Source organism: Caretta caretta, chromosome 1, assembly GCF_965140235.1.
Source record: "Caretta caretta isolate rCarCar2 chromosome 1, rCarCar1.hap1, whole genome shotgun sequence".
In the NCBI taxonomy this organism is placed as follows: Eukaryota; Metazoa; Chordata; order Testudines; family Cheloniidae; genus Caretta; species Caretta caretta.
In genome coordinates, this window is record NC_134206.1 from 270397334 (window position 1) to 270519229 (window position 121896).

Sequence of the window (121896 nt, forward strand, 5' to 3'; positions counted from 1 at the left end):
ACTGATGAAGGTGCCTTTCCATTAGAAATTGTAAGGCTCCAGAGCTCAGACGTCTTGAAGGCAAAATTCAGAGAAATGGGACTTTGTGATTTCTGGACTCAATATGCTGACCAGTTTCAGAATAGCCAAAAACTAGCCATTTATCTTTTAACGATGTTTGGATCAATGTACCTCAGTGAATCCGGGTTTTCTACAATGAACTTTATAAAGAACCAACACCGCAGTCACCTGCCAGATGAACATCTTCACCAGTGCATGCACCTTGCCCTGACCTCCTACAAACCACTCTTCACAAAACTTGTCAGAGATCATCAATGTCACCTCTCCCTTTAGAGGGTTCCATAAACACGGGTAATAATGTTGATTTATCAACTTTTTTGTTTAAAAATAGAAACACTAATATTTATGTTGCAGTCAAGGTCTTTATTCGCTGGCAAATGAAGGGTTTTTGTTTTTGTCAGCCTTCTGCATAAATGGCCCCGTCTTGTCACAAATTCTCAAATCAGCCCACAGGTAGATCTAATTGAGTATCACTGGTTTAGCACATCAAATTTTAAACCCATATTAATCTTTCTAACATTGACTAGCTTTCCTGGAGTCAGAGCTCATGTGGCTTCCTTTCATAAACCTAGTCCTGATCCATGTAGTTATCCCTGGATGCTACTACATTAAAGGGTAATTCATCTGTCTTTTGATCATTTGAATTCCATCCTCTGTACATTTATCAGAGATCAGTTATGCTCAGGGCTTGATTCTGCATGTGCGTAGCATCAAAAAGCAAGACGTACAGTATGTCTGGAGAGGCTACCAATAGCCTAAGTGAAAGCTGTGCTGGGATACCGATACTGGGAAAAGGTGCATTGGGATGGACAGGCATCTAACCCGGTCTAACGAGCCTGTGCTCCAAATTCTGAAGACAGGATTGTAACTTGACAAAGTGTGAGAGCTCTTAGCCCTACACACCAGTTATTCACATACTCCTGCTTAAAATTAACATATGGGGGGGTACAGTACATCAGCACTAGATATTTCATATATTGCCTGGGATAAACCAATGCATTTTTGTCTCCTCAGATACCTAGACAGTAGGAAGATACTACTTCACCATATATGATATATTTTATGTTTTCAGAGAATTATACAAACATTAACCAGTTAAGCATTTTTACAGAAGGGGAAACAGACACCGAGCCAAATTCAAGCCTGGTTAAATTAATTGAAATTATGGGTGCTGCAACAGAGATTGATCTGTTCCAGAGAGGTTACATGATTTGCCCAAGGCCACAGAGTGAATCAGTGGCAGAGCCAGGACAAAGTTTCTACTTCTCAGTCCCTAAAATAGTCCCCAGCACCTTGATATGAGCTTACATATTTTCCGCTAACTCAGAGGTCCCAATATATGATCAGTCCCTTGGCCACTTTGCACCACACTTCAGCAAATTCTGGTTGTAAAGCCAATGTATCTGGCCCCAAGAAGATCAGCCAAGTCCAGGAGGAATCCTGTGGTGATGTAGAGTCAGCACAGCAGACCCTATGTCCCTACTTCTTCTGCCAATGTAGTGGGTGTGACCAGCCCCCGCCCCCAGTCTGCCAATCTCTGACTGTGATACTTAGTGCTACAATCGTATATGAATGTTGCCATGGTCTTTGTCTTGAAGCTGACACTAGATGTCACTTTCTCTCACTAGTGGACAAATGAATTCATCTGCACAACAAGGAATACAGTAGAACCTCAGAGTTACGAACACCAGAGTTACAAACTGACCGGTCAACCACACACCTCGTTTGGAACCAGAAGTATGCAATCAGGCAGCACAGATGGGGAAAAAAAGCAAATATTGTACAGTACTGTGTTAGATGTAAACTACTAAAAAAGGGAAAGTTTTTTAAAAAAAGATTTGACAAGGTAAGGAAACTGTTTCTGTGCTTGTTTTATTTATATTAAGATGTTTAGAAGCAGCATTTTTCTTCTGCACAATACAGTTTCAAAGCTGTATTAAGTCAATATTCAGTTTTAAACTTTTGAAACATTTTGTTCAGAGTTACCAGCATTCCCGAGGTGTTTGTAACTGAGCTTCTGCTGTAATTTCAGAAGATTCTGATAAAGACTTTGCAGTTTAGTGTACAAGTGGGGGGCTTTTTTATGGTTCACATAAAGCAGTAGTACCTGCAGAAAGATTTCCCAGCTCAGCAGTATATCATAGACATGTTCATCATGCTGGGTGTACCACATGCTTGGAGGGAAGCACTGTAGGTGTTCCAAGCCCGAGGCCCTTCAGACTCTCTTGCTCTCGGGTGGTTTCCCATAAATGCTCCCAGATTCCCAAGAAATAACTGGGGATTCCTTAATTAAGACTGCCTGAGATCAAAGATGCAATTATTTAGTTACAGGTGGCAGCCCTACTTCTATGGCAGCGCAGTACAGGGGAATGAAAGTCCCAGTGTAACCCCTCCACACAGTCCTCTTGCCTGGTACTGCAGCCCTTTGTTCTCCTGCTGAGGCTACTCCTGGCCTCCTGCCAGCAATAGTGTGTCTCTATCCAGCTCTCAAGTCCAGCTCTCGGACGGCAGGCTATGAATGAAGTAAGAGCATGTGGGTCCCTGCATGCTCCCAAGCTGTCTGCTAGCCAGCCTTCCCTGCACAGCCAGCTGCCAAGCTCCTGTCTCTGGCCTGCTACTCTGGCTCTAAGGCTGCTCCCAGATCTCCCCTGACCCAGCTCTCCTCTGTCCTCAAATAGTACTTTCTTGTGCTTGTGGGTGAGCCCACTCCTGGCTGGAAGTTGAACTGGATGGTAACATGCTCAGTAATGACTTACTGAGCAACTGAATTAAAATGTTTGTGTCATAGGTTGTTTTGGCACATACATTTCATAATCTTTTTGATATTTAGAGGTCAATAATGCAGAAAAGGTAGGGAGCCAGCAGGAGCAAAGGTTACATGAGATCCAAAGAAAATGGTGATGGCCATAATGTAGTGAGTAAATTGTGGATTCTATTGCAAGTCATGTTTACTATCCACCAACATCTTTCTTCACTCCCCCCGCCCCGAATCCATGCGCAGATTAGCTGGTTCCCCTTCATTCCAGCTTGTCCAAAATGTGTGGTAAAGAGGAAAAAAGGCCTAGAGCTATAGTTTGTGTATAAAAACCAGCTGCACGTGAAAAATAATTGATGTGATTTTCAAACTACTATGGTTTGGGAAATGAAATGCCTAGTCAGCCCTTACTCTCAGAATGAACAGGGAGCCTAAATTCTCACAAGCCTTGGAAGAGAGCATTGTTTAAATGAAGAAAGAAAAGGAGTACTTGTGGCACCTTAGAGACTAACCAATTTATTTGAGCATAAGCTTTTGTGAGCTACAGCTCACCGAAAGCTTATACTCAAATAAATTGATTAGTCTCTAAGGTGCCACAAGTACTCCTTTTCTTTTTGCAAATACAGACTAACACGGCTGTTACTCTGAAACCTGTCATTGTTTAAATGGTTAGCTGTGGACACACAGGGCCTGATTCACCCACAGTCAATGCTGGGGTCTGCTGGCTTAGAACACGGTGGAAGTAGAAATAGGGGGGATATAGGCAGTAGTAAGAAAAGGTGGCCCTAACCTCCCTTCTTAATGGGGTACCTTGTACGAGGCCACCAAAGGCAAAACTATTGGCGGTGCTGGCCAGGGACGCATTGTGGTTATGGCACATCCCTTCTGGTTGAGATCCTATGAAGGCCATTTTAAACTTTCCCTTCCTTGCCAAAAACACTGATGGAGGCCAGAGATGGAAACACTGTCTGCATCCACCCCCAGGAGATGAATCCCCCTTTATGGAATGGAGGGTGCTGGGGCAGCAGGGATACTCTTCTATGGACTAACAGGGCTGATACTGTGCACAAAGTTAAAAGGAGTCAGTGCTTTGGCAGCCCATTTCAGAAGTGGGTCAGTGTGTGATTGATAAAAGGATCATCCCTTTTTGTAGTCACATGCAAGAGGTAGAAGAAGAATTGACACACCCACACTCCCTCAGCTTCGATTCTACATAGAATATATTAAGATTTTGATGGAAAAACTCTGGGATTTCCTTTTCCTCTCTCTTTTCATGTTCCCTAATGAATCTCTACATTTTTCGCACTGGCAGGCAGAAACAGGGTGCATTCCATTCTCATTACAGGCTTCTTAGAAATAGCACTATCATTGCCATAATGTTACTGTGACTTGACTTCCAATTACACTAAATCCCATGAATGGGCTTTCATTCTGCTATGCATGCTGGTCCAGCATGCCAAATACTTTGCTCAAAAAGCTGATCACAGTATACAGTGAAAAGTAAAGTTCTCTGGTTTCTTCATTTAGTAGTGGGATTCTGACTAATATCAAAACACAGCTTAGCTTTAAAAAGAACTGAATGAGGAAGTGTGAGTCTTTACTCACTGCTTTGCATTATCCTGTAGCTAACTTGCTCACAGGAAACTGAAGAGCCAAACTGTCTCAAAATGTGATGAGTCAGTGAAGTGCTTTCTCTACTTGCTTGTTAACAGTTGGAAGAAATTCAGTAATTTGCAAAAAAAAAAAAGAAAAAAGCACAAGGGTTATAAACCAAAGGCTTTAAAAAATTAGAGATGGGTCTGGTTTGAAAGCCCAAGAGCTAGCTAATTTAGGGTCTGATCCAAAATCCCTGGAAATCATTGGAAAGACTCCCATTAATTTCAGTGGAATTTGATTCAGGCTCTTATTTTCTTAAAATAGGCAAATCTCTAGTCCTAGTGAAAAACCTCTCTGTAAAATGACATACTAATGTACAGACTCTAAAAGCCTCAACTTGTAGCCAGAGGATCGGATTCTTCCCCTTACCTCAGCAGTGGCGTAAGTCTATACGGGACCCAGATCTACCAAAATTTTGGGGGTTTCCACAGAGAAAGACTTTTCCTTCTGCCCACCCCACTATGAACAGAGTGGAATTACTTGCCCATGTGAGGTGGACCAAAGATGTAGCTTCATATGTCTTGTCTACATAGGGTAATTCTCCCAGACATCCTAACCGGGTCCATTTTAAAACCAATTGAAGTCAAAAGCCTCAGGCAGACACAATCATTTTTATAAACCCATGTAGACAAGATCTTAGGGACCTCCTTACTACTCATCCCTTGAGTGTTCAGTTGTAGATAAGTGGGAATCCTCACTCAGAGAGCCTAATTAGTCTCTCATTACTGACACCACAAGTGTTCTTCTTCTAGTACACACAATGAAAGGATAAACCAAGCCACAAGACAATACATCAACCACATATCTTTACTAGTGTAAGAACCCTAGTCTTGTGATCCTTTTGTATTATATTGCAGCATATCACTTCAGTCAAATTACTGAAAGGAGTGGAGAGTGGATATTGTGATGCAACAAACTCCTCGCTTTTCCAATAGTTTGTTCACTGCCATTCACACCCACACACCCAACAGTTAAAACCCTTTTTATGTTAGTCACCAAATATTTACAGAAAACACAGTGAAAATATGAGTTAGAAATCTCTTTGGTGTGCTTTTCATGACATACGGCTGAAATTCACCCCAGTGCAGAAGGCCCTGTTCATCACTTTAGCCTTTAATGCAGGGCTTAAGGCAGAGGTTCTCAAACTGGAGGGCAGTCCCCCAGGGGGGCGCGGAATGTATGGGGGGGGCATGAGAAGCTTTAGGGGGGGAAAAACAACTTACGGTGAACATTTTCCCCACAGCAATGAATAACAAGCAAAGATGATTCCTCCAGGCATATCAGGTCCTCAGATGACGCTATGCATTTTGGCAGATTTCTGTTAGGTTTGCATAGCATTATACACGGTCGTTGCCATCTGTACATTTAATATGTTTGCTACAACGCGATGTTGCACATTTAATTGTAAGCATGGACCAAAATCACAATTTTGCTTTTGCTCTTATTACAATGGATCATTGTCTCATTCATGCAGCAGGAAAAAGACCCAACTCAAGTGAAAAACAAAGAAGCCAAAAATGATTCAAGTGAAGCACCGTTGCAGCATATAGCAGTATATGTACTTGTGTGGCGAGGGTGGTGCATAAACTATTACAGACACAAAGAAGGGGGGCGCGATCAAATAAGTTTCAGAGCCACTGGTTTAAGGGTCCTCAAGCGTTCCAGAGGGCACTCTGTGGGCAGGCCTCCTTCTTCTTTACTGACGTAAATTTCACCCTGTCAGAATGCAAACATGAAATAATCTACAACTGGGTGCGTAGTGAATTAATCTAGATTCCTTGTGTTTTGCTAGTGCCATTAAGGAATAGTGCAAAAGAGCTGATTAGCATGACTTTCACATGGAAATGTTTTGGAGTCTTAAGACACAATTTATAAGACATTGTCCATTTCGTGGCAGATGGCCTGGTGCTGCAATATCTGATTACCTTTTGGGTCAGATCCTCAGCTGCAGTGAACCAGCGTCTGGCCATTGACTTTTATGAAACTATGTCACTCTAGATCAGATGAGGGTGTGGCCCCATGGATTCTAAAGAGGCAGTACATTTTCACTGCACTATTCCATCCCGCTATAACATCTGCTGATTAATTTTATTGTACCAATGATACGTTTGTTTTCAGAGGAATGAATGCTGCATAGCTGTAGGACAGAAAAAAAACACGGGCATTCTTGTGGGCGAATGAGATTGTATATCACAATTAAAACATCTGTACTAAAACTAGTTATCCTGCAGTTATGTTCATTGGAAAAGAATGTTCATGTCTGATCCCCCCCCCCTCTCTAGTACTAGACAGTGATGTTCCCTTTGAATAACAGTTCTGTCACCGATACAGGATTGAACTTCCCACCATTCTTCTCTCTGGAACTGGGAGTGAATTCACTGGCAGAAGCCAAATGACACACATGACAGTGCTTACATCTGATTACTTTAAGTAAAACTGCACCTCACCCAAAGGCTCTTTGTTAAACTATAACAGGAATACACATACTTACACTGATGCCTATACAGAGAGGGGTGATCTTTGAACAGACTTTTAGTTAAAAAGTAAACCTTATTTTTTTTACTTTTTTTGAGATTTTATGTGAAAATATGCATAGAGTCCAAACTGATTTAATAGTGCAGTGGGGGTCATTTCAGGGAAGTATTTTTCTAAAATTAGCTTGGTATGCATGTCAGCCTCTGATCATCCTTGCCCTTGGAATGGGGCTTAAGGAGAAGAACTTCTCACAAAGAGGCCCTCACAGAATTCCCTTATCTCATCCTATTGGGAGGTCAGGATTTGGTCCCAGCAGCAAAGACTGAAAGACTCTCCTCAAATGTGGGTGAGACCCCCCAAGATCTATACAAATCCCAGAGAAATCACAGGAGGCCAGAACCATCTGTGTGAGTGCCTTTGCCCCTGCACTGATTCTGTTCCTTCGTGGCCCCCACCACAACCTGGCAGCACAGCTCCATTGCAGCCACGTTACCAGGGCCTTTCCCTGGCCATGGCAAACCCCACCTCTCCCAGGATGCATTATTTTTTCTGATTAATTTCCACAGTGCTTGAGAGGGGACAATATATATTCTCCTGGCCCTGTGACAGACCCACCCATTCCTGCCACTCTCCGCCCGCTGAGTCTCCGTCCCTTTCTCTAGCATCTGCTGATGAGATGGCTGAGCCCCCTTCCAGGGGGAGGGCAGGAGCTCCCATGTGCAAAGCAGACCCTTGTGTGGAGCTAGTGGGAGACAATCTAGGCCTAAGTCATTAACAAATACATTCAGATTATGTGATTGCTCTTTAAGTAGCTCTGCAATTCCAATAGTGCATTAGAAATACCAGCATGGAGGATAGGTCCATCATATCCACCATTTTGTAATAATATTTCTCGAGTTCAGTAAGGCTTTTGATACTGTTTAACAGGACCTTCTCATAAGCAAACTAGGGAAATACAGCCTCAATGAACCTACTATAACATGGGTGCACAACTGGTTGGAAAACTGTACTCAATGAGTAGTTATCAATGGTTCACAGTTAAGCGGGAAGCGCATATCGAGTGAGGTCCTGCAGCGATCTGTCCTACGTCCAGTTCTGTTCAATATCTTCAAAAATTACTTGGATAATTGCATAGAGAGTACACTGAAAAAGTTTATGGATGATACCAAGCTGGAAGGGATTGCAAGCGCTTTGGAGGACAGGATTAGAATTCAAAATGATCTTGACAAAGTGCAAAAAAAAAAAAAATTAAATAAAGTGGATGACATTCAATAAGGACAAATGCAAAGTACTGCACTTAGGAAATAATTATCAATTGCACAAATACAAAATGGGAAATGACTGTCTATGAGGGAGTACTGCCTAAATGGATCAGGGGGTATAGTGGATCACAAACTAAATATGAGCCAACAACGTTATATTGCTGCAAAAACCATGAGCAACATTCTGGGATGTATTAGCAGAAGTGTTGAAAGGAAGACTGACAATTAATTCTTCTACTCTGTTCAGCACTGCTAAGGCTCAACTGGAGTACTGTATCCAATTTTGGGTACCACATTTCAGGAAAGATGTGGACAAACTGGAGAAAGTCCAGAGGAGAGCTAATCTAAAATGATTAAAGGTCTAGAAAATGAGAAAAGAATGAAAAAAAATTGGGTTTGTTTAGTCTGGAGAAGAGAAGATTGAGTGGGGACATAGTTTTCAATTATGTAAAAGGTTGTTATAAAGAGCAGGGTGATAAATTGTTCTCCTTAACCACTGAGGATAGGGCAAGAAGTGATGGGTTTATATTGCAGCAAGGGAGATTTAGGTTAAACATCAGGAAACAATTCCTAACTGTCAGGGTAATTAAGTCCTGGAACAAGTTACCTAGGGAGGGTGTGGGATCTCTGTCATTGACGGTTTTTAAGAACAGGTTAGACAAACACCAGTCAGAGATGGTAGATAATACTTAGTCCTGCCTCAGTGCAGGGGACTGGACTAGATGACCTATCGAGGTCCCTTTTAGTCCTATATTTCTATGATTCTAATAGCTATTAGCCAAGATTGTCAGGGATGTAACTTCATGCTCTGGGTGTCCCTAAACCACTAACTGCCAGAAGGTGGGACTGGATGACAGGAGATGGATTACTCGATAATTGCCCTATTCTGTTCATGCTCTCTGAAGCATCTGGCACAGGCCAGTGTTGGAAAACAGGATGCTAGGCTAGATGGACATTGGTCTGACCCAGTATGGCTGTTCTTATGTTCTGAAGTACTGGACAACGCTAGGGGTTCAACAGATTTTACTGTTAGTCTGTCTGTTTGAAATCATGAAACAAGAAGGTACAAATCTGAAGGATTTGAAACAACTGTTGTACTTATTAAAAGTAATGGAGCATAAATACTGATTGTGTGAAATGCAAGACCGTTGGGGAGAGAGAGATGCTATAGATCAGGGTTTCTCAATCCAGATTTGGGTTGCCAGAATGGGTCAGAGTTGCATGGGAGATCTGTGAGGAGGTGAGGCAAAGAGTGTGGCATGTTCTGCCCCCATGCGGGTGAGGGTTCCGGGGGGAGGTTTGAAGAACCCAACCTGCACTCATCCTGCCACAGTGGCTCCTGCTGCTCTAGTCCCATGGGACTGGTTGGGCTCAGCTCCCCACACCAGGTATTGTGAGTAGTGCATGGAGTCTCAGCATCACTCACTTTGGTCCAGCTGCCCCCCCATGATGTCGGGGGCCTGGCTGGGCCAAATCTGAGTGAGCAATGTTGTGACCCCATTTGCCAGGTCACAATACCATTCACACACGCACAGCCAGCCCCCTGTTGGCAGGAGGGAGGTCTGAGCCAAAGCCAACCAGTGCTGTGACCCTGCAGGTTGCAACACCTGGACCAGGGAGTGGAGGCAATCCCAGCCAGCCAGTCCTGTGGGACAGGAGGTGCAGCAGCCCCTGCTGTAGGATTTCCAGGCATCCGGTTTTTGACTGGAATGCCCAGTTGAAAAGGGACCCTTGCGGCTCCGGTCAGCATTGCTGACCGGGCCATTAAAAGTCCGGTCAGGGGTGCAGAAGAGCTAAGGCAGCTCCCTGCCTAACCTGGCTTTGCGTGGCTCCTGGAAGCAGCAGCCATGTCCACCTCCTAGGCACAGCGGCAGCCAGTGAGGCTCCACGTGCTGCCCCTGCCCCGAGTGCCAGCTCTGCAGCTCCCTTTGGCTGGGAACCACAGCCAATGGGAGCTGCAGGGGCAGCACCTGCAGGCACAGGCAGTGCACACCTTGCCGCTGGACATGACAGCCGCTTCCAGGAGCCGCACGAAGCCAGGCAGGCAGGGAGCCTGCCTTAGCCCCGCTGTGCCGCCGCCTGGGAACCACCTGATGTAAGCGCTGCCCCACTGGGGCCTGAACCCTCTTGCCCCAGCCCTGAGCCCACTCCTGGCACTCCGAACTCCATGGCCCCTGCCCTCAGCCTGCACCCCCAGCCAGAGCCCTCACCCCTTCCCGCACCCTAACCCCCTGCTCCAGCCCAGAGCCCCCTCCTGCACCCTGAACCCCTTATTTCTGGCCCCACTCTGGAGCCCACACCCTCTGCCAGAGCCCTCACCCTCACCCTCTCCCACACCCTAACCCTCTGCCCCAGCCCAGTGAAAATGGGTGGGGGAGAGCGAGCAATGGAGGGAGGGGGGATGGAGTGAGTGGAGAGTGGGGCCTCAGAGAAGGAATGGGTTGGAGCGAGGCCTCAGGGAAGGGGCGGGGAAGGGGTGGGGCAAGGGTGTTCGGTCTTATGCAATTAGAAAGTTGTCAACCCTACCCTGCTAGGTATACATGATGTACTTATTTAGTATTTCTTATGTTAATTTGTATATTATATATTGTGGGTAAGAAATATTTAGTGAGCCAGATGTACTTTGCAAGAAAGCTATTTACTGAGTTGTGACAGACCATTAAGGTTTACAAATGAGGGTCCTGAGTATCCAGAGCTGGAGCATGAGCAGTCAGGCCTCGTGGTTGGAGCTGGAGTCAGAAACCAGGCAAGGAGTAAGGCTGAAGCAGACCAGAGCAGGAAAGGAGCAAGGCTGGGGGGGAAAGGGGGGGGGGGTCAGGGAGGCACAGGAGCAATTGCAGCTGCAGATGTATGCTTGGAGCAGCCAGTCACCTGCTACTGCTGCTAAGCTTCAAAGCAGGCCAGCTGGCTCCCCTCCAACAATCAGGCAGTTCTGCTGTAGCTCAGCTGTTGATTAATCTGCCTGGAGGCTGAGCTAATTAGTCCCAGGCTCAGCTGCAGGCCCTTATTCCTGACAGTACCCCCACTTCAGTGGTGCCTTCTTAGGGTTCCCAGGTGTCTGGTTTTTAACTGGAAAACCTGGTTGAAAAGGGAGCCGTGGTGGCTCCGGTCAGCACTGCTGACTGGGATGTTAAAAATCTGGTTGGCGGGGCTGGCAGGCTCCCTACCTGGCTCCCTGTGGCTCTATGAAGGGGCTGGCATGTCCCCACTCTGACTCCTAGGCACAGGGGCAGCCAGCGGGGCTCTAGGCACTGCCTCCACCCCAAGCACCAACTCCGCAGCTCCCATTGGCTGGAAGCCACGGCCAATGGGAGCTGCAGGGGTGGTGCCTGTGGATGGAGGCAGCACAGAGCGCCCTGCCCCCTCCACCTAGGAGCCAGAGGGACATGTCCCTGCTTCTGGGAGTGGCCCAAGGTAAGCACCGCCCGGAGCCCACACCCCCTCCGATGCCCCAACCCCCAGCCCTGAGTCCCCTCCCGCACCCAAACTCCCTCCCAGAGCCCACACCCCAGCCCTGAGCCCCCTCCAAACTCCCTCCCAGAGCCCGCACTCACTCCTGCACTCTGAACCCCTCAGCCCCAGCCCAGAGCCCCCTCATGCGCCCCAAACCTCTCATCCCTGGCCCCACCCCAAGTCTGCGCCATCAGCTGGAGTCCTCACCCCTTTCTGCACCCCAACCCCCTGCATCAGCCTGGAAGCCCTTCCTGCACTCCGAACCCCTCGTTTATTGCCCCACCCCAGAGCCCACACCCCCTCCAACACCCCAACCCCCTGCCTCAGACTGGAGCCCCCTTCTACACTCCAAATCCCTCGGCCCCATCCCCCAGCCCAGACCCCCCCTCGTATACGTCAAACCTCTCACCCCAGAGCCCACACCCTCAGCCAGAGCCCTCACCCCTCTTGCTCCCCAACCCCTTGCCCCAGCCTGGTGAAAAAGAGCAAGTGAATGAGCATGGGAGAGAGCACCAGAGGGAGGGGGATGGAGTGAATGGGGCTCCATACAACCAACGCCACATGCATAAACTGGAACTGAGTTCAGGGAGCAGAAACCAGGAAATGAACAGGAAGCAGGAAGGCAACAAACATATACTAGTTATCACACCAGGCAGGGAGCAGGGCTGGAGTCATAGGCGCCGACTCTGTGGGTGCTCCAGCCCTGGAGCACCCATGGAAAAAAATTAGCGGGTGCTTAGCACCCACCGGCAGCCAGCTTCCCCCTCCCTGCAGCGCCTGTGCCTCCCACCCACCAGCGCCCCCCCGATCAACTCCTCCCCTTCCCTTCCAGCACCTCCTGCACACCGCGGAACAGCTGTTCAACAGCGTGCAAGAGGTGCTCAGGGGAGGGGGTGGAAAGAGGCAGAAAGGGGTGGGGGTAGGGCGGGAAGAGGCAGGGCAGGGGTAAGGCTTTGGGGAAGGGATGGAGTGGGGGCAGGGTCTGGGGTAGAGCAGGGGTGAGGTCTTGGAGGAAGGGATAGAGTGAGGGCAGGCCTGGAGCGGAGGGGGGGGGTTGAGCACCCCCTGGGTAAAGAAGAAGTCAGCACCTATGGCTGCAGCGGACTGGAGCAGGACAGGAACAAGGCAAAGAGCAGGGTTGGAGCAAGGCTGGGAGTTCAAGGCAGGCACAGGTTCAATCACAGCTGTGTTGGTAGAGCAGCCAGCTACGTGCTGGCTGAGTTTAAAAGCAGGCCTGGTGACTCCCCTCAACTAATCAGGTGGTTCTACTGTAGCTCTGCTGAGCTAACTAGTCCCAGGCTCAGCTGCAGCCCCTCATTTCTGACTAAAAAAGGTTGAGAACCACTGCTTTGGAGAATAATTGTCTTGTGAGTTATATGATCTTCTACTTTTAAGGGCCCAATCAGCCAACCAGCTCTAAAAAATGAGCAACTAAAACAAAACTGTTTTGTGTGTAGTGTGCACCAATGTCCTGCCTCCCCCAGCCCTGCCAAAGCACTGCAAAACAAGAGGCTATCATTCCTGTCATGTGAAGCATCCATAGTTAGAGGCCCTGAACAGATGAGCATTGTACATTTCCATCCCGCAACTACTGTATATTTATTTAAATGCATTTTTATGGCTCACATCTGACCTCAAGGCAACTGAATAACATGGGAAGCTCAGTGAAAATATTTTTGCTTCCTATGGCCCAGGATGATTACAGAAGTAGCCAGAGAGGGCAAATGGCCCGTTATCAGGCTGTCTGGTTACTGTAGAAGGCTATGCAAAAGAGGAGGGGAGAACGCAGATATTTTGCTTGTGGATACAGAGGGCACACCTGCCAATGGCACTTGACAGTAGCACGTGGCAGGCTTATGCAATTGTTAAGGTAAAGACATTACATTGGCCCACTCATTCTCCGTTTGGTGGCTTCTGTGGGATCCACTTTCCAGTGTGTTATGCAATCTTTCCTTTTATTCCTTCCACTGTTTCTGTGCAGTGCTGTATAATGGTGTTCCAACAGTGACATTACCAGTACTATAATGCATCCCCCCTCATCGTGCTGTCATAGTAGATTATGCTGCAGTTAGTTTGCTCCTCTTTCTTGGCCCCCTCCTGCTCTCATTCCCACTTCTCTCTCTTTCTATAATCTACTTGCTGGCTGCTACCCTTCAGAACTATGCAGTGTAGCTGTAGCCCTGTTGGTTCCAGGGTATTAGAGAGACAAGGTGGGTAAGTTGATATCTTTTATTGGACCAACTTCTGTTGGTGAGAGAGACAGGCTTTAGAGCTCCACAGAGCTCCACCCTTCAGAACTGTAACTCATATGTGGTGTTTCAGAGGAACAGCCGTGTTAGTCTGTATTCGCAAAAAGAAAAGGAGTACTTGTGGCACCTTAGAGACTAACCAATTTATTTGAGCATGAGCTTTCGTGAGCTACAGCTCACTTCATCCGATGTTTACCGTGGAAACTGCAGCAGACTTTATATACACACAGAGAATATGAAACAATACCTCCTCCCACCCCACTGTCCTGCTGGTAATAGCTTATCTAAAGTGATCAACAGGTGGGTCATTTCCAGCACAAATCCAGGTTTTCTCACCCTCCACCCCCCACACAAATTCACTCTCCTGCTGGTGCTAGCCCATCCAAAGTGACAACTCTTTGCATAATCAAGTCGGGCTATTTCCTGCATAGATCAAGGTTTTCTCACATCCCCTCCACCCCCATACACACACAAACTCACTCTCCTGCTGGTAATAGCTCATCTAAACTGACCACTCTCCAAGTTTAAATCCAAGTTAAACCAGAACATCTGGAGGGGGGGGGGGTAGGAAAAAACAAGAAGAAACAGGCTACCTTGCATAATGACTTAGCCACTCCCAGTCTCTATTTAAGCCTAAATTAATAGTATCCAATTTGCAAATGAATTCCAATTCAGCAGTTTCTCGCTGGAGTCTGGATTTGAAGTTTTTTTGTTTTAAGATAGCGACCTTCATGTCTGTGATTGCGTGACCAGAGAGATTGAAGTGTTCTCCGACTGGTTTATGAATGTTATAATTCTTGACATCTGATTTGTGTCCATTTATTCTTTTACGTAGAGACTGTCCAGTTTGACCAATGTACATGGCAGAGGGGCATTGCTGGCACATGATGGCATATATCACATTGGTGGATGTGCAGGTGAACGAGCCTCTGATAGTGTGGCTGATGTTATTAGGCCCTGTGATGGTGTCCCCTGAATAGATATGTGGGCACAATTGGCAACGGGCTTTGTTGCAAGGATAAGTTCCTGGGTTAGTGGTTCTGTTGTGTGGTATGTGGTTGTTGGTGAGTATTTGCTTCAGGTTGCGGGGCTGTCTGTGGCCTACAGACAGCCCCGCAACCTGAAGCAAATACTCACCAACAACCACATACCACACAACAGAACCACTAACCCAGGAACTTATCCTTGCAACAAAGCCCGTTGCCAATTGTGCCCACATATCTATTCAGGGGACACCATCACAGGGCCTAATAACATCAGCCACACTATCAGAGGCTCGTTCACCTGCACATCCACCAATGTGATATATGCCATCATGTGCCAGCAATGCCCCTCTGCCATGTACATTGGTCAAACTGGACAGTCTCTACGTAAAAGAATAAATGGACACAAATCAGATGTCAAGAATTATAACATTCATAAACCAGTCGGAGAACACTTCAATCTCTCTGGTCACGCAATCACAGACATGAAGGTCGCTATCTTAAAACAAAAAAACTTCAAATCCAGACTCCAGCGAGAAACTGCTGAATTGGAATTCATTTGCAAATTGGATACTATTAATTTAGGCTTAAATAGAGACTGGGAGTGGCTAAGTCATTATGCAAGGTAGCCTGTTTCTTCTTGTTTTTTCCTACCCCCCCCCCTCCAGATGTTCTGGTTTAACTTGGATTTAAACTTGGAGAGTGGTCAGTTTAGATGAGCTATTACCAGCAGGAGAGTGAGTTTGTGTGTGTATGGGGGTGGGGGGGATGTGAGAAAACCTTGATCTATGCAGGAAATAGCCCGACTTGATTATGCAAAGAGTTGTCACTTTGGATGGGCTAGCACCAGCAGGAGAGTGAATTTGTGTGGGGGGTGGAGGGTGAGAAAACCTGGATTTGTGCTGGAAATGACCCACCTGTTGATCACTTTAGATAAGCTATTACCAGCAGGACAGTGGGGTGGGAGGAGGTATTGTTTCATATTCTCTGTGTGTATATAAAGTCTGCTGCAGTTTCCACGGTAAACATCGGATGAAGTGAGCTGTAGCTCACGAAAGCTCATGCTCAAATAAATTGGTTAGTCTCTAAGGTGCCACAAGTACTCCTTTTCTTCATATGTGGTGCTGTCTTCTGACCTCTGTGCTGCAATATTCCCTAGTGCCAGGATGGTGCACGCTGCTCCATGCCTAAATTAAAGCAGATATTTCCTGACTTTTGAGCAAGAGTGGTTATAATCCAAAAAGTGACTATGGAAAATGGTACCATCCTAACTGCCCAGATAAGTTTTCTGTGCTTACTCAGTCTTATTTGCTGGCCAAAATAAGACACTACTCTGTTGGATCATATTAAAGAAGTTCTGTATTAAAATCACAAATGAGTTTGATTCCCCATAGTTTAAATTCCAGGGTATTACTAATTAAGAGGTCTCTTGGTTTTTGGTACTGTTTCTCTCCCTCTATGTATGAAACTTGCAAGCTGCTAATTGTGTTAGTACATTCTAAGACAGAGTCTGTTCTCAAACCAATTCTTTGTAACAGTAACTACTCACACAGAGAGAGACTCAAAGCAATACGCTGTAACAACAGAAACAGCACCCAGAGACTCCCCGTCCTTTTGTTGTATTCATCTCGCTTTGTTAACAATTGTGATTAAAATAGAGATAAAGGATGTATGTGGATGGATGCTTGGTGTGGATAATAACTGAATGATCAGGGAGGTGCCAGCCTAAGAATCCAGTGTCCATCGGCTGAAGAAGGCTTCAAGTGGAAATAACCAGAGGACCTCCGGAGGGCAGACTGGAATCCACCCAACAGCCTCAAGAATGGGAGAACCAAAGAACAAGATAACATCTGGCAGCACGGAGCCGTCAGGAATGTGCCATCTGCTGATTGATTCAGCAACAGCATGATGAAGCAATTCCCATAGACTGGCATAGGAAGATATTCCTGTAACAATGGACTCTAGAAAGTGAGAACTTTGGGGTCTGATTCTGCAAACCAACTTCCAGGAGCATCAGATGAGTATCTGACAAGGCCCTGCTCCCTCCTCATGTCCAGGCCACCTGGCCAGTGGCTTGGCATGAGCAACTCTAAGGCTGGTAACTATGATAACAACCTTGCAGAACCTGTGTGTGTGTGTTTGTATGAATGAATGTGTGAATAAATATGAGATTGAATGGAATGTTATAGCTATAACTAACTGCTTACTATGATTCTTTCTGCATTCACAATAAGTGTGGCATTTTGCCTTTTCCCCTTTAATAAGATCCTGCTGGTTTTTATTTTATTGGTATAACAACTCTTTTTGGTTTGGTTTTGGTTTATTTTACTTTTGCAGACCCTGCAGACCAACACAACTGAGAGACAGTGAGCTGGATTCTATTAAATTGAAAAATTGAAAACTGGGGCTAAGTCTTCCTATGAGCATGTACAGTGTCTAGCATATTTGAGGAATACTGCAATATAACAAAATAAAAATAGTAATCCTTCTTATGCATCATCAATAGAATTGTTTACTAAGTGCCATCTAGTTACATTTGTGCAAACCTATTAACAATAATTTAAATGAAACCTGACTGGCTGATGAAAATTCCAATCCTTAAATTATATCCAGGCATGGGTGCTGGGAGTGGCTGCTGCACCCTCCCCCCACCCCTCCTGCCCTAGCTTGAAGTGGTTTCCATTATATACGAGGTTTACAGTTTGGTTCAATGATTCTCAGCACCCCCACTATATAAATTGTTCCAGCACGTCTGTACCCTCATTCTCAGTCAAATATGTCACTCTGACTTTCCACATATTTTTCAGTTTATTTTTTTAATTTGGCAGGTTCTAGTGGTAGACTTTTTAAATCATTTCAGGGATAGTAATTTATTGAAGTTGATTCCTTAAGTATTTTAAAAATAGAGAGTGCTTGTGGTCCAAACCATCCACTTTAGTTCTTTGCTGCTTTTCACAAGTTTGGGGACTATTTAAACTTGATCTCTATGATCCACTTATGTTGAAGTGGGTGGAGTGTTGTAATATATGGAATCAGTCTGTCTTAAACAGGAGGCATTTATTAAACACAACAACTGCTTACAGACTCAACAAACAGACATCCACATAACTTGAAATCCAGTTTTGTCTCCTTTGTTTACCAGGGACCAGAACCCTGTCTGGAAATCTAAACAGTACTTAGAGACATCAAGTGATTAAATAATACACTTCAAGTAAATATATTATTACAGAGAGATTCCAGGAGAGGCTACTTGTGGGCTGGCCTTTTCCCCTTCTGGATGTCCTCTGCTGCTGCCTACCACTTTTGAAATTAATTGAGTCCAGACCCAACACTGACTACATATCCTTCTGATATTTCCTCTTTATATGACTTTTGCAGGACATTGATTTCAAAAGATGCCACTCCCTGTAGAGGACTGAGTGGCTCAGTCCTATACAGGGAAAGGTATCTTTTAAAATCAATGTGGATCAACTACACAGTTAAAGAAATGAGTATTGAAAATACAATCTGACTTGTTAAAAAAACCAACCAACCACTATTCTTGATTCTCTATCATTAAAAAGTCTTCCTCTTATTTATTTCAAGTCTGTGTCTGTCACTTCAACTGAAATAAGCAGTCACTCCTGTTACCAACATGGCCAGCAGGGTGCATATCACAGTTTGTCTAGCATATAAAACCACCAATAATGTCCATTACCATGTATGACTCAGTGACAGAATCATTAGATGTAGTCTTCTTAATGTCACAGAGAAGAAAAAACACAGGGAAAACACTTCTTATTTAGGATTCTGGCCTTCCTTATGCATTACAGGCCTGCCATCTATATTAATGGCAACACTCTCATTAACTCCAGTCACGCATGATCAGGCCCCAAATAGCAACTTTCCATAGCTAGTAGTTGCATTACTCATTAGCACCCCAAAAAGGGTGGAGGTTATACTTTTAAATATAGAGGTGATTTTTTTTTTTTTATTCCTGACATTTAGATCAATTTAAAAGGAGGATCAAATTAGCCAGTGACCAAATTAAGAGAGAAACTGTAATTGAAACACTGGAAATGTTTCTTGTTTCATTGGTTTCTGGTTACTCTGACAGATTATGCAGGAGAACCATGTAAATTTCAAAGGTTTTTCCTTCCTTCCTAGAACTAATATGCCATAATATAATTCATAGATTCTAAGACCAGAAGGAACCATTATGATCATGTAGTCTGACCTCCTGTATGTCACAGGTCATAGAGCCTCACCTGGTAATTCCTGAATCAAGTGTATAACTTCGGTTTAAACTACAGCATAATATGTAGAGAGCTCGCTGATCTTGATTTAAAGACTTAAAGTGATGGAAAATCCACCCTGTCCCTAGGAAAGTGGTGCCAATGGTTAATCACCCTCACTGTTAGACAAATTTAGATGCACATTTTTATTTTCAGTTTCCAACCATTTAATCTCGTTATGCCTTTTTCTGCTAAAGAGCCATCTACTATTAGTAATCTCTTCACCATGTAGCTACTTATAGCTCATTCAGGAACAAGCTATTTCTTAACCTTCTCTTGGATAAACTAAGTAGATTGAGGCTCTGAAATCTCTCACTATAAGGCATGTTTTCCAGACCTTGAATCACTCTTGTAGCTCTTTTCTGAACCCTTTCTAGTTTTTCAACATTAGTAGAATGGAATAGATCTTTGAAGACGAAATACACTAGTAGGATATTATTTGCCTGGACTTTTGGGGTGGTGTAGTGGAAGAGGACAGTTGTGGTGTGCTATGTGAAAGTCTATAGAGATACTTTCTGGACCCATCATTTATGGTGGAGGATGTGGGAATATTCTTGTAGCCCACCAGCCTTGGCTTTTCACAAAATATATATTTTTCTCAAATAATTACCTTTTTAAGTTTCAATTTCTGATGTTCATTCTCAGCACAGGAGGGCTGGAAGAACCAGCGTGGAAAGCTTCTGAACAATCACCTTTTTTAATTATCTGAATCTAACCTGGAAAGTGAGCATGTTGCAACCTTTATGAAATTTTTCAGCCTTTATTCTTTGCACTTTGAACTTGGATAAATTTATTTTAAAACAACTGCTGTCATATTTAGATCACCTTTCAGCATTCCCCTTCCCAGATAAAAACTGCTTTATAAATATCGCTCCATTGATCATAGGTTTTATAATCCTCATGTGTATGGGCTATCAAAATGCCCTCTGGGAGGAATCTAGTCCTGTTATCATCCATTCTGATTGTAGAACTTTACCATTTGCCCCTGAGTATTCAATTATCTCTATTTCGGTAACACAACTAGGCTGATAGTGTTTGAATATCTAATTTTCAGTGCAGATTTACATAACACAAGAGGAGGCTTCTCATTTCCATTGCTGATGTCATTTTCTTTAACCCTCAGCTAGACAAGTGCAGTATGCAAGTGTGTGTCTAGACAGGAACTCACTGTCCCATATGCACCCGGCTAATCTCTTGTGTGCTTACCACTTGACAGTGCTGCAGAGGGACTGTCACCTCTCTGAGAGGACTGGATCCAGACTTCTGTGTATCATCCAACTGATGGCTGTTGAGGAGACAGAAAGTCCTAATGATTTCTAGTTCACACTTAGCAGAAGGGGAGGTGAAATGCTGGGGTGGGATGAAGGGAATCACTTACAGGTATGTTATGATGAGCACTGTTTTATGTTGTCACTGTGGTGCAGGGATTATCACGAATGTGTGTGTGTTTAAAGCACAAGCAAGCAAATGGCTTTCAGGGCAGTGCAGTCTCCAATCCAGCCCTACTCCCTCCTTATGTCAAATAGGCCCCAGCGGTGTTCAGGTGGGTGCCTGGAAGTGAGTTGTCTCTGCTTCATGGGCCATTTGACACAAGGGATGTAGGACTAAAGGATGGCTAAGCTGTGGGGCTGGGGCTTTGGGGGGAGGGACAAGGGATAGGGACTGGGAAACAAGAGGGGGTGACTGGGAAGGGGGCTGGCTGATCTGGATAGGAGAGGGAAATTGCTGGGGCAAAATGGCTGGAGCTAGCGATGGCTGAAGGAAGGAAGGGGGTGGGAAGGATAACTGAGCTGGAGACAGATGGTTGGGAGAGCTATTGGCTGAGAGGGAGGAAGGATAATGGGTGGCAGAGGGGATGTCTGGAAGGGCGAAGGGCAGGAGGGCTAGCTGGGCTGGGCGGGGAGCAGGGGGCTAGCTGAACTGGAGGGGGAAGGGGAGAAGGGCTAGCTGGGGCAAGGGGAAGAACAGGACTAGCTGGGCTGGAGGGGGGAGAACAGGACTAGCTGGGCGGGGCGGAGCGGGACAGAGGGGAGGCTGGAGGCTGAGGCTGGCCGGGCGCCCCCTCTCCGCCCCCCAGGTTGCTGGCCTGTCCATCTGACTGGGGAGGCCCCTGGGCACGCTCGGGTCTGAGGCGGGCGAGCCCGGGGCTCCCCGGAACGCTCCCGCCAAGAGCTGGCAGTCGGAGCTAGCCGCTCGCCCCCGGCCTGAGGCAGGCTGCTCCTGGGGGCACAGGGAGGCGGGGTGCGCGGCGGGCGCCGCTGGAGGAGATGTGGCTGGGGGCGGTGTCAGCCCCCAGCCCCCTGGAGCGGCAGCCAGTCCCTTCGCGCTGGCTGGCTCCGTGCTCCCTGTGCAGTACGGCGAGGCTACAGCCTGCAGAGCCAGGGGCTGTCAACGGAGGGGAGAGCCAGCGAGGGAGGGGGCCCGGGAGCCACAGGCACAGAGATCGGGATCAATGCAATAAAATGCACCTCCTGCAAGTGCCCCTTGGGAGGAAGCAGCCGCAGGCGGCGGCGGCGGCGGCGGCAGCCGGGAAGTGAAAGGTCCGGAGAGTTCAGCTTGCCATGCCCTGCACGGGAGCAGCAGGAGCCCGGCGGGTCCCCGCGGGGAAGTGAAATGTTCTCAGCGAGGCACGCGGCTCCCCGGGGGCTGGAGGAGCCATCAGCTGTCCCACGATGTCACTCCCCGGGGGAGACTCGGGGGCTGGAGCCTCCCTCCTGCCCTTAGCACGCCAGTGAGTGGCGAATGAATGACCTGCCGGGAAGGATTTGCTCTGGAGACCCGTCTTCATGTGCAGAAGAGATTCCAGGCTCCTGGTCCTCCTCCTTGATTCATGCACTTTGACCAGGAGTTTGGCCATGGAGAGCTGGGTCTGGCTCATTGTACTTCTGGGCTGCTCTGCTGTAGCTGCAGGTGGGTCTTGATGTATTTTCATTCCTTCTAAACCTTCTCCCCATTGCTTAGCCTCTAGGAAGGAATAAAGCCCGAAGCTGCTGGGGAGCACAGTTTCAGACTATGAAATCGCTTCATATTCCCCATCTTCCTCCTTCTCCAGCAGTAAATATATGTAAACCGATGGTTAAGGGCAGTATTTACCCTTAACGATCAAAGTTTATCTTTGTAGCCCGATTATCATTTTCAGAGCGAACAAAGAAGAGTTTTACTTGCAATGTGTACACCACCGTGTATATCAACAGACACCCTTGGACTTTTCCCGAGCAGGTTTCGGATCCTAGTGATCCTTCGTAGCCTCTCAAGTAAAAGATGTAACATTCGCTTTTTAAAAATGTGACCGTCTCTTTAACAAGCTCATAAGAGAGTGTGAAAAGTCAAGTGGACTGGGAAAGCCAGGGAAGACATCAGGAAGGTGCAGTGAGTTCAAGAAGGAAAGATGACAATGTAACGTACTGGTTATGCCATTAAGCAGCCTTTTTAAACTCAGCCCTGCTTCTGCGTAGGGCTACAGGGAACAGGAGCTTCCTGAGCAGGAAAGAGAATAACCAGCTTGGATTATTTTAGCTACAGCTGGAATGACCTGTAAAGGGGAAAAGTGCTTCTTCCATGGTCAAGAACAGTCAGTGTTGCTGAGAAGTGTCCATTCACACCTCAGGTTCTTTTGTTTGGGTTTTTATTGATTCCTCAGAAAGGGGTCCTCAAACAGTAGAATGTCCTACGTTCAAGTCACCTTTCTCCCCCTTTTTCACCTTCCTTTCCCGCTAGTTCCTGGACATACTATTGGATGTATTTCCCAAGTCCGTTCTCGTTTTGCCAGAATTTATTTTCAGGAATGCAAATTAAATTCCACATGAGGCAGCTTGTCACACTGCTTTGCATCCAACACTGCAGATGCACACCAGCCGTCTTGTGTCCATCTCCTCAGTCTCAGCTGTAAGGGGAGTTTTCAAGGGCTAAATAGGTACAGACTGGCTAAGCAACGTCTTAAAGGGGACATAGTGACTGTCTGGAATAGTTTGGAGAGGGATATAACTAGGAGGTAATAAGAATGAAAGTGGAAAAAAAAGGAATATTTAAACAGAACACCAAGAGAAGCTTCCTGACACTGAAAGTATAGGAAGCTCCCCCATGTGAGACAGCCAAAATTAGACTGGGCAAAGCACCAAACAGTGCCCTGTAGCTGCCCTGGTAGGTGATGGAGTGGGTGTCCTGATAAGTGTTTTCCAGCTGTAATTTCTGTGTGCTATCCCTTTATCACATCTGACTCAGAGGGAAAAGTCAGACGCGTGCATTCTTTCTGAAGTAACTGCTATTTCAAGTTTATGCACAAGAAAAGCAATCTAAAGATCTCAAATAAGATAAACGTGCCTGGACTTTACTGACCCTTAGAGCTGACACCCCACAGTGCCTACGCTCATGTTGCTCACAGCACCTTTACCTGAAATAAAGATAAGATAGCTTTCATTCACTCCCTTGGGCTGGCTTATTTATTTTGAAGCTCCTTGGTATCAACATCGCACCACTGAGATTGTTCCTTACTGGTTGTTCTGAGTCTTACCAGCTAAGATCTACAAGATAATGTAGCTCTAACAATCTCGGTGTCAGTTACTATCCTTGTGGTGTGGAAACCATTACTTCAGTATTGGAAGGGAATGAGGAGAGCAGAATTCACAATGTAGTAAATAAAGTTTTTAGTCATGCTTGTAATGATCTTTGCAGTACTGATGGCAAAACTAGCACACAGATAAACCAAAGCTTTAAACCCCTTTCCCACCCCTGCCAAATGTATTTAGTATAATAACTACTTTGCACTTGTAAGGACCTCAAAACACTTCACAATTAGGCTTTAATATTGTGTTCAAATATTAATATTTAATATTAATATAAACTGTTTATATAATGTTTTCTTGGAGCGTTTTCAAGCTGAGGGCTGATTTTTCTTTTTGAACAAACCTTATTATTAGCTTGTTATAGAAAAATCATATAATCAATTGCAAGGGTGTAAGTGAAATGTTACAAGGCAAGTGTGTCAACTGAAAAAACGCTTAAACAGGAAGCATATGATAGGCCTGGATATTTTACAGGTGAGTCATGGTGTACCTTGTGTGCTCTTGTCCATTACTAAAGATTGCTGTTCAGTGGTATGTACAGTATATAGGGTATGAAATAGCATAGGGTTAAGCATAACCATTAAGGGGTATGGAGAGGCACCTCTTTCTGGTAATCGAAGAGCTGACGTGAGTTTGTGGCTGACAATGTGAAAATCTTTATGCTCCAGTCTGTCAATTTTGCTGCATTCTTGTGGTAAACAGCACTAAGCCAGAAAACTGTCACATCTCACAAATTGCAACACTCTGCATTGATCATTCTAATTTTTTTTCATTTGAAAAAAACCTATTATTCAAAGGCTTTGTTTTTTCCCCCAGTGTAAGAGGCAATGGCTTGTGAATTCCAACAGCCTGAACCTGTTCCCATTGACTCCAGTGGGAGCAGGATCCACTCCCAAATGAGGAATGAAAACTATGGGCCTGATTCAAAGCCCCTGGGAGCATAGAAGTTAGGCTTTGATACTAGCAGGTGCTAACCACTTCTGAGTTTCCTCAAATCCCATGGACTTTAATGGGAGTTGTGTGCTCAGCATGTCATGGACAAGCTCAGACCTCTGCAGGAGAGACAGGCCTACCAAAGGACTACAGAAAGTGTTGTATTTACATTAATCCGTTTGTCAATTTAAGTATAATGCATTTGCCTCTGAACAGTTACTGTAAGCTCCTTGGGGCAGAACTTCTAGGTGAAATCCTGGCTCCATTGAAATTCCCATTGACTTTAGAAGGACAACGATTTTAGTCCATGTTTTCCTCTATATACTATACAATACTGAGCACAAAGATAGTACTTGATCAATATGGATATTAATTAAAAATCATATTGAAGTCCTGACTAAGAACTGACATATTTATTTAGTCACAAAAGTGCTTTCTATTAGAGGTAGTAATTTGAAATGTAATGGTGGAGGGTACTACAGTAAATATTCACCTGTTTGTTTAACAGGTAACTTCACTACAATAATGTAGCTAAAGAATCCAAGAAAGCAGCCAACACATAAATTAAGTCATCCCATGGTAGACCTAACTGATAACGCAATGGTAAAATACTTCCCTACCTCTCAGGAGAGCTGTGTAGATTAGTTTATGTTGGGACAGTGCTTTGAAAAGGATCTCTATAAGGGATAAGTGTTGTTCTGTGAATTTTACAGTTGTGTTTATTCACTGTTATAGGTATAAGTGTATTTTGTAAATTTGAGATGAGACTGTCTTATTTTAGTTATTGCCTGCAGCTGTCCTTTTTAATGCACTTAATTTCTTATCCCTGTAGGGGATTCATTATTTCACAGAGTATTTTGATCATTAAAATCTTTCCAAGATATTTTTAGCCAATGCAGTCTGCCCATTTGTAAGTGCTTTATAAACAATGTTCCACAGCTTTTCTGAGTAATCTGTATAAAAAACCTGCATAGATCCTTGGTATTAGAAATGGGGGGGGGGGGGGGGGAGGAATCTATCAGATCGTTAAGTCTACTCGGCTGCTAATGCAGGATAGAACTCCAGTGCAACTACTATGTGCCAAAGCTGAATAACAATAATAGCCCCCAGATAAAGGGATGTATTGGCTATTAAACCAAAATGACACTTGAACTTAGCAAAAAGATCAAGAAGAAATCATAATCATTAGTGCATAAAGCTTATTGTGTATGTTTGGCCTAGTGATAAAGAACACATTATGCACCTCAGATGTTTTGGCATGCCCATTTTCAAGTCATCAGAGCTGTTTTGTTTATTTTTTTTAAGTTAAATGGCTATGGGTCATAAAATACAATCTAGTTCCTGACTGACTGCCAGCTTCATTAATAGGTGGAAAGTTTTTAATAAAAATTACTAAACCATGACTGTAACTTTGCTAAAGGTTTCATACTGAACCCCTGTGGTGATTTTATTTTCTGTGTAGACACTGTAATTGCATGAGTTTTAAATCAACAAGACTTCTAGACAAACCTGAACAAAAACCACATAGACTAAATTGCAGGGCAACTTGCCAGCACCATTTCAACAGTGGAATTTTTTCTTTACACACCATTAGTGACAAACTTCCAAAATATGAACCAGTGTACTGACTAAATCCTGACCTCTTCAGCACCTAGGGAGGGGATGCTTCAGTGTTCCTACTGTGCAAACAACCTCCAGGCTCAGTAGGAATACTGAAGCACCTTGCTTGAATATCCCTCCACAACTCATCTCCCTGTCTCCTACCGAAAACTCAGCTACCTCATCTGCCCAGTAAGCCCTAGCACCACCCAACCTCCACTAGGGTGACCAGATGTCCTGATTTTATAGGGACAGTCCGGATATTTGGGGCTTTGTCTTATATAGGTGCCTATTACTCCCAGCCCTTGTCCCGATTTTTCACATTTGCTGTCTGGTCACGCTAACCTACATGCTACTTAGTGCTTTCTTCATGGCTTCCTCCCTGTCCTGTGATGGGATGGGTCTCTTTCTGCAGTCTTGAAGAGAGGAGTTGTATGGCCATACACTGAGATACGAATATATCTTTGTGGGTATTCAGACAGGGTCACTGCCCCACTTTAAATCCTCAGGGTTTTCTGGGATAGCTCATGAAGCAGCTTGGTTTCCCCTAACACAGGGCAGCAAGAGAAGGGAATATTCCCTTTGCCCACTGAGGTGGCTGCGATACCAGGGAGTGCTCCATAATGCTTATTGTGGTAACTAAAAAGCTCTCAAGGTTCCCTAGAAACTACCCAATAGGACTTTTTCCTGCATGTGGTTTCCAGGGAACCCTTGAGCGTTCCTTATCTACCACACTAAGCCTTAGGGGGCATCTACTGCGCCTGGGCTTAACGTAGCATCCACTGCAAAGGGAGAGCGAGCTAGGCTGAGGCAAAGGGGCTCTAGTGGAATAGCCGGGGACATATTGGGACCAGGAGGAAGTATGGCTGGGGATGGCCTGTGCTCCAGGTTTTCTCTGGCTTGCAGGGGCCACTGAAACAGGTGTAATCCTGAGGGCACCCCTAGTCTACAGCAGCTCCCTTCAGCTCCTGACTCTGGGCTTCTCTCCTTGTTCTCTGTGTTGGCCAGTGCAGGATTTAGCTCCACTTGTGTTAGTGTTACACAGGGAGCTGTTTCACATGGTAAACTGAATGCAGTTGTCTGAGAGCAATGCCGTTAAAGATAAATTGCTTTAGATTAACACGTACTTTCCTCCACCTAGGACTGAGCAGTGTTGTCGGAGTTGGGTCCCATTGCGAAAAAACGTGCAACCCTCGAATGGGAAACCTAGCCCATGGACGAAGATTGTGGACAGATACCACATGTGGGCGCAACTCCACTGAGTTTTACTGTTCATACAGTGAGTATGCAGACCTGACATGCAAGCGGCCCAAGTGTGACAAATGTAATGCTGCTCACACCCATCTGGCTCACCCACCCTCTGCAATGGCCGACTCTTCCTTCCGTTTGCCTCGCACATGGTGGCAGTCAGCTGAGGATGTGCACAAGGAGAGGATCCAGCTGGATTTGGAAGCTGAGTTTTACTTTACTCACATGATCATGGTGTTTAAGTCAGCAAGGCCAGCAGCCATGGTTCTGGAGCGATCCCAGGATTTTGGGAAAACATGGAAGCCTTACAAGTATTTTGCCACTAACTGTTCAGCAACTTTTGGTCTAGAGGACGATGTGACAAAAAAAGGAGCAATTTGCACTTCAAGATATTCAAGCCCATTTCCTTGCACTGGGGGAGAGGTAAGTTCACTGGCATGTTAAAGGGATACTGTCAAGTAATGTTGGCCCTGAATTCAGGCTCCTTATAATCCTTATAACCTTTACTCCAGAATTTATATTTCTCATCTTAAAATGCCACTGTCAACTTGAAATCTAGTTAATTTCAAGAAATGAGTTAAAAGTAGTTGCAAGTATTACACCTGTCCCTGATCCCCTCTGCCAATCTCTGAGGTTTTACAATCACATTTTCCTACTTTTAAAAATGTTTCTCTCTCCACTGTTGCTTTGTGAAAGACTCACACAAGCAACAGGTGAATTGACTATACTGGAAAAATGTTGAAACTGGCAAACACACAACGATATTGTTAATTTCAGAAAGTAAACAAATGGAATGGAAGGAGAAAACAGAGAAAAATATTTTTTTCCATTCTCTTTCAGTTCTAGTAATTTTAAATGTTACTTGTAATAATAGGTCAAAATTTGACAGAAATGGGGTTATTTTTCAACTGATGGTGTCCATGTCCCTGTTAGATAACTACCACTGTCACCAACAAATTAAAGTAAAATAAACCAAAAAGAGCCACTGCTAACGTTGACCCTATAATTTTCCTGTAATTCTGTGGAAGAAGGACATACTAGTTAATTAAGAAACCCCACTCCCTCATATATGCTATGTGCATGGACGCTAATATGAAAAAAAGAGGTAAACAAAAGAAAAGTAGAAGGGAAAAATCACATTTGCTAAAAGAAAAAAGACAGTATTGAAAAGAGGTTATTTTTATATATTACAAATAACAGAAAATAAAGAACATATGCCCAATGCACTGTTTCGCTTTGTTGCTTACACTGATAATTCAACTAGTTTTCTGAGAGATTCCCTCTAATGAAACCCTAATACAGAAATTAAGATCTGTTGTGTTGCTATCTCTGGGTTTACACTTTCATTAGTGGTGAGATATCCTCGGTGGACTGTTGGTAAAATCTGCTCCCTCTAGTGGTCTTTCAAGAGTTATATGATCAGTTTACAGTGCTTTTCAGATGTGTTTTGTTTGTTAAATCAAACTTTTGATTTTCCTTTTGAATAAAATAGAGAATGGAGTGAGCTATTAACAAAAAGAAAGATCAGTTTTATTCTGTAAGACAGTGTTGATTATTTTCTTTGAAGTAAGGCTCCCCATGCCATCATGCGGGAGATCAGTATACTGTACATCTCCAAGTAAATAAGGCTTGTCTACACTACAAAAGCTTTGTTGGTAAAGCTATGTCAGTAGAGCTCTCTAGTGTAGACACAGCGTATACAATAGAAGGAGTTTCTCTGCTGGCATAATAACACCACTTCCCTGATGACACTAGTTATGCCAATAGAAGCATTCATGTCGGCATAGTTGCAGCTACACTGGGGTTTTTGCCAACATAGCTATGTGAGTTAGCGGTATGATCCCCCCGCCACTTCTAGCCAATTTACCTGTGCTGGCAAAGCTTTGTGGTGTAGACTGAGCCTCAGTAAATCATCTGTTGACATACAGAATCCTCACAGTTTCCCACCCTCATCCCAGCAGTTTCATGATTCAGTTCATAGACATTTAGGGCCAAATTTCTATTCTTGGATATGTTCATGGAATTCACACTGAATTCAGTGAGAATTTTGCTCTGAGATAGCCATATGTGGTTCTCACTGAATTCAGTGAAAATCACATATAGATATCCCAGTGTAAAATCTGACCTTTAAATGAAAGGATCAGATATGAATAAATTAAGTTGTGATTTAGTTTCCCTCAAATTTTGCATTCAAAGGGAGGATTCTTTGTACAGTTTTTTTACTTTTTGTTTGTTTTCTTCACAGAAGAATATGTTAGCTCCATAGCAGGGCTTTGATAGTATTTGAATTTAAAGGGCCAGAACCTCAGCTGGCATATATCAGTGTTCCTTATGCCTGTTTACCCCAACTGAGGATCCAAGCCACAGTCTGAAAGCAATTGCCTTGCTAAACGGTCATAAGGATTGTCACTGTTAAAAATTAACAATACATGTGAAGAGTCAAACAATATCAGCCAACACTGGAGTTATTCAGAGTCAGCTTTCTCCAGGATTGGGCCCCGGTTTGGTTAAGAAAGGAATAAGAAGTACCTGTCCAAAGGAATACATAAGTCTATTCACTAAAATGCATCTTCCTATGTAAAAAGTCAAGGGAGGGCAGCAGCTGTTCTGGTCTGGAGAGAAACTTTTAAGTGCATTCTTTTCATTGAAGGAATGAAAGCCTCTAGGCTCACTGAAGAGGCCCGTGTCCTTAGCAGTTACTTTATTAATCCAATTAAGGGTTAAAATAAGGGGACCACAAGGGAAAACTGCTTCCTGCTTCCCCTCCTTTGGTAAAACCAGAGAGAGAGCTTCCTCTCATGCTGGGGTTGGGACTCACTAAACAAGGGAATCTGCAGTAGAAGTAGCAGGAGGTGCCAGGCTGAGGAGTTTCTGAGGCTCTCAGCATCTCCACCAGTTGTGTGCCATCTCCATATGGTTATGTAATGCCACATTACCACGTAATGTTGAGCCCTATGACGATAGCCACACCAGGATTGGTGACCACTCCCTCTCTAGTTTGACCACAGAAGAGTGTGATTTATGTTTTCTCATTCACACGATTCCTTGTGAGCCTTTCTACAAATGATGCTCAGAGAGAAGAAATTCAGCACTGACTTCAGTGGGTTTGCAAAGAGTGTAAACCAGGGCAGGATTTGGCTCATCCGAGGTTGATTCTGTAGCCACTATGTGTGTATAGAGTTCCCACTGAAGTCATCCCAGTAAAGTGTGTCCACATAGAGGTGTGCAAATACAGGCCGAGTCAGTTTACATGCATGTCAGTGGAATTTCTGCATGTGCAGCAGCTAGGGGATTGATAGCCCCCTGTGTGGACACAAAATTTGTTTCTGTGTCCGATCTGCGATCCGCAAACATGGTCCATGGATATCTGCAGGTTTGCTGGGCTCTGAATATAAAATTTGGATCCACATCCATCCTCAAATATGGTCCACGGACATCTAAAGATATAAAGTGGATACCCGCAAATTTGCAGGGCTCTAAGGATTGAGAACCCTACATGTAGAAATCAGCAAATACCTTAGGTAAGGGAAGGAATTCAGTATTATTCCATGTATTTCAGGTAGCATGCTACAAAGCAATCCATTCACAGAATGGCCTTATTGTTGCAGTGTCGAATATGTTGGCTTCATTTTATTGTAGTTTGTGATAATTGCAAAGAAAGGAGACCTCCAATTCCAAATTGTCTTATTATTTCATATTTTAAAACAAATGTTGAGTCGAGGGGACTGGAGCCCTAAATCATTTGGGAGTTTATGCATGTGGCACACTTCAGTTCCCTGCATTTAAACACCACTTGTATTTACGTGCAAAGTAATAACAGCAACTCTCTGGCAACCAGATGGCAAGCATGCATGCTTAGCATATATCACATTTAATTTATTACAGCGTGCTACATTCCAGCAATTACTTCTAACTGCCAATAGCAATGTGTATCTCACCTAAAGCAATACCAGAGTTTTGTGTGCTGTTTTGAATTATGCACTGCTGACTCCCACTAATCGTAGCACCTAATTTCAGACATATGGAAACAGTTTCAGTTGAAACGGTAGTTTCAAATATGCAGCCATCTTAAAATATCTAGCTTGAAAGGGTATTATTTAATTGCAGCTAAGTTGGGCCAGTATTCTTTAAAACATCAGTGTAAACTCTGAACTGCTAACAGGTCTCTTTAATATAAGGCAACTACTGTATAGCATGACAGCCAACTGCGCACAAGCCCCTTGGAGCACCACTTGAAAAAGTTTCAGTATCATATATAAAAGTCAAGGTACAAAAACACAGGCTGTGTGCCTGTGTAAAAGCAGTGTGGTCTAAAGGTAAAAAGAAAGGGAATGGAAGTCAAAGTACCTGGGTTCTGTTTGTGACTTTATCACTGACAGATGTGACCTTGGACAAGTTACTTGGGGCCAAATGGTTAAAAGTGGCCTTTGATTCTGGGTGTGGCCACTCATATCCTGAGGCCTGATGTAGAGCAGAGATTGGAACCTGGGTCTTCCAGATGAGTGTGTAACAACTAGGCCATAGGCATTCGGATGTTTTCACTGGCTCAACGCCTAAAGTGGAACAACTTCCGCAGGACAGCTTGGGTGCTCCTCCTCAGGCTAAACAAGTGGTTAGGGCACTTCTGTAGGAGGTGCAAGACCAGTGTTCAAGTCACTGCCCCACTTCAGGCAGAGTAAGGATTAGAATGTGGGATCTCCCACATCTGAGATCGGGGCTCTAACCTGTGGGATATTGAATAAGAGGGGGGTGTACCATCATCTCATTTTCAATGAGAAAGGCTTAGGCGTCTAACTCCAGGAGAGGGTTCTTGGCTGTGAATCTCAAGTGGAGTCCCCAGGTAGGTAACTCCCGACCTAACTCCCTTTGACAGGTGAAACTTAAGCCTCCCTCCCCCCCCCCCCCCACTTCTTGGCATTTCCTACTGGGTAGCTTAGATGGCTTCCTGCTCAATGTGCTGGCTTTTGTGACTCCCGTTCTTAGGTGCTAACTCTCCAGTTCCCATCATTGTAGAAGGAGCCTACACACCTAATTTAGAGCTGAAGATTTCAATGGGCATCAGGGTGCCTAAAATTGGTCATGCCAATACCAAGCCTAAGTTCTCTTTGTGGATCTAGCCTTGAGTACCTAGAAGAAACAGGGATTTGTGATACTGTGTAAGAAGAGCTTGCCTGAAGGTGGTAAAATCAACAAGCTTTTCAACCCTAGATTCAGAAAATAGAACCAGGTAAGCAGTACGGGGGAGGGGTCAGTGAGAGGCTAGATAGAGAGGAAAATCAGGATCAGGCCTGGCTCAAATGGATTAGCAGATGGGCCCTGCCCTGAGGAGCTTACAATTTAACTGAAGATTCTGTGCACTTCCATGCTACGTAAATAAAGGATTTGTTTTTACTCTATACTTTTTATACAGGTGAAAGCCTATTCCAAGTCAATGTCCTGAGTATATGCCAGCGGTGGCTTTAGCAACTCAAACCTTTGCACACTCATTGAACGTTTCTTTTTAAGGAGACTCAAGCAATTAATTGGGGCCAAAATACAGATTTTTTTAAAAGACAGGGCTCTATGAATAAAAACTGGGCTAGTAACAGGCCTATCCTGATTCTTATGTCAGAAAACCTCCCTTATTTGCATCTTTACCTTGATGCTGATTCTCAAAAGAGATTTATGACACCACAAGAGGCAAAATGCCAAGTCCATGGGTTCATTTTTAAGGCACAAAGCTCAACATTTATGGAGAAATAAGAGATATTGAATTGGCCCTGGGAGCTGCTTTTCATCTTTTTTCTTTAATAGAGCAGCTTTGTGTTTCCCTTTCTGGCACTGGGACTGGGAGCTGAGCACAGGGATGTTGAAAAAGTAACAGGACTTTACTAAGAAAAGAAGGCTGGGTAATGGATGAAGCTTCATTCTTGTTCCAACCCTGCTCCAAATCTCTTTTCTGGGTAAGTCTTGGGATCCTCAGATGTCTACTTGTCTTCCAGAGAGGAACACAAACACTTCCAGCCCTGTATTGTAATACACCCCAGGTCCGGCGCTAGGTTTTTTGCTGTCCCAAGCGCCAAAAAAAAAAAAAAAAGGCCCAGAGTGCTGCCCCTTGAAAAGTGCCACCCCAAGCACGTGCTTGGTTTGCTGGTGCCTAGAGCTGGTGCCTAGACCCCAACTACTGCAGCCTGTCAGCCTTGCCACCAGTCCCTAATCTCCCTGATTTTGCTGCTTGCTCATTTCATTTCTACAATTGCATCCTCCACTGAGCTCATTCTAAGCCTTGTAATTTTTCTCTTCCTCTGTGTCTCTCCTCCTCTTGCTTACTTTCTATTCTGGCAATTACAAAATCACTGGATCTAATTCTCCACTACTTTGCATCTTGTCAATTTAATTACATCCACTCTGGAGAGACAAGGGTGGGACACTAGGGAACAAGCTGGAGAATAAGAGATGAGACTGGAGAAGGAGAGGGCAAAGTGGAGGTAAAATAAAGCTGATGAACGTTTTTTCATTGAGAAGCGGAGGTAAACGGCTTTCCATCAAAAACTGTCATAGAATTTTCATTTTTGATAATTTTTTTGTTTGTTTTTCATGAAAAACTGAAATTTTTGGTAAAATCTTTTGGAGTTTTTTTTAAACCAAATATTTTAAACAAAAGATGGAAAATTATAATAAAAATGTTTTTTGGAAACCAAATATTTATCAGGTTTAGATTTATTTATTTTTTATTAAGAAACCAAAACACTTCTGCAGGAAATTTCAGAGGAAATGGGGAAACAAATTTTTTAATTTCCCGTGAAAAGAACTGGTATATTTTTATCCAGCTGTAATGTAAAATGTTACTGCTGTTTTGAGTGGAGAATTTTAGTTTGGGAATGTTTTATATTCACTGCCATTTACACCTGTGCACAATGTATATGAAACACCACCAAATCAGAATGCTCTGCTCACACTGGTGGGAGCATTTCACGCCCATTTTGCACAGGTGCAAATGACTCCCAAAGGTGCAAGGCAGCAGAAAGTCAGATCCCTACCCTTGGAGATTCTCCATAGATTCTCCCTCTTCCCCTCCAGCCTCAGCTCTTCCTCTCCAGTTTGCTCCCTGCTCTGTCCAGGTACCAGTCTCCTATTCCTTTTCTCCCCAGAGTGGGTGTAACTGACAAAACAAGGTGCAAGCAATGAAGAATCAGGTCCAGTGCAACTCAAAGAAGTGCGTGCATTGGCTCTTGAAGTTCCGTGAGCACAGCCACTGCTTCACTCCTCAAGAAAGTACAGCATGTGGCCAGTGTAGAAAGTGATGGGGCACAGGCTCTGTCTCCTCCCCATCTCAGTTTGGGTAGCTGACACTGGTCTTGTGCAGTCCTTACACTCATATAACCAAAAAAAGACTTTATTTGTGCTCTGTCCCTATTTGGAGTAATAAATTGGGAAGCCTCTTGCTCACAAACTCCTTTGCAAAGGAGCTGGGCACAGTCTGACCTTGTGTGATTTATTGTAAACTATGTAGTTTACTCCTATTTGCACATGTAGACTGTGATAAACTGAAGTGTTCTGCAATACAGTTACTGTAAAGCAAGGCTACTTTCTAGAAGGCCTGGAAATACAAGCTCACACCTGAAAAACCCTGAGCTGAGGGAGAGCAAGGGGGAGAAGATCTCGACCCTAATTCTAATTCCACCCAGTGCAGAGATGATGATCTGCAGACCTTCTATGACAGGAGCCCTGGAAAGGCATCACAGGGTGAGTTCTTGGGTCAGAAAGCATAGTCTAGGCATTTTGACAGAAGTAGTCTGGAGCGGAGGGACTGCAAAGGGAACACTGTTGGTGAAAATAGAAGCACACAATATTATTATTATTTATTTCTATACCACTATAGATGTGCATGGTGACAAATCAAAGAGGAAGTCCTCAAATATAGTGCCCATCTATAAAAAGGGAAATAAGGAAAACCCTGGGAATTACAGACCAGTCAGCTTAACTTCTGTACCCAGAAAGATAATGGAGCAAATAATTAAGCAATCAATTTGCAAACACCTAGAAGATAATAAGGTGATAAATAACAGTTGGCATGGATTTGTCAAGAACAAATCGTGTCAAACCAGCCTGATAGCTTTTGTTGACAGGGTAACAAGCCTTGTAGATAGGGGGGAAGTGGTAGATATGGTATATCTTGACTTTAGTAAGGCTTTTGATACTGTCTCGCATGACCTTATCATAAACAAACTAGGGAAATGCGACCTAGATGGAGCCTACTATAAGGTGGGTGCATAACTGGTTGGAAAATCGTTCCCAGAGAGTAGTTACCAGTGGTTCACAGTCATGCTGGAAGGGCATAACGAGTGGGGTCCTGCAGGGATCGGTTCTGGGTCAGGTTCTGTTCAATATCTTCATCAATGATTTAGATAATGGCATCGAGAGTACACTTATAAAGTTTGCGGACGATACCAGGCTGGGAGGGGTTGCAAGTGCTTTGGAGGATGGCATTAAATTTCAAAATGATCTGGACAAACTGGATATCACAGAGTAAGAGAGGGAGCTGTGCAGCCTTAAAACCCATGGTCAGGAGGGAGAGAGATGTGGATCTCCACCCAAGAGTGGTGATAGCTGAGAGCCAGAAGCCTAAATTTGGTGCCCTTGAACCACAAAGGCAAATACAGGTGCAGCTGCCTGGAAACTCTGACAGTCCTCTCTCTCTCACTTCTCTGCTTGCTTTACCCTGGGGTAACTTCATTGGCTCCTGATATGCACCACTGTAAGAGGGAGGAGAATCAGGACCTTGAAGTACAGTCTACTAAGGGCAGGTCTTTCACTACCTGCCGATCCAGCAGGTAGTATCGATCTATCGGGGATCGATTTATCGAGTCTTGTCTAGACGCAATAAATCAATCCCTGAATGCATTCCCCGTTGACTCCGGAACTCCAGCTCGCAAGAGGCGGAAGCGGAGTTGATGGGGGTTGACTTGCCACCATCCTCATGGCCAGGTAAATCGACCTAAGATACACCGACTTCAGCTATGCTATTTGTGTAGCTGAAGTTGCGTATCTTATGTCGACGCCCCCCCCCCCCCCGTGTGTGTGTATAGACCAGGACTGAGAGAAGAACATTTGGAGCTTAATACAATGTAGATTATGTTAATGTGGTAATGATGAAACAGATTTCCATAACAATGGACAGCAGCCTGAATAATGTTAACATCTTTCTGTCAATTAATTAATGTATGTCTAGCGATCACAGTTTATACAACAGAATACTCCAAAATATACACAAAGGATGCACTGATGCATTATAAATAGGACTGCACAATTAAAAGTTAACCATTCTTAAAATATTAAATTTAGGAACATTAATGTTTGAATAAATGTTGACTGAATCTTCATAGAAATATATTGCATCTCAAGGGGTGGAATCAAACTGACAGTAAATTCAGTTTCTCGTAGAGAGTCATTATTAGGCACTTCATTGTTGTCATGATGCAGCTTGCATTTTGCGGTTTAATTGCTTGCTTGCAACATATTTTCATGGGCTTTGCATAATGTCCGATCGCTCTATTTTGCTTCAGCTTGAAAAACTATCTGCTGATTCTGAAGAGTTGTTTATACTTAATCACAGCCCCCAAAGAACATGTGAGTACAAAGGAATAGAAATCCCATGTGGACTGATCCATTATTCTTCAATATAACTTACCATACAGCCGCCTTTTATTGAGTGTTGACATGAAAAAGCTGTCCCCTTTCTCCTGGTTACTGACTAACCTTTTCATGCAAGAAACATATATTAGTTAGTTTAAAGGGACCTGTTGGTTAGGCATGAAATTAAGCAAGTATTGCATTTTCTTCATTTTGGTTCCATCCTGCAGTAAATGAGACCTTTTTCTTGTTTATGAAATATAGGCCTTTCAGTAGAAATATTCAAAATCTCTAAGAATAAAGTCTCACAAAAATGATAGTAAATGGAGTTTTTTGAACCAAGTTGGCATAATTGCACTGATTTGGAACTCACTGATTTCACAAGCTGAGGAGGGTGGTGTGGGGGAGAAAAGCAGTAGCACTCAACTGTGAAAGCATGATAATTATGGAGACTGTCACTGATTAGCTCTTCATGTTAAATATGATTGCTGAAATAAATAAGACTTTTTATTGATCTGTAAAATTATAATGAATCATAATCTAATGAGGGCAGAGGGCATATTCTGATCTCACTTATATCACTCTAGATCATCTTAACGCCAGTGAAGTCAATAGGGTGAGTGTGGAATCATTGCAATGTAAGGTCCTGATTCAGCAATGCACATGAACACATGCTTAAATTTAAGTGCACATTTAAGTACTTTGCTGAATAGGGGTGGACTTAAGCATGCACTTAAGTCCTTTGCGAAATTGGATTCTAAGTGAGAACAAAATCTGGCCTTCAATTTGGTAGCGTGTGTTTCTATTTTCCCACTTCAGTCTGGTCTCAAATAAAGAGGAAGTATTTCACGGGCAAGATAAAACAGTGTATGCTCTAGTGAGCCAAGGAAAGTGTTTTAACTCCTTCTTAAGGAGAAAAGAATGGAAATACGAAGAGGTAAGTGGTGGCCAGCTCCTGCACAGAGTCCACAGATCCTCTCTCTTCTTGTGTACCCTGTGCAGGAACTTGTTTCAGTTGCAGCCCTTGTACTCTTCTGGAAGTTTTGCATGAATAGAAACTGAAGGCCAGATTCTCCTCCTCTGTAAGGGGAATTTTTGGGACACTACAACCATTGTTCCATCAGACCTGTGCTACCAGGGAGCAAGAAGAGAGGAGGAGCCCTGCACAACTGGTTTGGGCTTCCATCAGATCCCAGAGATCTGCCAGTTTGATGGATCAAACCTCTGGCCAATTCCATGGTGGGTGCAGAGGACAATCTCTGTCCCCAGCCTGGAACAATTTGGTTAAACTCTGTGTGTGGAGGGAAATCTCTGCAGAGTTGCTGACCTCCAATCCAATGGTCTTTTTTCATGGGAGTGGGAAATGTGGCCTTGGTAAAGTGTTCAAGTTTGACCATACGTTATACTTGTAATAAGATTAGTATAAGGAGCCAGGTTCTGATCTAAATCATGCTAGTGTGTTGCAAATCCAGAATAACTTTACCGCCTTAAGTCAAGCTACTGCTCGGTTACATTGATGGAGATTGGAACTGGATGCTGCAGTCAGAGATAGTCAAATACAAATTAAAATGTATTTCCCCAAAGACTCAGCCATAAAATCTTTCAGTTGCATGTTCAGATTGAAAAACCATCTCTAGTGCACATGAAAGTCTTTTTCTCCCCCTCCCATCCACTCCTCTCGCGCCCCCCATACAGGGTCATATTAATACTTCTTAATTATGGTTCTCATCTTAAACTTATCCTAGTCCAGAGCTCAGCATTAAGATAAAAGGCCTCAATGTAGCTGAGTTCCCACTACAGTATTTTAATAAGTTAATAACTTGTATATAATTGTTCATGAATTCATGGGGGTGCTAATAAATCACTTTGAGAATATTACTCATTGTCACTGTTTGCTGTTAGAGAGACTCTTCGGCAACAAATATTGACGCACTAGCATCTTTTGAAGCATCACATATGCACATTTTACTGGTGTGTGTTTGTGTCTTTGAATGGTTGATTAATATTATATATCTGCTGTGACAGATTAGCCTTCAGATGATTTCCCTTGTAGCATTATTGCATCCAGCCAGTCTTCATTCCTCATGGATTTATATACCAGCTCCTACAGATTGTTCCTGGAACTAACTCTGATTAGAGCAGAGAACAAAAATAAATGGTGTCCATTTACCCAAGGGCTTGACGCTGCAAGGCACTGGTCACTTTTAACTCCCATTGGCACCAGTGGGAGTCCAGAATGCTCAATGGGATCATGTTTGGATTACGTAAACATCCCACTCTTACCTCAAAAATATTTGCCCATCTCTTAACCCAAACTCGTACCTTCTTTTAGGCTTTGGAAAGTTTGCCTAAGAACCCATCATATCCCTTCTTAATTAAATCCAAATCTCATGTGCTTTGGGACACACAGGCCCCTAGGGCATGGCGAATTTGGATTCAGTAACTTGCCGGACTAAAATGAGCTGTGCAGAGGAGAGGTGGATGTGGCCTTGAAACAGGTGTGGCCTTCAAACCATGAGAGGTTTGCTCATCACTACTAACATTTCTGTTGGCCCCATTTGCTTGAGTTTCCCTTGGCAGCTGGACAAACCCAGAAGACCACAGCGAATGTTAACATGTATGAAAGGAAACGTGTTTTCAAATGTCCCCAGTGTATGCTGGTATTTCACAGAAGAATTTAAACTCGCTCTTCCTGATCTTCCATCTTTGGAACAAAGGCACTTCATGCACTACACAGAGGTGACATTACAGGACTGGACACAGCACCCACTTGAGTCAATGACAGAATTCCCCATGGTGCTGGAGCAGGTCTATTTACAGGGTAGTCCTGACTAGGTAAAAAGTAGCTGGGGGCTAGGCACAGCACAACAGTGTTACATTATACCAGAGAGACCAATAGAGGGTGCAGGTACTTAATTCATTTAGAAAAGACAGGGACGGACATAATGATTTTCTAGGAAAGCGATGAGGGGGAGGAAGACATTGAGCCTGTTTAATGGTGTATTTGTTTTCTCTGTGTGAAGTGCCTTGGATGCTATTGACAGACAAGTACTTCGGGCCAGGTGGCGACAGGGCCTATACTGCCCTCAGTGACCTTGGAGCCCATGCTCCTTTGTTATACCTCCAGGGGTGCCCAGGGGAAGAGGCTGGACTATGCCTCACTTTTGGAGAGCAAGCTGCACCATCTAAAGAACAGTGCATCCTGCCCAGTGCACCTTTGCAAGGGGCTCCTCAGATAGGGATTGGGCCTCGGGGAGTCACAGTCACCTTCTAAGCTCTGCCCGGGGCAGTATGACTGCACTGCTCCCTACCTAGGCCACTGGCTAAATGCACCTGATCTTCCCCAGGAGCGACCCTCTGCAACTCCTGTTGTACTGGCCTGCAGCATGGTCTTTTTGTCCTATTCTATCCCTGGGTTTTCTGGCATGCACCCAGGTTTATGGCTCTTGGAGTTTGGCCCTTCACTTTACCAGCTGTTGAAATGCAGCCACCTCTGGGATGGAACATGGTAAATGTGTGACTGTGTTCAGCCACACTTACCCAGCGTAGAACAGGAAGCGAAGAACATTATATCCAGCTGAAACAAGCCCTGATCCCGGGACTACCACTGACAAGTGGCTTGGAATTTTCTACAAGAAGTCAGGCCCTTGGTTTTACATCTCATCTCATAGCTAGCATCTCTTGCAATGTTGTGCGCCAATGGTCCAGTATTACCACACAGGGAAGACTGATTTGCCTATTCAGATTTTGACAGCACACTAATTTAACTTGGAGGGCTCCCACTTTGTAAGATCTAGTGAGATGATAACCCAGATTTTACTGCTGCTTCCCAACAAGACCACCAGTGGGCTGAAGTAGGACCATATCCTGCCACCAAACTATGTGCAAAACTCCCAGTGTTCCACATCCCATGTCACCACCTATGTCAGCAGGTTGGAAGATGGTGGCATCCCACTTCTTTAATACATTTTCATTTTTATCCTTTCATTTGCATTTAACATTTTTTCCTTTCCTATATTAGATGTCACACACCATCAACTGGATGATTCTCAGACTTGCTTTAATCCTGCAAATTATAGTCACAAAACTTCCAATTATATGCATTGACATTCTATATGATATTTCCCAGACCTGAAGAAGAGCTCTGGGTAAGCTCGAAAGCTTGTCTCTCTCACCAATAAAAGATATTCCCTCACCCACCTTGTCTCGCTAATATCCTGGAACCAACATGGCTACACCAACACTGCATATTATACGGACTAGCATATTAAAAATATTTTGGGAAAATATATTACTCTTGGGTTGCAAAGGAATTCCCTTGATCCCCTGGTCCCCTTGCAGGTGTTCTCACTGAACCTCTCTAACTGAACACCCTATCTCGCAGGCTTGTGAAGTTGTGTGTCATGCTTGGAGGTTATTCTGTGGTTCTGGGGAGCGAGCCAGTTTTTTTTAATGGCACTGTCTCTGAACAAGCAAGTGCAGCTCTCTATCAGTCTCATTCTTGGGATGAAGCTCCAAGCTTAGTTGATCTCACATACACTAAACAGGTACTGCAGGCAGGCCAAACTTGAGAACATAAATCTTACTGGGGGAGGGCAGGGAGGGAAGAGAAAGCTGCCTGAGGGAAGAATATTTAAATATCATTTTTCTTGCCAGCAGACCAAAGGGGTTCTTCTGTGTCTGTTCTTTTTCCTATGCCATACAGTGCAGCCTTGAAAATTGTAACTTTTGAAAAGAAGACTCTGGATTAAAAGACTAACTGAAATTAAAACTTTGCCTTAATTGGTGCATATCTGATGATGCTATATATCAAAGGGATTTGCAAGACAGGAAACTAAACCTAAGTGTATCTATATGTGTTTGATTTAGTCTCACGACAGTTACAATAAAAAGATCAAGCATTTTTATTTATTTATTGTAATAGTGTCCTGTAGGAAATTCTTGATTAAGCAAACTAAGCCATTTTGGGAACAAACTCTTTGTTCAAGGAGCAACAAAACTTAATCTGAGGTGAAGAAATCCAATAGTTTTGAGCTATCTGTACTGAACTGATATTTCTGTGGTGTGAATGTTATTCATATGTGCAGTGTTGTAGCTGTGTCAGTCCCAGTCTATTAGAGAGACAAGGTGGGTGAGGTAATATTTTATTGGACCAACTTCTGTTGCCGAGAGAGAGAGAAAGAGAGAGAGAGAGGCTTTCAAGCATACAGAGCTCTTCTTCAGGACTCAGTCCTGAAGATGATCAGACCTGAAGAAGAGCTCTTTGTAACCTTGAAAGCTTGTCTCTCTCACGAGCAGAAGTTGGTCCAATAAAAGATATTACCTAACTCACCTTGTCTCTCATTTATATGCGTAGCATTTGAATGAAGACTAGCATGATGTAGCACTGTGCTATACTGAGATTGTACCAATAAACCAGCGTGATCTTGAAAGGAAGGGATGAAGAAGAAGTCACCTATTATTACCAGGTTATAGAGATTTCTAGGGAAACCTTGAGGATTTTGTGTAGCTTTTACTCATGCGTTCCTCAGGCAAATACCTGTTGGTTTGTGTGCGTGTGTAAGGATTTTCAAGATCTGACCCATAAATGTTATCGTCTTTGAGGCTGAAAGTACTTTGAGTTTCATAAATGGCATATGGGGTGGTCCTTAGTATGAGTTGCATATATTATTTCTGCTTATTAACTCACCTTGTTGTGACAGCTCCTGATTGACCCATTGCTGACCACCTACAGCCCTGGACAGCTCTGCAAATATGTTATTTATGATTCAGAGCATCTGTTACCCTAGATATTTATTTACAAAGTTGAGATATGTTAGTTCCTTAAAACTATGAAAACAAACAAATTCAAACACACAAACTAAATAAATAGAATACTGTGATCAATCTTCTAAAGCCACCGGAAAGATGACTTATTTCAAATTTATGGAATTTGCATCTGATTTTTGTTAAAATTGTTTAACATTTAAATTGTGAGGCAGGAATTATGGTTTGTTTGCCTATTTTTATCTCTGTGTTATAAAGGTTACAGAAGGGATTGGTGGGAGTTGTGTGAATGGTCGTCTTTGTCATTGGATTAAGCAGCCACCTATTATAAAGACCACAAAATGTGTCATCTCTATGGTGTCTCATTGACGGATTTCAACGAACTGCCTTTGGTCATGCAATAGGAATTCTGCTGTGCCGTAAATAGGGGTGCCTGCAGAGATCTAGTGCTTTCCATGAGGCTACATTTATGGTCCACAGTGAGCTTAGTGATTTCTCAAAAAGTGCAATCTGTATGATTAATCAGTCTTCTGATTTTTTTCCCCATGGTGTCCGATCTCTCATTAATAATGCTGAGGTGCGCAATGTGAGTGTGCAAACACAGGTAATATTAATCCTTTTCACTGGAAAAAGAGAAGCATCTCTCCTGTAGAGTCCACTTTATCTGACAGGCCGGCAAATAAATCCTGTATTAGAGGAGGACTCTATGAGCAATACCTGCCCACTTTAAGCTCTCTAAATCTCCCACGTCTTGTTAATCATTTACAGCTTCTGCCAACATTTTTTTTTTTTACCCATGATGTACATTGCATAAGTTTCTCTTTTAGTTGCATTTAAAGTTCAGGTGGATGTACCAAGTTAGATAAACCTTTGGTACTTGCAAAGAAAAGTTAATTGCTGAGTGGGAAATGTTATAAGTATTTTATTATTATCAGCATTATTAATGAGAGCAGAAATTCATTAGGTTAAATTTTTGCTAAGACAAAAATGGTTTGACAGGAAAGAACTAAACCAATGTAAAATAAAACTGTTGAGAGATGTTGTTGAGTCAAGTGCAAGATCTTGGCCCTTATCTTCAAAGCACTCAGTGACCTGGGCCCAGCATATCTAAAGTTTGCCTAATGTTCTAAGATGACAACCATGGGTAGGCCCCATGGAGCTTTCAGCCATAAGGGTGAAGCTTGTCTGTGCAGGAAACAGAGTTCTCAGGGGCCGGTCTGAGACTGTGGAACAAACTCTCCCAGGAGCTAAGGACCATCACAAATCTCACCACGATCTGCTCCAAGGGCAAGGTGTACTTCTTCAACCTGCCTTCTCTAATGTAAACAGTTAGCCAGTATGTACCTTTTAAAAAAATATCCAAACCCTCCCACAACAAAACGCTTCACCTCTGATACCGTGGTGCTGAGAGTAATATAAAAACCTGTGTAAAACAGAATAGAACTATGCTGGAGGAAATCATTTGGCTGCTTTTTAAGAGCCATTTTGGTCTATGGTCAGAACAGGAGACTGACAGTGAGGATGCCTGGGTTCTATTCCTTGATTTGGGCAAGTCACTAAACTTCTGTGAATCAATGTACCCATCTGTGAAAAAGGGAATGATCATCTATAATTCACAGGTGTGCTGTGAAGGATAACAAATTAATACTTGTCAAGCGTTGTGTGATGCTTGGATGAAAGGTGCTCTACATATGTATCCATTACTATGTATTATTACTACAGTGGAAGTCTGGCTCCTGGGGACAGGGTGATGCAGCAGAACTTGGAAGTCATGCTGTTTACAGAAGATGTCAGGATGTCCACTTCCTTTAACAATCCCAATGGAGACTATCATAGGCTTGCTTCTAGGTACATACCTTACCCCAGCTACATAGTGACCAAAGTGTATATTTTGTGACTGGGGAGATATGTCAGTCCCTGATTTTGCCAGGGCAGAGAAGTCTGCAATTCTTGTCACCCATGATCAAGAAAGATTAATTTAAACTGGAACAGGCAAAGAGAAGAGCTACTAGGATGATCAGGAGAATGGAGAGGAAAGAGGTTTGCTTGTTTAGTCCAGCAAAAGGACAGCTGAGAGGGGATAGGACTGCCCTCCATATTAGTGGGTAAATACCAAGGAAGGTAAGAACTAATGTATATAAGTTGGCCATGAACAAATGCAGGCTGGAAATTTAGAAGAAATTTTCTAATCATCAGCGGGGTGAAGTTCTAGAACAGCCTCACAATAGGAGTCGTGGGGGGCAAACAACTTAATTAGTTTTAAGAGCAAGATGAACAAATTTGTAAGTCCACTTGTATGACGGGATTGTGTGTGATGGTAGCAGGGCTCTATAGCCCCAGCTTACTTCTGGTTTATGTCTTATGTTCCTACAAGTTCATGCTTCAGGGTTTCAGGTGGCCACCTGCAGGGGTCAGGAAGGGATTTCTCCCTTCTCCCCCCATCCTTTGTCCCTCCCATGTATTCAGGGAAGGGTTTTTTTTAAATCTTCTTCCTCTGAAGCAACAGGGATGGCCACACCTAGATATGGGACAATGGGCACGTGGGCCAAGTTTCTGAGGTGGCTTTCTCTTGCTCAGGTGTTTGATTGGCTGGTTCTTGCTCACATACTCAAGGTCTAACTGATTGCCATATGTGGGGTGGGAGGGAATTTTCCCCTGGGTCACATTGGCAATGACTGGGCGGGGCGGGGGAGAGGGGGATGTTGCCTTCCTCTGCAGTGCCTGGGTGCAAGTCACTTGCCAGCATTTTCTGTGTACACTCACTTAATCATTTTGCTGCCATTTCAGGGGCCTGAGGCACTGGTGCAGCTCCATCCCTCGTATACTCTGCCTGGGGCACATAATAGCCTAGTTGCCTGTGGACTGTAATACTTTGATCTAATTTCAGTTGTTGGGTTTAGTGTGTGATGCTGGTGACCTGTGAGATACAGGAGGTCAGACTAGATGATCTGATGGTCCCTTCTGGCCCTAATCTCTGTGACTCTAAGTCTCAATTCTTGATTACCCAGAGATTTCCCACCCCTTATTTACAACTGTATAGTTTCACTTTTGTCTTTAGTTAATGTGCTGGTAGGTCTATGGTCGTAATTACCGCTAACGGCCAGGTGCAGAGAGAGGAACATGGAAACAATCTCACCTGTGAGGCTATTTTGCGTCTACACAAGAACTAAACAAGAAGCACAGATGTGAGGCCAAACTTACATTTTAATTTGGGGAGGGGTGCAGTAGAGGGGACAGGAACCCTTTTGAAGTGAGACTGCCTGGTTGGGATGGGTTTCCCCAGTGTTCCCTCACCATGGTGGCTAAGCTTACATTTTACTTTCTATTTAAAAAGCTTGATCAGTCTTTTTTTCCCCCTCGAAATCCAGTTTCTTTGATGAAAGTTGAAAGCAGCCACTGCTGCAGGCTCACATTATGTAAAGTTCCCATGAGCACACAGGTTGCACCAAAACAATGACTATTTCTACAAATCACCTTAATTACCAGCTGGGAGATTTTCCATCACGCGCACCCAGGGAGGTGATTACTTCTAACTTTTACATCTCTTTTTATAATAAGAGTTCAATTGGTCCAATAAAATCTCCTGTTTAAGCTTTTTCAAATAAGAAAAAGTAAAGGTTAAAAGCAGTTGCCACTCTGGGCTGTTGCTATGGGGAAACTTGCGTTATTGTAAGAGGAGCTCTGGGATGGGGGGAGGGTGGTATCTGTGGGGCAGCGGCAGAGGAGGTAGTCTTTAGGGTGCAGAGCACTGGGAACCTGATTTTCAGAGCAGCTGAACACCCACAGCTTCAGATGACGTCCTTGGCCAGTGCCTTTTGATACACTTGTGAAGCCCAAGAAGACTAGGATCAGGTGTTTATGGGATTAGCATCAGGACAAATCCAGAGGAAGAGTGCATAGGAGAAAATGGGTTTCAGGAGGAAAACCATGAATTACCATAGATTACTGTGAATTACATGGAAATACTCAACTTGCTTGCCGGGGCACACTGGGGTGTCATTTATGCTGGTGTATAGGCATTTTTGCGATAAATTTCCCATCATTGCCATCACTGGTGGTCGTGCCGCTGGTGGGAACACTAGTGTAGAAAGGGCTTCAGCGGGGCGCTGACACTGTAAGCCCCATTTTATCTCACCTCACTCGGAGTAGGCGTATCCACCATGGTAATTAACATGCTGGTGGCTGCGGGTGCCGTGTGCCTGGGCTCATCCTAGCAACCGCTGGCAGAAGCAGCAGTGGGAAATGCATGGTAAAAAATCCTAGAGTCGACCTGACCATGCTGTAAACCTGTATTTTTATTGCGGAATGCTGTTGGTATCATCTAAACTACAAAAAAAAAGTCTTGAATAGAAATAATAACCTTACTTAGGGCAAAGCCTGCCCCTCTGTATTGGGGCCTTGGATCGCAGCCGAGCTGCACCAGTGCTACTAAGCAGGGAGTGGGAGGATGTGGAGGTGCATGCAGGGGTCTGCACACCCATTCACTACCGAGGAGTCGGGGGGCAGGCCAGGAGGACAGACTTGTGTGCAAAGTATTTGCACTGAACTGCAAGCTGCGTCAAATTTAGCCTTATCTTTACAGGTTTGTGCATTCACAAACTCAAGCTTATGGCAATGCACAGACATAGGCTGGTGCTATTCACACAGCTGCAGATCCTGTGGCCTGGGGGTAAGGATTCCTTCTTCCCCTGTCCCCTGCAGAATTCCTTAGCACATGGCTGACTTAGTTACCTACTGGGGCTATGTACAGGGCTCAGGGATTTAGAGGGAGATTTTTCAAGGCCTGAAAGGGAGTTATGTGTCAAGTACCCACTGAAAGTCAGTGGGAGATGGGTGCCTAATGCCCTTTCTTTGCTTTGAAAATCTTCTCCTCAGCCGTTATTGCTTCACATGTTCAAGCATTACACAGACTTTAACTAAACTAGAGATGTCACAACAACACGGTGATTAAATGCAGCCCAAAATCGTGGTCAGGTTAGGTATATTTATTCCTAATGCCAGGGTACCAACAAAAATGATAGATTCCTGTAATGTAAACTTGACAATTTTTGTTAAATAATTTACTGTACGTTATATTCCCTCTTATTTTTTAGTGTATGTTTCTTATTTCTTCTCTCAGGCCTGGTCTACACTTAAAATTTATACTGGCATGGCAAAGTCAGGCAGGGGTGTGAAAAAATTACACCCCTTAGTGACTCAGCTATGCTGACAATCCCCTAGTGTAAATGCAACTGTGCCAGAAAAAGAGTGCTTCTCTCTGCATAGCTAATGTCATTTGGCAAGGTGGTGTTTGTACACTGGAAGAAAAACTTCTGCCTGCATATGCTGCATCTACCCTGGAAGGCTATGCCATCATAGGCTCTGTTGTGTAGACATCGCTTCTCTCTCCCTTCTGAGAAAATAGAAAATCTTACATACTTTTTTTATTGCAGTTTTTTCCTGTGTTCATATAAGATACATAAAAGGCAATAAAAAAAGAATGAAAACTAAATGGGATCAGCATTCAACCGAACCAAATGCCAAGGATCCAATTGGGAACATCTTTAGTAGAACAAAGTGTTTATATTTAAATTTTCATCATGATCTTTGTTTACTATTTGGTACAGGTGAGATTACACAATGCTGGCACTTGCCTGCATCCTTTTGGATCCTGCAGCATGCTCCTCCCCATTTATATGAAATACACTGATATGTGCACAGTCTCTCTCCATTGAGTCTACATGTACAGGACAAGTTGTGAAGAGGAAGGGGCCTGAGGGAGCATGCCGGTCTCTTAAAGTGATGAATCCCGAGATAGAGCATGTGCATCCAAAACCTCAGGGCCCCCATTTTCCCCCTGTAGTATGAATTCCTCATGTTGGTTTCGATGGCAGTCCCTGATATCCTGCCAGGAAAGAATCAGGCCCCAGAAGGTCAGGTTAATGGACGCTCTGGTGACCTAAACACATCTATGATTTATCTGGAAAATCTTGCTAGCTGTACAGTAACTCCTCACTTAGTCATCCCAGTTAACATTGTTTCCTTGTTAGGTAGCTGATCTATTTGAGAACATACTCATTTAAAGTCACACAATGTTTCGTTATAAGGTTGTTTGGCTTGCCCCATTTCACCTGCCCGCCTGGCACTCCTGCGGGGAGCAGTGTTGGGGCGTGGGGGCTTGCCCTGCTCCACCCACCTGACATTCCAGCAAATCTTTTGTTGTTTTTGTTGATTTCCTCAAGCGACTTTGACTTCAGAGCCTATTTGTTGTGTTCTCAGTGCCATTTTCCTTCCCACTATAAAAAGCTGCCCTGTTATTGCTTCACAAGTGTAAACATACTTGGGTGCTTGCAAAAAGACTTTTATGTACTTATAAATGGAGATTATTATGGTACAGGCTGGTTACTTGAATGTAGCACATTATCAGACATTGTTTTATTTATATGTTGGGCTGTGTTGTCACATTTGTGGAACTGCAAGTAGATAAGGCTCTTTGTCCATGAAAAAGATGAAATAATCATTAGCTCAAGTGTCACCCATTCAAGGGTGTGAGGGAAAGGGCTGCTCTGCTGCATATGTAAGTGGGGGATTGGTCCCGTTATTATGGGGAACTTTCCTGGCTTATACACTACCCTGGTGGAATTGGCTAGTGAAAGGATCCGAGTCCTCGCTCTCACTCCCTTTACCCAGAGGCCTGCCTGACGTCAAGGATTCCCCTGCCACTCTCCTATGTGGCAGAGTCCTCATAACCCCGACAAGGCTGGGTCCAGGATTCCTTGTGGGCTCAACCCCCAGTCTTCTTGTGGTCACTTAGGACATGGGCCAGGGTGTCCCCACTCCAGGGTGTTCTCTCCGCTCTGGACGTTTCCCTAACCCCCTGATGATTGCCAGGGGCGGCTGGTTTGTATAACCCATTGAGATTATGTTCTGATCCAAGTTCTGCCCCCACAGACTGCCTTGTAAGACTATATATATATATATATATATATATATTTAAATAATGTAAAAATGTGAGGGCTCTGGGGTGGGGCTGGTGATGAGAGATTTGGGGTATGGGAGGGGCTCAGGCAGAGGGTTGGGGTGCAGGGGTGAGGGCTGTGAGGTGGGGCTGGGGATGAGGGGTTCACGATACAGGAGAGGGCTCAGGGCTGGGGCAGAGGGTTAGGTGCAGGGGGATGAGGGCTCTGGCTGGGGATGGGGGGTTTTGGGTGTGGGAGGAGTTCAGGGCTAGGGCAGAGGGTTAGGGTGAGGGCTCTGCGGTGGGGCGGAGCTAGGGATGAGGAGTTTGGGTTGCAGGCAGGCTGCCCCAGGGCTGGGGCCAGAGAGGATGACTCCCCCCAGCCCTCTCCCCACCGGCAGCAGCGAGCTCCAGGGGAGGGGCCCCCCTATTTCCCCTGGCAGCACACTCACCTCGCACCATTGTCACTGCATGTGCTCCTAGGGCCCCTCTTAGGCCCAGGAAGCCCCCTGGCCTCCCCTGTGGTGAGTGCCGGGGGAAAAGGGCTGCATCCCATGTGTACCTCCTCCCCTGCTGCTGCCCCTCACTGTAGCCTCACTGGGGGTGGGGATGGGCCTGCCCCTTGCCCAGCATGGGGCAGGAGCAGTCACTGTGGGTGGGGGGCTCCCCTGTGCTGGTGGAGGGTCCCGCCGGAAAAGGAAATGGCCTGAGGCAGAAGGGCAGGGGCAGCCTGCCCTGGCACTAGTGGATGGGGGGCAATAGGACTCTGTGGCGGCAGTTGATGCTGGGAGCCAGCCAGCAGAGTGGAGGCAGTCCCCAGCCGCAGGGGAGAGGCAGGGATGCTCAGGTGCCAGGGAGAGGTGCGCAGGGGCAGCAAGAGGGGGCAAGTGCACGGGAGTGGCAGGTGGGGCCGGGGGAGAGCCCCGACCCCAAACATTGGTGGAGCTGGGCCCCATGCCCTGAATGTTGCTGGAGCCCAGGCACCACGGGCCCATATAACTCGCCGTCCTGATGATTGCATATAGTTCAAACAAATACAATTTATTAAACAGCAATCAATTTTTAAAAATAAGGGGAAAAATGGGATAGGTTAAAGGAAAACACATAATGCTGCTCTGTGGCACAGGAACGTCACAAACAGCTGTCTCTGGAATGTAAGGGCAGTTCACAGCCTGTTCCTCACACGTCCCCTCCCAGGCCTCCTTCCCAGGCCCCGGCTGTGCTGCAGGGGTGCCGTGGATCAGTCTCTTGCTCTGGGGGTGGCTAGATGCCTTCAGGCTCTACGTAGCAGGACCCTTCTTCCCAGTGTCACTCCCCCAACCCCCATTGGGGTATGATTCCCCTCCCCGGCCGCCAAGTCTGGCCTGCATGGACTCTTGGCTGGGACAACTCCCTGTGCTGGGCTCTCTGCCCAGGGTCTCCCTCATTCTCTGTAAACTGCAGCCCAGTACAGCTGGGGTTGGTTAATTTCAGCTGAGCCTCCCTTTCTTGCCAGCCTGGATTTGAGCCAACAGGTTAGTGAAAGGAAGAGCCAGAGCCAGGGGGAAGAGGACATTCACCTGACCTGAGCTCGGCGCTGCAGGGAGCCAAGAAAGTAGGTTTAAAAACAAAAATCCGTTAGCCAGACCCCTTCCCCGTCCCCCCGCTTCCAGGGTTTGATTTCTGAAAACAATTGGGCAGCTAACCCTGGCCAAGCCTGGGGAAGGAGTAAAGGGGAGCCGAAGTCAAGCTAGCTCCACCTTTGATCCTGTAGTAAGGGCTTTATCTCTGAAGGCACGGTGCCCCCCGCCCCATTGGGCACATGGCCATGTCTCATCCCATTCCACCCCACCTTTCATCTGTGCAACTCTCTTCGCTAGCTAACCTGCCTTCCCACCCACCCCCCGCCCTTCCTGCTTCATTAACCATTTTTCCCGGCATCACAGGGTGTGCTACCTCCTACGGAGCAGCGAGAAAGAACACATTTGGGTAAAAACAAGCCCTGGCTAATGTGCTGCTCTCTCCAAAGTGTGCCTGGCTTTAGCAAAATATCTAATTAGCCTCCACAAACTTCTTCTCCTCGCCTGCAGATTATGGTGATCTCAATCCAAGAAGCCCTGGAATGCGAATCCTTCTGAAGACAGGCTCAGTTGAGACATAATGACATTGACTTGGTGTGCAAAAGAATGTAGTAAGAAGAGCGTGGAATGGATTTTATTAACACTATTGAGCTGCTTGTGAATGATTTTGTGACTATACTTGCCTGGGCACATACACATAGATACAATTCTGTGGAAATTTTGTTTAGAGACATTTTTGACTCCTTTGGAGTGCTTAAACAGCTACATCTAGCGACTTTTCAGGGTTTGCCTGGTGACTTCCAGCTATGTGGAATTGGCAACACTGCTTTCTCCTTAGCTCAGCCCCACTCTGGCCCAGGCAGTTTCAGCTTTCATGGAGGATGGGGCCCTCCTGGCCTCCTGACTCCTTCATAACCTGCCTACCCTGTAAATCAGGCTGACCTGAAGCATTGGCCTCTCCCCATTGCCCCTGGGGACTGTCAGTCTCAGGGTCCTGATTTCCCACCAACCCTTCCCCTTTCTTTTGGTGCTGGGAGCTCGCCAACCAAAACCCCCCACTAAGTTTTAGTAGCAGGCCAACAGTCCCCTTACACATAGGAGACCGAAGAAACATGCACAGTAGGGTTTTTTCTTAAAGGCACAGTGAGCCTAAATCTATATGATATTTGTTACTTTTTTTTTCTTTTGCAAGTGCATTGGACTACAAAACAGCTGGTGAAGAATTTCCATTGAAACTTTTTTTCCAATGAAAAATTGGGTTTCCAACTAAACTAAAGTAATCACAAAAAGTATCTGCTTTTCTGTGGAAAATTTTAATTTTTTTGTCCAAAAAAAAAAAAAAAAAAAAAAGAATGTCTGAAATGGAGTCCGAAATGCTGCTGCGGTGCATTATGGGAGTTGTAGTTCATGTTCCTGGTGCTCCCAGTTTCCTCTGTGGGCTTGGCTTCCCAGCTGGACTTCACCTACTCTGATGCACAACCTCCCCTCACTAAGAGAGTGCATCCTAGGAGATGTAATCCAACCTGGGAGCCTGGCCTATAGAGGAAAATGGGAGCACGAGACACCAGAACTACAACTCCCATGAGGCACCTCAGCAACATTTCCAAATTGAAATATTTCAGGTTGTGGATGAAATATTTTGGAATTCAATTTTTTGCTGAAACTTGAATATTTTTTTCACTTTCAATAAAATACTCCCATGGGGAGGGGGGCATTTTCTAACCAACTCTGCCATGAGGTCTTTTTAAAAACAGGTTTTGACTGTATGTAGAGGTTGCTTCCAAGAAGATGGAAAATCTCATCTCAATTTCAAAGACTGCTGTATCGACATTGCTTTATATCTCATTTATAAGACTAATGATCCAACAGAAGAATTTCATGTGATGTGGGAGGAATGCATCTCTTATACAAAGAAAACACAGATGTTGAACTGACAGATGCACAAGATTCATTGATTTCCATGGAAATGCTCCAGATTTACACTGGAGGGAGTTCAAAATCAGGCCCCACAACAGGACTGACATGCAGGCAGGAAAGACTCTGCATGCCTGTACTCATGATCCTGGTGAATTCATGCCGCTGGGTTTACGGTTGAGGGTTACCCAATGAATTCAATTTTAATAGTTGCAGTTCTTGTTTGGGGGCCCAGATAAACAGACTTACAGACATGGTGAACGCAGTATTGCCGACCCCAGCTGTTCAAAAATCATGGGTCAGGAACCAAACATCATAAGATTGGTTTAAAAATTAAGAGATTTTTTAAAAAATAGTACGCTTGAGGCCTTTTGGTTTTTGAGCCTTTAAGGGGTACTCAGGTCACATTTCCTCTGCAAACATGAGGCCTGGAAACTTACTTTTTAAAAAAGAGAGTTGAGATTGTCACAACTTGGAGCTGAAAGCTTGAAGGAAAATACCTAACGTCACAAAACTTGCGATGCAATCATGAGCTTTGGCAACACTGTGAATGGAAATGTCTTTATGATAGGTTATATTTTGGGGAGTCTCTTTATTATTTATGTATTATGTGTTAGGTGCTGCACAAAACACAAACATAAAGGAAGTCCCTGCTCTGAACAGCAAACAATGTAAGGATCCAATCCTGCAAATACTATCTATGAGGTATAGTGCTTTCAAACATGAATAGTCCCATTATCTTCACAGTAATGAGCACTATACTGGTATTTAGTATTTACTGAATCAGAGCCTGAAAGACAGACACGCAAAGATGGGATGCATTGGGAAATACAGTGGCGGGCATGGCTTAATAGTGGTTTGGGGTTTTTTATCATTGTTTTAAATTATAAGAGCCCATCTTGTGGGCCTCACTGAATAAGCATTTTTAAGGGAGTCTTGAATACCAAGGCCACCCTTATTCAGAACTGAGTAATACCTCACCCCATGAGTAAGTTCCACTGAAATCAATGGGACAGTCCTCAGAATAAGGGACTATTTGATGTAAGAATGCCAATGTCTAGCTCCCACAGAATGGTCTCCTATGGCTGTGCCCCTTTACTCTATTACATAATTTCCCTTTTAATCACACAATAGCCATCATTGCATGAATGCTCGTGGGTGGGACCCATTCTCGTATTTTTTGAGATGGAAGGGTGATTAACCATAAATCCTGCAATAAGAGACTTGCATAGTGGGTGTGGGGAATTTGTTGTTCCTCTCCCATGTCTGGAACCAGTGGTGTCACCTTAGTCAAATGCTGAAATTCTCCTGAGTAAATCAGCTAAGAATAGCAAGATTGGTGTGGAGTTGCACTGTTATGATTTATTAATACTGTATGTTGTCCTGGTGATTGGGGTACTGTATTACTATATTGGGTTAACTCAACAGGGATGTTGGGAAAACAAGCAAAAAGTGGAAACAATGGTTCATAGTAAGCCACCCACAGTAAACACTTGAGGGTTGTTACAAGATAATGGCAGAACCATTGACTTTGAGGAGTCTGGCTTGACCTCTTGTGGAGCCTACAAAACTGGTTCAGACAAGAAGGACAAAAGCCTGGAAACTCACAAGAACAAAGGATCCCTGGTGGGTTTTAAAGGGACTCCCTCTCTAGAGTTGTTGTTGAGGAGCTGTAAGTCTGTCTATATGGGCATTGCTGGGGCATCTGAAGAAGTTAGGTCTGCCTAGGCTATCATGAGGCATGGGAAGCAATATAGGTACACCTGCATGTAGATTGTTGTTTTAAAATCCTTTTATCTAAATGCTTTGTTTGTACTGTTGAAATTAAACAAGACTTTGGTTTAAGAAGGCTATGTGGTCGCTATACTCACTTTTGGTCACAAACTCTTGAAGGGAAGAACCTTAGGTGCCAGAACCCAATCAGACCTGCAGGGTAAGCACAGTCAATCCTCCGAATACTGAAGTCCAGGGCCCATTTTGCAAGTTGGAGAATCATATGATTCCATCCCAGAAGTGGTAAAGGTCCGAGGCCTAAGACCTGAGGGGGTGCACACAGAAAGATCAGGAAGGAGACATTGGAGCAGCTAGCCCTGAAAGTGTTACTACAATTAGTTATTAATGAGACAGGATGGAGTGAACCAAGGGGTACACTAGAGTTATTGCTGAGAGGTGATGGAATAAGTCAAGGAGCTTGACAATTGAACAGAAAAGTCCAGCCAGGAAGTGCATTCTTTTTCTTAATATACTGCATCTGGAGGTTCCAGCTCGATTGGCTAGCACAGAGAAGAGGATTACTGTTTATATGGCAATTTGGGTTTTATTTTGCATTTTATTACAATGAACCTAGTAGTGGGGGGTGTTTATTAAGTTAATGATTTTAAGGCCAGATCCACTAGGATGCGCCAACTGGTCTGCACTGCTCCAATGATGAAAAGCAGCAATAAACCTGGTGTAACTGGCCAGTTAAGCTGAGTTTATGGCTGTTTTGCATCACTGAAGCAGCACAAAGCAGCCAGAGTATACTGATGAATGTGGTCCTTAAAGTCTACTGGGAATTACAGATAGGAGATCATGTTTAGCATCACTATACTCAAGCAATCATAAAAAGAAATGATTGTAACCTTTTAAGAACCAGGATGAAATACTGGCTCCTCTGAAGTCAAAGATAAAACTCCTATTGACTTCAGTTGAGTCAAGATTTCACCTAATAATGAGAGGTTTTTTCCCTTTTAATTGTCAGTACTACAGTTGTAAATATTGACCACATGCTTGGTTTCAAATGGGCTTGACAGGCAAGAATAATTGAAAACGATGGGAATAAAGAACCATGCCTATAGCTACGTCTAGGATGAATTCATATTTTCCTCACTACTCTGATCTGAACCAGAAAAGACTTTCAGAAGCTATTTGTGTTGGTCTTTAATCATGAGGAACTCAGTGTTAGTTTTTACTGAAAATTCTCAGCCTGCTTTTTCCATCACCTCAGCTAAAAGGAAATGAATGTCTAGAACCTGGATGTTTTCCAGCCAATTTTCTTTCCATATCTGAAGGCATCTCATGTTCATGAAGCCCCTAAAATGCTATTGTGATCAAAATTATACAGTTTTAGATTTGGGTAAATAATAAATCCTGGGGATGTGTGCAGGTCTTGACATTGGGATATGTTTGGGTTTGTGTTCGTACCTGCCTGATTTAGTTTTTTCTTCTGGAGGAGTGTAAAAGAGGTGGGGTCTTACTGAAAGAGAGACAAAGGCCTTTTGAAGCGTGTAACTAATTATTTATATCCCTCATCCCAGGCTCAATGCTTTTACTCATGGTGAGCACAACTCACCGACCAGCCTGTCCTCCCACTGCCTCTCCCACCCTAAACCAGTCCCTTTCTTATGGTCTGTTAGGTAAAGGGAATTAGGTGCTTGACTATCTTTAAAGCTGCCAATTGGATGATGCGTTCAACTTAGCACAAATGTACTCTAGACGCAGAAGCAGCACACGCACCATTGTTCACTTTGCACTTGTCAAAGCCCGGAGCTGTGGTATTATGCACTTTCTAATGTCCAACATCAGGCACCGGGATGTCCAAATCACTGCTGTTACCAGCACACTGATTGCTGCCACAAATGGCATGCTGACAAGGCGAACAAAGCACACTGCTCAGAATTGTAAAGAGCTCTAAATCTCCTTCCATCCCCTGACAAGGCTTCCTCTGGCTGGAATCTGGCAGTTCTGGAAAAGTGCCAGGTCATGGCCAGGAAGGGAGCCCAGGCAGAGTCTAGAGATGAGAGAGCCAGGAGAGGCAAAGCCAGCAGTCTCATGAGTTGGCAGCACCAGGAGCCAGTATTATTATTTTCTGCATAAAGTCATTTTAAAGTTACAGTGAAACCCTGGTTAGCTGAAACAACAATGTCCTTCAACAACAGTAGGGTTGTTTTTTTTAAAAAGGCATGGATTATCTATATAGCTTGTTAGCTGATTCTCAATTATCCATCAAGGGTGGAGCCCAGGAAAAAGAGACAGGGGACCAAGTAAGAGGCAAAGTGCCAAGGACTGTGGGGAGAACAATTTAGCATCTGGCGTACCTAAAGTGCTTCAGCTAGATTGCTCCTCTCATGCATCTTGTATTCTGCCTCTTCTCCAGCTTCTTCCCCCTGAACTCCCCCACTTCTGGGTAATAACATACTTCATGTTTACAGTTGGGGAAGCTGAGGGTTAGAGAACTGTGCTTATTTCCCAAAAGTCACACAGGAAATTTGTGGCATGGCTGGGAATTGAACCCAACTTTCTTGATGCCCAGCTCTGTGGTTAACTGTAAGGCCTCCTTGCCTGAAACCTTCAGAGAATCAAGATCGTACTGTACATTGAAAGCTGATAATAATATTAAAGAACAACAAGCTTCTCCGTCCTCTGGGTTTACCCGTATGTCTGTCTATGTCTGTCTAGGTTAGGCCTGCAGCTGGTGGTATGAAGGCTAATTGCTACATACACATGGACCTCCATTGATTTCAGTGGGGGTCCATCCAAGCAGATTAGTCCACGTACATAGGTGCTATCAATAGCAAGATCAGGATCTGTGATTGTAAGGTCCCTGGGTCAGGTTCTATCTCACATTACATCTTGTCGAGTGCTGAGCATATAGTCAACACTACATTAACGACAGTGTTCATGATCACACTTTATATTAAGGGTATATGTGGACATTTATGAATGGTTCATAAACGACTAATATAAGCACGACACATATAGGGGTAGTAAAGGTTATAGATGGTTATAAACATATCAGTAAAAAGGTTTTTAGATTTTATAAACAATTGATAAACAATTCATTCAAATATTATTTTTAAAATATTATTCATTATCTCATTATTTAGAAATGTACCCTTAATATAAAGTGTGATATCATACCAATAGTAATCAATTAATAGATTAAATACCTTGCATGCTTGCTGTTTCTGGTATCACACTGTATAGACAACTACGTTAACAAGTTCCAAATAAACCTCTTAAAGAAAACTAGTTATTTTTATCTAGTGCTCTCCAGTTAAACCAATTTTTGCCTGTTCAGTCCTGTTGAAGTTAAAATAAAGTCTAAATGGTATTTGCTTAAACCTAAAAGGCCCCCAATTTTTCTTTCTTATCTCAGTCCTCTGGGTTATCTTCTTGCTGTCATTACTCACCACAGATAATCACTTTCACACTAGGAAGCACCATGGGTCAGACATGAGCCAAATATTTGGAAATCTGCTTTATTTGCCAAAAAATACACCCAGTTTTGGGAGTGGGAGTTAATAAGCCAATGGACAGAAGCTTTTTACATCCTTTTTACATCCAATGCTCATGGTAGTGCTTACTGTTGTGAGTAAGCCCATTGACTTCAATACTATTCATGGTAAAGTACTATGCCAAGTAGTAAGGGTGAAATCCTGGCCCCACTGAAGCCAATGGAAAAATTCCCATTGACTTCAATGAGGCCAGGATTTCACCCTAAGGGTTTGTCTACACTGCAATTAAACTCCAGCAGCTGGCCAGTGTTAGCTGACTCGGGCTCATGGGGCTTGGATTCACGGGATTGTTTAATTGCAATGTAGATGTTTGGACTCAGGCTGGAGCTCAAGTTCTGGGACCCTACCCCTTGTGGGCTCCCAATGCCTGGGCTGCAGCCCAAGTCTGAATATGTTCAACTCAGTTAAATAGCCCCTTAGCCTGAGCCCCATGAACCCAAGTCAGCTGGTACAGGCCAGCTGTGGATTTTTAATTGCAGTGTAGACATGCCCTAAGTGTTTCCAGGATCAGGCTCTGCCTTTTTAAAAAGATGAACAAAAATGCTTCTCCTCTGGATAAAACTTACTTTGCTACTCCATTTTCTTGTAGACAGGACAGAGCACACTGGGAATCTCATTACTCAACTCATTACTTTCTTTCATGCACCATGGGGGACAGCTGTTCCATAACATAACAGAGGGCAACCCTTCCCCAGGTGTGATCAAGCTCTAAAAACCTCATCACATCTTACTGTCATATCAATTCCAGATGTCACAGACAGTCCTGTAAATCAAACCAGAGGAAAACTTTTCAGAGAGTGCAGTTTGCAGACAATACACTTCAAACCTTTCAAAAGACTCCAGTTCACATCCCCAGTTCTTCTTTATTTATTTGTGTCTGCTTTTCTTTGTTCAGGTTATATACCGAGCTCTGTCACCACCGTATTCGGCTGAGGATCCGTACAGCGCTGAAGCTCAGGCACAGTTGAAGATCACCAATCTTCGAGTGCAGCTGCTTAAGCGACAGGCCTGTCCCTGTCACGGCAATGACCTGAATGCAAAGCCTCAGCAGTTCATACACTATGCAATCTACGATTTTATTGTAAAGGGAAGCTGCTTTTGTAATGGCCACGCTGATCACTGTGTACCTGTTGCTGGATTTATACCTGTCAAGGCGGCAGGAGTCTTCCATGTGGTATGTATGAGCTGTGTAAGCTTTACCCTAAGAGAGACAAGAAATACAGCAGAGTTGCTTTTTGTTTTCTTGTTTTTATACATAATATTCATAGATTCCAAGGCCAAAAGGGACCATTGTAATCATCTTGTCTGACCTCCTCTATAACACAGGCCATAGAAATTCCCCAAAATAATTCCTACAGCAGATCTTTTAGAAAAACATCCAATCTTGATTTTAAAATTGTCAGTGATGGAGAATCCACCCCAACCTGTGGTAAATTGTTCCATCAGTGGTTAATTACCCTCACTGTCAAAAATGTACACCTTGTTTCCAGTCTGAATTTGTCTAGCTTCAACTTCCAATATAATTTATGTGTATAACCCTAGTCAAATGGTATTCCCCAAAATCAAAACAAACTGAACCAAAGCAATGTTCTAATAAGGGATGGCTTAGTGATCTAAGCATCAGGTTTGAACTACTTTAACTTCCTGGTGCCATAATTGAAAGCTGGGCAGGGTCAATTCAGATCCTCATCCTTTCAAAGAAGATAAATAACTTATCTGCAGTATATTATTGTGTCTCTTTCAGATGAAACCTTAAAAACTAAAGTCACTTCCCGCCCCCCAACCTTCCACCTAAACCCTTACTAAAAAAAGAGGAAATTAATACAATCCAACCAAATAAAACCTACCCAAAGCAGAGTTTAGACTCCCCAGAAGACAGAAGAGACAGAGACTCCATGAAGTCTGCTTGGGATTTTGCTTTGCTGTTACATGGAAGGCACTCAGATACTACAGTGATGGGTGACAATATAAAACCCTAAGACAGATAGATAAGCTAGATGCTGGCTCTATATAGACTTTAAAGTTCGTACAGTACTTCTTGTAAGAGTCAGATTTTTCACATTATTCTACAGCAGGCTGTGCACCAGTTGGCTGCCATCCTCCATCCCAGAGATGGCTGCATATGTGTAGTTTGTGAAAGGTTTGGGGATCCTGTAGCGGCACAGGACATAGCAAACAGATCGGTAAACAGGGGAGTTTCAGTGGGAGTTTGTAAGGGGAGTTTGTATTGTGGTACTTGTTTGGGGTTTGTTTTTGCTGTGGGTGGTGGTGTTTTGGTGTGGTTTGTGTTTCCCAGATTAACAGGATTTAGGTGGGAAGGCTATGACAGATACAGAGGCAGCAGTGGGAGTGACTCATGTAGTGGAAGACACAATGAAGATAACTGGATGTGGAAGCTGCGGTATGTACATGATCCTGGAGGGGGTACCTGGTAAGAGTTTTGTCTGCATGAAATGCCATCTGATAGAGCTGATGGAGGAAAAGATCTGAGGTTTGGAGATGCAGGTGGAAAGTCTGGTTGAGTTTAGAAAGGGGTTCGAGCAGATTGTGGAGCAAAGACATGAGGTATCTGAAGGGGAAAGCTCAGACTTGCAGGTGGAAGCAGGACTGAGGAATTCTGAAGGGAGACTGAGTGAGGAAAGTGGTCAGTGGAAGCATGTGACTTAAAGAACCAGGCAGAGGAAAAGACGGGCTAGTGAAGGAGAAATAGAGCTCAAGAACAGGTTTGCAGAGTTGGAAAATGAAGAAGGGGCTCAGCAGGTAGTCACTGAAGGTGGACAGGCAAGGAAGAAGAGAAGAGTGGCTAATCCTATAGGAAAAGGGGAAGAGTCAATGGAGACTACATCAAATATGAGCCCCAGGAGGATACAGGATGGGTTCAAGAGGATTACAAGGGAGAATAGGAATGGAAAGAACTTACAGCCAGAGGGAACAGGGGATAGACTGGAGAATAGCACCGTCATCAGGAAAAGGCAGGTCTATGTGATCGGGGACTCTTTACTGAGAAGAATAGACAGGCCTGTAAGCAGAGCTGATCCAGAGAATAGAAGGGTGTGCTGTCTTCCAGGTGCTAAGATACAGGATATAGACCTGAGGTTGAAAAGGATCCTAAAGGGAGCAGGAAAGAATCCCCTAATTATCCTTCATGTGGGAACAAATGATATGGCTAGATTCTCACTGGAAAGTGTTAAGGGAGACTATGCTAGGCTGGGGAAGACGCTTAAAGAAATCGAGGCTCAGGTAATCTTTAGCGGGATTCTGCCTGTTCCTAGAGAAGGGCAACAAAGGTGTGACAAGATTATGACTATCAACACATGGCTTAGGCAGTGGTGCTATAAGGAGGGCTTTGGGATGTATGGCCACTGGGAGGCATTCATGGAGAGAGGACAGTTCTCTCGGGATGGACTTCATCTGAGTAGGGAAGGAAATAGACTTCTAAGATGGAGGCTGGCACAACTGATTAAGAGAGCTTTAAACTAGGAATTTGGGGGAGATGGTTGGGAGATGTCCAGGTAATCTCCACGCTGGATTTTAGAATTGAGAGGGAAGAAAATGAAATAAGAAAGGATACAGCCATGGGTAGGAGAATGTACATAAGGATGAAGGGCAGTGTGGATACCAGTCTAATAGGTTATACTGGCTGTAGAATGACCGTGCCTAATAGGGTACAGAATGTGAGCGAGGCCAAACAGCAAAAATTAAGATGTTTGTACACCAATGCGAGGATCCTAGGTAACAAGATGGAGGAACTAGAGCTACTGGTGCAGGAAGTGAAACCAGATATTATAGGGATAACAGAAACATGGTGGAATAGTAGTCATGACTGGACTACAGGTATTGAAGGGTATGTGCTGTTTAGGAAAGACCGAAATAAAGGTAAAGGTGGTGGAGTAGCATTGTAGATCAATGATGAGGTAGCCTGTAAAGAAATAAAAAGCAATGGAATGGATAAGACAGAGTCTGTCTGGGCAAAAATTACATTGGGGAAGAAAACTACTAGAGCGTCCCCTGGGATAGTGCTTGGGGTGTGCTATAGACCGCCGGGATCTAATTTGGATATGGATAGAGCCCTCTTTAATGTTTTTAAGGAAGTAAATACTAATGGAAACTGCGTGATCATGGGACACTTTAACTTCCCAGATATAGACTGGAGGACGAGTGCTAGTAATAATAATAGGGCTCAGATTTTCCTAGATGTGATAGCTGATGGATTCCTTCATCAAGTAGTTGCTGAACCGACTAGAGGGGATGCCATTTTAGATTTGGTTTTGATGAGTAGTGAGGACCTCATAGAAGAAATGGTTGTAGGGGACAATCTTGGTTCAAGTGATCATGAGCTAATTCAGTTCAAACTGAACGGAAGGATCAACAAAAATAAATCTGCAACTAGGGTTTTTGATTTCAAAAGGGCTGACTTTCAAAAATTAAGGAAATTAGTTAGGGAATTGGATTCGACTGAAGAATTTATGGCTCTAAAGGCAGAGGAAGCCTGGGATTACTTTAAATCAAAGCTGCAGAAGCTATCGGAAGCCTGCATCCCAAGAAAGGGGACTCAAGGAGTTTGCTTGTTAAGCCTAACTAAAAGAAGGTTGAGGGGAGATATGATTGCTCTCGATAAATATATCAGAGGGATAAATACTGGAGAGGGAGAGGAATTATTTAAGCTCCGTACCAATGTGGATACAAGAACAAATGGATATAAACTGGCCACCAGGAAGTTTAGACTTGAAATTAGACGAAGGTTTCTAACCATCAGAGGAGTGAAGTTTTGGAATAGCCTTCCAAGGGAAGCAGTGGGGGCAAAAGATCTATCTGGCTTTAAGATAAAACTCGATAAGTTTATGGAGGAGATGGTATGATGGGATAACTTGATTTTGGTAATTAATTGGTCTTTAATTATTCATGGTAAATAGGCCCAATGGCCTGTGATGGGATGTTAGATGGGGTGGGATCTGAGTTACTGTAGAAAATTCTTTCCTGGGTATCTGGCTGGTGAATCTTGCCCATATGCTCAGGGTTTAGCTGATCGCCATATTTGGGGTCGGGAAGGAATTTTCCTCCAGGGCAGATTGGAAGAGGCCCTGGAGGTTTTTCACCTTCCTCTGTAGCATGGGGCACGGGTCACTTGCTGGAGGATTCTCTGCTCCTTGAAGTCTTTAAACCACGATTTGAGGATTTCAGTAGCTCAGACATAGATGAGAGGTTTATTGCAGGAGTTGGGTGGGTGAGATTCTGTGGCCTGCGTTGTGCAAGAGGTCGGACTAGATGATCATAATGGTCCCTTCTGACCTTAGTATCTATGAATCTATGAATATGGATTTAAGATTTTTAAATGTGTGGATTATCATATAAAAGCATGTATCTGCCTTGCCTAGAGTGGAGTAGAACATGGACACACTCAAAACAGGTGACGCCTGGATCTGCAAGTCTAACTGGACTCTTTGAATGTTAACTGAAGGTTAAAGTAAATAAGATGTTGTTCACCAGCATTTTAACTATCTTGTCGCCAAATTTAATCTGAAAACAGTGCATTAGTCACTAGAGGTCTGATCCAAAGCCCATGGAAGTCAAAGGGAATCTTTCCATTGACCGCAATGGACTTTGGATCATGCCCTTGCTGAGGATGCCCTCTGCTTACTATCAACAGCACAACATCTCAGGAAGTATTAGTGGGGAAAGGCAGGTTAACCAAATTCTGTAGGTGAGGAAATCTGGCATCTGGCCAGCTCCTTGAGGAAAGAATAGAACACTCTCATTTGAGTTAAATTATAGCCTCAAACATGAAGAAGATGGCATGTTTCCCCATAACAGAGCTAGTCTTGTCATCTGAAGATCCACAAATCTGAAAGCATGCCACAGTTTGGTAAGTCTGTTTCAAGTAGCAATACTCTGGTCTTCACAGCTGTTTTTAGAGTGAAATTCTTTGAAAGGAGCTGTTTCCTTGGGATTATTTTATTACAATATAGTTGTGTGGGAGCATGTCCAAAAGCATAGTTGAGAGTTATAACAGAAGTTGTAGCCATACACACTTCATATGTAAGCAGAGTCTGGATGAGCTCTCCCCTGACATCGAGTGGTGAGCTGTGGGAAAAAAAGACTTCAGAAGCTGATCTCATTTGCATGGACACATCCACCCGCCCAGATGATGGGACTGCTTGCCCAAATGTTGGATCCCCAGTCTCCTTGTTATTGGGGCAGGAGTAATAAAGGGTTGCTATCCTTGTTGTGCGAACCAAAGGCAGCAGAACTGTACCTGGCATACCCCAATGGAGGGACTCACCCTCAACTGAACAGCACTCGCTAGGCAGGGGACATGGGTTCCAAAGCCCAATGAGTTGAGAGAAGGTAGGGACAGGTACTTGTATCTGGTGGTGTGGGCTCTGTTTAAGGGTTCTAGATACCACTTGACCCTTCCTCTCTCCATGGTATAAAAAAAGAACGAATTTAGACTCAATTGAGAGTCGTGTTACATGCTACAGAAATGAAATCACTCATACCTAGGTCTAAGTCAGAGGTGGGCAAACTACGGCCTGCGGGCCTGTCCTGCCTGGCTCCTGAGCTCCTGGCCTGGGAGGCTGTTCCCCCTTCCCTGCAGCCACGCTGCCATGCGGTGCAATGCTCTGGGTGGCGGGGCTGCAGAGCCCAGCCTGACCAGGTGCTCTGTGCTGCGTGGTGTGGTGAGGCTGCCTGTCCTGGTGCAGCCATGCTGCCGGCCACCGGTGCTCCAGGCAGCTTGGTAAGGGGGCAGGGAGCGAGGGGGTGGGGTTGGATAGAGGGCAGAGGAGTTCGGGGGATGGTTAGGGGCATGGATAAGGGTCGGAGGGCAGGGAACGGGGGTTGAATGGGGGCAAGGGTCCCAGGGGGGCAGCCAGGAAGGAGAGGGGGGTTGAATGGGGTGGTGGAGGGCAGTTAGAGGAGTGGGGTCTGGGAGAAGGGGTGGTTGGATGGGTCAGGGGTCCCGGGGGGGCAGTCAGGAAGGAGGTGGGGGTTGGATGGGGCCGCGGGGGGCAGTTGGGTCGGGGAGTCCAGGGGCGGTCAGGGGACTGAGAGCCGGGGGGGAGGTGGACGTGGCAGGGGTCCCTGGGGGACTGTCAGGGAATGGGGGGTGGATGGGGCAGGAGTCCCAGGGGCGCTGTAAGGGGGTGAGAAGCGGGGGGGTCGCATAGGGGGTGGGGGCTGGGCCATGCCTGGCTCTTTGGGGAGGCACAGCCTCCCCTAACCGGCCCTCCATACAATTTCAGAAACCCGATATGGCCCTCAGACCAAAAAGTTTGCCCGCCCCGGTCTAAGTATTAGACCTACTTTGGAACAATGTCTCTATTGCAAGAGACTGCCCAGTGTGCACCTGCAGTGAGGCTCCCCTGCTAACAGCTGAAATCACTGAGAGCTGTGTTAAGTGTGAGGGTGGGCCCTGAAGACATCTTACCAAGTGGGCAACTGGTGGAGGGGTGTGGTAAGCGCCCAGCAGAGAAGCTGGTGGAGAGAGCCAGAGCAGAGCCCCGCAGAGGTGTGGCAATCAGCCATTGGGGTGATGAGTGAGTGCCTGAGCAGTGCATCATGTAAGGTGCCTCCTGCCTTCCACACAGGGTGGGCAGTGAACTCTGTGGATGAACCTCTGAACTCTGGGGCTGCACTGGCCAAGGACAGCAACTTTGAGTGGGGTACAGAGAAGGGACAGGCGCATTAAAGAGACTTTTGGATTGCTGGACTTCAGACCCTGAGGAGAAAAGGACACTGCCCAACTTACTTGGGGTGGGTCTTTTGCTCATGGTTTGTGTTTATGAGCCCTAGTTGTGGTGTTTTCCCAAATTAATGTTGAGTTAATTCCCTCCTTTTATTAAAAGTTTTTGCTACACTCAGACGCTGTGCTTACGAGAGGGGAAGTATTGCCTCTTAGAGGCGCCCGGGGGTGGTGTGTAATTGTCCCAGGTTACTGGGTGGGGGCTCAAGCCGGTTTTGTGTTGTATTTTTTAAAAGGAACCCCTAGATACTGAACCCTGCCCTTGTTGCTGCTGGCTTCACCTGGCAGAAGGGTTACACATATATAAATATATTCTGTAGAAATAATAGTGCACAGGTAAACGTGTGTAATAAGGGAAGAAATCAAAGGCCAAACCAGAAGAACACCTCCCCACAAGTGAATGGGACATTAAGAGCTGGTCTTCACTACGGGGAGATCGACACTGCTGCAATCAGTGAAACAGGGATCAATTTAGCGGGTCTAGTGAAGACCTGGTAAACTGATGGCAGAGCCCTCTCTCTGGTCGACCTGGTACTCCAGCTCTCCAAGAAGATTAAGGTATGTCAATGGGAGACCGTCTCCCGGCGACGCAGCGCAGTGAAGACACCACAGTAAGTCAACCTAAGCTATGTCGACTCCAGCTACATTATTCATGTACCTGGAGTAGCGTAACTTAGGTTGACTCACCCCCATAGTGAAGACAAGCCCTAAATTGACCATTTAAATACACAAATGTCAGGAAATTGAAATATAAAGTTCCTACAGCAAAGTTAACTCTTAGGGCGTATTTTATTAGTCCATTCCAGCCAGCATAGGAGCAGCCACAAGGCTTGCATCAGGCACTGTTTCAGCATCTGGCCAGCCTAGGACAGGGGAGTTGAAAAGATGGTTTAGAAGCACCCATGTGTTTCCCACCAATAAGACCAGTTCAGTTGAGAATTGAGCCTCATGGGCCAGATCCTTATCTGTGGTAAATCAGTTGAGTTCCAAGGACTTTAGTGGAGTTACATCAGTTTACACTAGCTGAGGATCTGGCCTTGTGTTTAATTTTAATATTTCAAAAGGGCCTGGTGTCTGAGAGATTACCTCGGGTGGGTGCAGGAGAGGGGAGGTTTGTGGCGACTGTGGCTCTTTAGTTAGAACCCAAAGAAATATCAGGAAAATAAAGTCATGGAGAGGAAGCATTTTACTTCAAAATGTAGACAGAAAGTTTATGTATGCTCTGAAGAGTTATTGTGCCAAATTAGAAGACGAAATTCAATCATTAAAGCTTGAAACAGAGGGATGTCAGTCCTGCTTTCAGTGCAAATCTTAACACAACTTTAGCCTCATATTCGTCACTAACATCTGCATGGTAAAAGCAGTTACCAAAAGTGAAAATATAGAGGCTTTAGTTTTCCAATAGTACTGCAGAATTTGACACAAAAGCTACTTGTCACAGCCAGAATGCTCAAAAGGGGATGTCTGGAGTTAGGGACCTTCATCCATATTTGCAAAAAGTTTCTTCTTAAGATAAAACTTTCCATGCTTAGAATCTAAGGTGAAGTTTTTTAGGAAGGTTCATGTAGAATCTATTCAATCATAGACATTGGGGGAAATTATACTCTTGCTTTAAAATATTTAGTTGACTTGGTTACACATATATCTTTAAAAAATGGCAAAATTTTAAAACTTCAGACTTCACATGAAGCTAGTCCTCAATGGGAAACAGCTGTTTGGCAAGTGTGAATTTTTGTTTTTTAAATAACAAATTTTAAATTATTTCTAAACTGTGCTTTTTGTGACTGTGTAGTAAACCATTCTAGTAAGTTTTTTACTTACATTTTGCCTGATTTTATATTATGTATAATATATGTAGTGTAGTGTTTATATACGCATGTGAATGTATATATCTGTAAATGCACAACATAGTACAGTACTTACTTATATGTTTATGACATGCCATGCATCAGAGTGGTTTACTCTGTAATTGTGTCTGCTGCTGGAAATTGTCAATGGTTTAATCTCATCACCATTAAATCAATCCCATATAGATTATATTGATGAAAATGGGAAAGAAACATTTTCAATTCTACAAACATCTAGGCTTTGTTTCAGCTCCTAGCTAATTATGGCTTTCAAAGCTGGACAGTGATAGAGCAGGATGTGGTGCTGGCAGTCTCTGTTCTGCAGTTCAAGGGGAGTGAACAGAAGAATAACAAATGTGTGTTTTGGAAGCTCAGGGTGTATCTGACAGGTCTCAGATAGATCTAGCAAAGCAAGTTGAAGTATTTCGGTCATGTCACACTCAGCAATCTGGAAGAGATGATACTACAAAGCTGAATTTCAGATGCATGGGAAACTGGTGGACAAGTGCTAAGGATGTAGGTGAAGACTAATATTTGAATTGGTCTGGGATTTGATATGGGACGTGAGGACTAAAATTCAGATTGTTAATATTCCAGTGTGGCTACAGAGCTCCTCCTTATTCCCTGAAAAACCCTTTTTTGTGGCCTCATGAGTTGGGAGCCCAACTTAAAAAAAAATCTTCTGTGTAGGTGTTTCCTTTTTTGGCTAGAAGGATGGCTGGAAGACTAGCTCAGGGCCCTGGGGGTAGGAACAGATATTGTCAGTACCTGGGTCATGGACATACAAAGTTCATTTCACTCTTGATTGAAGCAGATGTAATTCCAGTGAAGTTAATGGAGTGACATTTCTTACATCACAGCTGAATCTGGAGCAGAATAGACTCTGGGTCACTTTTCTACATCAGTCAGGACAATTGACTACTAAGATGGCTAACATGGACATCTGATAAGCTGCTCCAAGAAAAATACTTTCAAGTTAGCTTCTAAAATATAAAACAGTAGTCAAGAATGATATAGAACAAGAGGCTGTACTCACAGGTATTCATTTTTGTCTATATGCAGAGATCTGTATGTTCTTCACTGGACACTCCATTAACTTTCACTTTGTGGGTGTTGTGGTAGCCATGAGTTTCAATAATTACTTACAAATTTACCTTACCCAATAGGTAATTTCTCTGACTGCAACTTGGATCAGCTGGTTAGTATTATTCTGCATTCATCTGCTTCTGCTTGCTCATGTAGGGCAACATCACAGGAAGACCTAGGCCTCTTAAAGAGACTTCCATTTAGGTAGAAAGGCTAAGGTGAAAGGCTTATGGTAGATGTACATGTACATAGTAAATAAGAAATAAAGTTGGATATGAAACTATTAGGTCTGTTTGGGATTTAGAAACAGCTTTATTTCAGTCTTAGCATCCAGGACTGCTATGGCTTTGACATGCAGATCAGTATCATGATTTTGGTCATAGGAATGAAGGAGTGTCAATTGATTACTTAATTATTTACCATTAATAAATTAGACCTAATGTCAAATCTGGTTACATTATTACTGCAGATTGACTAATGATTATACGTCTCAAGTAAGTGGCAGTTTTTTTGTGCTGATAATTCTTAATTGTTCAAGCTGACCTATTGATTTTATGAATTATCTTCAATGGTCTACACATTCTTAAAGCAAAGTTGTTCATATCCAGTGTGTACATTTGTTATTGCTCCTACTCTGTTTTTAAAAAGCCTCTGGAATTACATGGAATTACACTCAAGTTTTACCAAATAATCATGGAACTTAGAGACACAAGAGACTTGTTAGGTTATCTAGGTCATTCCTGGCCAATGGAACATAGTTTCTGACAGCACATTTAAGTGCTTGGCACAGTCTAGTTTAAAATAATATAATAATACCTGACTCTTATAGAGTGCTTTTCAACCAAAGCTTCAAAGCACTGGACAAAGGAAATGAGCTCAGCCCAGGCTCTAGGAGCAGAAAGTTCTACAGCCACAAGCCCATCATCAAGATCAAGGTGGACTCAGTTATTATAATGTATACCCAGGGCTCCACCAACCAAAGGGTCCCTGCCAGTTGGATCTGCTATGAGAACCAGAAACTGGGCCTCAGCTTGACAGATAATAAGCAATGAAGAACATCTCTCATCGGTGCTTTGTGCTCTGCATTAGTTATCTGTCCACTCCTGGGTCCTGTTCAAGGTACTGGAGTTCTCATCTGCAAAGCCCTAAATGAACAAGAGCCCAACTGTCTCAGGGACTGTCTTATTCTCCATGATCCAGCACAGAAGTTGCAACTTCTGAGTGGCCTTCGGGGTTAGCCCAAGCTATCAGCCTCCAGAGGTTGGATTTTTGACATGTAGTTGTCACGCTGTCTGGAGTGATTCATGACCGTGAGTGCCAATCTCAGGGCAGACTGTCAAAAAAACAAAGCAGACACCCCAAACTGGTGGTATGTTCTATAATTAGATTTCACCAGCCCAGTAACAAATGTGAACTCCTGAAGGACTATTACTAGCACCAGCAGGAGAGTGAATTTGTGTGGGGGGGTGGAGGGTGAGAAAACCTGGATTTGTGCTGGAAATGGCCCACCTGTTGATCACTTTAGATAAGCTATTACCAGCAGGACAGTGGGGTGGGAGGAGGTATTGTTTCATATTCTCTGTGTGTATATAAAATCTGCTGCAGTTTCCACGGTAAACATCTGATGAAGTGAGCTGTAGCTCACGAAAGCTCATGCTCAAATAAATTGGTTAGTCTCTAAGGTGCCACAAGTACTCCTTTTCTTTTTGCAAATACAGACTAACACGGCTGTTCCTCTGAAACCAGTCTTACCACAGAGTCACAGACTGTCCCCTTGGGCATTCCAGTCTAGCTTGCCACCCAGGCAAGTTGGACTAGAGATAGTTGGTTGCCATGCACCAAAGATCGCAAAATGTTCAGCTTGCTTCCAATCCCAAGAGCCGGTAGTCACTTATCCCATGTCAATTTGTACTTCAGATCTCACACCAAAGACAATGCTTGTAGCCAATCCTGTAGGAAACTAACTAAGGATTTATTAATTAGGAAAAAGAAATAAGAGTTATTTACAGGTTAAAGCTGGCAATGTTTATACACAAATGAGCTACAGTCTATGCTTATAAAGGGTGACAGAGTTGTAGTAATCTGTCAGCACTGAATGTTTTGTAGGGCTAACCCAGGTTGGCCTGGCGATCTCTGCTTTTGTTTTTAGCTCTGGCCCTTGTGAGAGTCCAAACAGCAAAGAGAGAGAGAGAAAATTTTTGTGTGTCCATGTTTTATCCCCTTCTTCCAGCATTCAGGCTGATGGGAGGGGCTTTCTTGCACACAGCACCTTAATAGGTGTGAGAGGGCTATTAACCCCATCTTTGTATCATGGTGTTCAACAATGGCCCACTTGATTTTCATAGTCCTTGGTGGGCGGGGAGCCAGAGCAAGCATTTTTACAGTTATAAAACAAAACTTACATATTACCTTATAGCATGGGAACAGACGTTACAAGTAAGATTAATGCATGCGGCAACTTACGAGCATTTTATAAAGTCTAAATACTAAATACATCTTTACAAGTCTAAAGACTATCTTGAACAATACTATCATACAGATGAACTGGTCTGGTTTCCAGCTGGAATCTGTCTTTGATGTGAATTACAAGGGCCAAAAATCCATCCTTTCGTCAAGTCAGTGATCCCCAAAGAACAAGCAGGATTCCAACCTAAACGCAGTTGTTGCAGCTGAGTTTTGGTCCTTGTAATGCACATCAAGGCTGGATTACAGAGGAAATTTAAGACCAGTGCAGCCTTTGTAGACCCGTCATCAGCCTACAATATGGTCTGAATTAAAGGCCTGATGCTGAAGCTTGCAAGGATCATCCCATGCCACAAAACACGATGCCTGCTACGGACGATGCTGAGCAATAATGTCCACTTGGGAAACAAAGTCAGTTCACCCCAGTTCCTCAACAATGGACTTCCATAAAGCTCAGTACTTGCAATGATGCTTTTCAGTGTTTATATGTTCAATGAAGTCACGCAAATTGGCATATGCCGATGATCTTACCCAGGCAACACAAGCAGCCACCTTCAGCGACATCGAATCCACCTTGAACAGGGACCTAAACACCGTGGAGGAATATTTCCAGAAATGGAGGCTCAAGCTAAATCCTTACGAAACAGCAGTCACTGAATTCCATCTTGATAACAGGAATGCTGAGCACATCCTGAAAGTGACCTTCTGTGGCAACACTGTGCGACGTAACCACTCTCCAACCTATCTCAGAGTGAAACTGGATCACACTTAACCTTCCAGGACCATCTGAAGAAGGTAGCTGCCAAGACAAAGACAAGGGTCAACCTGGTCCAGAAACTGGCAAGCACAAGCTCAGGAGCATCGGTGTTACGGACATCAGGGATGGCCCTTGTGTACTCCGTAGCCTAGTACTGTGCACCGGTATGGACTGGAAGTAGCCATACTTGACTTGTTGATGTCCAGCTGAACACTGCAGTGCAGTACATCAATGCAGTACATCAAGTGTACTCCAGCACCTTGGCTGCCAGTGCTATCGCACATCGCTCACCTTCCGTTCGCCACGATGCCGCAACCCTTTGGGAATTCCAGAGGACCACGGAAAGTGAAGTCTTCCCATCCACCAGGGCCTTAACAACATCCCTCAACACCGTTTGAAGTCGTGTTAGCCTTTTTGGACCCAAGCATTTAACCTTCACCAATGCAACTTCAACCCTGCTGGAGCTTCAAAGCCAAATGGAGTTCACAAGAAGTCACAAATAAACCCTGCGTGAAAGACCCAGCACAGAAGATCCCTGGCTTTGATTTCCCACAAAGCTCATGGGCAACCCTAAACCGCATCTGCACAAACCATGGCAGATGCGGATACTTGCTGCACAAATGGCAAATTAAAGGCTCTCCAGTGTGCAACTGTGGACATCCAGAGTAGACCATGGAACGCGTCATGACTCTATGCCCGATTCACAGATACAAAGGAGGCATCACAGCGATACGCTCTGCTACTCCAGACACAATTCTCTGACTTAACCATCTAAATATAAAATTATAGTTGTTGCTCTACATCTACATCAAGCATATCTACATATGCAAGCTAGCTAGCATAAAAGAAGAAGTGCTCACCTGATGTCTGCAGGTAAGAGCTGGCGTCACAGTAGTGTTTCCAGTGTTCCTCCCCACACAAAATCAGATACCCTTTTTCTTGGGAGCCAGTATTATCCACCATGGTCATCCCTTCCTGTAAGTGCTGCCCATCATCCCCATCTTCCCCTGCATTGCAGTGGGAGAGTAAACAAGGTGGGTGTACAGATTTGTTCTCTTATTGCTTGAAGAGGCATCTCTAATAATGTGATATAGTATTTTTATATTTACTCTTAAAAAGAGAAATGAGAGACATGCACACTCACAGGATCAGAACAGAGTTTGGCCTTACAACAGTTAAAAATTAATGGTAGGATGAATAATGTACGTTTTCAAAGCTATAATCAAGGTGTTGACCTCAAAGCTCTGCTTAATATTCCAAGGCACTATGTCAATCTACCCCAAGGACTTTTTCAAGATGTGTTTCATTTTCAAAGTTGAGCAGAGAAACTGACAGCATCTTTTGGTCTGTCAGCGAGCACAGCTTGAAAACTGCCTGACTTGACAGGTGGAAGCAAACCTACATGTAACACAACAAGGAGCATCCAGCTAGCACCACCCAGCATATCCTAATAGTGAGACACTAAGGGCAGATCCTCAGCTCGTGTGAGTTGGTTTATTTCCAGTGAAGTCAGTGGAGCTATAAAATTTCACATCAGCTGAAAATCTGCCCCTAAACCACTGAAAACATGTCTGTTCCTCTGCAAAAGGCTCTTCATTTCCTAGCGAGAACAAGGGAGGCTGTGAGAATTAGGGCACTCTCAATAATAAGTTTAGTTGCATGGGCCCAGGTCTGCCAAGGCTCCTAACTTCTTTCAATGGATCTGGGCCATGGAGTTTAGATGCCAACAATGTAGGTGTCTTGCTAAATACTGAAGATGGATACAAAGCCGGAATTGGGTCTCAAATCAGGTCCCGTGGTGATGAGCTAATTATAAATGTCTAGCTAGACTAGACTAGGATAGAGGTCAGAGAATAATTTCAGTAAGTGAACAGATTATAAAACTGAGTGGCACATTAATTAGTGTAAAATGTACAAAAATAAAAGCCATGTTGGAGAATGACTATGTGTTAAACTCTTTTCCTCTGCACTGGCATCTTGCCCTCTTCCTGCAAAAAAAGATATACATTTAAAAATTAAATAAAAGAAACAATCTATTAACGTTTGTTTTCCCTCCCATCCATTGTCCATCTTATCTATTTTGATTGTAAGATCTTTGAGGCCAGGATTTTCTCTTACCATGTGTTTGTGTTGGGCAGTGTAAAGTTGGGGCTTTGATCTTGGCGGCACATCTAGGCACTACTGTAGGTATATCTACACTGCAAAAAAAGGACCGACGGCAGCAAGTCTTAGTGCCTTGGTCAACTGACACAGGCTTGCACTATAGGGCTCTCGCTTCAGGCTAAAAATAGCAGTGTAGATGTTCCCAACCCCATAAGCCCAAATCAGTTGACCCGGGCTGAGACTTGTTGCCAATGGTTTTGGGGTTTTTTGGTTTTTTTTCAGTGTAGATACAGCCAGAAATACAAATTAATAAACAACAAGTGACCTGACACATAGGTTACTTGTAGACAGCACTTTCTTTTTGCTCACTGCAGTGAATTCTGGAACGTAATAAATCACAGAGAAAGTATTTTATACAGATTTACCAAAACACAAGCATATTTGCAATCTGAAAAGAAGCATTGGAAGGTATTAATTCATCAACAAAAGGCAATGGATGGAAACATGCCCTAGCCACTGTCTTTGTGCATAGAATCAGTCGCTCGTTTATCTTACACAAGTCAACTTTTGTAATACTGTTTGCACTGTCTGGCATAATGAGTGACATTACACAGAGCTGTCAAGCTAAGAAGGGAAATAGTGTGAAAGTGAACTAGGACATAAAGACTCCAGGACAGAAAGAAAAATAATGGGAAAAGGAATTTCTGGTTAAATGAACCAATGACTGTGTGAATGCTTGAAGCAGTGAAAGGTATTGAGATTTGTGTTTGTGTATTTAGCAATGCTCCATAATAATCCCAGATGGAAAAGCCTTATAGTTGCAAATGGGTCAGCCCAGGTGTAAGGGGGGAGGGTGTTGTTAGGAATTCTAGTGCTATTAGAGCAGATAGATGAGTCTGGAGGCCTCTGTTTATCCACAGAATTGTACCACACAGGAAGGACAAGCTTCTCTGCACTGCCGTCCCTGATCTGAGGGATGATCCCTAAGGGTGATCATAGAATATCAGGGTTGGAAGGGACCTCAGGTGGTCATCTAGTCCAATCCCCTGCTCAAAGCAGGACCAATCCCCAACTAAATCATCCCGATAAGGATGATAAGGGCCCTTAAGCCCATTCAGCCGTTGGCCTTTCAGCTGAAATTGCCAATGGGGGCTAAGTAGTGCCAATTGTGTTGGTGTTTTTGGTAAAGTAGACCCCGGTTCATGCCAAACTAGACAGAGCCCAGCAAACTCATTTCACTCAGGCCCCCAAAGGTGGTAAGAGCTTCCAGTCTCCACTGCCCTGAGCTGGATTTGAAGAATAGATGTTCTCATTTGGAAAAGGGATAATGTAGGGGTGGTGGGAAAGTCTTCTTAAGATGCTCATTCAGCACAACCTGATAAGTCTTGAAAAAGGGGATTGCATGGCAATATGCCCCTGATGCCTAAAGGAACCCCCAAAAAAGGACTCACTGGGAGGAAATAATGGATTTACAATACGGGACAAAGTCAGGACCCAGGGGCACAATTTGAGACTTAGAAGTGTGGAGATTTTAGTGGCTATCAGGAAAGACTTGGTGTGAGATTGAGTTCACCTTGCCACATAGCAGGGGCTGATAGTGTCAGCAAATGTCAGTGGGAGTGGCACAGGTGAGTTAGGGCGGTGTGTGGTCCTACGTTTTCTATGATCTAAGACAGGGGTCGGCAACCTTTCAGAAGCGGTGTGCCGAGTCTTCATTTATTCACTCTAATTTAAGGTTTTGCTTGCCAGTAATACATTTTAACGTTTTTAGAAGGTCTCTTTCTATAAGTCTATAATGTATAACTAAACTATTGTTGTATGTAAAGTAAATAAGGTTTTTAAAACGTTTAAGAAGCTCCATTTAAAATTAAATTAAAATGCAGAGCCCCCCGGACTAGTGGCCAGGACCCAGGCAGTGTGAGTGCCAATGAAAATCAGCTCACATGCCGCCTTTGGCACGCGTGCCATAGGTTGCCTACCCCGATCTAAGATAACAAGTGAGCTCAGCAGGGCTTGGTGTTTCATGTTTTGTTCTGAGACACAGGCACAGCAGCAGTGTGGCCGAAACAGCAATTCCATTCCCCATTCTTTCTTCTTCCTTTCTCCCTTTTCCCCATCCCACTTTCTGGCTCCCCTCCCTCACCCTAGTACCCTGAAAAAGGGTTCCTCCTTTTGTCCATGGAGAGCAGGGCATCAAACACTTTGTCTTTGCAGTCTCACAGCTGTTCTCTTTCTGAGCAGGTGTCACTTCTGTCTGGCTGCAAACAGCTGACCAGCATTGTGACCTCTGACTCCTTCCTCTCTGAGCTGCTGTAATGTCTTGGTGCTTCTGCAGGATAGGCCAATGCTGGGCTGTCACTACACAGGACGATGCATCCCTTGTGCTAGTGGGCTAGTTAAACTGCAACAAGCCTCCAATAAACACACGTACTGCACTGTGATGTCACCGAACAAATCAGGCAGCAGCAGGAGTCTTGCTATAGAAGAGAAAGCTTCCACCTCTGGTTAATCAGACAGAGAAAGCGCTGCCAGTGCACCTCAGCTCTCATCAACAATTCAGCCTTTTGCCTCTGTTGTTGCAGTTCTGGGGCTGTCGGAGGCTACTAATTCTACTTCGTGTGGTACTCCCACTGCACCCCCCACCACCTTTCTTCTGTTAGGCATTGTTCGGCATTACCGTTTACCACACAAGAGAACTATGCCTTAAAAAGGAAGTCGGTCACACGGGAGTCGTGCGTCTACTCTGCCACTTTGTCTGTATCTGAACCGGAGTTGTGCCAATTATACCGCCTCAAGAGCTGGCTCTTCTGGGGTGCTCATCACCATAGCACCTGAAAGATCACAAAGCAGTTCTCATGACTGCAGTAGAAAGGCCCTCACACTTGCTCCTAGCCCTGGTATTTTACTCCTTAAACTAAGGTTGAAAGCTCATTTAGAACCACTGTAAGCGCAATGAGTGCAAAGTACGTATCTAATGAAGCCATTCAGAGAGCTCTTCTAAACATGACCTGTTTATCACTCTGATCACAACAGTCTCTCTCTGTTATACCGAGGTTTTGTGACTGCTCACACTTTCCTAATTAGAACCCTTTTCTCCAAAGGTCAAGTGCAAAGTAATTCAGTGGTTGGCATTCTTGCTACATATACCATATAAATGGACAAGTATTGGGACACACAATCCCATGCTGTTTATCTCTGCCCCTTCTTTCCTCATGTTCTGGCAGCATAATGTAATATATTAGAAGACACTGACACATACAATTTGTTACAGAAAGGGGGTGCTATACTTTGGGTCCACCTGTCCTTTTCATGGGGGTGAGGGGGGCATGATATCTCTTTGTTGAAGTTCAAGGGTGCTTGATCCTTCCCATTATTTGTAACTGCTGTTTTGCTCTACTGTTGTGAATTGTTGGCTGATTGTTTGAGTTGCCACTTTTTTTTTTTTCATGGCCAATGGGCATGGGAAGAATTGCTGAACACTTAGGCTAGACTGTGGCTTTAGACACAGCCCTGGGCAAGGTGTGGTACCTCAGGATTATGTGCCCCAGGAGTATCAAGGAGGCATAATGTCTCAGAGACAAATACCAGCAGCAAACCATGACACTTCCCTACAGCAGCTCAGCCGTGCTGGCTGGCAAGGAGAAGGTGTGTAGCCAAGGCTACACTCAATCTTCACCCACTCCCTGACTGCTAGATCTAGAGAGGTGAATGCTCAGACTGCCCAGGTAGGAGAGTAAGAGAGGTTTTTACACCTTAGTTTCCTGCACAGGTGTGAAGTCCACGTCAGAATCTAGCCCTAGATAAGTCATCCTCATGCAGTGTATGTTTGTAAAGGTCTGTACGCTAGCTCAACAGTGCTAACCAGCCAAAATGTGACATCGTGGCTACAAAAGTCCTACAGACTCATCATGCAAAGAGTCTAATCCTGACTCAAGAGACACTGTTCTTTTACCACAGCCACAGAACAGTAGTTTCTGTTATTTCTCTCCCGCCACCAAACACATGCATCCACAGATCTTGTGGCTCCCTCTTCCTTGATAGCTGTATAAGTCACATGGGGAACTCCACTAAACATACTCAAGGATTTCTTTGACACAATCATGGTCTAAGAGGTTAGTTACAGTCTAATTGTCGAACAGTCAAAGTCTTACATAATACTCAGCAATAGAAATATCTTCAAAGTGTTACACACTCAAACAAAAAAAAACACAGCCACCAGATCCAGGTAATACGTTTCTCTCACTGTGCAGCTGGATATTTCTGAGACAAACAGTATTTACATAATACCTGCTTGCCCATTCCGTGTGTGTGCCAAGCAGGGGTTGTTTACAGCATGTTCAAGGCCCCTTTCTGTTTAGTTTCTTTCAGGAGTACATAATAGTTCCATGTTTACATACACATTTTTCTCCAGAATCTTTTATTTATTGTGAGGCTCAGTGGCAAACAGTGCACTGAGAACTATGGTTATAAAAGCACAAACAAAAGAGTTTAAGGTACCATTTTACAGCAGTAATTAAAAACATATTCAGCTATTAAGCCAGATTCATCAGCACACTTTGACTGCTTTCAGTTGCTCCTGCGACCTAAAGCAACCATAAATCTGGCATAACTAGCCAGTCAGGCTGGCTTTGCAGCTGTTGTGCAATGTTGGAGCAGCACAAATCAGCCAGAGTGGACCAGTGAATCTAGCTCATTATCTTAATAGGAAGTAATCTGAGCAAGCTCGTTTGATTTATTAGCTTCTGTTCTATATAATTTTAAGTGTACCTGAAGAAGGGAAAAAGCCAAGTAATTAGGTGGTGTTCAACTCTCATTTTGAGCAAAAATGAAACATTGAAAGATCTTTTGAGCTTGGATATCAGTCAGACATCTGAAGAAAGACTCTCATTTGAAATGCCCTGAATACTGTTTTACATTAATTTTTCTATTACTGCTCTTGGTAAATTTTTATTTAAAAATAAAACACCTCTGTTTGGTCAACTCAATTTAGATACTAGGAGGCCTTTACAAATTTCATCATATGGAAGTTAGGAAGGGGTTGCAAGCACCCTGGAAGACAGGACTAAAATTCAAAACAAGCTAGACAAACTGGAGAACTGGTCTGAAATCAACAAGATGAAATTCAATAAAGACAAGTGCGAAGTACTATACATAGGAAGGAAAAATCAAATACACAACTACAAAATGAGGAATAGCTGGCTAGGTGGTAATACTGCTGAAAAGAATCTGAGGGTTAGAGTGGATCACAACTTGAATATGAGTCAATAATGTGATAGAGCTACACAAAAGGCCAATACCATTCTGGCATGTATTAACTGGAGTGTTGTATGTAAAACACAGAAGTCTTGCTGTACTAGGCACTGGTGAGGCTTCAGCTGGAGTATTATGTCCAATTCTGTGTGCCACACTTTAGGAAAGATGTGGACAAATTGGAGAGAGTCCAGAGAGAGCAATAAAAATGATAAAAGGTTTAGAAAGCCTGACCTATGAAAAAAGATTTTAAAAACTGGGCATCTTTAGTCTTGAGAAAAGAAGACTTAGGAGGAACCTGATAATAGTCTTCAAATCTGTTAAGGGCTGTTATAAAGAGGATGGTGATCAATTGTTCTCCATGTCCCTTGAAGGTAGGACAAGAAATACTGGGTTTAATCTGCATCAAGGGAGATTTAGTTGAGATATTAGGAAATTTTTTTGACTATAAGCACTGTAACCGGCTTCCAAGGGAGGTTGTGGAATCCCCATCATTGGAGGTTTTTAAGAACATGTTAGACAAACACCTATCAGGGCTGGTCTAGTTTTATTTGGTCCTACCTCAGCACAGGGGCTGGATTTGATGATCTCTCAAGGTCCCTTCCAGCCTACGTTTCTTTTATTCTAAGTGCTCCAAAAAGTACGTATTGATTACAACAGCAAAGTCCTCATCAATGTTTTTTGATAACATGGATGATTGATGAGGTTGCTTCCCATATTAAGAGATATGCCTGGCACACCTGCAACCTCTTGCAGATCACCTTTGATTCATGGGCTGGTTACAACTGAGCACCACACCACATTTTCAGTTTGCAGGTATTTATAAGGCTCAAGTCTTGTTTAACATGTGTCTGACTGCAGTAGCTATCAATGGGCCATGCTGGTATCTGAGCCCTCGTCTACACTACGGGGTTAGGTCGAATTCAGCCGCATTAGGTCGATTTTAAAATGAATGTGTCTACACAACCAACCCCATTCCATCGACCTGAAGGGCTCTTAAAATCGACTTCTGTACTCCTCCCCGGCGAGGGGAGTAGCTCTAAAATCGATCTTGCTGGGTCGAATTTTGGGTAGTGCAGACGGAATTTGGTGGTATTGGCCTCCAGGAGCTATCCCAGAGTGCTCCAATGTGAGCGCCCTGGACAGCACTTTGAACTCTGATGCACTAGCCAGGTACACAGGAAAAGCCCAGGGAACTTTTGAATTTCATTTCCTGTTTGGTCAGCGTGGCAAGCTCAGCAGCACAGATGACCATGCAGTCCCCCCAGAATCGCAAACGAGCTCCAGCATGGACCGAAAGGGAGACACTGGATCTGATTGCTGTGTGGGGAGAAGAATCTGTGCAGGCCGAACTCCGATCAAAAAGAAGAAATGCTAATATGTATGCCAAAATCGCATAGGGCATGGTGGAGAGAGGCTACAACAGGGACACACAACAGTGCTGCGTGTAAGTCAAGGAGCTCAGGCAAGCCTACCAAAAGACAAAGGAGGCAAATGTTCACTCTGGGTCAGAGCCCCATACATGCCACTTCTATGATCAGCTGCATGGCATTCTACGGGGGGACCATACCACTACTCCACCACTGTCCGTGGACACCTGCAAGAGGGGAGTCTCACCCAACAGGGAAGAGGATTTTGTGGAGGAGGAGGAGGAGGAGAAGGAGAATGCGCAGCAGGCAAGCGGTGAATCCGTTCTCCCTGGCAGCCAGGACTGTTTCATCACCCTGGAGCCAATACCTTCCGAAGGCAGGATCCCTGACCCTGAAGCTGGAGAAGGCACCTCTGGTGAGTGCACATTTGTACCTACACTACAGGGTTTAAAAGCAATAGTGTTTAATGTTTGATTTGCCCTGAAGAATTGGGATGCATTCGCAGCCAGTACAGCTACTAGAAAAGTCTGTTAACGTGTCTGGGGATGGAGCGGGAATCCTCCAGGGACATCTCCACGAAGCTCTCCTGGAGGTACTCTGAAAGCCTTTGCAGAAGGTTTCTGGGGAGGGCTGCCTTATTTCATCCTCCATGGCAGGACACTTTACCACGCCAAGCCAGTAGCAAGTAGTCTGGAATCATTGCTGCACAAAGCATGGCAGCAAATGGTCCTGGGTTTTGGTTGCATTCAAGCAACATTTGGTCTTTATCTTTCTGTGTTAGCCTCAGGAGAGTGATATCATTCATGGTCACCTGTTTGAAATAGGGGAATTTTTGTAAGGGAACAGTAAAAGAACCCCGTTCATGCTGGGTTGTTTGTGCTTCGCTAAAAGGGATCATCCAGGAGAATAGCCACACAGCTGGGGGGAGGGGTGAAGGGATCATCCCAGAGAATAGCCACCCAGTGAGGTGGGGGGAGGTGTGTGCCTCACATCCAACCGAAAACCGCAGCCCCTCCTTTTAAATGTGAAATCCAACCGGCATTGCTTGCTATGGGAAAGGATGGCGCTGCCATTCCCACATGTTATGAAGGCGTAAGAACCCAACCCCACCTACCAAAAGGCTTACCATGGCTGCCTGGAAACCAAATTCTGTTGCCCAGCCGTTTGTGATGTGTCACCACACCGGCAGGCGCTCAATATAAAAGGCAAAATGCAACCTTGTACCTAAAGCACATGTGCTGTCTGTTGTGAATTGCTTGGTTCACTGTGAAAGAGTCTCCCTTTTGTTCTCAGAAATGTATCATCTTAAATTTTACTCTCCCTTTTTATCTCCCCCCAGGTGCAAATGTTTCTATGCTCCCCCTATCATCTCCGTCCCTGAGGTTATCGCAGATTAGAAGGCGAAAAAAACGCACTCGCAATGACATGTTTTCTGATCTCATGCAGTCCTCCCGCACTGATAGGGCACAGCTTAATGCATGGAGGCATTCAGTGGCAGAGGCCAGGAAAGCATTAACTGAGCGTGAAGAGCAGAGGCAGGAGGTGATGCTGAGGCTAATGCGGGAGCAAACGGACATGATGAAGCATCTGTTGGAGCTGCAGGAAAGCCAACAAGAGCACAGACCCCTGCTGCATCCATTGTGTAACTGCCTGGCCTCCTCCCCAAGTTCCATATCCTCCTCACCCAGACACCCAAGAACGTGTCGGGGGAGGCTCCGGGCACCCAGCCACTCCACTCCAGAGGATGGCCCAAGCAACAGAAGGCTGTCATTCAAACAGTTTTGATTTGTAGTGTGGCTACAATAAGCAATATGGCCTTGTCCTTCCCTCCTCCCCACCCAGGCTACCTTGTCAGTTATCTCACTTTTTTTTTAATTAATAAAGAAAGAATGCATGGTTTCAAAACAATAGTTACTTTATTTCCTTTGCCAGTTGTGATCGAAGGGTGGAGGGTGGCTGGCTTACAGGGATTAAAATCAACAAAGGGGGCGGGTTTACAGCAAGGAGAAACACACACAACTGTCACACCGTAGCCTGGCCAGTCATGAAACTGGTTTTCAAAGCCACTCTGATGCACAGCGTGCCAAGCTGTGCTCTTCTAATCGCCCTGGTATCTGGCTGCTCAAAATTGGATGCCAGGCAATTTGCCTCAACCTCCCACTGTGCCATAAATGTCTCTCCCTTACTCTCACAGATATTATGGAGCACACAGCAAGTAGCAATAACAATGGGAATGTTGGTTGCGCTGAGGTCTAACCTAGTCAGCAAACTGCGCCAGCGAGCTTTTAAACGTCCAAAGGCACATTCTACCATCATTCTGCACTTGCTCAGCCTTTAGTTGAACTGCTCCTTAGTACTGTCTAGGCTGCCTGTGTACGGCTTCATGAGCCATGGGAACAAGGGGTAGGTTGGGTCCCCAAGGATAACTATTGTCATTTCAACATTCCCAACGGTAATTTTCTGGTCTGGGAAGTAAGTCCCTTCTTGCAACTGCTCGAACAGCCTGGAGTTCTTAAAGATGCGCGCGTCATGCACCTTTCCCGGCCATCTCTCGTTGATGTCGGTGAAACATCCCTTGTGATCCACCAGTGCTTGCAGCACCATTGAGAAGTACCCCTTGCGGTTTACATACTGGTTGGCAAGGTGGTCCGGTGCCAAGATAGGGATATGTGTTCCATCTATTGCCCCGCCACAGTTAGGGAACCCCATTGCAGCAAAGCCATCCACTATGACCTGCACATTTCCCAGAGTCACTACCCTTGATTGCAGAATGTCATTGATTGCATTGGCTACTTGGATCACAGCAGTCCCCACAGTAGACTTGCCCACTCCAAATTGATTCCTGACTGACCAGTAGCAGTCAGGCGTTCCAAGCTTCCACAGGGCTATCGCCACTCACTTCTCAACTGCCAGGGCTGCTCTTATCTTGGTATTCTGGCACTTCAGGGCAGGGGAAAGCAACTCACAAAGTTCAAGGGAAGTGGCCTTACGCACACGAAAGTTTTGCAGCCACTGTGAATCATCCCATACTTGCATCACTATGTGGTCCCACCAGTCTGTGCTTGTTTGCCGGGCCCAGAATCGGCGTTCCACTGGATCAACCAGCCCCACTGCCACCTTGATGTCCCAATTGCCACAGCCCGTGTTTTCTGGAATGTCTTTGTCCATGTCCTCATCACAATCGTCTTCGTGCTGGCGTCTCTTAGCCCGGTTCTGCACATACTCCAGGATAATGCGCTAGGTGTTTACAATGCTCACAACAGCAGCAGTGAACTGAGCGGGCTCCATGCTTGCCGTGGTAAGGCATCTGCATGGGCAACCCAGGAAAAAAGGTGCAAAAGAATTGTCTGCCATTGCTTTCACGGAGGGAGGGAGGGAGAGGAGACGGACGACATGTACCCTAAACCACCCGCGACAATGTTTTTGCCCCATCAGGCATTGGGAGCTTAACCCAGAATTCCAGTGGGCAGCGGAGACTGTGGGAACTGTGGGATAGCTACCCACAGTGCACCGCTCCGTAAGTTGATGCTAGCCACGGTATTGAGGACACACTCCACCGACTTATGTGCTTAGTGGGGACATACACAATCAACTGTGTAAAATTGATTTCTAAAAATCGACTTCTATAAAATCAACCTAATTTCCTAGTGTAGACGTACCCTGAGAATAGTCACATCACAGTGGTACTCTGGCCACACCCGCTTTCCCTTGGTCACACCTCCAACTTGTTCCCTATGCTAGTGGCTAAAAGAGAGGTTGGTAGAGAACTGACTTTACATCATCTGAGGGTTCCCCTTGCACTAGGCTTTCCAGCTGTTATGCATCACTGGAGCAGTGCAAAGCAGCCTGAAGGGCTGCAGATCTGGCCCTGAGTGTGTACCCATACCTATGACTTTCATATAATGGCACATGATAAACTATGGGAGCTCAGAAAGTATGCTAACTAAAACTACTCTGTATATTAATAATCTATCTGTTCTAGGGTTTTATACTGTCACCCGTCACCATGGTATCTGTGCACCTTCCACATTAAATCAATAGCCAGAGCATCCTGAGTGTATTTCACAGCATCTCTGGTTCTTCTCCCTTTGCAGATAGAAACTCTGCTTCTCTCTCTCTCTCTCTCTCTCTCTCTCTCTCTCTCTGTGTGTATGGTGGAAAGATTTTTTTCAAAGAGGAAAGTTCTGGAGTGTTTTCAAAAGCCAGTCAGACTCTGGCTTCACCTAATCTCCTCTGGAAGTTCATTCCATAGCCAGAGCCCCTCAACGAATAGTGCTTTGAAAATCACAAGAAGAGTTTGGGATGTTATATATTGGTATATATGGTTGAAAGCATAAGTGCAGACTATTTACCCAATGACTAGGTTCAGACTAGTGAGGCAGACACTATGCAGGCCCTTTTTCTTTTTTATCCATTATTATTTAACTATTGCAATGGTGCCCAGAACCAGGGTCAGGACTCCATTGGACTAGCTGCTGTACAAACACATATAAAGACACAGTCACTGCTCCCAGAGACCTTGCAGTCTATGCTGTGAATGATCCTGGTTCTGTTTTCCTTCACTAGGTCCATGGAAGGTGCATGTGTAAGCACAATACAGCAGGCCACCACTGTCAGCTCTGTGCTCCACTCTACAATGACCAGCCCTGGCAGGCTGCAAATGGCAAAACTGGAGCCCCAAAAGAATGCCGATGTAAGTAACTGATTGATGAAAGTGCCTCAAGACTGTCAGCATAAATGAAATTCCTTATCACACCCCTTTCTCTGATATTTCAAAAAGGTACCCAATAGTCAGACGACAGACAGCTGTTTGTGAAGTAACTTAGTGAGTAGAGAACCGACGCCAGCACCCACCACGTGTTTAAACATTGGTAACTGCTCTGTTTGCAAAGCTGCTAGCATGTAAATTCTACCAAGAACATGTTAGGTATTTGCTTGGCTTTCTTGTGGAATCAAAGCATAACTACTTGAGATGCTGAGCTTCTATTGCAGGCACAGTGCCGTTAAATAGACTGTACTGGACACTGGATAAGAGACAGAACTACAGATAAAGCGTTGGCACAGCTTTCAGTGTCTGGCTTTTCAGTATAAAGTAGAATCAGCCACAACTAACAACTGTTTGTATAATACACTATAAATTAATGAAGATGTACTTTTGTTGCGGGGAGGGGAGGCGTTATTTTTCCATTTTAGGTATTGCCAGGAGATTTTAAATGTTGGTATTTAATATCTAATGTTAAAGATTAAGGCCAACATTGTTTAAAGTGTCCACTAATTTGGTGTGCATGAAGTTCTGGGTGCCTAACTTGTCACTTTTAGGGCTGGGTTTCAGAGTTTCTAAGTACTCGTATTTCCAAATGAAGTGAACAAGAGCTGTAGGCACTCAGCAGCTCTAGAAGAATCAGCTCTGAAGTGTCTTAGCTGGTGCCACTCAATAAATCCACAACTCTAGTTGTTGCTATATACACAGGGCGTTCTCCAGAAAGGCCTCAGGGCTTCGGAATGTCCTCCTGCCCCTGGTCTGAAATAGCTCAGATTTGCCATCTTGCATGTTTTCCCTGGCTTTTGAAGGCGTTGGGGTAGACTGAAATACTGGCCAGTGTGTTGATGTAGTATTATTTGTATTTAGAGCTGCTCCTGGATAGAAGGGTGAGCTGACTGCAATTTGTGTTTCATTTTGGAATATTCAGTGATTGGCGGATTTCTCAGACCCTGTGTATGTGTAACCCTTGTGCTTTATACTGCAGTCGTTTATTTTTCAGTCCAAAGTTTCAAAGCCAAACCTTCTGCCCGTGAATCATGTACTTATTCCTCCCTCCCTCTCAGTCGCTCTTGTATTTATAACATTTTCTGCTGAGCTCTGGTTGGCTCATGTCTCAGACAGAGATTCTGTAAGACCTGCCTGACCATAATGATGACTTTCTATGAAGATTTAAGAAATCTACTGAATATGCTCAGTAGATACCACATGCTTCTGGATGTCTCTGGACATCTGCTCTCTGAATATGTGCAGAGACACAGATAATTTGGACATATCCATTCACCTTGCCAACGCTACTCTCTTTTTCTTTGGACTTAAAAATAAGATGTTGCTTTATATAGTATATACTTGCATTTGGGCCGTCTTTTAGTGTTCTAAATTGAAAGAAAAAATAAATTAATAATTAAAGAATTTGATGAAAGTGTCATTCTCTAGAAGTAACAAATTCGTGAATGAAAATCATAAAACTATAGAAATGTAGGGCTGAAAGGGACCTCCAGAAGTCATCAAGTCTAGCCTCTGTGCTGAGGCAGGACCAAGTATACCAAGACCATCCCTGACAGGTGTTTGTCCAACATGTTCTTAAAAACCTCCAATGATGGGGATTCCACAACCTCCCTTGAAAGCCAATTCCAGAGCTTAACTACCTGTATAATCAGAACGTTTTTCCTTACATCTAACCTAAATCTCCCTTGCTGAAGATTAAGCCTATTACTTCTTGTCCTACCTTCAGTGCACACAGAGAACAATTGATTACCATTCTCTTTACAACAGCCCTTAATAGATTTGAAGATTGTTATCATGTACCCCCATCCATCTTTTTTTCTCAAGGCTAATGTTACCCAGTTTTTAAAATCTTTTTTCATAGGTCAGGCTTTCTAAACCTTTTATAATTGTTGTTCCTCTCCCGGGACTCTCTCCAATTTGTCCACATCTTTCCTAAAGTATGGCACTCAGAACTGGACACAATACTCCAGCTGAGGCCTCACCAGTGCCTAGTACAGCAAGACTCCTGTGTTTTACATGCAACACCCCCGTTAATACACACCAGAATGGTATTGGCCTTTTGTGTAACTGAATCACATTGCTGACTCATATTCGAGTTGTGATCCACTCTAACCCTCAGATTCTTTTCATCAGTATTACCACCTAGCCAGCTATTCCTCATTTTGTAGTTGTATATTTCATTTTTCCTTCCTAAATGTAATACTTTGCACTTGTCTTTATTAAACTTCATCTTGTTGATTTCAGACCAGTTCTCCAGTTTGTGTAGCTTGTTTTGAATTTTAGTCCTGTCTTCCAAAGTGCTTGCAACCCCCCTCCACCCCCCCCACACACATATCTTGGTGTCATGTGCAAATTTTATAAGCATACTCTCTACTCCATGATCCAAGCAGGGGTGAAAGTAGCACAGAGGACTTACAAGTACAGGGGCCTGGCTCCGGGCCCTTGGAAGGGGTGGGGCCTCGGGCGGTATGGGCGGGGCTGGGGTGGTCAGCCTCCCCCAGCCAGCCCATCTGCGCTGCCTGGCCCACGCTGCCCGGGGTTCCGGCGGTGATTTAAAAGGGCCCAGGGCTCCAGCCACTGCCACAGTAGCAGCAGCAGCTGGGAGCCTCTGGGCCCTTTTAAATTGCCGGGCCCAGGGGCAGCCGCCCCTTTTACCCTCCAGGTCCCTACCAGCAGGGCTGCCGCCCGGGGTTGTGTGGCAGCAATGTTAAAGCGCTGCTGCGGTAGCACTTTAACATTGGCAGCATACAGGCCAGTACCGGCAGCCCCTTCTTACCGGTACTCCCAGCCCCTACTGGCCTACTTTCACTCCTGTATCCAAGACATTATGAAAATATTGAATAGTACTGGACCCAAGACATCTGTGGGATCCAACTAGATATACCCTCCCAGTTTGACATCAGAACATTGATAACTGCTCTTTGAGTACAGTCTTTCAAACAGTTGTGCACTGACATGATAGTAATTTCATCTAGACCAGGGGTGGAAAAACATTTTGGCCTGAGGGCCACCTCTGGGTATAGAAATTGTATGGTGGGCCATGAATGCTCAGGAAATTAACAATTCAGAGATATTCAAATAATCTTTATTTAATAAAGATACATTTTAGTGGAAATAAACATTAAACCTCACTTACTATTATAAATATACTGTCATAAAGTATTACAATAATTAAACCAAACTTACCTCCTTTCCAATCCCTCTTTGATTAATGTGAACAATGCAGCCTGCACTCCCTGGCCAACTACTCTTTGGTTTATCTTCAACAATGGAAAATTAACACTATTAAAACAGCAGAGTCACCTAAGCCAACAAGTAGCAGACACATGGGCTTGCACCTTCCAGGCTCTGGTAGCACGTTTGGGTTGTGCAGCTGCAGTAACATGCATTCCCTCACGTAGGTTCCACCTGAACACGTGGGAGCGTCGGGCAGGCAGAGCAGGGCAAGCCCCCGACCCCACTCCCTGGCAGGAGTGCCTGAGCAGGGCCAGCTCCTGACCTCGCTCCCGGGGGGCCAGATTAAAAGGGCTGAGGGGCCGGAGTTTGCCCACCTCTGGTCTAGACCTCATTTTCCTAGTTTGCTTATGAGAATGTCGTGTGGGACTATGTCAAAAGCCTTACTAAAATCAAGATATATCACATCAACTGCTTCCTCCCATCCACTAGGCCAGTAACCCTGTCAAAGGAGGGAATTAGGTTGGTTTCCATGTTTTGTGATAATGTGAAAGTTCTTTATATATTTGAATTTATGAAGTTTTTATAAATGAGGCCCATTGTTCTAACATTTGGTTTTGAGTGCTTTATTTTTTATTTGCAAGGACCTTCAGCATACATCAGAATCCATATTATTTTCTTCCATGAGCATTCTGCATGTTACTCAAAACCATATCTACCGAGCCTGAACATAATCCGGTTAAATAAGAATAGGTGTTAATTCTGTAAATTTAAAGAAGTGTACCTAAGAAAATGAAGAAAATAAACAATATTGACAAGATGTTGAAGGACTTAAATTTTATTAAAATATGAATCCCTAATTCATTAGACTCAAACCAACATAACTCGCCTATGGCCCCCCAACAGGGCATGGGTCTCACTTGCAAGATTCCGTGAACAATTAGTAACACTGGAAATGCAAGTGCTGGTATAACTGGGTACTTTTTTTAAAGACATCTGCTGGCCTGTATGTACATTTGATTTCCTTTGTTGCTTCTGCTACTGCTGTACTGTATGTTCATTTTTCAGCATTTGCATTAATCTTTTATACACACCACAATCTTTCCTCTTTTTAATGAGTCTTTTTGTTTCCTTTGGCTTGATCCCAGCATGTAAATGTAATGGGCATGCTGACATGTGTCATTTTGACATGGATGCATGGCTGGCCTCAGGGAATCGCAGTGGTGGAATCTGTGATAATTGTCAACACAACACTGAAGGGCAGCATTGCCAACGTTGCAAGCCAGGCTTCTACCGAGATCTCAGAAGGCCTTTCTCTGCCCCAGATGCCTGCAAATGTAAGTCACTGTCAATTAACTGATAAAATACCAACTGAAACTTGAGGGTTAAATACTAGAAGACAAGATCCTCCCATCTTTCATTTGTGCTGCTTTAGCAGAGGGCTATAAGTTCTTAACAGTATATTTATTTCTTCATCTTTGGGTTTGTTTAATGCTATTTACAAAAACCAGTAGAGTTTGCCAGACTAGGGGTCAGCAGATGCTGTTAACAAATCAGCACTCTGGCTCTCTGTAATTTAGTATTATTTATACACTGGATTGGCTGACAGCTGCCTCTTCACTTAAATGAGGATTCCTGAGCATTCTTCTGCTGTTTTTGGAGAACAGATCTCCGTATCGGCACATCTTCTTCATTAATGTTGGCAGAAGCCCTGAAATGGATGGTTTGACCAAAAGTGGATGGAATTAGCAAAAACCAACAACCCTAATTCATCTGACTCTCAGAAGCAGGTGGATCTGAAGGGGAAAATTTCCATGTGAGTTAACATTATTCCAGCAAGTTTGACTCTGGTGGGATTCCTGAGTTATATAGTCCACAGGGAGATCCAAATGCAAAAATCACCCAGGAACATTCTGAGGATTTGTGACTTGTAGAGAACTTCAAATCCACAAACCACATTCAATGGATTACACTGAGAGAGAAATGTAGTGAGCCAAGTAATGCTCTCAGCTACACAGCTACACACTCCACTGATTTCACAAGATTTACACTGGCATAAGAGAGCATAATCTGGTGCTGTCACTTCATATGTGGCAGACAGAATCTGGCTCCTGTACTGTTAGTGTTGTTTAAGGGAAAATTGTATCCATCTTCTTCAGAAAGCACTGCAAGAATCCCTTCTCAGAGGAGAGAAATTGGCAGTATCCTTTGAAACTGTAGAGTTGCATTCTGTGGTTGAATATGGCATGTGGCTCCCATTGGCTTCACTTGGAGTTGTGTGGCAACTAACCTTTTCATCTCACTGGCCACTTACTTGTTCCACTGTGGCTTTCTGCTGCCCCAGCCAGCTGGCAGAGGGATCTAGTCTCCTCTGGATGTTTGATTTCACTAACTGGAGAGATGTGTGTCTAGCCCAGATAATACACCTTGTATAGTTTACCAACCTGATTCCTCTTAGAATACAGTTTATGAAAATGTATGTGACCTCAATCCTTCATTACACAGGTAAATAATATTTTCATGTTATAATATATAGACAACACAATATTTACTTCAAATATTTTCCTAGTATCCCTTTGCCTACTTCCATTACCTACTTTGCAGTCTCTAGTCTCTTCATCTGTGATATCAGATATTTTTCTTCAATAATTATTGCCAGGTCATATACAAGGGTGTTTTTGTTTTGTACTCCCATTCAGAAAGTACGGGTTAGAACCCTGGATTCAGCCGCTCACTTTCTAGGGGTCTTTTCCAACTCCCATCTTCACTAGGAAAAAAGGTGCATTCTTACCTCATATTAACTGACACATGGCAACTATCACGAGGTAAAATCCATGAAAAGGCAATTTTCAGATGACAGCAGATCACACTAAATGCTTTGGGGGAACCTAGGATTTATGTTGGCCTGATGTGTTAGAGGTACAACTGCCATGTCTTCACTAGGATTTTACCTCATGTTTGTTACCACACCTTTTTTTCTCGCGAAGACAAGGCCACTGAAGCCAATCTAAGTTTTTGTATTGACTTCAATGGGAGTTGAATGTGGCCTTGGGAGCACTGGAGAAGCAGCAAAATCCACCTTGGAGATAGAAGGAGTGGGTTGTATCTGTACACTGGTAGTGCCCGTTGCTTGACAAATCTAGGAACTGAACTGAAATGTTTTACAAAGAGAGTATCATTCAGTCCTCCCAGGTCTAATAGTTCCAGTGCAAACCTTGCCTAGTTTGGGAAGGGCCATTACTGACTGGGGTCTAGCACAGAGAAAACCTGCTTGCAAAAATAAGTATCAGTGTAATTATTGGAAAGTTCCACTCCAAAATGGAGATCATGATTCAAATGGAAAAATTCCAGTGTGTATAGAAAAAATCAAACTAACAATCAACCGTCATGTCACAGAATTAATTATCTGTAAGTATCACCGCTGACACTAAATCCTAAGAGACTGCTAAGATCCTGGCTAAAAACCTTAGCAATCTTGGCAGGAGGCAGACTTATGCAGATGCTATGATTAATGGATATTTTTACTGACACAATGGTGGACATAAGCCCTGCTGCACAGTCACGTCAGTTTCCTTCATCACTGACCCTAACGTTCTACTTTTTTCATGCATTTCATTTTTAAAAAGTGCAAAATGTTATATGCCTGACATCAAGGCTAGGATTTTGTCCCCTAACATTGTCTCTTAAAAAATGTCACTAGAAAATCCATTTAAAGAACCCTCTATGTTTAGGAACTCTGTGGTATTTAAATCCCAAAGATAATGTATGTTTAAAATAACTCATAAGACAGCAATTATTACAGTAAGACAAAGTCTTAATAATTTACCTTTTGCATTAATAGTGTCTACTTTGCTACTGTTATTATTTGAGAACATATTAGGGCTTGTCTACGTGGAGATTCAGGAAAATTAATCCAAATTAACTAAAGGTGTGAATTTGAAGTGGATTAGTTAAACCACATTAAATCCCTGTGTGTCCTGAATGCAGTTTCGTTTATTCACTTTGGAAGTGAATTAAGATAAACTGAATTAAGGTCACTTTATTTCTGAATGACGGCGTTCACTCAGGGGTTTAATGCAGTTTAACTAATCCACTTCAAATTGGCTATGTCTACACTACCACTTAAGTCAGTATAAGGGCTAATCTACACTGGCAATGCTAAAATGCTGCCACAGCAGTGCTTTAACGTGCCTTGTGTGGTCGCAGCGCAGCGCTGTGAGAGAGCTCTCCCAGCGCTCTAAAAAACCCACCTCAATGAGGGGTGTAGCTCCTGGTCACTGTCTACACTGGCACTTTACAGCCTTGCAACTTGCTGTGCTCAGGGGCGTATTTTTTCACACCGTGAGCGAGAAAATTGCAGCGCTGTTAATTGCCAGTGTAGACAAGCCCTAATTTATGTCGCTCAGAGGTGTGAATAAGCCACCCTCCTCTGCAGCATAAATTACACCAACCTAAATGCCAGTGTAGACAGCACTATGTTGGTGGGAAAGCTTCTCCTGCCAACATAGCTACCGCCGCTCATTGAGGATGGATTAATTAAATCGACAGGAGAGCTCTCTCCCATTGACTTACAGCCGCTCCACTGCATCGATGCAGCTGTGCCACTGCAAGCTCTCTAGTGTAGCCATAGCCTTAGTTAATTTGGATTAATTTTCCTGTGTAGACAGGCCCTTAGTTACAGAACATTGAGTATTTGTTCAACTCAATAAAATAATTTTGACAGAATTAAGCTGATTTCATGAAGATTTATATAACTTTAGAATGTTACACTTCACATAGGACATTACAACAAACTCAAATTAATAGGGCAAAGATGACTTTATTTGGGGGAGGCAAAGACTTGAAATCTCCTATAAATGCTCTTCTGGACACCCCACAACTCCAGATTCCCCTTAGTGCTTTCCTTTTTGACCTCCTCCTCTTGGCCAGTTTACTTTCCATTCCAGAATGGGCCACGCAGCTAGAGCTGGGCAGGAAATTATTTTCCCCATCCTGTTAGAGTTTGAGATTTCAGATTTTTTTCTCTCTTCCGGAATGGTACGAAAATCAAAATCTCAGAACTTTTCACTCACTGATAATCCAGATAACTAACTAACTAACTAAAGAGATACATTTGGAGTGGATCAATTGGAACATTGTGTTTCAATAATTTTGAAGCATTTTGTTTCAGTTTTGACTTTTTAAACTTTTTTAGAATAAACTACAATTTTAAAACAAAATCATTTCAAATAAAAAAACGAAACTTTTTTTTTTTAAAATAGAAATGGGGCCTTTTTGATAATTTTTAAACTTTTTTTTTAATTGAAGCAGGAAGTTTGTCAAAACTGACCCTTTCTTGCAAATAGTTTTGGTTTCGATGAATCAGTGTTTTCTGACAAAAAATATTTCTTTGGAAAATTTCCAATCCTGTCTCAGCAACTCCTTCTACGCCCTCCATTCCTGTCTTCACACCCATCAGAGCCTTACAAGCAGCCATCTTCATCTGTGGGGAGCTCACAGTGCAGTACTGGGGGATGGGGGACACAGAGAGTGTAATGTTTCAGGTGAGACTGGTGTTTCCTGTATGGAATATTTCAGTGCCCCAAAAGTTTTCAAGAGTCTTCCTCATAGAAGGTTAGTGGTATTTTGGTTAGCTCCAGTGAACAGCAAATGAATGAACATGGTTAGATGAACCTACATAATTCTGATTAAAGTCTGTGCATGAAACGTTTCAAAGTCTTGTGTTGTGCATGGTTTGTAGTAACAAGGGACATGTCTGATAACCTTTTATTCTTATAGAGAAGACTGTAGAATGCTGTACTTAGCTCAAATCAACATTATTGCTCAACCACAGAGTAGCAATGAAAATTAAAACGGCACCAAGGTCAAAGTAAATAAAGGAGTTGTTAGGCCGTAATCTTTAAAGATACTTTTAGGTTAGTAATGTATAATATTTGCTCAGGAGAAGGTGTGTACCAGATAAAACAAGGCATTCTACCATTTAACATAGCAATCTGACTGAAGGTAACTCCCTTTCCCTTCCCCTACCTCCAATTTTATTTTATATCCCTCATGGATTTTGAAGTCCCAGCTACAGTGTAACCAGGGACAAGAAATCAAGTTTCATAATTGCTGGGTTTCTTTTTGCTTTTGCACTACAGGGATTTTAGGGTAAATATTTGGTGTTTCCAAAGGTCACTGGCAGCTCCAAAAAACAAAACCTTCATTCATAACACAGAGCTAAGGAGGAACTCCTGATCCTCATTGAAGTCAATGGCAAAACTCCCATTGACTTCAACAGGTGCAGGATTTCAGCCTAGATGTTTCCCCACACAATCCTATTCCCATACAGCACCTCCCAAGCAAAGACAGGCAGCTGATTAATATTTTCACTTTGTAGATGCTGAGCTCAAAGTATTCTTATGTATTACACTGTGTGTTGCTATCTCAATGCCACTACGTTTGAATATGAGGAAGAGAATGCTCTGTCTCCTGGTGTATTTTGCCATAGCTAGCCCTGGAGCACAGACTGACAGTCTTGTTGAGGGGGCCAGGTCAGATGACCTAACAGCCTTTTCCCCTCTCTTACTTCCATGATTCTATGGTCCTTTGCATTGTGCATGGTACAGTCCCCGCAATGTGAAAGCCACATTTTACCCGTGTGATAGGATTTCCCCTGAACCATCTCTCTAAGGTTATAAATATATTCTCCAGGAAGCAGCATCCAATCTACCCATGTCCACAGATTCTCACTGCTCCATGCTCCAGTGGCCTCTGCTGCTTTATTGTTTTCCCCAGCTGCTTCAGCTTCTCCAACAGACTTCTGTATTTGGGATAGGATAGCTGGTTGGAGAAAACAGAGTCCAGAAGCAGCTCTAAGAGGAGCAGATCATCAGGCCACAGACAGTAATAGCTGTAACTGCCAAGCTCCAAGTCATCAGTATTGCTTTAGAATTAATTTCCTGCTGTGTCCCATGGAGGAAAATTCCTTCCTGACCCCAAATATGGCGATCAGCTGAACCCTGAGCATATGGGAACGACTCACCAGCCAGATACCCAGGAAAGAATTCTCTGTAGTAATTCAGATCCCACCCCATCTAACATCCCATCACAGGCCATTGGGCCTATTTACTATGAATGTCTATTGCATTTATTCTGTACCGTTGTGGGGTGCACTTTATTTCTTTATGGCGTTTCACAGTATGTGCCTATCCTAGGCTCTAATCACATATACATTACACACAGTTATTGTATTTTCAGAACTACATGCAAACTATCCACATTAACTCAGCATCAGCCTTTGTGCTCCCCCCCCCCCAATATTGAAACCAGCTGGAAGCTGATTAGGCTCTTAGTGCTACATAGAACAGCTTCAAAGCTACTCTAAATTGCACCATCTGCTCCTGTCCAAGAGAACATTCTGGGATTTAGCCTACACTAGAAAAGTTGGCCAGTCTAGCTGTCCTGGGAAACCCTCATAGTGTAGACACACCCTTTTCTGGCAAAAGATGGCTTTAGGTAGCATAGCTTGTACCAGTTTCCCAAACATGAGCTGTGCCAGCAAAAGCACCTTTTTGCCAGTATAAATGCATGTACATTAGGGTTTTTGCCAGTATAAAAATACCATAAAAATCACACACCCCCAACTGACCTTGGTATGCCAACAAGCAGTCAGGGATCATCAGAATGATGGGACACTAAAGCCGCATCCTCTTTCCCCCAGTCACACCCTACAGGCTGGGCTCCAGCATAGGAGATGGTGTAGCAAATCCCCAGGTAGTGGGCTAAGCCAGTGTTATAGCTGCTTCCCACTACCAAAGTGGCAGAAGGGGGCCATAGCAGGACCAAGGGTCAGATCCAGCAGGTGTGAAAAAATATTACCGACATGCCAAGGAGGCAGAAGAAGATGTATCTTGGAAGGTAAAGAAGAAAGCAACTAATTACCCACCTCCATTTTATCACACACCTTCCTGTTGCTTTTCTTGATAACCCACCTTCTTCTTCTTGGCCCTGTAACTTACTCATTTTGTGCAACTACTGGGCCAGATGCTGGGGCTCAGTTTTTGTGCACCTGGTGCAACTCAGGAGGAAAAGGGTTACAAAGGATTGTAGGACCCTGGGGTGGGTGCCAAGCATAACAGAGAACAGCCTCCTAGGCCAGGCCTTTCCAGCTGGGAATCACCAAGCCATACCCTTTACACTGGGGGCACTAGCAAGGGGATGGCTTACGTCACCAGTGAATTCCCCTATGCATGGGGAATTCTCAGGGGGCCTTTCAGATAGGTCTTGTAGCTGTTTTGCACTGGTACACTGGTACAAAGCAGCCTTAGCAGATAACAGGCCTGATGGTCTGACTCCCTGAATGCCAGATCAGTGGACTTTACACTATTTTCCTGCTTACATCATTTTCTGACCATATTACATCCAACAGTTTGCTTTCTCCACTGAATTTGACCCTAAGGGTTCTGTGGGAGTTGCATCCAGTTACACCAGGTCTAAATTTGGTCCCATAAGTATGTAATTACCTTTATTCTGTAGTTATAGTAGCGCTGATCTTCATCCTAGTTAAGATTAGCAAAGAATAGTGTGAATTTGCTTGAATAATCTTTCTGGCCCTTAGTCTCTAGGAAATGAAAATATTTCGTTTTGTGGGAGAGGGGAGGTTGAAAGTTTGCAAGGCCTCTTTTATAATTTGCATGGCAGTTTCCCCAGCGTCTAAAGGCAACTCTGACATGTCCAAAAGAGACTTTTAAGAGAACCCTCCCTCAGGTGGCTAAAGGAAAAATGATTCTGCAGTCCAGCTATACTTCTGAGCTACAGTGTCAAGAATACTTGTGAATGCTGATTTTAGGGGCAAATTGCCAGGAGCTATTTCCAAATCTCAAAATATAAATGCACAAAAATGTAGGTAAGCAAATGTGAGAATGAGGGGTCTTTGAAAATTTGGCACTTACTGGGTTGTAATATGGAAGTTAAAAATAAAATCATCTAAATGTGCCTCTCTGATTCAGTCAAGTTCCCTCTTATGCTCAGACTGGATCTTTGCTAACAGCTTTCGAAGGGGTAATTTTAGCTGCTAGCCATGGTATTGCAGAGTCCATTAAGTGATGGGAACTGGGTCTCCAAACTGCAGCTCTTAGGAAAAAATGGAGAAAATTTTGGCTAAAATGTAACATACTGGACCAGATTCATCCCTGGCCTAAGGCAGTACAATTCCATTGACTTCAGCAGAGTTGAATCCATGTATGTCACTGGTAAATTTAGCCCATTGAGTGCATGAGACCAGAAGAGTGTAGGACACTTTCTTTCCCCCTAAGGGGGTTGAGAAATTCCATAAATATCCATGGCATCAAGTAAGAAAATAGCACGATCGGATGCATGTGTCAAGTGTAAAATACCTGACAGCCTTGAGGAGAAAGATATGCGAGCCTCAGTGAGCACTGCTGAAAACTATGCTATTAGAGGTACTGGAGTCTATTGCCTGCAGCTAGTTATGCAGTTTGTGGAGAGGATTTTTAATCTTATTTTCTATAATTATATTTTGTTTGGGAAAGAAGGGGCGGAGCGGGGGTTATTTTATTTATTTTGGCGTTGTTGGGTTTTGGGGGTTTTTTTGCAAACATTCTGGAGCCACAGTCGGTACTGTCAATTGAGTGCCAATATTAAAGGCTGACTTAGTATGTTAAAACTGCAGTTCAGATACGTCAAACCCTGGAATTTCTGGAAACCACAAAAACGTCATCATGTCAGAATCAAAGATACGTGCATAACAATAAGTGTTCTAAGGCAAAGCATGGCTGTGCTCTATATAGTGCCTTTCTTTGTACTGCCTCCACAGCAGGAAAGGAAAAACCCCTTGGCTGGTTGAAAACGTTCTGCCCAAACTGTTTTTGATAGAAATTTGCGGTTTTGGATAAATGACAATTTTCACTTTCTGTGAAAAATGTTGATTTTTTTTGTCAAAAAAAGAATGCCTGAAAACTGAAATATTTAGCTTTGGAAATGATACTGTGGTGCCTAATGGATTTGCCGTTCGGTTGACTCATGTCCCAATTCTCCTGTATGGGCTGGGCTCCCTGGCTGGACTACATCTCCCATGGTGCACCACAGCTAGGGACTCCCATGATATACAGCCTCCCCTCTCTCAGAAGACTGTAATGCTCCATGGGACTGTAATGCATCTGACCAGGGAGCCCCAGACTACAATGGAGAATGAGAGCATGAGGCATCCAAATGACAAGCCCCATGAGGCACCCCAGCCAGGTGTTTCCAGATCAAATTATTTTGGTTTTCAGCCTAAATTTTTTGGTATTTGAATTTGCACCCAAAAAAAAAAAAAACCCTTGAAAAAAAAATCCCCTATTTAAAACTTTTCCAGCCCTCTGTATGTTGGATGCCAGCGACAGCAAAGGGAGGCCTAGATTACAGATGGAAAAACGTGTTAAAGGGGAGAAGAAGTCCAACCCCTTCCTATGTAGAGTTTCCTCCAAATTTTTTCATTCTGGAATGTGGGATTTGCCTCTCTCTCTCCTATTGTCCCAACTGCCCCCTCTCTTTCCCCAAGAAGAAAAACGTCACCTTGCTCTCTAATAATCCCTGTGGTTGCCACAGTGACCCACTCTGATGGTCTTCAGAAAGAGCCACATCTAGCTCTTTCCATGCAAATGGAGAGAAGCTGCAATGTGAGGCTGTTTAGCAGGGAAGAGGAAAATGGAAGAAGAGTGAAGAGGACCCTTTCCTTGTTCAATAATAACAATGAGTCTTTTCAGTTTTTTGGCAACAAAACCTTACACAAACGCAGAAAAATCCGTGTTTAAAGGTCTGTACAAGAGCTGGATGGCGTTTGTATACAGCCTGACCCTTTGTTATCAGTGCCCTCATTTTTTATTCAGCATTTCAAAATAGCCACTTTGTTTTTAAATGCCAGAAAATAACTAACTTTTACCCATCACTCATCTAAGTTAAAATGACTTTTTCAAAGCTTCTTGCAGCAAGAGAATCATGAATTGTTACTTAAGAAAGCAGTTGTGTTAGGATTCTTTTTTGTAGAATATACAATAATGATCCAAGTCCTGATTCAACAAGGTACTTCGGTGCAAACTTTAAAGTTAGGCATGTGCTTAAGTACCTTGCTGAATTGGGGCCCTGGAGTTATAAGCTAACTGACGTAGTACTTTTCACTTTTGGCAAAACATGACACGAAACCAAGCTAGCTTGACTAATTATAATACAACAGAAGTTAAAGTCTTGTCATTTCTAGAGGGAATTCCTCTGGTCAGGTTCATACAAGTAAGGAGAATAAAGTCCAGAAACAACATGATTATTATTAGAACCGCAGGAGGTTTGGCATGTGTCTCACAATATTTCAAGCAAAAGTTTTGCTTTATTGTCAGGTCACATTTCATGTAATGATTGGAAAATGTCTGTGTTGTGCCAGTCCAGCAACTCTGGGTAAACTTTCAGTAATGTAGCAAACATATTTCCTCTGGTAACTATGTCAGCCTACTAGTCCTCGCTCCCCAGTAGTGTGAAATAATAAGCACATCCAGTTCAGCCATGCGTTGGGTGAGCTAATCTGTTTGTTCTGCATTCATATCTAGCATTGCTAGCTTTCCAACACCAATACACTTACATGATGTACCTGCTTTGTACTGCAGTGTGTTCCTGCCACCCAGTTGGATCAGCCATGCTTCCTTTCAGCACTAATACCTTCTGTGACCCCAGCAACGGTGACTGCCCCTGCAAACCTGGAGTGGCAGGTCCTCAGTGTGACCGGTGTATGGTGGGATACTGGGGCTTTGGAGAGTATGGCTGCAGACCGTGTGACTGTGCTGGAAGCTGTGACCCACTCACTGGTGACTGCATCAGCAGGTGCGTGGACAGACATGCTATTTCTCTAGACTCACAAATGCAAATAGATCATGGACCTTCATATCCCAGGTATGTTCAATAAGTGTTGATTATTTTAGATAGACCTTATTGTTTGGATTGGTACTACAGAAAACCTGATGTTACACACAGTTTATAAATGGATACTGAGCCAGATTGGCTTCCTCCTATGGAGACACCTATTGGAGAGAGTCAGAGAAGACTAAATGCTCCATCTGATTACCTGGCACAGTTTCCTGCGAAACATCTCATGGCGTTTGATGGAAGGGCTTTTGCTGTCTGCAGGGTTAGCAGGGGACGATACCTTCCAAGCCTTCAGTTCTAGAGGAGCCACAGGGAAGGAGCCATCTAGATACATGGAAGCAGAAACTATCTGCATGGATGGCTGCCCCGCTGTGTTTCTTTACTGGCCCAACTATCCCCTTGTGACAGCAGGGCAGTAGCTGGAGCTGTGCTGCCATTGTCTGGGTTGCCTTGCTCTATAGCAGTCCCAGAGGGGAGCCAGAGAGTTAGTAGAGCAGGGCTGAACATGGGTGGTGCTGTAAAACTTAGCCAATCCTTGACTCACTGGTGCCCCTCCTGTGTCCCCTCTTCCTGTGCCCATGTGGAACACAGAGCCCATGGATGACCATCAAAGTAGTTTCCATGGAGCCCAGGAGGAAATCCGTCCACCCTGATGTGCATATGCACAGGGGATGTACTGCCCTACCATATTTATATTTATTATATTGTAGGGCCTCAGAGTTCAGCCAGTCACAATTTTATGGGATACAGAAGCAGGATCTTGGGTTAGAAATACGTTTAAGTTATTAACAATAATATGTCAGGAGAATGGCCCATTTTATTATAGTATCATGGGTCATGACTAAGCCTAACATTTTGTCACAGATATTTTTAGTAAAATTCATGGACAGGCCACAGGCGAAAAAGAAAAATTCAAAGAAAAAAGAAGCCGTGACTGTCCCTTCAATGGGACTTTTACTAAAAATATCTGTGACAAAATGGGGATCTGTGGATCCCCATACCGCCTGAAGCGGGGGAAGCTGCGCAGGGGCTAGGAGCCACCAGCAGCAGCTGGGGACTGCGGGGTACCCCCACCACCCACAGCACCGGGGGCCGTGGCTGCTGGGAGCTTGGGAACACTGCCGCCAACAAACTCGGGGCTTCCCCTGCCTGCCGTGAGCTCAGGGATACCCCTACTGTCTGCAGTGGCCAGGAGCTGCAAGGGTTCCACCACCGCCACCCATGAGCTCAGGGGTTCCCCCGCCGCCCATGCTGCCAGGAGCTCAGAGGTTCCCCCGCCACTGCTGCCAGAAAGTTCAGGGGTTCCCCAGCCGCCCCTGCCACCTGGGAGCTCACGGTTTCCCTGGCTGTCCACAGCCACTGGGCGTTTGGGGTTCCCCTGCCACCCACAGTGGCCGGGAGCTTGGGGTTCCCCCAGCCACTGCAGGGTTCCCCCACCGCCTGTGGTGGCCAGGAGTTGCGGGGTACCCTACGGCCTGCTGCCAGTGGGCGGTGGGCAACCCTGCAGTTTCCCACCACTGAAGTCACAGAGGTCACTGGAAGTCACGGATTCTGTGACTTCCACTGCCTCCGTGACTAAATCATAGCCTTAGTCATGACATATGACTCCCCTTCCTGACATCTGGTGCTGGTACTTTCAGGTTCTTAAAATTTTTGTGCGGTAGGGGGGTTCCATACATTTGAAGGAAGATTGAAGTCCTGTTCCCATTAAAGTTAATCACAAATGTCTCGTTGACTTAAATGGACCAACGTCAAGCCCTAGCTTGTATGCTAGAGAAGAACATATTTTAAATCAAACCATCTCAGGAGGCCTAGGTTACCAATTGCCATCTCTAGGCCAGGCTGGCTGGTGTCTGCCTGGTGGGTCTTGCCCACATGCTCAGGGTCTAACTGATCCCCATATTTGGGGTCAAGAAGAAATTTTTCCCTGGATCAGATTGGCAGAGACTCTGGGTTTTTTTACCTTCCTGTGCAGCATGGGGCACAGGTCATTTGCAGCTTTAAAGTAGTGTAAACGGTGGAGTCTCTGTAACTTGAAGTCTTTAAATCATGATTTGAGGACTTCAGTAATTCAGCCAGATGATATGGGACTAATACAGGAGTGAGTGGGTGAGGTTCTATGGCCTGCATTGTGCAGGAGGTCAGACTGGATGATCATGATAGTTCCTTCTGACCTTAAAGTCTGTGAGTCTCTGAGCTGTACAGACAGATCCTTCTGTGGACCTTGTATATTCACTGAGATTATATATTACATACAAATTCTTAAATATATATTTTATACCAAATGTGGATCCATAACACAAATCTGGGAGTTTACAATGATCAAGCTGTCACTGTCTAAAACTATTCATTTTTGTGTGTTTTACAATACCAACTTCATGGTAAATTTCTGAAAAATGGACTATTGATTGTGTGTAATAATTTTCTTGAATTTGTGGTATTTTCTATTGATTCCATGAGAAATGCCTCACAGTTTCCCTTTATTACAACAGTGCAGACATAGTCTGGCATCATGAAATTTCTGATTTCCGCTCTGTGTTTAACGAGAGTGAGCCAGCTTGGGGATGGGAGGACGAACAAGGATTCTCTGCTCTCCGGCATTCAGGTGAGATAGCTGATTCAAACATATTTCTTATCTCCCCTCCTATTACTAAGAGATTGTTCCTAATGAACAAGAAAAGGGTCTTTTAAAGTGATTTGTGAAAATGCAGCAGAGCGTTGCTTTGGATTAATGCCTTAGCAATGGTGGTAGCGAGGAATGTAATGTCCAACATTCAGTACTGTTCAACTACCAAAAAAAAAAAAAGCCTAAGGAACATTGAAAGACTGACTTCGACCCACATACACAAGGATATCTAAAGTCTAGGCAGACAGTCCCATCTTAAAATCTGTGTGTAGGGGCTGATAGCTTGTGTAGGGGTTGATAGTTTGAGTATCTGCCTGGGTTTTCATCCTGAGCTCTGAATTCTCGGGCTTTTGCACATTTACATCAGAATACTTTTAAATGCTCTTTTCTTTTACTTTGTTTTTAATAACTCCTTTATGTGATATTTTCCCAGAGCTGTTATATTCTGTTGGGTAAATTGATGATAAAGTTATTTGAAGAATATGATATTGCCCAGATGAATTAGATATGTAATTAGGGAGTTTCTAAAACAAGAGTGACAACACAATAATTTTCTCAGACTATCATATGAAGTTTGGAAGCTGTTGTGGTTGATGACATGGTTACAGACTACCTCATAGTCCAGCTATGATTTCAACTGGAGAAGTTATTTTCTACTTGTCCTCCTAAAAAGTGTTGTGAAACATTGCTGGACCATATGAAAATTAGTAGGCAGTGTGGCCTGATTGTGCATCTCCTCTGCCTGTGAGCACTTATTCACATAACTAGTCTTAATGACTTCAGTGCACCTACTTGTGTGAGTAAGCATTCACCAGCAGAAGGTTTCCACAACTTGGGCCTTTGTGTTTTGCAGATTGACAATACACCTTCTTCCTAAAGTCATTCTATCTTATCAAGTTAGTGCAAGTGCCACTTTCTGCATGTGCACTGAATTGCATGATAAAAATTCTGAGGACACATTAAGTGGGGAGAAAAAACCCTAGTGTCTGTCCATGAGACTTTTAAATAATTTTTTTTATTTCAAGAGCACAATAGCAATTAATCAGCCAAATACAGAATAACCATCTGCAACATTTTATTTTAAGCAAATTTTGACTGGTACAAATGCAAAGATAGAATCAGAAAAGACTCACTTCTTATTTTTATACTGTAATTCAAAATAGAAAGGTGGTATTTTTTCCCCTCCCATCAGATTTTATGCAAAAACTACTTCCTCTTAGGCTAAGATCTTCTGAACCTGGAGCTCAGTTTTCTAGCTGACCTCCTGAAACCCAATTTTCAGCTGACCTCCTGAAGATAGGGGGTTGGGCCTTGACCAAGAAAAATAATTAAGCGCTATGCTTAACTTTGAGCATGTGATCAAGTGTAGTTGATGTCAACGTGGTACTACACACAGGCACAAAATTAAGCTCCTGCTTAAGTGCATTGCTGGTTCAGGGGCTTAAAATGAAAACCCTGGCAAACAAATGGCAGCACTATAAGACTGTACTGCAGAGGAGCGAGCTATACTGGGAAGTCCTTGGGCTCAGGACTCCTTGCCTCACTCCTATGGCACGAATGGGGTGAATAGCTGGTGGATCTCCCCAACTGAGCATTCCTTTGGTGCAGGGAAATCCTTGTGTGGCACAGAGCCAGGGCCGGTGGGAGGTTGGAGAGTTTATATTATTAAAAGGTAAAAGTTGGAAGATTCCAATTTTAAAATAAATAAACTTGACATCTAATTAAAGGTAGCTTGGATGTTCTGAAAGACGAGCTTGTGCGTCCATCAAATGAGTGCTTTTCAAAACTGGGGAGATGGGCATGTGCTAGGGAAACGGATGCTCAGTTATATCTCGCCTGGTGTTCTGTGGGTGTTTTCAAACCTTGTTATGGGCAGAGTTGTGTTAATGAAAATACAAGTAACCATTTGCCCATGCGGTCTGCCTGGGTCTGGCGCTTGGTTACCAATGCCTGCAGCCTTTGCGTTTTCACTCCCTATGCAAGGCTGCAAATGGTGGTGGTGAGTTGTTCTTTTAAGATGTGCCTCATGTCTGCTGGGAAGTGATGGAGCCCTCAAAATCCTCTCACAAAAACCACTGAAGAGGCAGTCATTGGGTAATGACTTTGTTGGCCTGATTCTCCTCTCACTTATTCAACTGTGAAGCAAAGTCATTCAAGGGAGGTCAATGGAGTTACACCATGTAAGGCTAGTGTGAGAGAAGGACAAGGGATGAAATCCAGGCCACAGCAAAGTTAATAGCAGAACTCTCCCTAACTTCAATGAGGCAAGGATTTCACCCCAGTCCCTGTCTCTACCCACTCAGGCTGATCTAAACGAGCAGTACTGGAGTGAAAGGCTCTATATCCCATTAGTCACCCCTTGGTCCAGTCCATCCCCTCCCTTTGCTGTACGTTTCAATCTTTGGAGTACCATCCATGAGACACGTTTGGTTTGGTTTGTTTCCACAGGTAAATGTGAATGCAAAGAACAAGTTTTAGGGAATCCCAAGGTCTTCTGTGGAATGAAATACACATATGGTGAGTTACATATTCTTGTTGGGTTGGGTTATTGTTGGCACATAATGGGCAGTTTGAGGAGTCTGTGTAAGACTGTAAGAACAGCATAGCTGGTGCTTAGCCCATAAAATGAATTAAAACAGCAAAAGCTGAAGAAAGGATGTCATAAAATTTACCTCTCTTATTGCAACTTACAGGAAAAGCCAAGTATCAGAGGTGGATTCCCATGAACACTCACTGGGCACATCACTTGGCAGACACCCAGTTTGCCTGTGTTCTGATTATGCCCAAGATAATTTTCAAGGAGCAATTATAGAGAAAATTACTTGTTTATTTACAAATTTGGAACTCTACCCGGCATGTCTTGATTTTCAGTGGGAGGACTGGGTGCACAAGAAACACAGGACAGGAGCTTTATTTGATGCAAGTTGCCACAGTATATAGGCAATGCACAAAATATATAATTATAAACACACACACACACACACACACACACCCTCATATATACACTGTGCATAACGGCCAAGCATAATCAAGTGTCCTACTCTATTATCCACCCACTAACCACTAGAAAATCCCCTTGGCTGAAGGACCAATACTAAAAGGAAGACCTTGTCCAAAAGGTCCACCCTGCACCATTGCTTAGAGGCCACCAGCTCTGAGCTCTGATAACTCACAAGAGGGAGTGATTTCCATGGGCACAGACCATTCACTGAGAAGACTCTTCTGCCAACCCTTAAGCATTCACTCCTAAGGACTGGCACCCTGTCAACAAGAGCATTTGTTATTGAGACTTAAAGGAGTAAGGAGAAAACGTTGTCTATGGTGAGCCGTGCAGCTGAATACCAGTGAACTGTCTCCTTTATACCGTGCAGGGGAAGGAATTCTTTGTATAACACTCCCTTCATTTCATGAGCTTTCAAACTTTTTTGCACCTGCTCTGTCCCGTGCTAGAGTTTAAAATGCATTGAGAGATAATCCATGCCATTACAGACTGCGCAGTGACCCACAAAGAAAAGTTCAAGGGGCCGCATGTCACTGAAATATGGCCCTGGCTTAGCGGTATTAGAAAAAAATCCATCTCTGCTTTGCTTTGCTTCCTGACTGCGATAGTGACAGTGTTTAATCTAGCCAAAGATAAGAAATAAAAGCAAAAAAACAACTTCATAAATCTTATCTGAAGTGCACTCAGGCCTCCCACCCTTTCATTACTCAGTGTTGCAGGGTGTCAGCTAAATTACAGAGACAACAGCTGAATTGTAGGGTTCATCATAAGCGTGAAGTGAGGGGCTGCAGTGTAGAAGGGGGATCTTCTTATATTTTTTAATATGGTCTCTAAATAAAGCAACATCATAAGAAGCTGTTAAATACCATCCCCGGCATCACGGCTCTCCTAGAGGTCATTTCTGCAGCAGCCTGCGTAGCATAGCAGCAGGACTGTACGGGTATGTCCACACTGCAGCTGTAGGTGTAATTTTCAGCTCGGGTAGATGTACATGAGCTAGCTTTGATCAATCTTAGTTCACTGAAAATAGCAGTGTATGTGTAGCCACGGCTGTGTGGGCAACAGGATGGGCGAGCTGCCCAAGTGCCATCCTGACTGAGACCCTAGGAGTGTACTCAGGCAGCCAGCTCAACCCCCCACCTGCACAACCATGACTACACTGCTATTTTTAGTGCGCTAGCTCAATCAGAGGTAGTGCGGGTATGTCTACCCAAGCTGGGAATCACACCTCCAGAGCCTGCAGAGATATACCCAGCAGGTTTTGTTCACAACACAAAGTGCAGAAAGAGAAACCGGTTCACAGGTATGGAGACACTGCTCTGCATTGTACGGCTGGCACACATCCATCCCAGCCTCCCGGCTCCCCAGTGTAAGAGGAGAAAAGATCTGCTGTGAGAAGAAAGTGGGGGTGACTCTGGGCATCGGCAAGCCCAAACGCCAGCGGGCAGTGGCCCTCCTGTTTTAGTTTCATTACTCGGACATGTGCAGGAGCGTTGGTAGCTAGAGATGAGCAGGATTGTTGGGGTGGGGTGCTGTTCAGACACCTGTCATTCTACTTCGTGTGCCTCGACCAAGGTTTGCAAAAGCAGGAGCCTAAAGTTTGGTTTCTAAAAGTATATTGAAGCTGAACAAAAGTGCAGAAAAAGCAGCAGTTCCCACTGACCTCCATGGGAGCATTTCGAAAGTCAGGCCACTGAGCATCTCCTTACCCCCTGGTCTTTAGGATGGGCGGGCATCTGGCACAGTTACTGTTCAAATAAAACTAACCCAGCGTTCTGTCCAGCAACTGCAAAGTATTGATTTCTGCGTGTCACTAGTCTGACAGTACGACTTGCAGGGTACGGCTACACTACAGTCACAGGGTGTGATTGCAGCTCAAGTGCACACACCTGAGCAAGCTTTAATCTAGCTAGCTCAAGTCCTGGAGCAGTGAAATTAAGGCAACACTCGCTTTGGTGAGGACTAGCCTGCGAGAACTGCTGAGGGATCTTGTTCAGCCGCAGCTGAAGCCCATGCAGCTGCAGCTTCACTGCTACAGCTATCCATGCTAGCTAAATTAAAGCTAGTTTAGGTCTGAGCTGCAATCACACCCTGCGACTGCAGTGGAGACAAACCCACACAGTCTCAGCCTAAATATGTAAACTCTCAGGCTAATTCTGCAGTGTAGAGTCACTTTAGCTGTGTTACTCAACACTGCAGTAGAAAGAGAGGTGGGTGTGACCATTTTATCTATTGCTGCTTTTGAAATTGTGCCCTCCCAGTGGTGAAAGCAAAGATTTTATCAGCCCACGACAAAGGCTCCCATGCAGAAGTAAACGTGAAGATCAAGAAAGTATTGAAATCAACAAAGTTTAAGATTCTGCGAGGAAAGCGAACTCTCTATCCGGAATCCTGGACTAACAGAGGCTGCACCTGTCCAATTCTTAATCCTGGTAGGTATATGGCTTTTACTCTGTGAAAAGTATGTCCCCATCAAGTTTATACTGATTTCTTCCTCGTTCCTCCACCCCATCCTCCAGTGCATTTAATTTATAGTCCTGCACTAAGACACTGGATTTTACTCCATCATTTAAACCCCAAGAGCAGTCTCAGTGGAATACTTTTATTTGGTATAGAAAATCCTTATTCACTTCACATGTTGTGAAGTGTGAAACTGCTATTTGTAAAGGAGAATTACAGTAGTACATGAAGTCCCAATTTACATAGCTAATCCACCAGTCACTCACTGCTCTCACTACTGAAAGCAGCTGCATGTTGAGCCAGGCACCTACAAGATAGAGTTCTTTTCAAATCTAATTTTGCTTTAGATCCATAATAACATGTTCAAGTTTTCAGTTCTAGATCTGGTCAAATTACTGTTCTGCTGTTATAGCTTTCTCTCAAAGGAGCGCACACCTAGAATGTCTTCTTCAAAAGTAGTGTTGAATTAATTTAGGCTAAAATGACATGGAAGAAGCTCTTTCTTTTGGGGGTGAGTGGGAAGCTTTAGCTTCATCATCTTTGCTCATCTTCTTTCAGTGAACAGCTGTTTAGGTTTCAAATGAAATGTAATCAATGCTGATAAAACAGTGCATTGATCATCACAGGAATCAAGAAATTCAGAGGCAGAATTTTTCAGTAGAGAGAAACTAAAATCCACCTAAACTATCTTTTTTACTATTCAAGACAAGCGATCAGCTAGTAACTAATTTAAGGGAAACATTTTCTTTTTACAATGTTTGCATATAATTTTAGGGGTTACCTGAACAAAATGCAGATTCCAATACTGAGGATTCCTTTACAATAGGAAGATTTAGCAATAGGAAGATTTTTCACTAAGTGAGAAGAAGGTCATCTGCAAGATTATTACTGTAAGACATCAGATCACTCAAAAAGGTTACCTTGTGGAGATTTTTGCAATCTTGTGTCGTCGTTAGAAATATTGCTCAGTGTTTGGCCTCGAACCTAGTAGACAGAAGGTGGGAGAGATGTACTTAGGAATTCTTTCTAATATACTTCTCATGGTAGAGGGGATAGGGTGAATCAGCATCCCTATGCTTAAGTTTATTATTTAAGCACATAAGACCTTGGATCGTCGCAAAAATCCATAAACATTTTAATGCAAGAGATACAGGTTCTTAATGTTTCCATGTGCAAAGCAAAGGCAAACAGGAAAGGCGATTTTCTGATCTCAGCTCTACTGGTATAAAGCTGAAGAAACTCCATTAGGGTTGAAGAACAAAGAATATTATAGTTCAGATACTCAACTGGTGTAAAACAGTGAAAATCTATTGACTTCAGTGAAACGTTACTAATTCATACCAGCAGAGAATCTAGCTCTGTATTTCACCAAATTAAAGGCCAAACACAGAGTGAATTAATATAGCTGCTACTCAGACATCTAAGAAGAGTCGGAGATGCGTTCTCTGGGGCAAGTATTCAAAAACCTGCATTTGGTACACATCAATTGTAAATTTATGTAAATGTGCAAATTGCTCTTACCTATGTTAGTTTTCAATAGGTGAAGCTTAGTAGCAATTAAATTGCTGCATGCTGAAATAAGAACTGAGAAACATCTGCTCACTCTGGGGATGTGGTCTGTCAGGGAGAACCATTAGACAAATACCTCTGTCATCTCTGATAGCACATTCACTTCAGCTACGCTTGTGCCCCTTTTGTGTTCATCTTTATGGGAGCATTTGAAAATTTTCCTATCAAAAATGTTTGTGAAAAGCAAAATGAGTGTACGCCCATGGAAACTGCGCTTTAATTTTGCACACACACGTATTTGTATATACTTCCAATCATGGAACAGAGCTAATTCTATGACTTATGTGGCCAATCACAAGCAACATAGCTCAGATTTTCAGTTTTGTGGCCGTGATCCACCACTGTCCTACTCCAGTTTTATGCAAGTGTAAATCTGGAGTTACACAACGACAAACCATCCAATATTGGGTGAATTGTTTGCAATCCATCCATACTGTAAAAACACTTTTTAAAATTAATTGAATGAGTTCAAGTAATGAATAAATTTAAGGAAATAGTGATATACTTACAAATATTCCCTAAGCAGGAAAAGGATCTAAGGCCCTGATTCTTCAATGAGATAGCATGAGAAGACCCTGTACCAACACAAAGCTCTGCTGCAGGCTCAGGGATCTGCTTCCATGGAGCTCATCACTGGATCAAGGCTTTTATTTGTAGTCTTGTGATAGCTGATGTTTTTCTTAATGCCCCAGCTCCTGGAGTCCTGTGATTGCAAAAGAATCTCAGCTTTCATTTTAAAAATAGTAAGTTTCTAGCTCTCCTGGTCATGAAGAAAAACTTGAAAGCATGAACCAAATGCACTGTTCACACCCACAAACTAGCAGGCAAGTAAAAAAGAATCTGAAATTTAATTTTTGGCCAGTTGGCAGTATTGCATTTGTAAGTTAAATGACCCATTTACTCTTCTCTTAGCGTAGGAACTATAACCTTCAGATCAATAAAAACCACGAACAGCAGGACAAAAAAGTCAAAGCAGACATGAAATGATTTCCTCACACATAACTTTTCAGATAACAACATCTCCTAAAACATGAAAGAGATCAAAGTAGAAAGAGAGAAAAATAGTGTAAAAATATCATGTTTTCATTCTGTCCCAGCAATACGGAGCAGCAGCTTGGATCTTAGAGTTTCCAGCCAGAAAATCTAAAAACACTCATCAAATCGCACCACCCTGGTGCTCAGATGATAAGCTAGCTGAGTTCCTACAAGGAATATTTCCAACACACACACACAAGTGAACTAAGAAGACAGTAAACACAGAAGATTTAAGTGTCTCAATCACCTTCAAGGAAGCAGACTCCACTTCCTAATTGCAGCACTGCCAAACATAGGAAAATAACAGAGAGTTCCTCACAACTAAAAGCAAGGAATTTGAGATGAAATTCACAACCTTGAAGAACAGAATGAGACATCTAAGGAAGTGTTTTCGTTTTATTTTTGTATTTAAAAAAAGCAAGTCTACAACATCAACTGCTAAATAAAAAAAACTTGCTCCCATACTCGGAGCGTCATACCAAGCTGCCTCCTCTAGAGAGATTTTATGATCCTTTGAAAAATGATGTTTCTAACAGAAATGTTGATACAGCCATAGTGAGTGCTCTGCAAATAGCCATACTGTGATATGTATCCTGTGTTTACCTTACAGAAAGATGACTGCGTTTGCCCAAAAACTCAGATGTAACAGATAGTAAATTGTATCAAATTATATAAATATATGTGTCCTCTTTACTTGTGGAGTTGATACTTTTAAAATGGTCTTCGCCTGTTAAAAATAACACTATCTACATTGGGCTAAATCCGCAGCTGTGCCTAGGGAGTTATAGGTGGCAAAGATGGCTCTAAGCCAGCTTTCTCTTGTCCAGATCTTGAGGCTGGCTGGGACAAGTTAGAGCAGCCACACCCCTGACATTCTACCTTTGGAACACTCCCTACGATGGTTGGGGGAGCCAGGAGAGTCTAGTGCAGAGCCCACTATGCCATCTTTACACTAGCTGTAGCTGTCCATTACTCTGTGTTGTACAGCCCCTAGCACAATGGGGTCCTGAGCTTGGCTGGGGCCTGTGGGTGCTATCATAATATAAATAGGAATAATCATCACCATCCCCTGACTCCAGGAGAATCCTCAGCTACCCGGCTAGGACAGCTTTTAGATTCCTGTGTGCCCTCAGGATCTGGCCCAGTGTTTCTTCACATAACTTGCAGCCTTATATGAAACAGCTAGGGCCTCATTCTGCCCCCACTGGCCCTGACTCAACAAGGTATTCAGAAAGCATGTGCCTAGCTTGAAGCATGTGAGTCACCGCATTGACTTCAATGGGACTGCTCCCGTGTTTAAAGTCTGGCACGTGCTTAAGCACCTTCCTGAATCAATGCCAGAGCCAGTAATCTGGTATAAATTAAGCAATTCCACTGCAGTGAACAGAGTTACACCTGTGTAAAATCAGGTGAGTTCAGAATCAGGCCTGTGACATCAAAAGCATGTGATGGAGCCATGTACCAGGATTCTATGTCACTGCGTTTCACTGGATTTTGGAAGCATCTAGAATTCAGGCAAGATTTTTGAAGGACGCTGCTAACATATCTCTGAAATGTCTGGGTGAGGCAGAATTTAATGAAGCACGTTTTGGTTTGAATGCAAGCCCTCAGGCACCCTCCAGGTGCTCATTCCAGTTCTTCTACTAGCCCCATTGCCTCATTTGGAGTATCTCATAGCTAATTGGGTTCCTAAAGGCATTTAACCTGCAGCTGTGGATGTCCATGACAGGAGAGGAATACATATGGAACTTGCCTTACTGATCTGCAGCAGATCCTGTATTTTTAAATATCTAAAACCTGATAGATAAATTCATTCATTATTGGTGAGAATAACTGCTTTGCTAGGCTACACTATTCTAATCTGTTTAAATTATGAGCCTTAATTCACCTTTAGCTGTAGAGCTAAAAATAGTGGCATGGAAATATTTACCTGATTTTCCCCTTTAATGCCACCTTTATGACATGTATACACACACACACATTAGACAAGTTGTACACATGCCGTGCCAGCTTTGCATGGACAACTGGGGCTCAACAGGAATGAAATCTGCCCCTGTGCAGAAGAAGGTCAACATGAAGCCTGTGGATCATTTATGTCCCACATATGCCCTAATTTGAGAATTTAAGTGGGGTTTGAGTAATGCCTAAACCTTATGCTGGCTGCGCAGGAGTGAATTTAACCCAGCAACTTCTATTAAGTCTATAAAGAGAGGGTATGAAAATGAGCACCTTTTACCCAGCACCTCCTCTATCTCCACAGCTCTTCCCACATGCCACTTGCCTATATAGTGTGAGTCACCACCAGATTCAGAGCTTGACAACAGCATCTCATGCAGATCTCACTGTCAGTTGGGGCACAGGGCTGACTTTGATGCATCTCTCTCTATATACAGTATTTCTACACAAATGTAGGGGTTTTTTCTTCAGAATAGCTACTTATATTAACTTTCAGTGTAGATATCTTTTTAAGCATTCTGCCATACAAACCCTGACCACTTTGATGATTTGCAGGCTTGGAATACCTTGTGGCAGGGCATGAGGAAGTACGGACTGGGAGACTGATAGTCAATATGAAAAGTTTTGTACACCAGTGGAAATCAGCTCTTGGAAGAAAAGTCTTGGAGATTTTAAAAAGAGACTGCAACTAGAAGTGCACAAACAGGTAGGGCATTTCTTTATGCACAAAATGCAAACTTCACAGACAGAAGACCTCTGAAATGAAAACTGGAATGTAAGAAAATAGTGCCCAAATTTGTAGAGTGGTGTTCCGATTCATAGGCTCTGTCTCGTTTAAGCCTTCCAGGTCAGTGTTGGTGTACTCTCCTGGAACTGCTTTGGAAGGGTGCGCATATGAGCCAATGTTACATTCAAAAAAATGTAGGGTCTGATTCTCATCTCACATACCCTAGTGTAATTGTGGAGTAACTCCACTGAAGTCAGTGAAGTTACACCACTATAAAATTGGCATAAATGAGAGGAAAATCATGCCCACAAACTAAAGAGGATGGACAAAAAATTGCTGCCAGTCACACCAGTGTAAATCCTGACTATCTTCAGTGAAGTTGAGGGCGTTCCCTGTATTTACACTGCTATACTATGACTGAGTCTTGACTGCAGTCATTGGGAGTTTCAGAGGAACAGCCGTGTTAGTCTGTATTCGCAAAAAGAAAAGGAGTACTTGTGGCACCTTAGAGACTAACCAATTTATTTGAGCATGAGCTTTCGTGAGCTACAGCTCACTTCATCAGATGTATACCGTGGAAACTGCAGCAGACTTTATATACACACAGAGACCATGAAACAATACCTCCTCCCACCCCACTGTCCTGCTGGTAATAGCTTATCATTGGGAGTGATTGCCGCTCAGGCCAAAGTACACAGCTAACTCTAATCCCCACAGCTCGGATCCTGGAGCAGTGAAGCTACAGCAGCTCATGCTGCACAAACCTGTCTGCAACCCTGGATTTGCAGGGCTAACGACACTGAAGCCTGCCCTGCCGTGGTGTCACTACTCCAGTACTTGAGCTAGCGAGATTAAAGCTAGCTTGGGTACATCAACTCAAGCTGTGGTCACATCCCATGATTGCAGTATAGCCAGACCCTAAGATCAGACTTTGGCCCACTACTTATAACAGCTTTCTATAGAACTGGAAATATTGTTTGTATCAGTGGGAGAGCTCTGTTGGCAACATGTCATTTGCAGTTACTCTGTAGTAGCACAAGGTCTGATGAGGATGTGCCATCATCAAAAACAGTTGTGCATGCTTTTAAAGGAATGTGTAGGATTTAATTTAGGGCCAAATTGTTTTTTCACTTACACCAGTGTGAACCTGTCGAAGTCAATGGAATGACTCTGTGTTTACACCAGAATAACTAAGAGCCGAATCCAGCCCTTTGTCAGCAATGTTATTTTACTAAAGAGGTGCAGCGTATGTGAAGTTTTGTCCACAAAGTGTTAAAACTGATCCTATCCAAATGTAAATATGTCATTGTATAAAGCACTTTACTACCTGCCGCTTCATGGTGTGGCAAGTTTAATGTTGTTGGAGAGAAAAAGGGGTGAAGGTGGCCTACAAACAACCTATTGAAACAGAAGCACTCCAGAAGACCCCTAAATGTGGACAATGTTAATGGTATAAAGGGAATAGTCCTCTTTGGTCTTGGCACTGACCGCTCAGAGAATCCAAGGATGCAATCTGAAAGATAATGTACTTGCACTGAAGTCCCAATTTCAGACCAGAGTTTGAACCCGATGGGTATAGACTATAATGAGACTTCACAAACAGCATAGAGAACAAGAGACTAAGAAGCAAGAATGCAATTGCCAGAGGATAAGAACTCTGCCTGCGGACAAAGAGATGGACTTTTTAAGTGAAAAGAACTCTGTTTCACATATCACAGCCCCGTAATTCATGGCAGATCTAGAGCTTATTTTATTGTCAATGTTAGTATTTAAAACTGAACATTACATTTGTTTTCCCCTGTGTTTTTATTTACGGTATATATGACCATTTTCCATTTTAACAGCAATTTATGGGACATATCACAGTTATTGCCATTTCCAACACTAGATTATACCTTTTCTGTAACCCATCTTTAAACTTCAGTACATAAAGTGTATTCTGTTTATGAGCATGAGGGGAAAAAAGAGGAGGAACTGCAATGCCATAAAAAAATTCAAGTCTGCCAATCTGCTTCACAAATGTATTTCTCTTTCAGGGTCGTGTTGACTCACAAAAATGATGCTATTTTGGTAATTTGTTTTTATATCTCATGTATGTAATAAATATGATATGATTTCAAAAGCCTCATCTTTCACTCCCATTTACATCTCTAGTAATATTGTTCTGACACCCGCAATGCAAGGAAAAAAGAAAGCCATTGTACAGCAGAATTTTATTCTCTTTGGTTTCAGAGTAGCAGCCGTGTTAGTCTGTATTCGCAAAAAGAAAAGGAGGACTTGTGACACCTTAGAGACTAACAAATTTATTTGAGCATAAGCTTTCGTGAGCTACAGCTCACTTCATCGGATGAAATTCATCTTTGGTGAAATTCAGCCCTTGTGCAAAGAATCAGCACAAGGCCTAAGTACTATGTAATTCACATTTTTGTCCTATTTTGAGGGGTCTCAAATGTAGGCCCTCTGCACAGGGGTTATTTCATCCTTAATGTCGTTTAGACTTGGCCAGAATCTGGTAATCACAGAAAAGCAATAGCCTGAGTTGGAGAGTGGCTACACATGAATACCAGGCCAGTGATGATCCAAATCACGCTAACCCATTGTCCCTCCAGCTCTCATTTGAAACTGAAAAGGGAAGATGCTGTGGGAAATTAAAACCAAACAAAAAAGGCCTACAGCTAACAAAACAAAAGTAAAATCATTCACAGGTACTGAAAAGGAATGGCCAGAAGGCACAGGCGGTGAACTACTCTATAGGTTTCAGAGTAACAGCCGTGTTAGTCTGTATTCGCAAAAAGAAAAGGAGTACTTGTGGCACCTTAGAGACCAACCAATTTATTTGAGCATAAGCTTTCGTGAGCTACATCGGTGCATCCGATGAAGTGAGCTGTAGCTCACAAAAGCTTATGCTCAAATAAATTGGTTAGTCTCTAAGGTGCCACAAGTACTCCTTTTCTTTTTACTCTATAGGTAACACCTACTCCGTTAGATATACACATCCTGGGTGTACTCTGTTAATCAGAAACCAAAGGGTTAATTATCTCACAGTGGCACTGATTTCTCTCCTTCCAGTTCTTCCCCAATGGAAAAACATAGAGGACTGGAGTAGGTCTACTCTCATGAGACTGGGTTTGCCTCACCCTGGAAGAAGTAAGAGTTTTAGCTTCTGGAACGCAGGGAGATCTGCATGGATCTTTGAGTGGGGGAAGATCCGTACAGAAATATGGGGACTCCACACCAACTCTCTTCACCCTTCTGGCTCTCTTGCCCATGAAACCCCATTCCGGCTCCAACGGAAATGTAACAGAGCCTCAAACTATATTAGATTTTCTGCAGATTCTCTGAGCATTGATGAGGAAATTATATACTTCCCTTTGCACAGCCCCCTTCCTGCACAGAGCTGACCATATGGTCAGGAACAGGGACCAACAGAGCCACAGAGGCTACTGAACCTTTCTCTTCTGCGGGGGCAGGAGAGATGTATGTGCAGAGACTACCTCCACCCACAGATCAACATAGAATGAACTGGCCTAGTTTATGCACAGGGACTAAGTTAAACACAGTGCAGATTGCTGTGTTCGTAGTGGCTCGAGGGCTTTGGCCACAGTAAATGGTGCCCTATTGCAAATGACAATCAAACCAGCCCTTGTAGTCTCATTAAGAAAAGGAGTACTTGTGGCACCTTAGAGACTAACCAATTTATTTGAGCATGAGCTTTCGTGAGCTCACGAAAGCTCATGCTCAAATAAATTGGTTAGTCTCTAAGGTGCCACAAGTACTCCTTTTCTTTTTGCGAATACAGACTAACACGGCTGTTCCTCTGAAACCTGTAGTCTCATTAGTTAGTCTTCAGAGTAGCAGCTGTGTTAATCTGTATCTGCAAAAACAAAAGGAAGACTTGTGGCACCTTAGAGACTAACTGAATGCATCCGATGAAGTGAGCTGTAGCTCACAAAAGCTTATGCTCAGATAAATTTGTTAGTCTCTAAGGTGCCACAAGTCCTCCTTTTCTTATTAGTTAGTCTGGAGACAACTATGCCACTGAGTGGCTTGACAGCACCTGCAGAGGAGGGCTTCAGAGCAGGTGAGGCTGATGGTTAGATCTCTTTTACTCTTCAAAATCCCTTTTTATGCTTAAGGAAAAGCGCAACATTTCATTAAGTGTGTCCAGTAACTAATGACTATATTTACATAGTATTGGTACAGCATTTTAAGTCTTCAGTAAACAACCTGCTTAAATCTCTAAAACGAATTAGAATGGCTGGAGAGGCAGAATCTGCTGTGGGGAAGAGAGATGTCTGCTTACAGTGTATTATCTGGGCCTGTGATTGAGGCAGTCTACCCGTGAGGGCAGGGAAGGATTTATGTTTTAGGGAAGATAATTAGCTTTCCCCTGTGCCTGCTTCTTGCTTAATATTTGCAGACACATCAGTTATAGCACAGAATTTCTGTAAAATGCATATAAAGGTCCCCAAGAGTGGGTGAGGGAATATCTTTTATTGGCCAGCTTCTGTTAGTGAGTGAGACATGGTTTTGAGCTTACACAGAGCTCTTCTGCAGGTTTGAATATTTTCAGTCTCTGGTTCTTTGTTGATTGGACGAGGCTTTTGACAGGATTACAGATGTTTCTACTTCTACTGCCAGCCTTCATTTCCCCTCCCAGCTCTCACCTTCCTTTCTCATTACTATGACATCATACCCAATGTGCTTTCACTTCTACTCTCGACTCAACTTAGCTGCTTCTCTTCTATCGTCCCATTGGAATGGTAAGTATTAGGTGACTGGGTGGCCCAGGAGATTGATAATGGCTTACAGAACATTTCCCTTTGCGATCACCAGTTTAAATCCAGCATGGAGCCTCCTTCTCCTTGTGCCTCATCAACAGGCACCAGCCGCGACTGCACTCCTGGTGCATGTGAATGCAAGGAGTCGAGAGAACATGGGTCCATGAGACTGCATCCCCTCTGCACAAGCCAAAGGTGTTGATGGGCCATAGACAGGAGTGCCCATTCCTTAAAGAGTGGCAGAGTGGCCATAGTGACTTTCATGCTTAGGAGCTCCTGGGGGTCCCCAGCAATGGTCTGTGCCTTTGTGCCCCCACTTTGGTTGCTATCCTCACTGTCATATTAAAAGTCCTGTGGCTCTTCCCCATTGTGGGCCCAGTCCTGCTCCCAGCGAAGCCATTAGCAAAACTCCCATTGACTTCAGGTGACCATATTTCCCAAAAGGAAAACAGGACACTGCTCAGGACTAGCCCAACCCCTTCCCACCCCCTGGCACAGGGCTGGGGTTGACAGACTGAGCCCCACCACCCGGGGCTGGGGCTGAAGTCTGAGCCCCACTGCCCATAGCTGATAGCCCATGTCCCTCCCCCGCTGCCTGGGACTTGCCTAAGCCCCTCCTGCTCCCGGTGCAAGGCTGGTCTGAGCCCTGCCACCGGGGGCTGGGCTGACAGCCCGAGGCCTGGCCCCTGGCACTGCGGTTGCCCCCCGAACGTTCCTCCCCCCCTTTTTTGGCAAAACTGGGAATTTTGTCCCATTTATGCTTGCCAGCGATGATCAGTCGGCAAGAGCAAATGGGAACAAATACCCAGTTTTGCCAAAAAAATCAGGATGTCTGGGACAGAACTTAAAAAAGCTACTGTCCCGGGCAAAACAGGACATATGGTCACTCTACCATTGACTTCAAGGGGGGCAAAATCAAACACCATGTCTGTCTCAGCTGTTTGAAAGGTTGCTTACCCCTGCCCTCAGCTACAGAACAGTGCACGTTTTATTAGTGAGGGAGGCATTTGTGTAGCACTGACTTCATGTACTGGACTCCAGCCTCTGCTGCACCCTGTGTTTGCGGGGCACAGCAGAGGAGGGGAGCCACAAAAGAGCCCGTGTGGTGCCCTGATCCTGAACACAACCAGGAACCAGTTCAGCCTGCAGCCGACTTTAGAGCAGCCCTGGGGCTGCTCTGAAATATGTTCCACATTCAGCAGCTTCCAAGGGTCCGTCGGTCAGCTGGTGATTGCTAGAGGACAGTGTGTTCTGGCCATGTCCCTTCCTCCTCCTAGCATGCTCTGTACACCAGAACTGAAAGGGGGTGGCATGGGGCAGCTATCCCCCAGCTTTGTATCACCTAAGGAGCTCCCCTGCCCCTGATGAATTACCCATTTGGATGTTCAGTCCCAGCTAAATGGCCCCTTTGTGCCATGGGAATTGTTGGAAGAATCCACAACAGGGCTCAGGATTGAGCCCACTGGGTGAGCTTCTGAAATAAACATGATTCTTGTCCCTCTGACCCATCACTCACAATGGAGGAACATGATCTGCCATTTGCAATGGAAAATTACAGGCATGTTTTAATATAATTACATTAGTGGGCTAAATCTTCTGGGATGTGACCATGTTACTGAAAATGACGGATCATTTGGCACTACAAAACTGTCTAAATATAAATCCAAGCTGGGTCTGGCAAAACATAACTTTGGAACAAATATCTACAGTGTATTTTTAAAATAATTTATTTTTAGTTATCATATTTACTTCCATATCAACAGTGTCTAGTTTAAAAATCTCAAAAATGTCCAGTGGCTGCTCCCACAGCAGCCGATAAGCAGCTAAGGATGTCGTCAGTCTCTAGGGTTTCTCTGCTGGTGTGTTGATTTTTCAATGACAATGCGTTCTAAAATCTAACCTTGCCCAGAGGTCAAAGCTACGCACAGCTTCTTTCCCACAGTTCAGCATGAAAATATTTATGAATGCACTTAATTGCTTCCAGGAAAGGGAGGGCTGCCCTGAGAAAAACAGGCTGAAAGATGTACTATATATGGAAAAACTTCATGACATATTGAAAATATTACCATGATCTAGAGATGAGAGCACCAAGATTTCTATTTTCTTGGCCCACCTCTGCCATTAACATGCTGTGTGACTTTTGACAACTGCCTTGTTCTGCCTCTCTATCACTTAAGTGCCCATCTATATAATAATAATCCTTAGCCATTTCAGAGATGTGTTGTTAGGCTCAGTTCACACATGTAAACAGCGAAATACCACACTGTACCTGCTTTGCAGCAATCCATAGTTTAAGCCATTTCCAGTATTTTCTTGGATACTTTCTCAATATTCCAGAAGAACAAGCAGAAACCATAATTAGGAAGGCAGCAATCCCCAGTGGCCTCTTTGACGCTTAGCTGCGCTGCCTCACGTCAGTTTTAGTTTCTTCTCAACAAACTATGACGTTATTCCAACCCTCCATGTTGCCCCCGCATTTACAGTATTTTCTTCTTAAAGTGGACTCTCAGTAATACATATTTAATGCTTAAGCACACTTAATTCTTAAATACAAGGCCGGAATTTTAAATCAGTTCTCTTCATTTTGGAAGTCTTGCTGCCAGTTGTCACTTTAACACATCAACTCTTGACGGAGGGAGGTGGGGAAATATTTTCTGAAACTGAGACTCAACACAAGTTCCATGAATTGATCAGCTGTGTGCATGAGTAGGAATGCA

General features: G+C 43.9%; 1 protein-coding gene and 1 long non-coding RNA gene across 3 annotated transcripts; one reads left to right on the forward strand and one right to left on the reverse strand.

The window, feature by feature from the left end:
* The first annotated feature begins 21267 nt into the window (after positions 1-21267).
* On the forward strand, positions 21268-116520 carry NTN4 (netrin 4). Of its 2 annotated transcripts, XM_048835529.2 has the most exons (11): positions 21268-22077; positions 27403-27932; positions 59469-59747; positions 85757-85883; positions 90281-90469; positions 100769-100982; positions 103517-103629; positions 106099-106167; positions 108913-109083; positions 114227-114377; positions 115539-116520. In XM_048835529.2, the coding sequence occupies exons 1-10, from the start codon at positions 21954-21956 to the stop codon at positions 114361-114363; spliced, it is 1953 nt and encodes a 650-aa protein (XP_048691486.1). In that variant the 5' UTR covers positions 21268-21953; the 3' UTR covers positions 114364-114377; positions 115539-116520. The 2 variants fall into 2 exon arrangements, with proteins under 2 accessions (XP_048691486.1, XP_048691485.1); XM_048835528.2 differs by having other exon boundaries at positions 114227-116520.
* Positions 73288-111471, reverse strand: LOC142070560 (uncharacterized). Its single transcript, XR_012666422.1, has 3 exons — positions 111190-111471; positions 110032-110095; positions 73288-73474 (listed from the first exon to the last, which is right to left on the reverse strand). It is a non-coding gene; the product is annotated as an uncharacterized LOC142070560 (long non-coding RNA).
* Positions 116521-121896: the final 5376 nt, after the last annotated feature.

Coding starts and splice junctions, on each gene's coding strand:
- NTN4 (XM_048835528.2), top strand. CDS start 21,954: ATGTGCAGAAGAGATTCCAGGCTCCTGGTCCTCCTCCTTGATTCATGC. Junction 59,748..85,756: donor CGGCAGGAGTCTTCCATGTG/GTATGTATGAGC, acceptor TTCCTTCACTAG/GTCCATGGAAGGTGCATGTG. Junction 109,084..114,226: donor CTGTCCAATTCTTAATCCTG/GTAGGTATATGG, acceptor GATGATTTGCAG/GCTTGGAATACCTTGTGGCA.